Here is a 101,207-nt window from a genome sequence, read left to right on the forward strand (position 1 = left end):
AGTACCCGACGTCGGAGGAAGCGGCCCACGCGCTCGCGACGAGTTCTTCACTGGCCGCCCGAACATTTCAAGCTTTTTTTCTTTCACGAATGCAAAATCGGAAATCCTCCGCTCGCTCGGCACATTCGTGAGGTTTTACTCCCGGACGGCCGACGGATAAAGACGCCTGGCGTGCAAAAGCGCAATCGCAGAAGAAGAAGTCTGCCTTTCTAAAAATAGCCTCGTGAATAATTCACCGAGAGAAGGCGAAGCGACCCAGTTGCGGAGGAATCTCATCGTCCGCAAGTGCATCCGCGTGGATCCCCGACAGCTGGCGTGAACGCACGCGCTAATGTGCGCTAGCCTCGTGTCTCGACGTCCGCCGGGACCTCGTTAGCCGCGGGGCCAAGTACGCGGGCGAGCGCTCGATCCCGGGGATCGGCCATGAGCTACGCCCGAGACATCGAATCGCAAACGGAACAGACGCCGTGACGTCTCATAGCAGACGGCGCCGGGTACGATTTGTGGCGCCATTTGCGGCGCTCCGCTTTTGCCGGCCACGAGCGCCTCGGAGCTTCTCCCGGGCCAGGTTACGCTTGCGGTCACGCCGCGTGGCCCCGTGCGTGCGTTTGGTGACGTCAAGAAGCAAACGCTGACGCCTGGCGGTTAGCGTGCGCGCTTTGAGGCGCGCGCCGCGCTGCGGCGGGCCCATATGGAGCGCGGCGGCCATCTGTCCCCCTCGGGCCCGCCTTCCTTGCGCTCCGGTCTGGCCGCTCGGAACATTTGCGCCCGTTCAGAGACGGCAAAGCGCTACGCAAACGGGGAGGTGCGTCTCTGAACTACTCCTATGTAGCACGTTGCCGCGTTACGACATCGACATGCGGGTTGTCTTTTCCGAGTAGTGGTTGGTCATCTGCTATGGACCACAATGGCACAGCGGTAGCGTTGTAGGAGCGGTGAGCTCCCCCCTCACTTGCCGTAAAAGGCGCCCCCCACGCTCCCTTCAGACGCATCCACAAATGCGATGACACGCTCGCTCCTGCGCATTTGCACTCGGCGATGAGTGCGAAAAGACGACGAGAAAAAAATCAAAATGTGTCGCCGAGTGACGAGCACATCGGCCTCCCCCGGGAGAACAGGAGCGACTTCACGCGCGCTCGTGACAATGTGGAATAAAAAGCCACGGGAATGACCACGTGGGTGACGTCCTCCGCGTCAGCTTTGGGAACTGGCCCGGCGGCCTGTTTTTTATTTTGAGTTGCATTTGGTGGATCAAATGGTTCAGTGCACCACTTGGAGGCGACTGAATGAAAATGCAACAATTATTTCATCAAATGACTGTAAAAGTGATGAAGTGCATCAGGGAGCCATTATGAAATGAAATCAAATCAAATAATGAATTGCGCGGTGTTCTTTTGTGGAAATTGTGCCGATTTCCGGGAAAATGACTCGCTCTTTCTGGAAAAATCACTCTGCTAAGATTCCAACGGTCGAGCTCATCTGAACATTGAGGGTCAAGTCAAGTGTATTTCTGGTGCACTTTCAAACGTACAAAGTGCTGTACATGGAGCAATTTAACATGCGCAATAAACAATAAGACAAATGGCTAATAAAAACGCTAGAAAGCAGCAAACGGTAAAACCAAGAACAAATCTAAGTCATGCTGAGCCCAATGCCAAAGAATACAAGTGAGATGTATTCTCACTTACCATGAAGTCAAGGTATCACATCAATTTTTGACACATTGCGAGTAAAAAATGAGCCAACATGCAGAAAAGCAGCCCCCACCCGTCGCCCGTCACCAACGGCTAAAAATAGTTGCCTTGCAGATGAGGCGGGATCAAAGCGGCGCTCCATTTCGCAAGCGCCTCCAGGTAAAGCTGGCCTGTAAAATGGGGGGGCGGGGGGGGGCCATTCTGGGAGGGACGGCGGCATTTTGGGACGCGCTCCAAATAGCTGACATTTTATATCACACGGAAATAGTTTTGAAAGCATCTCAAAGAATCTGGGTGGACTTTTTGCATCCACCGTAGCACTCTGGTGGGTTCTTGCGAAAGACTCCCCGAACCCGTTTTGGTTTTTGTTTGAATCACTTCTGCAAAAGAGACGGACGGAATAGCCACCTTTCGGCGCCGCCGACATCCGCGTGTTTTCTTCTCTCGGCGTAAGAAAGCCACGAAGAGGGATGTCGGCCGCATGCGCATTCAGAAAGAAATCTGGGTCACAATCCCGCCCGCTTCACCAGGAGAGACTTGACAAAGATATGCTTTGTTTTTCTGCTTCCCTTTTTCTTGTTGCTGCCGGAGACGTGAAAATCTCCAAAGAGATAACGAGCTCGGAGCGTGCGCCGGTGCCCGCGTGGAAGCCGAATCGCGCAACTACGACTTCTCCGCAAATGAAAACACACTGTAAAAATTGTTTGTCCTCTTGAAAAATACTTTTTCTCTCCCGCTGAAGATTTTTGGATCCGTCGGATAACACTCCCTTTTTTTTTTTTTTTTTTGGTCCAGTTCATCGCAAAAATGCATCCGTCAATTCTTGTCTCCTTTCGGAGCCTCACGAAATTGCAACGCTTGCGCGCGCCATAAAAGCTTCACATTTTTTTGTCCCTCCCCCATCCCGGTACGCACGATTGTCTTAACCGCGTCCCCAAAGAGAATTGGTTTCTTTGTTCTGCTCGTCCAGTGCCGTTTTATTTTTAGCTTTTGGCGCGGCGCGCGTTGGCCGTTCACTTTGCTCGTAGCCGCTCGGGTGCCGACGAGATGCGACAACCCGAAAGCTTTTTGCGTTTCTTTGAACTCCGAAGAGCACGTTTGCAGCGGCTGCGCTCGTTGAAAAGTGGTCCCGTCGCCTTTGAAGATAAACACTTGCGATGCGGTCATTCCAAAAACACAACGCAAACATTTGAATCATAATAATGGTAATCACGAGCGCAAGCCGCTTCTGTTTTGGAGCCATGAGCAAGCCAGCTAGCGGACGAGTCAACGATGTTAGCTGAAAGCTAACGAGCGCTCGAAACTCGATGCCCCCCAAATCGTTTGCTAGCTCCGCCTCGGACTCGCGATCACGTCCGAGCTTTGCTGGCGACAAACGAGTACACTTGGCTCATGAAATAGACTTGATTTTGTCTTTCCAAAAACCTTCATTGAAGGCTCAAACGGTCTTAAATGTTGACAAAAACACGCCATCTGCTACGAGTTTGTTCTCCGATCCCGAGAGGATTCAACAGGACACCCGAGCTTGCTCCCCAAGTCCCAATTCGTCTCGTCACAAGAGATGAGAGAAAAAGCGGGTCGCCGCCAGACGTTTTTGTCCCCGGCGACCAAGCCCAAAACACCACCGAGGCATCCACGAAGAGTCTTCTCCCCGATGAGCGCATCTGAATGACCCCCCCCCCCCCCCAACGGATATCGTTGACGTTGTTAGCTTCACGGCTAAGCAAAGCTCCCAGAGGCCAACGACCTTTTAACCACATCGCTGAATTGACGCGACCAACCCGAGTCCGAGTTACTGTCGGTGGCACGCCTTCACGAGGCGAAAGACTTAGCTTGTCCAATACGGATGCTTAGCTTTGAGATTTTTTCTCCTCTGCTCTTTATTTTGTGAACCTGCACAAAACACCGCGGGCCTTGCGACAAGGTTTTTATTTGAGGGATGGGGGGGTTTCAATACACATCCTAGCTGGATTAAGAAAAAATCTAAAGTAGCACTGAGAACCTTTAGGCGCTACTGTGTCGTCTCCTAGCAACCAGCATCAAAAGGACAAAAAAAAGGGGGGGGGGGATGGGGCGGGTAGGCGGTGAAGAAGAAAAGGCGACAAGTCTGCAAAACGACAATTGAGCCATTCCAAAGTGTATTTTTAGCCTCCTACAAAGACAAGGTGTCAGGTTTTTCACGGTTGCGACAAAGCGGATGAAAGCCGAACCCAAGCGGGCAATCTTGCCAGCCGTTGCGGCGGCGGCGGCTCTGATTTGATTTGGATTTGGCTGCGGGGCGCTCCGGGCAAGCAAACTTTTCACAGCCTTTCCCTTTTTTGTTTTGTTGCGGTTGAGATGCCGGAGGCGACGCGGAAACAGTGAGAATGTATGGGGAGGACGCGCACGACTCCATTTTTGATGAGATTTGCCCCCCCCCCCCCGAGTGCGAGTCGGTGTCATGTCATCATCATCCTAACCTGTTTGTTTTGTCACCGTCCGGCAGGCGTGGAGGACGTTCCCCTTTGGAAGCGCACCCGTCGTCAAGCTGCCTCCGTAAAGCCAGGCAGGCCGACGACAGCCGGTCGGATTATTCCGGCCTCTTGTCTCCGAGTGCCTGATCATTCCAGATTTTGGGCTATTTGGATTTTTCATCCAAGAAGTGCGACACCTGTTGCGCAATGAACGGCGTCTGAGTTCAGCTACTACTATAACCCAGAAAACGCCGAGATGAACATAGGTTTAAGGTCTACCGGGTGAGCAGAGCGTGCGACGGGCTAATTGACCGGGAAAGGGAGAAAGCAAAAATAAAAGACTAGCAATGACCCACGAGTCATTTGAAAAGAGCGATTTAGTTGAACTCGCTGGTCATCCAAACTACCCAAAGGCAATAGCACACAACGGTGGACCGACCACACCGAGCAATATCGAAACTCGAGAGTGGTTCCAGCCCATAGACAAAACAACAACAATATCAGTGAACGATGAACACCCTAAAGCTAAATATTTATCCCCACTCGGTACCGACCTGTCGCCGGCGGCCGAGGCGAGGAAACGGCGCCCTCCATTCGCGACACGCCTTGAGTCGTGTACTCACCCCTTTGCCGTCTGCTGGTAGAGGCGGATTCCAACTGGCGCCGGAAGCCAAAAACCTCTCCAAAAAAAAAATGCCACGTTTGTTCCTCCGGCGACGTCCTCGGTGACAGGTTGTCACGATCGGGCGAGTCCAGCGCTGTCCTCAACGGATCGAACGGTCAGGACGTTGACAAAACCTATCGGGAGTGAGCCGACGTGGCGGTGTAACGAATGAGCAAAGCTGTGAAGCTCTCGTTTAAATCCGAAGAAATCGCGGTCTCGGAGGGAGAGCGCGGATTTAGTTAGCTTCATTCGAAAAAGCTTCGCTAACTCGGGCGCAGTCCCCGCCCCCTTTGCCGGTAGCAGCCAATTAGCGCGGGCGCGTGCGCTTCTTCCGGCCGATTTCCTACCAGCCCTTTTCGTTGTACTTCGAAGAAACGTTTTTGCTTCCGGTCGTCCGCGCTGCGGGGATCCACTCCGATCCGAATCGCAACGGCGATGCCATTCGTTCCCGAGGATGACGCCAGGCGATTCCCTGCAGGAGTCACTCGGAGTCTGATCGGATCGACTCCGATTGCGTTCCAGTCATGGCGCAACACGATTCACTCCACTGACAACACGGCATGCCGTTACTTTTCGCTTTCTATGATGGTACCGTACGGCCGTTCACTCCAATTCCTACCAGGAGGTCATTCGCTCGATTTTGATATCTCATCAACTTCCAAAATGGCGCTTGACGAGATTTGCATATTCATTTGAATCAATATGGCCGCTTCATTGTTCCCATGCATAAATCTTCCTTCAGTTTAGGCCTCTGCAAATTTCTCTCGTTGCACTGTGCGCACGCACACACACACACACACACACGCACACACACACACGCACACACACACACACGCACACACACACACGCACACACACACACACACACACACACACGCACACACACACACGTAACGCCAGCAGTGCCTGCTGTTCCATGCATATTTAATGGGCAACCTTTCACTCCAATTTTCACTGCACAGTCTGCGGGGGTCATCGTGGTCAAAAAGTCACCAAGACTCGGTGGACCAACGAAAACCGAAACAACAAATCCGCTCTTGCACAACCAGCGCGCATGGGTGGACAACGGGTCGAGAAGGGAGGTCATGATCAGATCGAAATCAAGCATTTTTCACGACCGGCGGCAGGTGTGACATATCGTCTAATGAGCCGCTTGTCTCGTGTTAGTCTTCGTTAGCTTAATCCGGTACAATCCCGTCCACTTCGGTTCTGATGCGTTCACTTTGTGAGACGTCTCGCTCTTCGTCGGAACACCATCCAGGGTGCCACGCGTCACTCTCACGACAGTGCGATATGTTCATGACAAGATCTCAGGCGACGAGCTTGCACAATGGCACATCTTTTTTTGGGGGGGGGGGGGTGGAATCTATTGAAAAGGCGCTGCGGTGTGCGGTCGATTTTAAAATTCCTATGCGAGCGGACCGCGGGCTAAAATGTAAAAATGCTTCACATTTGCAATCATTCACGGTGAACGGGGGGGGGGGGGGGGCGCGGCGGAATCAATGAGTCTGCCTTGAGGGCGTCAATGAGTTGCGATCGTAAATGTGCTTCATTTTACATTCTGGAAGCCATCCCGCGATGATTTTTACATTGGCCGTATTTGGGGTGAGGCGAAGAACGGTGCCGAATCGAATGTGCGCGTCTGAAGAAAAAAAAAATGCAAACGCAACTGGAAAACAAAGAGGCCCTCTGCTGCCCTCTGCGGGCCATCTATATACTGTACATTTTGCGCTTTACACGCTGCCCCGAGATTGCAGATTTTGATATGAAGCGTTATCGAGAGCTGCCGCCGTCACGCTTTGTGGCGCGGGGGCAAAAGGGAGCCCGAAACGCCTGCAAGTATTTCGTTTTTACTCCCTCAAAATCTCAAAAGGCAAACAAGGCGGGCGGAGTGATCAAAATACGAAATGAACAACGACCAAAAAAAAAACCATCCTGACATGAACCCAAAAAGCACAAGGTTTACATGACATCAGCAAGGAACTGACAAAGACCGCAAGAAACCAGAGAGCCGAATGCAAGCGGACGGACGGGACGACGACGCACACCTGGACAAAACACGAGTGGCCGGAGGGAGCCGATCGGTCGATGCAAGCAACGGGTGGAAATGAAAAGCAGTCGGCGCCGCGTTGAAAACAAAACACCAAACTCAACTCACTCGTTTGGCACTGTTGCTTTTAAGGCAAGACTGAAGCGCGGCTAACTTGCCTCAATGGAAGCTGCGCGGCACCGCCGCACACGTGATCCGGCGGATGCCTTTCGGATACGTCGAATGGGATGTTCCATTTCTCTTGGGTACATCTCACAGCAAAAATTGGAGATGCAGAGAAAAAAAGAGCAGCAACCAAAGCCGAGTGTTTGAAAACATTTTAATTTGGGCCAACTGACAGGGCGCTCGGGAGCGTCGTCGGCGTCTGAGAATAACAGCCGCCATCGAGCGAGCGTCTGACTTGAAAGTTCTTCGGCCCGCCACCCGTCGGCGCGCGGGGGCGCTCGGTACCGCCGAAGAATTTTTCCTCCGGCCTCCGGATGAAAGCGCGGCGCCGACCCAAGCCGGCCCGAGGTTTCGCCGTTTCGTAGGCGCTCGCGGGTCATATGGCGGCGGCCTTGTCGTCGCCATGCGTGACACCGCGGCGGACTCGATCCCGCCGCTAAACTTCGTAGAGATAGGTGGTGCCGTTGTTGTAGACCTTATCGGGCGGACCCTGGTCGGTAAAGGACAGGTAAGTATCATTGGCCTCGATGGTGACGTCGCCCGAAAACAAGTAGGACCAAAAGTGTCCGCTATGACGGTCCGCGCCGGCGTGGCAGATGACGGAGGAGAGGCGGTACGTCTGCTTGGTGTTCTCGTCCACGTCCATCTCCAGCCGTTCGGGCGAGTAGACGCGGTCGCGGCTGACCAGGCCGTCGCCGGCGATGCGGTTGACGAAGAAGGTCAGGATGTCCGGATGGGTCCAGAAGCGCTTGCGGAGCGTTTTGTGGCCGCAGGCCTTGCAGCGGCCCCGCCGCCCGCCCGTGGCGCGCTTGATCAGGGAGCCCAGCGTCTCGCCGTTGAGCGGCTTGGGCAAGGTGACCACGTTGCCCAAGTTGGAGACGGACGAGGTGGTGAGGTGGCACCGCGGGCAGCGGTTGACGTCGCGCACCCGGACGCCGGTGCGGATCCCGCAGCGGTCGAACCACGACAGGAGCGGCACCAGCAGGTCCACCGAGTCGTTGTTCTCGTACGGGATGAGCGCCGGGACGCAGTCGCAGAGCTCGGCCAGCGCCACGCAAAGCTCCGCCGCCGTGAAGCACACGCCGGGGTTCTCCAGGGCGCTCAGGTAGAGGCAGGCGAACGCCGGCATCTCCGAGAGTAAGGTCACAAACTGCTGGATGCGCTCGGGCAGCTTGCGGCGGACCACGCTCAGGTTCAGCGTGGCCTGCAGCGTGGAGTTCATCCAGCAGTTGTTGCAGTAGTTGGCGAAGCGGCAGATCTTCTTCAGCGGGCTCCTCTTGCCGGCCGCCGCCGCCGCCCCCGCCAGGGGCTCGTCGTCCCACGCGTCCGCGCTTCCCGCTCGAACTGTTGGGTTTGGCAAAACAGCGGCACGTTTTACAACAGCCTCGCCGGGCGCGACGCGTACGCTGGCGGAGGCGCTTTTGGTACCGGCGGGTGACGGGGGCCGGCCGCCCACGACGATCCTCAGCGTTTTGGTGGCCACGGCTCCCAGAGCGAAACCCAGGAAGAGAAACGGCATGATGCTCCCGAAAATCGCCCCGATACGATCGCGACAAACAAACGGCCGAGGCGGCGGGGGCGGGGGGGGTGATTCCCGCTTTGTGACATCACGGGACCGCGGTCGTTTTTCTGTCGTCCGACATCACGGCCTCTGTGACACGACCGCCTCGAAAGGCCTTGTGAGCAATTTGCGGAGCGAGCCCCTTGGGGCCGCGCCGCTCGATGCCGGTGGCGCGATTGCGGCTGCAGGTGGGCGGGCGCAGTTGAGGTCAAATGCCTCAGAGTGACGTGGCCCAAAAGGTTTGAACAATCACTCGGTGGTCCGGACCTCCACTCCGCAGGACAACAACATTCGCCAAGGAAAATAGGAACCTTTTATGAAATAGAATATGATTACAAAAAATTGTTTGCATGAAAATAGAATACGATTAGATGATGAAAATTCATTGATTTCATCGAATGAGGTCATTCAAACAAATGACCTCATTTTGCTTTGCGCTTCTAGGGCAGAAGCACGTCCCCTTTAAGAGGCGGGGCGAGAAGGGGGAAAGGGGCGGAGCGGGGGGAGGATGTAGAAGAAGGTACCGGCAATTGTTTTGTCTTCGTTTTTTTCCAAATCGTCTTGAAAATGTTTTCCTTCACTCCCCCCCCCTCCCCCTCCCCCCCACCCCGCGGTGTTTCGTTTTGATACCGGCGGGGGTGTTTGGCTCGTTTTGCGCGTGACTCGAACGTAAGGAAGGGGCGACGTGACGTCAGGTGACGTGCGAGGCAAGGTGCTGTGCTGGAGGGGCTCGTTCTCTGCCGCTGCGTGGCGAAGATGCCGCACGCTTCGCGAGACGCGCGGCGCCCCCGTTGCGCCGCCGCGTCGGGGCCGAGGACGTGATCGCCGGAGCGAGAAAGCGGCCGAGCGGCTTCTCGGGGCTGTGCGCTTTGTCCGCCGCCATGGCCAGAGCTCTGCGGAGGCTCTTTCATCTGGTGCTCTTCTGCCCTCTGTCCAAAGGCCTGCAGGTACGCCCGCCCGCCTCTGCGTGGATGTGTTCGGGTTCCATCAATCAATCGCGGCCCCCCCCGACTTGTAAACTTGAAATTATCCGCACGTTTGTTTTTGCGGGGCCCGGGATTGCCTAGCGACAGTCCGCGATGTTCTCGCCTCTGGGTTGAAGCGAACTGGGAGAGGCTCCTGTTGCCCCCCCCCCCCCCCTCCCTTATGCGGAAAAGCCGAGATGGATGAAGACGCTGCGCACTTTGAGTCCAAGTCAATCCGTGTGCCGTCCCTCCGTCAAGGTGAAGTACCTGCTCTTGGCGTGGTTGGGCGTCCTGGTGGCCAGTTGGGTGCTCTACGTGCAGTACGCTTCCTACTCGGAGCTGTGCCGCGGACACGTCTGTCAGGCCTTCATCGTAAGTCCACGACCGGGAAGCCGACCCCTCACCTTTCCAACTCTCGCAAAGGCTTTCAAAAAAAGGGACCGAGTCTTTCCCCTTTGCGAGTCAGACGTGGCCACGCTCTCCTTCACCCGCTGTCCGTTTCCTGTTTCCTGTGTCAGTGCGAGCACTACAGCAGAGGCGTCATCTCCGGGTCTTCCTGCAAGGCTCTGTGCGAGCAGAAAACGCTGACGCTGCGCCACTGCATGTCCACCTCCTCACAACACCAGGTAGAGACATCTCGTCATTTCTCCCGCCCCGCAGGGTGCTTGAGTAGAAGGATGGAAGAAAAAAAAAAAAAAGACTACTCGGGTCATTTTTTTCAAATAGAGGGAGGAAAGCCAAAGTCATCCAAAGTCAGTTACAACCCCCCCCCCCCCCCAAAACCCAAACCCTTCCACAGTACAGCGACCCGTCTGCTTTGTCACTTCCCGTCACTGCCCCCGCAGGTGTACGCCGGCCATTGGAAGGAGAGGCCGGTGGTGATCAAGTGCGGCATCGAGGACGGCGCGAAGGCCGACGGCGCTCCGGATTCGGCCGACCGTCGGAGGAGGAGGAGGCCGTTCGAAAAACCCACGCGCGGAACCTCGGTGGACGAGTTTAAGGAGATGTTGCACGGCTTCCTCAAGGTGGGGGTCGGGTCCCGCCCCCCGTCACGGCTCCGACGTGACATCCCCGAGGCGGGAGAACAGTCCCGTTTCGCTGTTCTTCCGGCTTCGGCGCCACGATCGCGGCCGTAGCGGGAGGAGAATGCGCGGCGACTCCTAAGCCAAGCTTCTCCTTAACCCTTTGACGATTTAACCTCACGCACAAGTCTTAAGGCGGAGCTAACTTGAAATGTCCCCCCCCGCTGCAGGAGAACCTCGGGGAGCAGCCGTCGCTGAGCACCCTGGCGGACAGAATCATTTCGCTGGCGGACGTCAACCAGGACGGCAAACTGTCTCTGGCCGAGGCCAAGTCCATCTGGGCCCTCCTGCGTGTCAACGAGTTCCTCTTGATGGTGGCTCTCCAGGAGAAGGAGCACACCCCCAAGCTGCTGGGCTTCTGCGGGGACCTGTACGTGACGGAGCCGCTGGGGCACACCTCCCTCCGCAGGCTGGAGGTGCCGCCCTCCCTGCGGGCCCTGGTGCCGGGCGCGCTGGTGTCGGGCCTGAACCGCTGGCTGGCGCCGGCCTGGCCCCGGCGGGCGCGCATCACCGTCGGCCTGCTGGAATTCGTGGAGGAGGTCTTCCACGGGCCCTACGGCAGCTTCCTGATCTGCGACGCCAGCCCGCGCCACGTGGGCTACAACGCCAAGTACGACTGCAAGATGGCCGACCTGCGCGCCGTGGCCTCCGAGGCGGCGGTGCGGGCCCACCTGAAGGGCCGGCGCTGCGAGACCAACGCCGACTGCACGTACGGCCGCGACTGCACCGCCACCTGCGACCGACTGGCCAAGCGCTGCAACGCCGACGTGGTGCGGCCCAACCTGGCCAAGGTGTGCGCCCTGCTCCAGGACTTCCTGCTCTACGGGGCGCCGGCCGAGCTGCGGGGCGACTTGGAGCGCCAGCTGCGCACCTGCGTCACGCTGAGCGGGCTGGCCAGCCAGATGGAGGTGCACCATTCGCTGGTCCTCAACAACCTCAAGACCCTTCTGTGGAAGAAAATCTCCAACACGCAGTACTCCTGAGGGACGCGCGGAACCCGCCTTCGACTCGGGGCCGGACTTACTCGAGCTTATTCCCCAACGTCGAACGGCTCCGCCGTCAACTGAAACGATTTGAGCAGTGAACGGCGTTGGAGACGATCAAGCTGTGATTAAAAACCCGACCGCATCGCGGTGTTTATTTGAAGTCCTCCGAGGCCGACGCGTGGTTCCCGTTGCGTTTTCATTTCAAGGAATCGATCCTGGTTCATCGAGACCAGATCGGACGTTGATCCATTTGAAACCTAATATCGCAATTAAGTTCAAGAATATCGAGAGTGCACACTGAAAGCTCCGTTAAATCAATGCACATCAACTGCACTAAATTCAAAATACGTTTTTTACAATTAAAGCGTCTTTCAAAAATGTTCACAAACTCGAATAGGAAATATAAAAAAAAATAGGCTACCATAAAAAAAAACGAATTTATGTAAGTTGAAAAAAATTGAAATGTAAAAAAACAAAAACTCAATGAAAATACGAAAACATCTTTTTTTTTTTTTTACATTTTTTGAATGAAAATGTCATTTGCTCAATATTTGCTTTACTGTATACGCAAATAAAAATGGAGCCACCTTAGTCATTAAATCTAAAATACTGAATAAGATCCCGTTGTGATATTTTTCCATTTTTGAAACCTAATTCATTTCCAACCCTCCATGATTTATGAGCGACGCAAAACAGACAGCGGTAAAACCAACTTATTTAGTATTTAATGGTAAGTATTACACAAAGGGAGAAAAGAAAATGAAAGACGAGCGTCTTATATCGAGCCCTAAATAAATGACGGGAGGTCACGGGCCGGGCGAGCCGGGTGCCGTCAGGCCGTAGAGCAGCTCCGCCTGCTTCCTCCTGTCCTTACCGCGCCGGACGGCCATCTTGAAGAGGCGGCAGAAGAGCTCCACGGCGACCGGCGTGTCGTCGTTGCCGGGCACCGGGTAGGTGACCAGGCTGGGGTTGCAGTTGGAGTCCACCACGCCCACCGTGGGGATGTTCATCTTGGCGGCGTCGCGCAGGCCCACGTGCGTGCGGAACACATTGGTGAGCGTGCTCAGGAAGATGAGCAGGTCGGGCAGGCGCACGCCGGCGCCGTACTGCACGTGGGCGTTGGTGAGCAGGCCGCCCTGCCAATAGCGCGTGTGGGCATACTCGCCACAGTCGCGGGCCGTGCCCTCCACCAGGTGGGCGAATTGGCGGCAGCGGCTGACGAAGAGGATCACGCCGCCGCGGTACGCCACGTGCGCCGTGAAGTTGAGGGCCAGGCGCAGGTGCTCTGCCGTCTGGTCCAAGTCCAGGATGTCCTGGTCCAAACGGCAGCCGTACAGGTAAGGGACCATAAGCCTGAAATGCACAACGTATGTCAATTGCATGCTAGTCACCAGATGTAGGTCTGCGGTTTTTATTTCGAGATCATAAAAATCGCATCGTTTCTGTCAAATGACTGAACACTCACCTGTGCCGACATCCTTTTTTGTGGCCGAGGTGAACGCGGGCATCAAACAAGTCTTTCACAGAGAAAAGCTCAGAGACACGGAAGAAGTCTGGTTTCTCCAAAGGAAGCTTCGTAATCTCTTCTGCAATCATGACAACAAGATCAATAACTTGAATGGAGTACGCGAATATAAAAGAAGAGTAAGAAAACAATCCACGACAAACGGTATACTTGGAAAAAAAACATTAAAGCTGCTAGTGATGCCACTCCTGCACCACTTCCGCTGTCCTCAAAGCAAACTTTCACAGGGCTAACGATTTAATATTTTATTTTACAAATCAACACAGTACATGCTATTATTACATTGGCTTACCGGAAACATGGTCGCTTTGCCGTTGTGGCGTTTTGATGGACGCTGCCGTGGAATAATTGCAATTACGATGATGTAGAAGCCTCCATAGCCCTGAAATAAGACATGTTAGCAAATGTGTGGGTTTTTATTTTGTATTAAAAGAAATTGTTAACACGATCGCGTTGACGAGTGACGTAGCGAGCCGATACATGGATTTATTGTCGCCTCACGTCAGAGCAAAAATTGGGCGTTAAAAATAGTGATACTGTGTATATACATATAAACTGTATATATTCAAGAAATACTTTACCTCTCGTTAGTGTACGAATAGTCATGCTTGCTTGAAGTGCGGAAGGTCAGCGCACTGCGCAAGCGTCCTTTTGCCGTCTTCTTCGATGACAAACTTGCTCCAGTTGGCTCACTGCTACCACCCGCAGTTTATTTCTTTTTATGTTTTTGAACGCTTTCACCTCGTTCTTTTTTTAAGCGTTCTATTCCCTCGTCGTTGCTAAATAGAGTAATCGCTTACTTTTATACGAAGTGTAATAAACTTCGTGTAAAACAGTAAATATGATTGTATGTCATCTTACAGCGTCCATGGGGAATCACATTTAGACAAATGCAGAATGCCAGGTGATTTGGATTTTTGGAATTAAAAACAAAAGGGTGTCCACGAACCCCGTACACAATTAGAAGTCATACTTCAATAATTTATTCCTATTCATTTGCATTCGTAATATACTTGTTAAATGGAATTAAGACTGTGACATGTGTGTAATTAGCCAATATATGACAATAGCATTTTGTTCCAAACTGTTCATGACCAATTTTTACAATCACAAATGATTTGGGTTCAATAAATGGCCGCTGTACAGATGCGAGTTGGCACACGGTCGGGGTAACGTGACACGTGGCGGTAAAGGTGAGCCCCCACTTCCTGGCTGTAACAACGGAGGTATGTTATATTCGAGGGGTGGCGTTTATTGATCTGAGGGCACCCGGGCAACTCTCAAAAACGATGAAGTGGGCTTTGCATCACAGCCGCAAAGGAAATATTTATTGATTATATTTGGTGATTTTTGTGTGCGAGTAATTTGGGGTGAAAAATTGGGTCAAGAAACAAACATTGGTTCTGTCCTATAAGAGCAACAGATGGATGATCAACAAGAGACAAGCCAAACCATCCAAAGGCAACACACAACAAGGCAGCAACGGGGATGGAAGGGTCACGTTCCAAACGGAGGATAGAGTAACACCAAGACAGAAAATTCTCATCCCCCACGGACCAACGGCTTCAAATGTGCAACCGCGACATTCATTTGGAAATGAAACCAACCTTTAACATCACATCAATGTGTTCAACGGATAAAGAGCACTCTGCTTTCGGTGAGCTTCCTGTAAAAAAGAGGAGACCATTTGGACCAATAGGCCATGGCAAGCAAACACACACACACACACACCCGACTGTACCTGTGTGTCGGAACAAACTGCAGCTTTCTTTTCACGTTTAGCAACTTGGTGGTCTGCAAATAGATGAGTTTTTGAAAGAAAGACTTCATTTGGTAAACCTGCACATGCTAATGGAAGTCTGTGTCCTTATAAAGACAATCAAATATTTTTTTTACTTCAGAAGCAAACAAATCTTGTGCTACGGCTTTGTACGGAATACAGCGGCATTAAAGTTGTTGCCGTTTGATTATAAAGTGGTCGTTGTGCACTTTCTGAAAATCTTTTATTTTTTGATATTTTATCATTTGAAGTGTATTTATCTTAGTATTTTTATTCATGTAATTTGCATTGACACTTATTGTGCCAATTTTTTGGATGTATTTCACCCCACCTGTGATCTTAATTTATTTTGATATCTAATTTTGAATGTATATTTTGATTTACTTTTTATTCTTTTTTTTTTTGGTCACCGCAGAAGCGGGAAAAGTGCGCCGAATGCTAAGCACGGAGCAGGAAGCGGAAGTCCAGCCGCAACATCGGAAAAGCTCTCGGCGCTCGGTATAAAAGAAGACGACGATGTCCAAGTCAGGCTACCTCTTTTCGATATCTCCTCCGGAACATGCTTCCGCGCTCTTCCGTGGAAAGCGCGATGCACGGCTGAACGACGATGCCGGGGTCGATGGCGCACGACAGGGACCTGCATGGGCGAGCCACAGCACATCAAACTCGCCCGCCCCCTCCCACCCTTACACCTCGAAAAACCATCCGAATATTGCGCAGGTATGGAAACGAAAACCAACATGTTGCTGGGGTTGCGCGCTCTTTATTACACAGAAAAGACACAGCAAAACAAAAAGGAGATTGAAAATAGGAGAAGAGTTCATACAAAATCTTTACAGGACTGGCAATGCGCAGCATGTTCAGTATTCTTTTTAAGAAACAAAAATAAATAGCCTTTTGTTTTTTTTTTCCCTTTCCCACCGGGGACCAAAGGCAGAAAGAGAAAATGGCATCGGAGCGGACCGCGACAAGTCGATGTACAGCGTGTTGAAAAAAGTGAAGTCAAAACCTGCCACGCACACACAAAGCGGCGAAAGAAAGCAAAACACAGATCCAGACTAGCGCGAGAATCTTTGCGGGCGGCCGCAAAGAAGCCGACGTTTGTAATAAACGCACTGGCGGTCGAGTGAGCGAAACGGACGGTAGGTTCGTCGCGTCTCGGAAGAACCCATTCTTACCAACGGGTTGAAAAAAAAAAAAGGTCGATCGTATGAAATCGACGCTCGATTCATCGTGTCTGAGTGGCATTCAAACGAGATGGCTTGGGACAAGAAAGGCGACATCAACGAATGCGCTTCGCTGATAAAAAGCGACATTTGGAATGAACCCGTCAGAAACGTGCAGAAATCGGCCGTCTGCGCCGATCTCGATTCATCGCGTCTTGGCGCGACAAACAAAATAGCCGAGGAGGAGGACTGGAGCGTGATTTGACACAAAAATGACACGATGTTCCGACGACAGTCGTACCGACTTCTGCACCGTACAAAAGCCTTGGGGCGCGCTCCGTTTTGTAAAACCTACCAGAAAGAAAAGTTCACAAAGCGTTTGGCGATACGCTTGAAATTGTTATCATCTCCACAATGGATAGAAAGATTGTATTTCCAAGTCATTTGAAAAAAGGTTTTGGGAAATAAATGAAATAGGACATTTTCAAGTGACCCAACGCTTTTGAACAGCGGCGTGTATTTTTCGCTATTTGTTGGTTGCGACATGACCTCATCACTTCTTCGGTTTAAAAAGTGATATCAATAAATGAATACATCATTTTTTTTAAAAATGGCGCAGACAAAGCAAAACCAGGCTGGCCTCGCCGTTTTGGTTTTATTTTAGCGTTTTTCATCCAAGCACTGACTTGTTTTGGAAAATTGCGTGAGCGTTGGGGAGAGGTTCACGATCGCCTCCGGCACGTTCCGACTTACAGAAAATTCCAGCGACGACGGCAAACCAAGAACCGGCCGCGGTTTGTACCAGATGGCTTGAACCATTCGGACCTAGGGATTGGAAATTCATTCCGACGACATTTTAATGGGAGCACGTCGCTTCAGAACAGAGCTTGTGGTGACCCAAGACTTTTGTACCATACAAAACAGCCCCCCCGCCCCCCACCTACCCGCCAAGTGAAAACGAGTCACTCGCGGAAGGAGTTGTGGCATTCGCTTCTTGTAAAGCTGTCCGGCGATGACGATAAGACGGTAAGATTTCAAATTGAACGCAACACTGCCACTGGGTTGGCGCGCTTTTCGTTTCAAGACTCCCCCGGCGCCTATTTTTTTGCACGCCAAAGAGCGGCCCTATTGCTTTTCGCAAATCTCACGGCGCAGAGCGACGCGCGGTTGACGTCGTCGGGCATCGCCAAGAGTCCCGGGGGCGATTTCTGAGAAATAAGGAACACGGATGACGCCGGTGGGTCGGCTAAAAGGGGATACTTACAAAGTGCTCGGCTTCTTCTCTGGACTCTCACCCTCTGACTCGTCTATAAACTCCTCCTCGGCTCCTTGGAGTCCGGCGTCTGCGGCGGCCGCGCCCCGGTCCGCCCTGGCCTTTCCCTCATCGCTCTGCCTGCTCTGCACCTGGACGTGGTTGGTCCGACCCGACTCCAGCTCGACAAACACGCTCTTGTCCCGCGGCACGTGCACCGTGCTGGCGGCGCCCCGATGCCTCCCGGCGGAAACCGCGACGGAGAAGGGCTTGAAAGCGGGGGTCGTCGCGGGGGTCCTCGCGCTTTTGGCGGCGGACCACGAGCGTCTCGCGGGAGACCAGAGGGAGGCCGGCGCGGGACGCTCGAGTTCGCCGGCCTCGCCTTGACACGAAGACGCCGCTGACGGAGAAGCGCTCGTTTTGGACGAGCTGATATGAAACTGCGTTCGGCCTAAACTTTTCGGGTCAACGACGGGAAGGCCGAAACTCTGGCGCCACTTGACGGACTGATCCACGGCCGGGACCTTTTCGCTTTGCCCGTCGTCGGCCCCGGCGGGCGTCGGAGGCTTTTGCTCGGTTGGGGCCGAGCTCCCGGGGCCGCGGCGGCGCTGCGGAGCGAGCGCCGAGCCGTCGGGCGTCGCGGCCGCGGGTCTCGGGATCTCAGCCGGCCGATCTTCCCGCTCGAGGTCACGTCGCACGGGGGCGGCGGTGCCGTTGCCGGGCGCCTCCGCGTCCCCCATCGTTCCCTCGGAGACCTTCTCGGCCTTCTCGGCCAGGAACTTGCGGATCTCCTGCTCGATGCTGTCGTCGCTATCTACCGAGCCGCTCTCTTCATCGATCTGCTGAGCAATTGGTGGCGGGAGGCCTCGGACGGCGCCGACCCCGCAGTTTGCCCGTCTCTCCTCGACGGGCGCGTTTGGCAAAGCCGTCTTCATGGCTGCGTCTTTGCAGTGGCTCTTCCTTTTGCGGGCCTTTTTCGAAACGGTCAGCTGGGCCGCAGCGCGAAGGCGTGCGGTTTTGGCGCACGGCCGCGACCGTTCCGCTCCCACCGCCGGGCGCTTTGTGGAATCGCGCTGCGACCTGCTCATCTTCTTGGACTTCTTCTTTGTCTTGAGGAGGGCTTTGATGGCAGCGTCGAGATCCTCGTCGCTGTCGAGCGAGCTGCTCTTGTCTCCGCTTTGCTCCGTCTTGTCCCGCGACCTCGGCGAGGCCACCGGCGGGCTTTTCGCCTTCGGAGGTTCGGAAGACGGATCGGGCGAGGACGCGCGGGAGCTCGTATCGTCTTTGCGTTTCCGCCTCTTTGTGAAGGACAACCTGGGGGTTTTGCCCCGACTCGCTTCTCGCGCCGACGGTTCTCCGGGTGAACGTTTGAGCATTTGCGCCTTCTGCTCGAGAAATTTCATGATCTCTTGCTCGATCCCATCTTCACTGTCGACCGAGCCGCCGCCATCGCTGTCCCGCTCCGGAGTTGCGGACGGTTGCGCGAGTCCGGCGGGGGCGCGGGCGCTCGGCCCGACGTCCAGATGGGACGCGAAGGCTCCGGGCATGACCGTTTTGGAGATGTCCAGTATTGCTTCGGCGCACATGAGCTCGGCGGTGGTATTGGCTTTGGGGACGGCCGGCGTGGGCTGCTCGGCAAAGCTTTCGACTCGGAAGGAGAGCAAACCGTCGCCTTGGCTTCTCCGGTCGATGTCGAGCGAGTCGGCCAAGCGAGTCGGAGACGGCGGTCGGACTAATTTTGCGGCCTTCTGCGGCCGTTTCTTTTTCTGTTGGGGTCGGTGTCTTTTAGCATCGTCAAGGCCGGAACTTCCCGACTTGTCTTGAGGTTTGGGGGCGCCTTTCTCTCGGAGTTGCTCCAGCTGATAGCTGCGAATGGCCTCCTCGATGCCGTCGTCGCTGGAGGAGTGCGATTCTTCCACAGAAGCCAGCGGTTTGAAAAGGTCCCCCCTCGTCTGCTGCTCAATCCTCTCCAGCTGGTACTTCTGGATGGCCTCCTCGATGCCGTCGTCACTGCTGCTGCCGCTGCCGGAGTCGTTGCGAACGTCCTCCCCTTTGATCTTGCGTACCAGGCCGCTTGGCTTGACGGTGTTTGTCGACCGATCTCGCAGCATGATGCGCCCCAACTCGGAGTTCCTGAGAGCGGCCTCGTGGAGCGAGGCCTTGTGTTTAATGTACTTTTTCACGGGTCCCGTTGCCGGTGTCGCTCGGATGACGCTTTTGGGAAAGCGGCTTCTCATGATGGAAAAGGCCTGGCTTTCGGACTTTATTTCGGGACCGGTTTGCCTGGACGACTGAACAAAAAGTTCCGCCTCGCGCTTGTGGCCGTCTTTCTCCTTCAGGTATTCGAGGATGGCCTCCTCGATTCCTTTGTCCACGGAATCATCGCTATCGCTGCTCTGGTCGCGGTCCTTCAAAAGAACGCCGGCCGGACGCTTTTTGGTTTTGGACTTGGCTGTCGCGAGGGGGCCCGCCGCTGTCTTACAAGCCTGGGGAGGCCCGTCCTGTCTCTGAAGCGCATTCGCCACCACCTCTTCGCTCATATCGAGTGAGGACTGACTGCTCCTCAGGCTCTCAATGATCATCTGGACCTTATTTGAGATAGAAGAACCCCGAGCGGACAACTCGCCGTCCGAGTCATTGAAGCAGACGGGAATGCTATAGCCCCCGGGCGGTCCGCATGCTCTCCACTCCGTGCGAGGCGCTGCGACAGTGGGCGCGTTCATCAAGTACATTCTACTCAAGGGAGGTGAGATTGTGGACCATCGGGAGTGCAGCTGCCTCCTTCTGGTGTCACATTGTTCAATCTGAGGGGAAAACAAAGTTGAAACAGCAATTGAGACAAAATGCTCGGTCTTCCGAAAAAGAAAATATTTCAGCTGTCATGTTTTGCATTTTGTTCCCTCGCGGTACCCAATGTCAACCGAAACCTTGATTTGAAACACCAAAGGTACAGACCAAACCGCTGCGCTCATCCAAAACCACTGGACGCTACTTGCCGGCATCTTTCCTGTTGATTCACTCTCAACTTCATTTGTAGTACACGCAAAATAAAGAAATAAATAAAGGACATCAGCAAATGGATGTCATAACATGGTTGGTGCACTTGACAACTTTGACATGAACAGCCATGTTTGTGTATTGTCAATGCAGCGTATCTCAACAACGAATGAAAACGTCTCCGGGGTTAACTACATCAAGAATGGAGACGGTTGTTGTAACTGAAATCGCACCTTTGAATTTCTTTCATTTGTTTGTATGGTCCTTTTACATTACATACCACCGTAAACTGCTGGCGATATCATGTTGGAGGTGACGCTGTGATATTCCCATTTCTCAATCGAATTTGAGCAGTGTCTGACAAAATAATATGTTGCCATCTTAATAAAAGTATTCATTACGAATGGAAGGTTGAACTATCGTTTTGGGAGCTGCGCAGTGTAGTGAGTAAGAATATTCTGGAATTTGACTAAGGAAATAGTGGGGCACCTGCCACCATAAGAATATTAATCTGGTCAACAACAAAAAAAATAAGTCGTATAGATCTGAACTTAACACAATAGTAAAACATAAGTTAAAGCAGAGCTCAATCCTCCTCCATTACACGACTCAAACAGTTGGCAGTGGATGCTAATATGGAAGTCGGCGAGTTTCATCCAGCCAGCACCCAGCCGGGGGCGGCCGGTGTTGAACCACCGTGACCGGGCTATCCAAAGCACATTCACGGCGTCAGAAAGACGCGACACCACGACATTGAAACTCTCACTTCATCCTCGGTGATCGTTAAATTGCAACCACGCCAAACAGTGGCGAAGCGGGCCCGAGTTTGAGGCATATTCATGACCGGCTTCACCCCCGCAGAGGCGGCCGGAAACCAACTGCACCAAGCGGCTGTGACTCGTCCAGAAGCCCCCGCGAGTTGACGTTCAACGGTGAAGCAAACCCATCCGAAAACTTGCCAACTTGGCTTCACATTTGAGGGAAAGTAAACGCGGGCGACGTTTATACGGCGGTTCGGGTACTTCATGTCCACCACCCCGGACGTTTTGCCACGGAGCAACGCTCGCTCTCCTCGTCATACTCTAGCGGTGTCGGGGGCTCGGCTGCTCGGCGTGCCGGAGCTACGAGACGCCGAAGCGATACCATCTTTCTCGGCGCGAACCGCGGTTGTCAGCCAGCGACGACACGCGTGGTCAAACATAGATAAAATACAAATGATTCGGCTTTTCGGTGGGTTCCGCGTGTCCGGCGGCGAAGGTGGTGGTGGGGGAAGGAAGACGGCGAGGAGAAAGGCGGGAGCGGGGCCTCCCGGCTGCCGCAGCCCCGGCATTTTCTCCGGCTAAGGAAGCCTTTGTACTGATACACCGTGCCTCAGTTACCACGCCGCGCATGGAGAACTTCGGAAAAAAAAACACGCCAAGGCCGAGTGAAAACTCACCGGTTGAGAATGTAGCAAATGCAAAGATTGGGCATCTGAACCCTCCGGTGCTGAACAGCCCGGGTGGTGATGTTTCAAGTAGCCGTCTAACGAACTCGAGAGCCGGGCGTGCGGCTCTCTTGACGTCGCGTCCTCCTCCTCCGACTGGCGGGCCGGCGGGCGGGCTGCTGCGTGGCTACGGCCGAAAGGACCCCTATCAAACATGGCTACAATTTTCTTCCACCACCAACACCCTTCGGGAGATGTTTGGCTGCTATTTAATAAGTGAAGAACTCGATTTAAAGCACTTCGTGAACAATGTACATCGTGTTTTTGTTTTGTCTTTTTAGATGGAATTCAACTTTGGACTTAAAATGGAAAAGTTTTATCTTCAGGCAGTTGAACTTGATTCCAAGATGGGAGCACCCTTTAGTAAATACATTATTTTAAATCCAGACAATTGACAAAGTACACCCACGGACCACGAAGCAAAAAAAAAAAAAAGTTAATGTCATCGTCACAACAAAAAATATCAAATAGAAACATGTTGCATTAATACCTCACTACATTGCACAGGTGTACCTAAAAGTACCTATTTAATTTCCCCGAATAACGATTCTACCCACCTAACTACCCTTAATGTCAAGAGATTGTCAAATAAATAAGTGTCCTCCCACAAATGACATAAATATGCAATAAGAGGAAACCTGCATTAACCGTAAAATACAGTACCTGCCAAAAGTGAGGATTTTACGTGTTTTCCTTGTATTATATTTATACGACACGTGTTTTTAATTAATCTTATGTTGCAACCCATCTAAATGAGGAAAATAATCTCTTTGAAGTTCTAGCAGATGGCATTATTTTCAAAAGTCCAACACAATAATAAATTGAGTTGAGGCTGTTGCAGTCTAGACTTACTATTTTAGCTCAGAGAATTGCATTACTGTTACCGTTCATGCTGATGTTACACGTTGTTGTGTCATTGTCCTCTTGCCCCTGAATCACAAATGCAAAAAAAGTCAAGCAAATAACACTCCAGGTTACAGGTGTCAAACTCGAGGCCTCGGGGCCAGATCCTGCCTGCCTCATCATTATGAGGCCCGATAAAACTAATAATTGCGCCAAATTCCATGATTCTTTCTAAAATCTGTCCTAAAATTTGAAATTGTTGTATTTTATACAATTACGTTGAGACATTGCAAGCATTTTTGGGTACTTGAAAAAAAGCAAAGTTGTTAACCTGGATTGAAGAATTCACTGACTTGACTTCTGTTGGCAGTTTATTCTATTTGTGTGTGTTTATAACAACTAAATACTAAATTATATTGAGAGGGAAGAAAGTTCATCTGTGCTGTATGTTACACATACAGTACATTTGACAATAAAGCTTATCCAATCCAATCCAAAATGCAGCTTCACCATGTTTACTTTGAAATCTGGGCTGCACCAATTTCTAGTAGTCCTCAGACAAGAAATTGTCAACCTACAGGATGGAGCTAATCTCAAATTAACATGTTTAAGATGTAAACGTCTGGTGAATTACGTCATCCTAAAATGTAAGTACAGTATTTATATATTAGTCTGCGATTGGCTGGCAACCAGTTCAGGGTGTCCCCTGCCTACTGCCCTGAAGACACCTGGGATAGGCTCCAGCACGCCCCTTGTGAGGATAAGCCGATCAGAAAAAGGGTGGATGGATCGGATTATGAGGACAGTACATGTGGAACAAAATGCTTTGGTTGGTTTTGAAATTCGCCGAAAGGGTGGATTCCGACTCAAAGATGTGGCATCCCATGTATTGCCTTCAAATACAGTAGGAAATACTTACTATTACTGTACTCCAGAGTATCATCTGGAATCTTGAATTTTTTTGAGCGCAACACAACTCCATCGAAAGGTTCCATAAACAATTCCGAAGATAGCAATAATAATAATAATTGAACCATAATTAGAGCTCTGTGACAGCATGACGCGAGGGAGAGAAAACGTCCGCAGCCAGACTACGGGAGTCGTGACGGTATTAACGAGGATCCCTGAATGCAACATTGCTCCTCGCTCACACACAGATGGAGCCTGGACTGGGAGAGGCGGCTCGGCGACCAGCTGCCCGGCGACTGCTCGTCAGTATGGCGGCGCGGTGTGGGCCGCGGCCGGGGAGTGTGGGCCTTCACCGACGGATTTAACCTCTCGGTACCCGGCCAGGTTTACGGCATCTGACCCCAGCTCGCCCGGCTAGCGAACAGCAGGGGTCGCTTATGGAACTTTATCCATTTAATTGTTAGCATTAGCAAGCGTCGCTACCTATCCCGGAGATGTCTCGGTGTTCGGCACTTAGCTGACCCCCCTCCCCAACCTCTCCAATCCCCTCACTTCCCTCCCGCCGGACCAAAAAAGAAATGATTTACAGCCGCTGCGCAGCAGCCAACAATGCGGGAGACGTTACAGTCCGCTGGTGTCGGATTACTGGACGTGTTGGTGGAACGACTGCACCCGGCCGGGCAGCGTCGAGCATCATGAGCGATTGCTATGGCGGCACGGTGCAGCTGCCCGATGTTGAGGGCGGGGAAGATGACGAGTGTTTGGTGCCCCTCTCCCCGGTGTTGCTCGACGCTTCCGGGGTTCCTGTCATCCCGGTTCTCGCCCTAGAATGCCGCATGGCGGGGGTCGAGGTCGGGGAGAATCTCAACAAACAAAGGGCAGAAGAGCACCGGCGGGTCCTCCCCCAAGGCACCGCTTTCGTGGTGGGAGGCAAGTGGGAGGCAAACGGGAACTACTCGACTGGCATCCACGCGCCGGAAGATGGAGGCAAACTCGGCAAGAAGAGGAGGCCGGTGACGGTGGACACGTCCAAAGCCAAAACCTCCCTCGAGGGACTCAAGATCAGCATCAGACAGCTCAAGTGGAAAGAGGTTTGTAAATTCGTACAATAAAACGTGGAACTGCAATGTCATTTGAGAAGAAAAAGTGGTACGTAGTTCTTTCAGAACTTAGTCGCTTTTTTTCCTGCCCCAAAGTTGAAATCTTCAGACAATACGTTCATTTTTTTTTTAAATAAAAAGAAAAATGAAGTCTTTTTGGAGCAAAACAAACAGACAAGCCAAGCGTATTTCTTAAAAATACCAAGTAACAATAGCATGAGATTAAAGTTAAACATTTATGTGGAAAACTGTGGTGGTTTTTTTGTAATTATGGGAATAAAGGTCATTTTCCCCTTACCTAAAAAGTTGTAGTCTTATTAGAAAAAAATGTGTGGTATGTGCATATAGGTATATTTTTAACCAAAATTTGTGCTCTTTTAAGAAAAAATATCATTTTGTGAGGTTAACGGTGAAATTTGACAAGGCAAAAAAATTAAAGCATCAACCCTCGTTTTTTTTATTCCCCTGAGCTAAAAAAAATCTCGTGTGTATTTTGTAATTCAAAATTTATTTAAAAAAATTAAATTTCAAGTTTAAATTTTACTTGGAAAATGTATATATTTTTTCCTAGTGGAAAAAAGTTATCACGTCAATGAATAGTATTTAACAATGCAGTTAACTGTCATTACAATTATTTTAAATTTTTTTAGAAAGAACAGTCAGATTCTGAGAGGAAAAACTTGCTTTTTTTTTTTTTTCAAGCAAAAACAGTCAAATGAGAATGAAGCGCTTCCACTCCCAGGTGAAAGGTTTTAGTCTCATGAGAATCAAGTTGTTATTTTTCAGAAAAATAAATCTGCGCATAAAAACCCCCCAAGACATTTCTTGTTCTTGATGATTAAATGCATGTTTTTAAAATTCTCTATTGTTTTACTTACAGCATGTCACTGTAAAAGTAAACTTGACAAACCGCAAGACCACATTGTCACTCATTTGGAGAAATGTTTGCTCTCTGTTGAACGGACATCGCGTGGCAGAATATGGCAAGTGTTTGGAAGGAATTTGCCCGCTCTACCCTTCCAACAATCCTCTGACTGTGAGATTTGTTGTCTTGTATTTGGAGACAAAAGCAGGGGCTCCAGCTGTGAGCCTTGTTGGACAACACCGGTTGAAAAGCAACCCTTTTCCAAACAATGGCATCAAACTGTTTCTGTCATGAAGGAGGTGTCGACAACATGCAGATGACTTGCAACCCGATTGCGACTGGTTGTTATTTATTTCACGAAGCGGCTATTTGAGTCTGTCAGTTTCCGTCCTCCGTTTGTGGCCATTGTGATGGTGGCCCCGCCGTGAAACGGTAGACGGCCCTCTTTGTCCGCACGGTAAACGATTCCGTGCCCGCTTGCACAATTGTCCGGTTGTCATCAGATTTTTTGTGTGGGGGGGGGGGGCATATGGCACTCTCTCACCCAGTGGAAATGATTAGCTGTAAACTGGTCTAATCCGATCGTCTGTAAATCCTCTTTCAGGCAAGAGAGAACGAGCCAAATTGTTGGCATGACGACAGCAGAGTGGCAACGTCGCTGATAATCATCCTGGGGGTAGTTTCGGAAAGCGTTGTAGGGCCACACCGAAAATGCAAAAATATTTGATCGCGAAACGTTCTAATCCTACGAATGAAATGGTTCCCTTCATTTGTTTGCGCAAAAATCATGAACAAAGTCTCGCATTTGACATCAGGAAAAAAAAGTACACTTTTATCAGTGCAATGATTACAAATAATCATCTTTTTTCAGAGTAAAATTGCAATTTTTTTTTCAGGAACAAAAACAAAAAGAATTTTTGCGCTGAGTGAAAAGGGCACTTGCGATTTTTCCATTGGCGTTTCCCTGTGGCGGCAGCCCTCCCTCCTCCACACGCTCGCATGGCGGCTCACTAATGGGATGCCATCTGGGATCATCCTCGTGCTGAAGTCCACACGGCGCACCTGCGTTTTGCGTCCCCTCTCGAGTGGTGTCCGGCAGCGATAAAAGAGAGATCTTTGAGCACAAGCTAGCGCACGAATCCCGCCGCGAGTACGCGATATAACAAATAACATTTGCACCCGCAGATTCCCGCAGGAAGACGAGCGGCGTGTGACATCTACTGGCACGGCGTCTCCTTCCACGACAATGAGAACATCACGTCAGGCCAGGTGAACAAGTTCCCAGGTACCGGACGGCCCCCGCTTGACTTTGATTCTTTGAACCGCGCCCCCCGCAACGATGCGTCGGTCCCGCTCGACAGGAATGCTGGAAATGTCGCGGAAGATCAACCTGAGCCGAGCGGTGCGCATCATGCAGGGGCTGTTCCCCGCGGAGTACGACTTCTACCCGCGGTCGTGGATCCTGCCCGATGAGTACCAGCAGTTCTCCGCGCAGGTGGGCGGAAAATTTGTACAACGTAGCTCGAAAGTGATGAGAAGTTGGGAGACTTAAAAAAAAAAAAGGCATGCTAGCAGCTTTTCTTTTTGCCGGTTCTCAGCTCCGATCGGTGAAGGAGCGCGACGCCACGCTCTCCCCCACGTTCATCGTCAAGCCCGACGGCGGCTCTCAGGGCGAAGGCATCTACCTCATCCGCGAGCCCGGCGAGCTGAGGCCGGCGGTGGCGGGCGCGCAGGCCCGACAGGCCGTGGTGCAGGAATACATCCGCAAGCCGCTCCTGGTGGACAAGCTCAAGTTCGACATCCGCCTCTACGTGCTGCTCAAGTCGCTGGAGCCGCTGGAGGTTTACGTCGCCAAGGAGGGCCTGACGCGCTTCTGCACCGAACCCTACCAGGTGCCGCGTCCTTCTTATCGTTTGCCGCTCGTAGTTAGTCTTAAAGGCGGCGACCGAGGCGATTGCGTTGACGACTTGAGCATCGAGAGCCTCCCTTCCGCTCGGAAGGGTTGATCTTTTTGCCGCCCCGCCCCGCCCCCTTTTCACGAGGCCCCGCCTCGCCGTTGTGCATCAGGAGCCGAGCCAGAAGAACCTGGGCCACGTCTTCATGCACCTGACCAACTACTCGCTCAACGTGCACAGCGGCAACTTCGTGCACTCGGAAAGCCAGAGCACGGGCAGCAAGCGCACGCTGTCCAGCGTGCTGCGGCGGCTGGCCGCCAAGGGCGCCGACGTCAAGAGGGTTTGGTCGGACATCATCGCCCTGGTCATCAAGACCGTGGTCGCCGTGGTGCCTCAACTCAAAGTTTACTACCAGGCCGACATCCCGCCCGGCAAGCCCGGCCCCTCCTGCTTCCAGGTGAGCCCTTCGCCTCCTTTCCCGCCCGCACAAATACAAACCGAAACTTGACTTCTCCTTTTTTGACAGTACAGTTTTACTTTTTGGGGAGGAAAATACAGACACGTTTTCTCATCAAAATGTCAAACGACAACTGGCAAAACACCATTTAAAGAAGGTTGTTGTTCTCAACGGACGTTTTCATTTGAGACTATTAAAGTCGTGTTTTATTCTCGTCAGAACTTTTCAAATCACAACACCCAGTTTTCTCCACCAAACTGAAATGGTTTACTTGTTGTAAATTCACATTAAAAATAAAACTTCAAAAACATTTTCCCCCCTCAATTTAGTTTGCCACGGCTCAAAAATCCCCCCCCCCAAAAAAAAGATGCAACTTAATTCTAACAAATATTTCACAATAAAAATCAATCTTTCCAATTGCAGCAAGATGTCAAAGCACAAGTAGGTGACAGTGTTGTTCCACACAAAAAAAAACCCAAAGCGTGTTTCCCCTTTCTTCATTTCCTTCTCAGGCGTTTCCAAAAGGCGAGCGCTTTGACTTGACTTTGGGTTGATGATTAAGTTGATGTTCCCCGAAACCTTGCCCCGTCAAGAACCCGTTTGGGATGCGCCTTTGTTGTCAGATCTTGGGTTTTGATGTCCTCCTGATGAAGAACCTGAAGCCCGTCCTCCTGGAGGTCAACGCCAACCCCAGCATGCGCATCGAGCACGAGCGGGAGGTACGGAAGGCGCGCCTCTCTTTTCCTCCCGAGCTCTTCCCGACATCCCGCCTCGGTGTCGCAGGTGGCGCCGGGAGTGTTCCAATGCGTTCCCAGTCCGGTGGACGAGGAGGTGAAAGTGGGCGTGATCAGGGACACGCTCCGCCTGGTGGACCCCGCCGCACTCGAGAGAGCCGGCTGGTATGTACCGGCCATCGACTTTCCTTCTTCTTCTTTAGTCTCTTGAAATAGACCCCGGGGGGAAAAAAAAGAACAATTTGAACAAGAAAATGTATTTCAGCCTCGATACACGGGCAGCTTTCGAAAAGGTCGTGCCCCGGTTTTGAATGAAAGAAATGGCCCAACCAGAAGGTCTAAAATGAAAATTCTTCCCCAAAAACAAGACTTTATTGCTCGAAAAATATACTTCTTGAAACCAACTTTTCCGAAGCCGCTATTTGAGGAAATCCGGCCAGTCGACGGGTTTTAGCGGATGATTGAACCGCGTGCCTCACGGCGATTTTAAAGAGCATCTCTGCGTTTTCGGGCGCGCTCTGCAAAGTTGCCAGCGGAGGTCGTCGGGCGGCGGCGAGGAGGAGGAGGAGGCGGCGGCGGCGGGCCGCGGCCAGGTCAGGAAGCATCCGGACGGCATGCCCTCGCCGTGCCTGAAGCAGGTGTACCCCAAGTACAGCCGGCAGTTCAACTACCTTCGACTGGTGGAGCGCATCGCCGCCCTCTTCGTCCGCTTCCTCGGCGTCAAAGGCAACATGCGCCTCGGACCCACCGCCTTCAGAACCTTCATCAGGTGCGCAAAGCTCCCATTTTTTGGTTTTCTCGTCATTTTTGTTTTTTCTTTGGGGAAAGAAATGACAGCTTTCACTGAATAAAAATAAAAGTTGATTGATAAAATCATACATAATATGTGTGTGTGTGTATAATATAATGACAAACAAAACAATTGCTGATTTTTCAAACACTGGCTGATTGTGCGCAGGAACTGCAAGCTGAGCAGCAGCAACTTGACCATGGCGTCCGTCGACATCCTCTACATTGACATCGTGCGGCGCTGGACCGGAGCCTTGCCCGACTCTCGGGAAGCAGGTAAGGAGAAGGACGCGGCGCGCCAAAAAACGAGTTTTTGCAGAATCGAAAAGACGCTCTGCGCGTTCAGAGAGCGTCTTTTCATTTCGGCCCGCCGATGCTCTCGTTTTGTGCGGTTCGTCGTCGCGCTTTCGCTCAGGTTCGTCTCCCTTGCAAAAAACGATGAGAGGATCACATCACTTTTGTCGTCGCCTTGACTTCTACTTGATGCGTTGAGTGCAAAGTCAGAGGATTGGGGTTTTTTTTTTTTTTTTTTTCTATGTCAAAGAGACGGGCAGCAGGAGAGAACATTTAGTGGAAAAAGTCATATCGAGAATGGAATCGAAACAATGTCATTTTCTTTCATGAAAATAAAAGTCAGTACTTTTCTGATAGTCACGACAGAAAAAATGAGAAAACCAAGGTTTATTTTTGTGTTTAAGAAAAAGCTAGTACCGGTATGCTTTGTTTAGTCTTAAAAAAGATGTCAAAACGTTTAGTGAGAAAAAGGTGCTTTCTTCTGAGAGTGCGGATAGTCGATCAACTCTTTGTGGAGAACACTCGAATGCATGACTTTTTTTCCACGCGCACGCTTTCAAGAATGAAGTTGTTCTTCTTCATGGACAAGTGAAATTCTTTCTTTGTGCAATTCCTCAATCATTTTTGTCATTGAATCGCCATTTTGATTCAAGTGGTACCACTCCTTAAAAAATTCACACTCATTTGTCACTTCTCGTTGAAATTCACCGTCCGAGTGAAACCAAGAGTTGCGCGCGCACGGCAGCGGCAACGGCACATCCAAAGAGAGCATGCGACAATGCTCACGGGCATCCCGTACTCTACGCGCCGTGTTTTCCAGGCATGGGCCTCCAGGCCTTTGTGGAGGCCTTCTTGTACCTGGCGGCGCGCAGGTTCAAATCACAGACAACCCGGGAGCAGGCGGCGTCCCTCCTGGATCTGTGCGAGGCCCAGCTGGAGTCGCCGACGCCGGGCCCCGAGGAGCGCCGCTCACTGAGTTGCGGGCGGGCGGCTTCCCGCGGTGGCGCGGGGGGGCCCAAGGCCCACGTACGGCACCTCGGGCCGGCCCCGCCTTCGCCCGCCGCCTCGCCTCGGCCGCGCCGGGCCTCCAGCCAAGACTGCCGCGGCGCCAAGCCTGGCTGGAGAGAGGCCCGCGCTGAGAACTGAGGTCGCTCACGTTCGCCTTTGCCCGACAAACACGCACGCGGGGCAGCGGGTGGGCAAACGATTACCCCGTGGGGGGGCACATGCGAGGGAATTTGGGAGGTGGGTCAGCTCACGTTGACATTGGACTGCTATCTCTCGAAAAAGGCAATATTGATTGATTTCTAAATGCAGCTTCTTCAATTATTGTTTTGTTTCATGTAAATCGTGAAAGACGTATTGCTCATAAAAGGAGGCGGCGGCCCTCACGCCGGTACTAGCGGTCACTTCACTTTGCTATGCCAACACAAATCTACCAACTATCGTATTTATTTGCATATGAACCTCGATGGTGGTTTGCTGAAATGATTTGACTTCCGGTTGGGGGCCACACGACGACTTCCGATTGTCAAATAAAGACAAATCCTATGCAGTTCATTCAACGGGTGTGCATTGACTGGACGACTTCATATATTAGGAAATAGTTCAACTTTAATCGGAATGAAGTTTCGCTAGGAGAAAAAACCCCCCATCAATCTTTATTATTATTATTTTTGAAGACAAATATATCGTATTTCACTTTGCGTCGGAAAAGAGGGGGCACGCGGCGACCTTAAAATAGCTAAATAAAACTTTAATCATAGTCGTCGTTGCAAATGTACATCCATTGCACGGCCACATTTGGACAACACAAGTTTCTCTGTACATTATTGTTTTGCCGCCAAAAGGGAAAACAAACAATCAGCAACCAAAAGAGCCTCATCAACAGCACGGAATTCAACAAATAGCGATACTTTCAACATAATTACAAAAAGTTCATAGAAAACATACACCATTTCCAGCCGATTCATCTCGGAGCGCCTCCTGACTGTAAACTCGGCGGTGGTAGCTTTGCGTTGCAAAGCAGGTGCTCAACAAGTTCCTGTCGGTTAAAATGTCCCTCACCTGGGGGGGCAGCATCGCACGCATCAACACAACTCAAGACTTTTTTTTTTGTTTTTCTTGCTCGAGAGACTTTGCAACTTCTTGGCCACCGAGCTAAAAAGTCAAAATGTGTACAAGTGATCGGGACGCACCAAAATCCCTGGAAGTACACGTTAAAAAAAAAAAAAAAGTACATTTAATAGAAATAAGTTAACACAAAATGGACAAAAGCACTAATTGTCAATTCCCATATCTTCACATGAGGCAAATGGAACAAAAGCAGTTGGTCGCCAAAATACAAGGGGCTACGTTTAGAAAGAAAAACAAATAAATAAAAACGATGGGTGTTGGGGAGAGCTAGTGGAATTTGGTGTTCTGGGTGCTTTAAAAATAAATTGCTTTAATTATTCTATTGGACAAATGAACAAAAAAGCTTATTGGCTACCATAATCGGGCAGCAAAAGTGTTTTAGTAGGTTTCAAAAATATTCACAATAAACAAAATCATGTAAAAAAAAAAAATTCTAGTACATGTGTATCAAAGTAAACAAGCCGGGTCGCAAACTCCAAGCCTCCCGACGCAGAAAAAAAAATGGAGTAATTTTTGAAGGGAGATGGAAAAAAAAAACGACATAAGAAGTATTAAATAAATACATTGACACATGGTCATTAAGGCCTTAACTTCTGGGATGTAACGAAACACAAATTTACAAATGTTTTTGGGACAATAAAAAAAAAAAATTGCTGTCTTTGGCAAATAATAGTAAAAGTCGGCAATCTTGGGCAATTATCTTAAACGTTTTGGTGTCATCTCACCATAACTCTGAGCTAATGTAAAATACGACGACTAATAATAATGAAGGTGGCTTAAAAAGCTGCATAGTCTCCGGGCTTCATATTGATGTGGCATATTTTGATGTTTTCTGCAGTCCTTGCGCTCCCTTTTCTTTAGTTAGCAGATCAACAACAACAACAACAAAACAAGCTTACACCAGCCACTTAACGTAAAAGTGCATAGACGTTTGAGCCATGAGAAAGCCACGATTGTGCTCGCCAATCTCGGTCTCAAAAATGTGTGACCCCCCCGCCCAAACCCGAAAGCCCCCTGCCTGCCTCCCACCAAAAACTCGGTCTTGTTTTGGCTAGCAATAGCAGCATACTGCTCGTGGCGCTCGTTTGTATTTACAACAGACGATACAGCAACATTTCAGCGCGGGGTAACACTGAACACCAACAAAAGTGCAAACAAGTTTCGCTCCAAATTTGTGTCGCCGTCTTTATTTTATCCACGTTTGAACATTTTCCCCTCGCCGTCAGTAACTGGTGATGCTTCGGCGACTAGCCAAGTTCACGTCGTTCGTCCCCAAATTGTTCTGGACTCCAATTCGGATGCATCGCCTCCACTCGTACGCGTCTTCAACCGGCCATCGGCGCTCCCGATGGCCGACGAGCAACCGCCGCTAAAGCGGCGGCGGGATTTGTGAGGGGCGACGGACGGAGGACGAGGCCACATTCGGGAGTTCCGCACTTGCGCTCGTTTCTCGCAGAATCTGCCGTCTTGATTTTAGAAGGTCTCAAAGTACAAATTGAAGAGCGGCGGGCCGTCGGGCCGTGTCAGGCGTTTGGCTTTCGGGATTTGGGCTCAGAGGCCAAATGGGCTCGAGAGAAGAAAGTTGTTGGGATTTGGCACGGGCTAAAAAGAGATGATCTCGGCATACCGGAATCGGTATTGAGGTCCGGATGCGGTTTTGGTTTTTGGGAGGAGATGCAAATACCGGCTGCGATTCGAGGGCGCACCGATCAACGAGGATCGGACACGATTCGGGATCGAGGGTGTGCCCCAAGGGGAGCCGAAATGAGGTTGGCTTGGATTTAGGTTTCGGGTGAAGGCGGTAGGGTCGCGGGTTTCCAGTCGGACCCGGAAGGCGACTGCGCTTGACCCAAGACGGCGATTGCATTTTGGGATTTTTTTTGTTTTCAAGCCCGGTCAAGGATCGGCCCGCGTCGGAGGCTTGGCGTTTCACAAGGGCTCCGGGTCGGTTAGGTTGGGAGTTGGCCGTGGCCTTTCGGCGGACCCCGGAACGAAAATTCGGCTTTGGAAGTCCAAGTTGGCTCAAGGGTGGGGGGATTTGTGTTGGGGTAGAAGCGTGGCCATTCGGAGGTGACCGCGGGAAGATCGGCGAGGTCACTTTGAGGTTCAGCTCGGCCGCCTTTGAAGATCCCGCGCGACGAGTTCACAGTTTGCATTTCCGCGTCGGCTGGCCGGGAGGAGGCGGAGTGCCAATCAAAGCGCGGCCGATGGTTCGGCGGCTCAGCGGTCCGAGTTCACGGCATGAGGTCGTCGGGCCGAATTTCCGGAAAGATCCGACAAAGGAGAAGTCTGTGCTTGAGGCGGTCACATCTTTTGGAGCCAAACGCATCAGCGGACGGGTCGGGAAGGGTCCGGTCCCGTTCCTCGCTGGGCAGGCCAGTCCAGTGTATAGCGACGTCCGGCCGCGCTCGCCTTCGCTCATCCTTTTTACGAGCGTCAAAATACAAGTCCGCTCGCGCGTGTGAGGACTCGAAGAAGAAACGCAAACATCCGTCTTCAATCGCATCACTATAGTTTCACGTAAATCTCATGGAGCGACATCTTACAGATACAAGCCCGAGCCTTTACATATCCACAGTACATATGTGGGTGTGTCGCCGTGTATTTGTGCCTTTTGTTTTTCTTTCGTAAACTTTTTTTTTTTGCAGGAACGGCGGGCGAGCTGCGGAAGGAAGTCGCCATCCTTAGCTTAAGGCATCGCACGTACCGGCCGGCGTTCGCAAAGCGCACCGCCGGGGAGGGTCCGGAGCGGGGCGCTAAGCGGAGGGGCGAGGGCCGTCGGCGTCCGCAAAGACGTAGCGCTCGGTCCCTGGTCGCCGCCGTCTCTTTCGCTACGTATGTACAAGCGGCCAACCCGCCCTCGCGGCCGAAGCCCCATCCGGCCTGACTCGTGCGGGGGAGGGCGGCGGGGGCCAGGTTGTCCCCCCCCCCTCCTCCCCTGCCGTCCCCCCAAAGTTTCCATCTAACAGTTGCTGCTGTTGCGGAACTCTCCGTTCTCGGTGATCTGCAGCTTGGTGGGATTGGTGGGCGAGATGCCGTTGCGCGACTGCGTGCTGTAGCGCTCCTTCAGCTGCGTCAGGGCGCTCATGAGGCGAGCGTTGGCGGCGTCCAAGGACGCGATGCGTTTCTCCTGCGCGGACACACACACACGCACGCACACAAAAGGTGTTTTCGCTTAAACAAGACTTGGTTTTAGTTCTTACTTTTAAGTGGTTTTTTTTTTTCTTTCAAAAAAATGAGAGTGCGTTTCATCAACAGGACATAAAGTAGTATTTTCATTTTTAGCGCGTGATCATTTTTTTTATGGGCTGCGTCGACCCCGGTCGCAGGTCGCAGTGAAGCGCGGCGGTGCCGACGGCCGCTCCGGTACCTGCGCCTCGATGACTTTCTGCTTGGAGTCCACCACCGCCTGCATGTCCGAGTGATCTTTCTTCAGCTCCTCCTCCACCGACATCAACCTGGACAAAGCGGCGGGCGGCGTCAAGACGGCGGGCGGTAGGGAAAAGGAAAAAGCGCCTGGCCGCTTCTCCCTTACCTGCTGATGATGCCCTTCATCTGGAGGTCCTTGTCGTCCTGCTGCCGGCGCAGGCGCTCTTCCGACTCCTCCAGCCGGGCCTGGTACTCCATCAGGACCTTGTGGGCCTGCTCGTCCTGGCCCTTGAGGCGGGCCTCGTACTCCTCCAGCTTCTGCACCGAGGCCCGCAGCTTCTCCTGCAGCAGCGCGATCTCCTGCTGGTACTGCGCCATTGGAAAGAGCGGCCGTGAAAAGAGCCCGTCCGGGTGCGGGATCATCTTGCCCGGGTTTGCTCTTTTCTCATCGTAACCGGCCTAACGCCAGGGACGTGCGGTCAGGGGAGGCGGAGCCTCACCTCTGAATGCGCATTGCATTGCGCAATCATCACAAACCGAGTCGATACGTGCAGCTGGCTCGCGCTGCTTGCTGTATAACTGCATGTCGCAAATAGAATGTTTAGCCAATTGAATAAGCGACCCTTTTTGCTTTAGATATTTGTAAATGTGACACTAAAGGAGTCGGTGCCTCACCAACCATGAACGTCACCGCACGCCACTGCCCAACGCTAAGGTCAAGAGAAGGAATTGTTTTGTTTTGTTTTTGATGATTTCAATGTCCCGGCACCCATGTGAAGGCACATTTGAAAAAAATGTCCCGGTGCAATTTGTGACGAGTGATTTTGTGGACCCCCAGGGAGACGACCGCTGTGTCACGGTCCTCCTCGGCACCGGCGCCACCCGCCAGCTGCAGCTCACATCTTCCTTCCACAATGGAGACAATTTACGGCGCAAGGAAGGTGCGTTTTTTTTTTTTTTTTGCTATTCCTGACAAACTGCAGTCGTACACTTAAGCCGCTCTGCAAATGTAGACAAAAACACACACACGCACACACTTGTCCAGTCGTGCCCCTAAAATTGTTGGACTGCATTTCCTCTAATAGTGGCTGTTCGGGTGCGTGTGTGTATCTATCTCTCTATCTATCTATATATGGATATATACTGTAGATATGTTTTTTTACTATAAAAAAAACAATTCAAGACGTTGACAAAAAAAAAAAAAAAGGCGGGGGCATTGAGGGTGGAAGGAAAGTGAAAAGGAGGTAAGGCAGGTTACCTTCTGCACCTGCGTCAGATCCTCTCTGTGCCTCAGTGAGTCGTGCTCCATGGCCTCATGGTCTAAATACTGCACATTCATATTCAAAAGCCACGCTGCCGTGCGGTCCAGCGCGCTGGGGTTCACGGGGGAGGGGGCCTAGTGGGAACCCACACACACACACACGCGCGCAAATACACCGACATGAGCGGAGTGCACGTAGAGGGTGGGAGGTGTGGAGTGGAGGGTGGGGGGAGGTCACGCAAACAAAAGCACAGGTGCGACATAAAGCGGCCGCTCATGCGCATCTGGGCCACAAAAAGCGGGTGGAATGGACGCACGTTGCTCAAGGCCGGCGGCCATTCCTGCGACCTGCGCGTTGTGTCCATCGAGGAAGCGGGAAGACGGCGAGCCCGTCCATCCGCCTTGCGCGCGTCAACCGCGTTCAATCACATGTCAACTTCTTGAAAAAGCAGCCGCCGATTCCGGTTCGCAATTTGGGGTCGACGCATCTTTTCTTTCATTTCATTTGTGTTACAATGGCTTCAGTAAAAAAAAAAGTGCTTTGCTGCCATTGTGCAGAATCTGGATGCCAAGAAACTGAGTAGAGGAATCTGATATCCGCCAAGTCACCCCCCGCCCCCCAACATTTTATGTTATCTGGATCGCAAAGAATTATTTTGGAACGGGTCGCTTCAGTCGGACGAAAATCGAGTTTGGCCCCCATCTCGGTGTTGAGTGACTATGTTGAAGTGGGTTGAGGAGCCCCAGTTTGATGGCGCTCACCTGCTTGTGCTGCGCTCTCTGCTTGGTTTCCGGACTGTCCCCCTTGGACGAGGACGACCGTTGGCGCAGGCGGGCGCCGCTCGCGGGCCAGTCGGGCGACGAGGTCGCCGCGCCGCCGCCCGAGCCGGGCCGGGCGTAGGCGGCGCTGTTGAGCAGACCGGGCGGCGCGCGGCCCCGGGCGACGCTCTGGGGCGGGGGCGGCTGGTCGATGCGCCGCTGGGGTCCGGCGCTGTTCTGCCGGGCCGCGGCGGGCTGGTGCTGCGACTCGACGGGGGACGGCCGCCGGCGGGCCGAGTCGCCCGGCGCCGCGTCCTCGGCGTTGCTGTGGGAGCTGACCGAGCTGTGGCACTCGGAGCCCGAGTCGGTCGGACCCCGGGGGGACGCCGGAAGGCAGGCGGCCATCTGGGACAAAGGAAAGGCCGAGACGCCGTTCGTCGCCATCGTCGGGACGGGAGGAGACAAAAGCGCCGGCGCTCGGGAGTTACCTGGTAGACGGGGTTCTGGAAGGACAGCGGGGCGAGGAGCTGGGCGGGCCGGCCCGGGGCGCCTTCCGCGCTCGAGTTCTGGCCGGGGCGCCGCAAGTTGCAACCGCCGGGGACGTTGCGCGGCGGCGGCGCCCTGGCGGACCGGCCCCCCGCCGAGAGCGCAACGTCCGGCGGGGCGGCGCGCGGGCCCTCTTCCGGCTCGCGGGGGTCTTGCAGGTCCACCATGGACAGACTCTTGCCGCCGTTGGCCATGCCCGAGTCGGGTTCGTTGCTCTCCGAGTAACTGGAGCTGCGCGCCGGGGAGGGCTGGATCCCCGAGCTCCTCGTCACGAAGAATAGGTCCTTGTTTTCCGGCGTGGGGGAGGGGAGCCGCGTGAAGTCCACCAATCTGAGAGGGGGAACGCGGCGCATTTCAGTCTCGCTTCGGAAACGGAGCCGCGCGGGGGAGCGCTTCTATTCTTACCCGGCGAGGTCGTTGTCGATGACCATCTTCTGCAGCCCCGAAGAGATGCCGCAGCCGGCCTCGGCGGGCGGGGGGACCGTCCGCTCCGGCGACCCCGCGGGCGCGGCGGCGGCGGCGACGCCGGACGGATTGCTCAGCGCCGCGCTCACCTCTCGCAGGATCCTTGGCAGAGGTCCCAGCTTGGAGGCGGCGCCCTTCGGAGGAAGGAAAGAGCGCGTGAGCGCCCCCGGCCTGATTCTGGGGGGGGCCCAAATCACATTTTGCTCGTGGCCCGCCCGGAGGAGCCGTTGGAAGACCGCGCTGAGCGCTGAAGTTCAAAGCCGCCACTCTGAGCGACTCGCGCCTCAATTATTGATTTTTCTTTTCTTTCTTTCCCAACAGATGGAAGTCATAATCTGATGATGACCGGCTTCACCATCTGCTCCCAAAGCCAATGCCCCCCCCCCCCCCGACCGAAAAAAATAAAAAAATCATGATTACGCCCTGTTCCCTGCTCCCGCACCGTTTATGTAACGCCGCCGTAAATTATTGATCGAGGCCCAGATAAATATCCTAATGTATTCCGAGCACGATTCGAGGGAGCCACTTTTTCTGCGCGCCGGCGGTAAATTCGCCAGCAGGAGCTGCGCGCTGCGGATTCTTGGAGCAACCCCGATCGAAAAAAGATGACGGGCGAGTGTGCCGAGGAACCCGAAACAATTCGTGACCGTGCTCAAAGTCCCCCATTTTAAATATCCAGTCCAAAACATCTTTGCGGACACGTTCGCTCTTGAAGCCGACGAAGACGTAAACGTTCGTGCTTTGGGTCCTTTTGGACGATTAAACGAACCGGCGGGTCCAATCGACCCGTGCGCCTTTCGGAGCGACGACGGCAACAAACGCGACACGAGGGCTGAGTCCCGTCGACCGAAGGTTCGTCGGGACGCGAAGGCGTGTCGACTTGGACCCCGCCCGCACGAGCACGCGATCGGCGAGGAGGCGGCGTGGCGCTACCTGCTCCGTCTGGGAGAGCACCTCGGAGAGGAGAGAGTGCAGCGTGGAGAGCTCGCGGCCCAGGTCGATGTAGCCCTCGAAGCCCGCCGTGTTGGAGATGGTCTCCGGGTTGGAGATCTCCAGCAGGAAGCGCTGCATGTTGCTCCACTCGTGCTCCAGGAACTGGTTCATGAAGGACATGTACTCCTCCTTGTTGCCGAACCTGACGAGCGCAACGACACGCTCGATTCCAGCGTCAGCGGCACGTTTTTTGATCGGGACAAAAGCACTCCATCCTATTTCCGAGATAAAACCGATCTAAACGAAGCCCTCACCAAAAGAGTCGTCGTGACTCCCTCTGGCGAGCACCAACTCGGCCACCAGGGGGCACTGTAATTCACTTACGGAAAGCAAAGTTGCGCGCTTGCTTTCAAAGACACGATTGATGGATTTGTTTTTCTAGGAGCGAAGCCGAGCTGACCGCCCCCGAGCGCGAAGCCTTCCGACCACTCACTTGGCGAAATTGGCCAGGTTCTGCGTGACCTTGGCGATGAGCGTGAGGGTGCGCGCCGTGCGGTCGTCGGGGTACTCCTGCATCAGGTTGAAGAGCGACGGCGACATGATGGCCGGGCACAGGAAGCGCAGGAAGAGCGAGGCGCTGATCAGCCGCTCGCTGATCTCCGGCCGGCCGCGGTTGCCGCACTCTTGCCGCCACGACGCGAAAACCTCCTTCAGCTCTCGCGGGAAAACGCTGGGTCGAAAGCACAAAAAGCCGAGTCGGTTTGCGCGGCCGCGGCGACGGATTCGGAGCCGCGGCCCGCCGCTCACCAGTACGAGTTGATGATCTTGCAGAAGGCCAGCTCGCAGCACATCTTCAGGTTGCTCTGGTGCTCCGGGAGGTCCCCCGAGGAGCACTTGGATGGGTCCACCTCGCAGTTTTCGTCAGACTCGTACAGAGCCTTGATGAACTCGCCTTGAAAACGACAAGGAGTGAAATTGTGCCTTCTTGGACTTTTTTTGAATTGCTTTTTTGCCTTTCCTCAATAACCACTGTAAAAAGTGTCTTTGGTGTTGTTTTCAGGGTTGGGCCAATCCCCGTTTCCCACTTGTGACACCAATACTGTCGTCGTGGTCAATTTTCTGGGAGCGGTCAATTCTTGGATCCTGATCGTGCCGCAAGAGTTTATATGACAGTCACGAAATGGCGAGAGTTGGATTTTTGATGATTAGTCTTGAGATCTTCTGCACCAACTATCTTCTGTTATAATCTCCTTGGTCATGAAAGTCATCAAAAAGTAGTTTGACATTCGACACCCCAAAACATATGACAAGATCGAGGAGGGCAAGACAAAAGTGGCTGAAACGAGGACGATGTTCTCGCTTGGGAAATCTTTGTTTTTGTTTCGATCCAAGCCGAATCTTGAGCCAAATCAGTCGTTGAGCTGACGTCAAACAAACCACGGAAACGTTGCCAGCGCACCGATGCATAATTTACAAGGCCGCTCCAAAATTCCCGGCCGGTCGTCCCGTTGGGACGAGGCGCTTTGAACAAACAAACCCGGGCTGAGTAGCAACTCCAATATTGAAGCGAAGATGCCGCGACGACGAGCGCGAGGGCCGGCCACTCACCGAGAGCGTCCTGGAGGTACTTTTGCCCCACCAGTTTGAGGTACTCCTCGATGGCTTTGGTCGCCAACGTGTTCTCGCGGAAGATCAGGTGCTCGTTCTCCCCGCAGCGGTCCACTTCCGACATCATCAGGTCCGTCAGGAAGTCCTGAAGGGCAAACGGACGCCCCCGTCATCCTACCGCGTGCGCCACCGGCTCTCGCGTCATTCGGCTCGTTTCATTCCCGGTCGTCTGGAAGATTCCAGTTTGAATTCCGTCTGCATTTTCATTCCTTCGGATCCCGCTCACCGTCGGCCTGGACCCTGCGCCCGCATCTCCCCGAAACCCCGAGGGGGCTTTCAATGACATTTCTATCGACACGCTGACGTTCTTTGTCGTTTGGTGAAACGGAGACTGTTGTTTTGGGAAGAATTTTCTTTCACCTTGACGTTTTTGCGACTGTTTCATGCAGGAATGTCCCGGGAGAAGTTTCTGCCCACTTTGAAGACATGTCCCTCCCTCCGTGTCGCATCGATTACTTACCAATTTGTCAATAGAATCGACATTTAGATGGTCATTTCGATTTTGGCCCCTCTCGATCTTAAAAAGTACGATCGAAGAAAAACGATTCCCAGATTGACAAATTTCCGACGTTGCGACGGTACGCTGAATGCAGCGCGGCGGACGCGTTCGCCCCGCCCCCGAGCCCGCTTCTCTTTGCGACACCCGAGTCGGAGTTTGCCGTCAGACTAAAACACCCAACAAAAACGACGACACGCCTTGTAAATCAACATGCCAGGCTCTCGCGCGTGCGGGTGTGCACGTCGGAGCAGAAAGCAGTTGTTGTCGGTTTCAAGAGGAAAGCGGCCGTTTGGGAGAAACACCCGGAGGAGCCCCGTGGCCCCAAGCTACGAAACGCACAGCACAGCACGGGACCGAGGACGTCGACGGGATTTGCTCCTTTCACATTCGGTAAGTTCGCGTGGCCATTATTTGTCTTCCTTAAGCTCCGTCTCCGTGTCGAATGAAATGTTGAGCAAGTGCTCAGGAATTGTGGCTTTTCTCCTCCGCTTATGTTCACGCGGGCCTATCTCGGCTGTTTTGGTGCGGGGGCGGGTGGGGTTGGGGTACACCATGGACCGCTTGCCAGCCGATCGCGGGGCACATCTAGACAAACGAGCATTCACGATCACACCTTCGGACAACTTTGAGCAATCAATCGACCTGCCGTGCGTGTTTTGGGGATGCGGGAGGAAACCCGGAGAAAAGCCACCCATGTTCAACTGACACGGCACGAAACACAATCCCGCGATCTCAGGTGAGCCCCGTACGCCCCACGACTTGTGAAAATAACGCAAGGTGAAATAATTATGCCCAAGAGGTCATGCTTCGCTCATTGGATAAATAGCAAGTTTTGAAATGAACCAATCGTCTTTTGGTGCTTTCGATCTCGATTGAAATAGTTGCGATTGTCATTTTTGCCAATCCCTCCGCGACGGAAATGGATTTGGGAGGGCCGAGGACAACAACAAACTGGGTGAGTTTTGTTTTGACTCGAGGCTTTGTGGTTCCAAAAGGTCTTTTTCTTTGGCTTCAAAAGAAAGCGCCGCGTCCTCCTTTTCCCTTTTGTCGTCCGCCCATCCGCTCGCTTCCACGCTAATCGGCGCAAGCGGAACGCGCTTTGTATCGCTGCCGCGTCTCGTCAGCCATCAAAACAACAACGGCAACAAAAAAAGAAGGGGATGAAGATGGAGCCGACGGCACGGAAGGAAGAGAGTCCCGAGATGCTCTCCGTGGCTCGGCTCGCTCGCCCAAAGAACTCTGGTGACATGCGGATGAATTCTGAAGAGATCTTAAACGGGCTGCCGCCCATTCCGGTCGCTTTGACTGTCCGCTGTAACCGTGTGCGCGACTTTGCAGGGGACGAGATGGCAAAAATAACTCTGGCCATTGGATGTTTGTTGTTGTTTTTTTTTTTTTTTTTTTTTGAACGTGGCAAATAAAGCGGCGCGCCTTAAAAGGAGAACGAGCGAGGGATTAAAAATAGTTTTCTAAATTCGCTCTCTTCCTTGCGACTTGCCGAGTGGAAAATAGCCGTTTTTCCCTAACCCAAAACGATACGGGACGTTTTCCGCGGCGCCACTTACTTTGGCTTTGCCGGTGCTCTGCAGAATGTGAACCAGCGCGCACGCCATCTCCTCCTTGTTCTTGACGCCGATGCCGGGCTCCAGCGCCGAGCAAAGCAGCATGTAGTTGTTGGTGGTGTACTCGGCAAACTCCTTGTACATTTCCATGGGGAGGATGCTCATGCTCTGGTAGCGGGCCTTGATGCGGATCATGGGTCCGGACGTCTTGCCCTTGGCGGGGTTGGGCGCGCCCAGCGGGTACCACTTCTCCACAAACTGCCGGCCGGTCACCGCCGCCGCGGGGATGCCGACCGAGCCCACGTAGTTGTTCTTGTCCTTCTTTTTCTTCTTGTCCGCGTCCTTGTAGAGGTGCGCCGCGATGGCGCGCACGGCCGGCAGGTTGTTGAACTCGAAGCGCTCGCCCCAGAAGACGTTGTCCGTCTTCAGCTTGCAGGTGGTGCGGGCGTACAGCGCGTCGTCCAGGCACAGCTCGCAAAAGTACTTCTTTTTGGCGGGGAGGTCCTTGGCCTCGATGAGCCAAAGTCGCAGCGTGTTCTCCACCCGCCGGCTGTTGTCCTGGCGACAGGAAAAAGAGGCGGGATCGTCCCCGCGCACGCTTTTACGTCTGGAAACGCGACACCGCTTGCGATGCCCTCGTCCGCCGATCCCGAGTTTCGCGCTCGCGTCGCAGGTTGACGACAAATGCGCGCGGTCCTCACCTTGTTGGGCTGCACGGCCCTCCTCAGGTTCTCCATCCATTTGTCTCTCTCGGCTGACGAGCGGCAGGAGAAGCACTTGCTCCCCGAGGAGGTCGTCACCTGCGGCGACAAATGGCGAGATGAGCCGAAAAGAACCGAAACGGGACTTGATCGAGTTTTGCCAGGCGGCATCGGGCCTCGTCCTGTGTCGTTGACTTGGTATTTTTTTGCTAACGAGCTAACTCGCGGCCTTCGGCTAATTATTTGCATCGATGACGTTGATGACGAGCTAAGCACCGCGGAGGAAACTAAAAACGAATTAACTGATCACACGAAACAACAATTGAACGATTACGCTAATTCGTTAGCTAACTACGGACGAGAAAGCCTATTTCGACTCTTGAGCTCGCCAGAGACGCCGCAGATCATCGAAAGCTATCGGTATCGATAACCATTGATAGCTACTTCGCTACCCGCCCAACTAAATAGCGAACCGACGTACTGAGCGACTCATGTCAATTCCTACCTCGCATTAATGGGCTTGCTAACTAGCAACATCATAAATAAGCCTGCGCCGGTGGGCTAACGAGCCAACGGACTGCGCTTCTTTCAAATGCTGTTGTCGTTTTACCGTATTTGTACCGTTTAAGCAGCGTGTTGCAAATCACCGTGGGGTGAAATGCCACCGCCGGCGACGCAACAGATTATGGGCCGCACTCGAGTTAATTTTCAACCGGCCATAAAATCATTTGCGTTTACCCCCCCGAGAGCTGGTTACGTCACTGTCTCTTTAATCCGAAATCCAAATCAAAAGCGATTTAAGGTGCTTAATGTGTTCTCCGCGTTCTAATCTTTCTGTAATCTTGAGAAAGCCTCAACCGCTCGCAATATTCTCACTCTGGCTTAAAAGGGCCTCCGGCAAATTTAGCGTTAGCGGCTACGAGGCCACCGTCGGCAACTTTCGGCTCAATGGAAAAACACGTCGTAGCTAACTTGCTCACCGGCTAACCGGCATCCATCGCCACATGAATAATCATCGTCGTTTGACCGAACGTCGCCCCGTGAGCTGACAATGACGAGATGTCGCGCCAGGACAGAGATCGGAGCAAAGGGGAAACGATCTTAAAGCATCCTCGCGTCTTTCGTCCCGGGGAACGCACGTCATAACCCGCTCGCAAGGTGACGAAGTCGAGCTAACGAACGGTGACTAAAAGGACAGCGTGTCGGCAGGTGCGATCGCGCGAACGACGGTAACGATAGCCAACGACGTAAGCGAGCGACGGGGCGGATTGTCGGCGCGATATCCAAGATCTTTAAAGGCCTCTCGCCTCGAAGCAGTAGTCCTGGCCGAGGATGCTGCTGTGCACGGGCTTGATGATGACCTCGTCCTCCATGCTTAAGTCCAGGGCTTCCACAGCGCTGCTGGGACTGAGCAGTGACTCATGGGAGCGAGACTCCTTCAGCCTGGGCATCAGATGAGATCTAAGGAGAAGCGCGACAGCAAAAGGACCGAGTCAGAGGAAGATTGCGGCACGGTCCGCGGCGAGGGCTAGCATATGCGCCGTGCCCGCCAGTTAGCCGGCGCGTGGGAGGAAAGCGTGAGGACGCCCGCAGCGAGGTCCTTCCGCGCCGTCATCTTCTCCCGTCGTCGGCATCCCCTAAATGGATGCCGGCTGTCTCGCGGCCATTCCGCGAGCAGGAAGCCGCCGCCTTGATTGCCGGACAAATGGAAACGCCATCAACAACAAATCATCCGAATCCTCCGCCGCGTTTCGGCGCGAGTCGAGTCATCCGAGTCGGCGGCGTTAGCGTGCCATCGAGCGGTGAAACCAATCGTTTGGGGTCCGCCGCCTCGCTTTCACGCGACTTGAACGGTCGGGATTCAAATCCCCCGTGAGATTCCGCCGACTCGAGTCAGCCAAGCGAATCGAAGGGGTCCGCCGCGGTTTCCGAGCGAGTCAATCGACGTGCGTGAAAGCGCGTTAGTCTGCGCTGTTGAAATGGGATTCCGCCACTCGAGTCGGTGAATCGGATCCGCCGAGTCCGCCGCTGTGTTTCCACGCGAGTCAACTCGCACGAGTCTACCCCGAGCGCGCTCGCGGCCCGAGGTCTTCCGGATTCGCTACAAGGATTCGACTCGTCGAGGCGTGATTCGGGAAGCGGGCGGCTCTCTTATTCAGCACTGCCTGCGGCGCTGAATATTTTCTGCCGTCATGCCCGCACACGCTCTTATTTGTTTTATCCCCCGCCCCCCCCGTTCGCCCTTCTGCACGCTCCTCTTTGCACGTTGACACGAAACGCCGTTAAAGACAAACGAGTAAACAAACGTCAGCGATTGCGAAGCCCTCCGCGGACATTTCCCGGTCGAGCCGCGCACCCGACGCAAAGGCGCACTCACACCCTGCTGCCGAGCAAATGAAACATGGTGCGGCCGAGCCCCTCCAGGACGGAAGCGGCGACTCCCGCGTCGCTCTCGCGGCTCGCATTCCTCGTCGCGGCGGAGGCGACGGGAGCGAGTTTGCGCCCCTCTACTTCCCGAAGGATGTGCTTGCGTTGCCGGCGACGCGACGCTCCTCTCAACATTTAAAAAGACAGCGCTGCGCTTTTTACGGGCGCTATGAAAAGGGGGCGGTGTGACGACCGACGACGAAGTCATCCATCCGAGCCCTCCCATGGAAAGTGTGAAAGGGGTTGGCCGGGAGCGCCTCCGGTCCGCCTGCGAGCTGCGCAAGCGCGGATGTTAGCGCGAGTCGCCAAACGGCGAGCCGGCCGCCGTGAATCGGAGCTCTTCGGGGCCTGCCGGCGCGGCGCGGCGCGGCGGCCCGTTTAATGGTTAACTGCAGAAGCCCGCCTCGGGGGGGAGGGCGGCGTCAGGGGGCTTTCCTCATTCCAGTGCCTGCTTGCGGTGGCGTCATCGCTCGCAAAGACTTTGTTTGGAGTGCGGCTGCCTGGAAAACTCGTTCAGACCGCGCGGTCCCGCTTTACGAGGCGCCTGCTCTGAAATCGACGGATAGCGGTTGACGGTCAAAAGCACAAAAAGAGTCCCGAGTAAAAACATGCCGAGTCAAAAGCCAAAGAATCGAAATGACGACGTTGGGACGCGCGTCGTTCGGTGGCACCAAAGTACTGCCGCAAGGTCCGTCCGTCTCCGCTAGGTTTCGCGCCACCTTCGACCGTAGTGCGCTTTGCGTACGGCCCCGGGGTCAGCCAAGCCATGTTTCCGACTCATTTGCCCACATCGCTCCGAAAGGCAGAGGGCATCGACCAAAGACGCTCGTTTTGGCAACAAGACGCGGCTCCGTCTCAAAAGCGAACGGTCGCCCGCTTTGATCGGCGTGACGGAAATGGGTCGCGGTGTCCGGCTTCGTTGGGTTCCGCTTGAAAAGCGCAGCGCAATTTGTGGCCATTCGTTGCCAAACATTTCAGCGACCAGCGAGAGGTTTTAGCGCGATTCGTCTCCGGAGATTGCGCCGCGTCGGTTCTCTGGCCCCCAAAAGCGGAACCTGCGCCCGGTTCCGCCGGCTGTGACGGACACGCGTCGCCGTCCTTCCGCCGGGTTTTGCGCCCGTGCGGAAGCCAGAGGCAATGGCGCTTCCGCTCCATTTCAGCAGCTCGCAACTGGCTAAGAAATGCCACGGCGTGAGAAAGTCTCTCAAGGTTGTTGTCCGCGATGGTAACGTAGCCGAGGACAAAACGTTGACGCGGCTTGCTCGGATGCGATGGGTTACGTGCCCTCGGGTCCCCTTTGGTGACGTGTGCCAAAGGCACAGGGAGATTCGGTGAACGTTCTTTGAGGCCGAGACGCAATTTGAACCGGAACGTGCGGTCGTCTCTCAAGATTGCGGTCCATTACGGTTTCTGAGGAGAGAACTTGACGCGGTTCGCCGGGATATGACGGACGTCGCCGTGTCCTCCTCCGTCAGGTTCCGCGTGAAAGAGACTCGGTGCAACTACCTTCCAAAGTCTCTCGAGACGGGACGGGCACACGTTTGCTTTGAAAACGGCCCACTTTGTCGGGTTCTGCGTGAAAGGCCCAGGCCATTTTGGGGAAATTCTCCACAGGTCAGAACCTTCGTCCACTTTGCTCGGCTACGACCCGACTCGCGCTCATCCGAGCGTTTGCCATGGAGGAGCGCCAGAAAAGTTGTCCCCCCCCCCCCATGAACAAACGTCTCAAAGCGCCGACGTCGGAGTGACTCATCATCAGCGCCCCAGACGGCAACGCCACGATGAGCTGAGAGGATCGGCCGTGGCGTCGTCCTCGCGGCCCGCTGGCGCCTGCGCCAGAACCCACCGCGACCCCCGATCGGCCGCGGACAAATCCCTTCGCCTCGAGCCTAATGAAAAACGACCCCTCCCTCGAAGGGAGCCCTCCCGAGAATTCCGGGCAATTGGATCACCGTGACGCACGCGCACACGTCCCTCCCTTCGACAAAACAACCAAAAGCAATCCGACGGCACGGAAGGCGGCCGGGGGGGGGGACTCACCAGGCATGGTCAGAATTCCACAGAGCGAGCTAGCGAGCGAGCGACTGCGAGGCTGGACAAGAGGAAGAGGGGGAGGCAAGGGAGAGCGAGAGAGAGAGATAAGGGGGAGGGGGGGGTGAAGAGAAAGAGAACCCCCGCGAGGCAGGGATGGATGCTTTTATGTTTATCCGTCTCTGCCCCCCCCCCCCCTTCCTCTTGTTGCTCGACTTCCTCCTCCCTTGCTTTTCCTTATCCGGTGGGAGAGCGACGCCGACTCCCTCCAGTCCCGCGTCTGTCTACATGCCCCACTTCCCCGGCTCGGGTTCGGGCAGGGGGGGCGGACGGCGGCGATTTTTGTCTCCCTTTTTGTCCCGGCGTCCGAATCAAGCTCTCCCTTTCTCTGTTAGTGATTGACTGCGCCTCCCCATCGCCGTCTCCTCGTGCGGGGGAGGAGCCTGGCTGTGGTGAACAAGCGGGCGGGGGCCGAGGGTGGGGGGGGGGAGCAGCAAGGGTGTGTTTTCTCACATGGACATGTGTGGTGCAGGCCAGCTCATAGACGCGAATATGCCTCCACGCCTCGCTGCGCGCCGAATGGCCCGTCTGCGCCATATTGGATGTGGCAACGTGAGAAATGCACCGACTGTTCATCCGCGTCACGTAGAAGACCGGCGGCGTCCAAACGACGGTCTGGGGACCTTTTCCGCCGCCGTCCTTTTTTAGCGGGCAGACGGCAAAAGCAACTTTGGCTCTTTGAAAAAGGGGCGTGGGCATCGTTCAGAGCAGCCCATCACGTGGCCGGATTGGAAAAAAAGAAAAAGCTCACGCTTCCCTGCTATTGTTCAGGGGCAGCGGCCGGCGGTTAAAAGTGTGATCAGGACCAACACGACAACTGTTCATCAAGCTTTTCGAGACGCGCAATGACATTTGCAGCCAAAATAGGAAGAGCGCAGGACGCGAAACCCAAATGGTTTTGGAACCGGGGTCGGATTCGAGAGCATCCTCCAGTGTGGTCAGCGTACTTCAGACCGATCTCGAGAGGGGATTAAGGTCTTGCTCTGCGGAGGGGCACCGGGTGGTGGGCGACGATCGCGTCCGTTGAGAGCCGTCTTGCTCCGGCAACCGTTCACAACTTGATCCGCCACATGCAACATGGCTAACCCACCGAGGGAGGCGTCTGTCTATGTGTGTATGTCTGTGGGCCAGCATAGCCCCCCCCCCCCCACCTTTCCTCTTGTGGCCTGCCTGGTGCTCTTTGTCCTGTCAGCTGTGGTGCGAGTTGCATTGCTAGTCAGTCAGCTGTTGTTGTTTATATACGCAAGGATTCAATGATTATGTGGGTCAATTATTCAGCATTCAACCCCCCCCACCCCCCCCAAAAAACAAAAACAAAACAAGGCTAGGGGATGGAGATGAGAGAGTTTGCTTCTCGAACGGCCACCAATGGACAAAGGGTAGCTGTGGCGAGAACTGCGGCCCCGCTCTTCCTTCCCGACACGTCTGCCCTGAATGATGACATCATTCACCCTATTCTGTGCCGGACAAACGGCGTCGACACCGATGCAATGCAAAAGGGGTGCGCAGAGGAAAAAAAAACCCCAGTGCGGTATCGTGAGTCCTAATTTATGCCCCCACTCTGTCGCACTTTCTTAACTGGTCTTCACAAAGTACAGTGAAGGTGGCCTTTCTCGCCAACTGCCGACATGCTTTTTCAACTCTACTTTTTGTTGTTGTTGATGATGATGAAGGGTGGCTGCGATCCGATTTCGGTACGACTCGCTAACGACTTTACGTAGCCCGAGTTCACCATTTTGTTGTGTCGCTCCGATGTTGAGTGAGGACATGATGAATGTCACGCGGTATCGTTGGAATCTGCGCCCGTTGAAGAAGAACGCCACCAGATGGCGGCAAACGACTACTTTTTGATCTGAAGTTCCTCAACTCCCTTCAACGCGGCACCGACGCGTCACGAGTTGGCCGCCACGTACTACTTTTGTCCGAACGAAGCTCCTTCATAACCTCCCGAGCGCCTCCTTCAAACCGTAGGCGAGCGCTTCGGCATCGAGGGGCGCCGACGCAAGAACCGCGAAGACGGTCCCCGGCGCAGGTGAGACGGACTCACCTGTCGTTGTCGGCGTTCCTGAAGCCCGGCAAAATGTGCCTGAAGCTGGAGTTGCGGTCCAGCTTGGGCTGACTCTTGGTGCGCTTGATGGAGCCCTTCAGCCGCCGACTCAGGAAGCCCTGGGTGCCCCCGCCCCAAAACAAAAACACATCTCAGTTGATCATCTTGGGGTCAAATTTCCCTTCCGACGGCTTGTTGACTTGATCAGTTGGACTTTCTTCTTTTTGAGGTGCAGCGATTAAGAAGGTCGCCGCCTCAGAGTAAAATGTGAGCAAAGGCAGCTTCTTCAAAGCCAACAAAGGCATCGTCCCGTTTCCTCTCCTCTCCAGAGATGGCGCCGCTGCTTTGGCCGCCTCTCCTCGGAGCCCCGCCGGTCACGTTTCAGCAGGCCGAGTCAGGACGAGGTGAAACGCGGCGCCGCGCGTTCGTCGGCGATGTCCCGTTGCGGCTCCCCGCTAATGACGTCGCGGCCTCGCTGTGACCGTTTACTCTTCAAACGCAGTCATTAGGCGCTAATTCGCCTGCGTCAAATTTTGTTTTGGTGCGCGCCCCGCCGCCAATCCCTCTCGTTTGTCTCGCCGTGTTTATTTTCGCCCGGGCCAACATCTGTAATCGCGCTCCCCAAGCGCCCCGCCGTCGCCATGGCAACTGTCGGCCGGCCTTTGGAGCGAGAAGAATCTCGAGAAAAAAAAACAAAAGGAGAAAGTTGTCAGGAAGCCGCCGGCGTCGGCCCAGACGCGAGGCTGCGCTTTATTTGCCGAGAGAAGCGACGCCTCTGAAGAAAGCGAGGCGATTGCCGAGTGCTAATTCAACGTAGCGCCTTGACGTAACCGTGCGCAACTATTTTGGTCCTGGAGACGTGCTCAAATTTTTTCCCCTCTTTTATACAAAACGGGTTAAAAAACATCCTAACAAATCAGGATGCGCAAGATGTCGCCGCGATGAGCGCTAATTACCGACGGCAGGCTAAACGCTAAAACACAGCTTGTGTTTTAGCGTTCAGCGTGTTTCTGTTTCTGTAACCGCCGACGATGAACGAGAGCCGACGATGAGCGAGGTGGGATAGCGCTCTCGCCGAAAGTCACGGGAAAGCAAATAAAATGTTGTGAAATTCACCGAGTGATGTCCCAACCCAGGTGGAAGCTATCTTGAGCTCTTCGCGCAATCCGCTTTGATTTGCAATTTTTTCTCTGTGATGTGCCACAAGATGGCGCTAAAGCCCTCGCTGAGCAATCGGTGTCCATGTTATATTCGGTTCTAATATATTATTTTCAACATCCCGACAGAGTTGGCGAAGTCCCGGTCCCTTGCCGAACTCGGGGCCCCTCAGCACGGTTGAACCGACGAGACGACTTTTGGATATTTTAAAGCTCCGAGGTAGGCTGGCGGGTTCATCGCGGGTTTTTGTTTCGGGGCAATCTCGCCCATCCGCCGCCGTCGTCGTCGCGGTACTCGAATGTCGTCCAGGCCGATGAGACCGCCCGGCCTTCGAGAGATCCGCGCGGGTCAGAGTTTGAAAAGAAGCTCGCGGCGGCTGAGATTAGCGCTTCGCCTCGCCGGCTCACTCGGCGCCGCTCTTCAAAATTCATACCTGCGATTCTCCCGGGGGGGTGGGGGGGGGGGGGCTGTCAGCGAACGACAGGGGCGGCGCCGTGGTGAACTCCACCTCCCTCTTTGCCGTCAAAATGTCCAAATAAGGCGCCGATTAACGACTCCGCGCGGGCTAGCTCACGCGTCAACGTTGCGTTCACTTTATGACACGAAACGTGACGCTTTTTACTTTGTGACACTTGCGCGTAAAAAAAAAAAAAATGGTACTTTGACAATTGCGGTTGACTTGATGACTTGGATTGGAGCCGCTTCCTTTTCCGAGCGCCGCCTCCACCAAACGAGGTGACGCAAAAACATTTTGACAGATTTAGCTCAGGAGCATCGCCCCCCCGCCCCCCTCCCGTTAGTTAAAAGTCGGAATGCACGGCAAAGGCATCCGCCGATGCGACCATCTCCGGTATCGAGCTCTCCCGCGTCACATTTCAAAGCTTCTCCCAAGTAAGTACGTGCACGGGCAGACGTTTGACCAACCTTGTCGAGAAGGCGGCGATGGCGTTTTCTTGGACATTTTGGATTCCTATTTTGTGGGTCGATGTCGCACGCTGACGCGCTGCGCTCCCGTCTGCGCCGTCAACAACTCCGGTGTCGACACTTCACCTCTGTGGCTCGTTTCTTCTTCATGCAAATAGCCGCCGCTAATTGCTAATTAGCTTCAAATTGGTGACTCACGGCCGAATTTTCTGCTCAATTAAGCGCCTGTTTGTCTTCGGAATTAAACTTGGCGCTGCGCATATTGCGCTGGAATACGAATGCAAAACACCATCGCCTGCGTGTGTCTGTCATACGTTGACCGGTATGCGCTTGCTCGAACCGGCTTTGATGTCACGCGGGGAGAAATGAAAGCGAAATCCGCGCAGGGACTTGCACAGACATGCTCCAACATCAAAAACACTGCGCTTCCACTTCATCAAAGCCAGCGGGGGGGGGGGGGGCTCGTACAGCGTCCATCCGGAGAGCAGACCGAGACTCCGTTCGACGTCGGCAGAGGTGGCACACGTACTCGCGCTCTCGACTTCATTCGTTCACTGCCATTGACGGCCGTAGAAGTCCAAAAGGTCCACCGTTTGACCTTGGGGCCGCCAGCGCCGGACTTAAGTAGAAGTACGGCGACCTGTCGTTCTTCAACTCCTCAGTAAATGCGCTAAGAGGTCGAGGCCGATACATCGCGTCACCCGCAGTAATTCCTTGGCGGCAAGATGGCGCCAAAGCATTCTTTTATCTGAAACACATTTTCCCGTAGCTTTGCCCCTCCCCCTGGCGAAAGTAGTTCTCCGTAGCGGCTAAAGAAATCCACCAAATCTAAACGTCAGAAACGGACACCCGCGGGCCCCGGGGGGTGGGGGGGGGCGTGTCCGGCTCATCCGAGGGACTTGTCACCCAAGCCAATTTCCATATCGCCGTTTCTTTCGTCGCATTCGCTTGACGGATCGTCGAGCGACTTTCTTCCCATCGCCGGACAACAAAAGCAAAGCCATAAAGAATCAAAAGACAAGACTCACAGTACTCACGGTGACTCTGAAGGGCGCGGCGGCGGCGGCGGCGGAGGCGGACGCGGCCTCCATGGCGGGCGGGGTTCTGTCCGCCGGGCTGCCCGGCACGCTGCGTCGGCGCCCGGACCTCTCCGGAGGCGACTCTGCAAAGGACGCAAATGCAGAGTGCCGTTGAATGTCCGCCCAAACGTCGGGTGCTACCGCGCGTACTTCAAACGACCGCGGATCAGTGTGCACGTTTCATGTTTTTGGCGCTTTTTGAGATTTGCACACCGGCCAGCGCCGCCCCGTTGGCGAGCACTGCGCCAAATAAGCCGTCTGCCGCCGACGGAATCGAGCGGCGGGACGTAAATCGGGCCCGGCCCGCGGAGGAATCGCGACCGGCTTCCGTTGCGGAAACGCCCACCTCGGCGCGTGGCGTCAACGCAAACGCGGGACGCGACAGATTGACTCTCCCGCCACAGCGGGCCCATTGAATTGATGATTATTTCATTTTTTTGGATGAGGACCATCTGGACCGGGTTGCAACTGACCCGTACCCGTACTCCTCCCCCAAGTACGGAATGTGAGTCCTCGCGCCCCGGAGCGGCAAGAGCCGCCAACGGCGGTTGACTATCGACGGCGCGGATTACCCCTGCTGGCGGACGGCCGGCTTCGACTGCGAGAGCGACTGCGCTGACGCTGCAAGCGGGACTTGGCCAGGAATCTGTAGTAGTACGAGCGTCTCCCGGATCCCTTCCTGCTAATCCCGGCCATCTTTTTTGTTACAAGCTCAAGTCCTCTTCAGCGACAACGCACAAAAAAGGACTCCTTCCCCGAGACGCCTCCATTGTGCCAAACATTCCACAAGGGGGGGGGGGGTGAGGAGGGGAGTGCGGCCGCTCGTGTCCTGCCTGTCCCTGCGGCTCCACCTTTAAAACACCCCCCTGCTCCCCCCCCCTCCCGCCCCCAAAAAAGTTTCCCACAACAAGGTCCGGAATAGGACGTGTGTGAGCCTGTTTCCTGCTTCCCGGTGAGCTAGACGAGGAATTTAATCGCGGCAACAACGAGAAGAAGAAAAAAAAAAAAACAACGCTGAAAAGTCCCGTCGCAAAGTACGAGCAAAAGCACTCTCTCTTTCTCCGTATGGAAGAGGAAAGGAGGGTATGACGCCAAGAACAAAGGCAAACCTGCGCCGACTTGGTAGCGAGAAGAGCAGATGTTTGACAACGACACCGCCGCGCTTTTACGGAGGTGAAGCCAAAGTGGCGACAAGATAAAAGGGCGACGCTCGGGGGGGTGGGGGGCGCTTTCCGCTCTTTCGGGTGGCGCCGCTCAAGACAACCGCGTCTGCTTGCCTTTGAAAAGAAAGCAAAGCGCCTCTCCGCCCGTGAGAGCCGCGCAGGACGGCCGTGGTTCACCTTGAGGATGGGGGGCGGGGCATCGGGGGGGGACCGCTGGCCCAGCTCAAGTCAGACTTCCGCTTTGGGAAGTCGCATCAGAGACCCGACTCCGAACCGGCCGCCAAACTTTTAGCGTCCCGCGCGGAAGCTACAACGCGGGGCGGGACGAACGCGGCTCAAGTCCAGCCGGTGAATTTTGAGCCTTCCGAGCTCGCCGGAATCGGAAGCTCGGAGAGAGAAGACGAATATCAGCAGCCGCCATCCTGGACTCGCTGGCCGCACCCCTTTGCGTTCCGAGTGATGGAACAAAACCCCCCCAAAAAAAAAGCTCAATTAGCTCGAAGCACATGCACAGGAAGCCGCATCGATCGCCGACACTCGCCTCTATTGTTCCCGTATCGATAAGAACGCGCCGGCTGTTGTTTATTTAGCCATCGACCAGCCGGTCACTGACAAGCCCTTTTTTTGTTGCAACCTTACTCGCAATTTCCAGCAAACGCTGAATGGTTGGAGTTCGCCAAAGCGCATTCCCCCTCCGACGGTGTTTGCCGAGCCGTTATCGAGCCGCGCCACCTGTTGGACTCGACAAGTGAGAAAAGTATTTGCTACAGAGGGTTGTTGTTGTTTTTTAAATTATACTTAAATACTTAAAAAAAACTTTTTTAGTTACTTTGACATCTTTTTGTTGGTTGTTGCACGTTCTGAACCAAAATGTGATTCATTTATTTCGCAGTATATGGATACTATAGCATTTTATTGTGGTCACTTTTCGTCGACCTTGATAATATTTAGTTCCCCGCTGGATTACTTGATTACAAATCATAACGGAGTGAAGCAACGAGCCCCTCGTAGGTGTTATGTAGGATGAAAAAAGGAATCTTCGGAGAGGCCCCAAGCAAGAAAAGGCCACTGGACTTTGGAGTGCGGCGCAATAGCTCCCTCTTGTGGAAAAGGCGCCAATGCACAAATGCAAACAAAAAGCAGCCCGAGTTTCTCCCCGGTCAACTTGTCTAAAGGTGAAAGCGTGGATGGCTAGTGTACTTTTGTCTTGTTTTGGGCCTGACAAGTGGGGGCGGGGTGGGGGTGTCCGGCGGTTTTTGCAATCTGCTGACATTGAAATAGCTGCGACCGAGCGTCGCATGTCAAAACAACGGGACGACAATGTCGGGATTACGGTAAGAACGCTTATGTGGCAGAAATCCGTTTCCATCAAAGGTCCACGTGACGCGCGCCCCAAATGCCCCAAAGTGCGTCCTGAGCCCGAGCAGATAGACGAAGACCTCGTTGATCCCCACGGAGAGCTCACACATGTGAGCGCAACAACGCTTTAAAAATAAAGACTCCGCCTCCTCCCCCTCTTCGTCATAATCCTCTTCGTTTTTAATCTAGCGGCCAAGTGCCTTTTAACCCCCCCCCCCCGCACCCCCCTTGGCAGTCAACAGGCTAGCGTGTGTGTGGAGGATATTAGCAACGTTTTGCGACGCAAGCTCGCCATCGAGGCCAAAAGACTGAGGCGCATGACATGGGATTTAGTCGTCCACTCGGTGAATTGAGTCCCACTCTGCGTTGCGACGACGGAATTTGAGGCATTCTCGGCTTCCCGCGCGGCCACAGAGGCTTCATTGTCGACACGAACAACGGGCGTCATTTGCGAAACGGCCACGCGCTCCGTAAAACGGAGAGCCGCGCGCGTCGCAATCTCATCTGATGTCACGTCATCCCATGCGCCATTTGGCTCGAAAGGAACCAAGCCAGCGTTTCCGTCACGTCTCGCCGAGTCGCCCCACTTTGAATCCTTTTGCCCGCATCTCTCCCGTCCTCGCCCGCACGGGCACTTGAGACGTTCCCGCACCGATGGAGCCGGTCAAAATGTCTTTTGCTTTTCATTCACGGCAGGACGATCGACATTCAGGAGGCGGAGGGAAAGTCCGGTCCGCAAGCGGCCGCTTCCACAAAGGCGCATTTTCCTTCAAAATAGCCCCCCCCCCCCCGTTGTGGATCACGTGACAGGAAGTGAGGTAGGTCCGAAGCGGCGTTTGTGTTCCCGTCTTTCCTGTTTGTCTGTTTGGCCGCCTCCCCCAAGCGCTTTTGCTTTCCTGCCCGATCCTGGCAACGGCAATTCAACTGGCCAAATTCTCTCATTTGCCCCAAAATGGCGGCCGACAACAAAAGCGCTGCTCAGACCAACCGGATGCACGTCAACATGCCCCGAGCGTGTGTCCCCCACCGCAGCAAGCTTTGATGCTATCAATAGGCGACAGAATTTGCTCCAAATGAAAGTGAGAGGAAAACCTCCTGGATATGCCCCCCCCCCCCCCCCCCCACCACCACCACCACGAGGCCACGCCAAACACAGGTGTCAGACGCCGCTCTTCAAAAACCTCAAATGAAAGCGGAGGAAACGAGAGCCGAAGCTGCTCAGTGACAAACACAGCCAGGTGTTTGTGAGCTAACAGGCTTTTGGGGGGGGGGGGGGGCAGAGACGCTTTGTCACCTTTCTGCTTTTGCACTTTCTTCCACTTCCACAACCCTCAGAAGCTCTTGGCGACTAAGTTTGGCTCGAGGCCGTAGGGGGTTGTAAGGAGATGGGTCGAGGGGGGGGGGGGGGGGGGGGAATAATCCCGGTGTTCAAAACATCCCCGAGAGGGCAACGATTGCTCTCGACGTGAAGGAGTTCATCCCGAGTGTCTTCCACACAGGACACGTCGGCCGGAAAATGCATTTGAGACGCAGCTCCAAAGGCGTAAACGACGCGGCGTCCTTGGCTTTCCATGCCAACGAGGGGGGGGGGGTGTTACCCTGCCGGGAAAAGCCCATCCCGCAACACAGCGCCCCGTTCGGCCCGATTCTACGAGCGCCAAATACCAAACCGAGTCAAAGTTCATGGTCGGTGTCATCCGGGTGGTAAATCTCCCATGTTAAAGGTCAAAGGTCATCTGTGAGACGACATCAGAAGGGGGCCACTCGGAGCCCCCCGCAAAGCTGGTCGGCAGCTTGCGGGTCTCGTTCCGAAGCAGAAGATCCGCCCCTTCCGACGGCCACCGTCGCCACAAAGCGCTCCAGAATTGCCGCCGACGGTCATCCCCCTCTCGTCCGCCCGCCTCACTTCCTTCCCCGCAGCCGCCGGCGCTCTAATAATAGGACAACCGTGCCCCCGGACGCACATTTCGCAGACGCTTACTCCCGCCCCCGCCACCAGCGCTACGACACTACCGCCGCACGGAAAAGTTCCCCGAATGGAAGATGACTGCAAACTTCCAGCGTGAGGTCTCATGTGGGAAAGGTGACGGCGCGAAATCCAGGGGATGGGGGGGGGGGCGCTTTTCCTTACCTCAGCGTCGCATCCCAAGCAAGAAATCCCGAGCGAAGCAACAAGTGGTAACTCCGGGTTCCCCTTGTTGTTGTTTTTTTTCTTTTTCTTTTTTTTTTGGACGGCTTTCCTCCTGCGGGCCCTCATGCGGGCCGTGAGCCGAGCGAGCGAGCGAGCGACTCCCCCGGCGACGTGAGAGCGTGTGAACGAGAGTGAGAGAGCGCATGTGTGTCCTGAGCGAGGACTCCTGCGGGGCTCACCCTCCCTGCCCCCCCCACCCCCTCAACCATCCCATTCCGCCACCTCCCCCTCTCTGACAAAGCAGGAGCGTCCCCCTTCTTTTCTTCTCATCCTCACTGATTTCAGTTAGGAAGTCAACTGTTTCGCCCCCCCTGCCCCCCTCATTGTTGAAAGAAGGTAGAGGGAACAACGTGTTGTTCCTCAGGGCGAAGAGAGCAGGGGGGGGGGGGGAGGAGGAGGAGTCGGGAGCCAAATTCCAACGTCGCTGTCCAGCCAATGGGAGGCTTTGTTGCGGCTCAAGCGAAAAACCGCGGGGTTGGGCTCGGGCTCGGGCCTCTCCAGAAACAATCCGGCTCTTCGGCACTGAACCCCCCCCCCCCTCCTGGGGTTTTCCACACTGCCATTGCAAAAAAATGAAAAGCGCACCAAAAAGGAAGATCTTACATTGAGGCAAACGAGGCTTCTGGTTCTTGGGCAAAATACAAGATTTCTTCCGACCGGGCAGTTCTTTTTTAAAAAAATACCCAGAGACTGAAATAAAATCATTAGCACGAGTAGCTTAAGACACACACGCACGCACGCGGGGGCGGGGACATTGTGAGCCGAGACGTGGGCAGGTACGCGGCCTCTCGAATGACAAACCGATGGAGCGGACACATTTCACGTGCCTCGCATGACGTCCAAATCAAGTCGAGACCTTCTCGGAGGCTTTTTGTGAGCGCTGTGAAAAAATCTGAAAGTGTGCATTAGAAACGTGGCAAGCGCTCAGGCTGAGCTAACAATAGCGCCAACCACCGGAAAAAGTGGATGTTTTCTTGTCGGCAAAAGATCGCCATCTCGCAGGGTTCACGACTCCCCGGCTTCTCGGGGCTAAATTTAACCCTGCGGCCTGCCACAAAATAGTCTTCCCTCTCTTAAAACCAGATTACACTGAAAAAAACCACACACACGAAACTGCAGGCCGCCTTCTAAAAATCTACTCGCGTGGTTGCGCTAAAGTCGAGCTGGTTAGCACATAACAAAACAAGCAAGGCTACGCTCGTTGAAAGGCGACGACGCGCAATCTTCCCCGGCAGAAACACGCACAAACAAACAAACAAACAAAAATGACGAGGGCACCTTAAAACCACAAGACCACTGTTTACATCTGGATCAAATCTGGTCAGTTCTGGAACGACGGGGGTCCCTCTTTCCGAGCTTTAGCGCTAGCTTGGCTTTGGCAGGTATTAGCGCTAGCTTGGCTTTGGCCGCTATTGGCGCTAGCTTGGCTTTGGCCGCTATTAGCGCTAGCTTGGCTTTGGCCGCTATTGGCGCTAGCTTGGCTTTGGCCGCTACTTTCAGAGGACGACTCCTTTCATTCCCGAAGCAAAGCGCCGAGTGGACGGCGGCGGCGTCCGATATGCAGACGGGAGTCCGTGAAACGGCGCGAGCTCAAAGGCCGCTCTCATGTTTGAGTTATGCGGCGTCGCCGTGGATCCAAAACATACGCTAAGTGCGCGAGAATGTCCAGAATCAGCATAACTCCCGCCGGCAGTCGCCCAAAAAAATCCTAAACTGCAGCCTTGCCCGAGGACACGTCCCCCCCCCCCCCTCCCCGAAACATTCCGGGCGGCGGCGAGGGGGGAGAGAAAACACGACACTGTCACCTTGATCCTCGCCGGATTTATTTGTGTACATAACTCTTTTCTCTGCCTCCGACGACCCCCCTCCCCTCTCTCTCTCTCTCTGGCTGTCACCCGCACACAAACGGCCGCCGGCGAGCGACACGCCGCACACGAATCGGGATGGGGAGAAGTGCGGCACGATCGCACCCGCGGCGGCCCGCGTTCTTCAATGAAGTGCCACCACACGTGGCCTCGGGGACGTTTCAACTCCAAAGTTTTCCACTTCAAGATGACCAAGACCAAACGGCACAATACGGCGATGTTGAGTCAATATGCCGGAAGTGATTAGTTGTGATATACTGACACCCCCCCATCCTCAAAAAAAAAAAAAATGTCAGTACAACTACGACATCGAAATGTCCCATTTGTCGAAAAGCATTGAAAATGCCGGTAGGAGCTCGTAAGAATTTCCTTCAGTGTTGTCCCGCAACAAATGCGGGGGGGGGGGGGGGGCGTACTCACGTTTGCCCGGCTACGACCGAGCGCAACTTGTTTCCTCATTCCAAGCATGCGGCAACCTTTCAGTCCTTGGGCACCCCCGCTCTCGCCAAAGAACCCATGACACTAATTTGGACGGTCTGACAGGGGCGGGGGGGGGGGGCGTACTCGCTTCGGTTGCCAACGGTTGACATAATAATGGCGGCCTGCGGTGAGTTATTTGGACAGTCAATGAAACCAAAGCCGATTTTTCTTCTTTGGACGGCGGCCGCTTAGTTTTTGGTTTGGATGCCGCGGTCCGCCTCCCGCGTGTTTGTTTTGGGGCTCGCGTGGAAGAGAACGGACGGACGGATGACATCCAAGACGCGCAAAAGAAGATTCGCGTTGCCTACGTGAGACAGGAGAAACCAGAAGTGCGCCCGAAGGATGGCCTTGAAAAAAAAATTTTTGGACCTTTTGAAATGGTCGGAAAAGTGAGGGCGGGACTGAAAAGGGCAACCCCAAGCAATCCAAACGCCTTTAACGTGCCGCCACCAATCGAAAGGCGTCGCGTTCACGGAATAAGAATGAAAGCGAGCAATCCGTCATCTGATTTGGTCAAATTTCGGGCCCTGCCGTCGTGTCCTACGGCGCCCTCTTCTGTCCACTGAAATTTGCGTGAAACCGCCGCCGGGCCGGCGTGGCGTGGTCAATGTCAAGTGAGCAAACTCAAGAGGACAGGTGAGTTGCGACCTCGGCAATTTGGGACGATTGGCGGAAAAAAAAAAAAAGAATCATGCGAAGAGCGTCCGGAGACGAGAGCTGGCATATCAAGTCGACATTTTTACAAGGAAACTTTCTTTTTCTTTTTTTAAACTTGAAAAATGGCTTCTTCATCCGGACGCTACTTTTTAGCCTTGAAAAAGTTTAGGGTGTTGCTCACTCACCATGCCGAGCCTCCGCTTCGCCCTCCATGGCGACTCACACATCCATGGTCAGAAAAGGTCCAAAGGCGGCGCCGAGGCAACTTGCCTTGGCCGCGTTTTCCTCTCTTTTTGTTTTGGCTTTTGCTGGCGAACCGAGCTGCTGCTCCCATTCAACTCACGCGAGTGGTGTGAAAGAAAGACTGCGCTGGATTGGAGGGAGGAGGCAAAAATGCGGGGGGGGGGGGCAGACAGTGAGAGAGCGAGAGAGAGAGAGAGAGAGAGGGAGAGTTGTGGTTGTAGAGGAGCTTTTTGGCATAGTGGTTTCAACTCTGATGCCGATCAGCACATTCCCCCCCCCCCTCCGTGGGGAAATTTTGCTGCTGGAAAAGCGTGTCATTTTGGGGTTGTTTGCTGCTGCCGTTTTTGGAATACAGAGGACACGCATGCGCACAGGCTGGCATGTCCAGGGAAATTCAACAAGAGCAGAGAGCTATACCCTGTATAGCGGTGGTCCCCAATGGATTTATTTCTTTCTTTTTGGGAGGTGGGGGGTGGGGGGGGGCGGTGTCACGAACCAGTCGAGACGAGTGCAAGTTGTTCTCCTGTCCGAATCATGGCGGCCCATCAGCTGCGCGTTGAGCTCGCTGTGCCTTTGGGCAATTTGTTTCTCTTACTTTCTTCTTCTTTTGTTTATTGTTGATTTCAACGCGCCAAGCGATGTTGGAACGCGGGGTCTCCGATTGACTCGGGTGGCGCACCTTTCCGCCATTTGCTGACAGCTGGCAGGTCAGGTCCCAAACGGGCCCGCGTGGCGTATCGGGCCTTTGAATGTGCGGCCGGGTCCACTCCAATTTGCAATTTAATGGTACAAGGGGAGACATGCGCTGCTATTCATTGTCCGTGTGTGTGTGTGTGTGTGTGTGTGGTACCGTCACGCGTGAGCGCGCTCCATGCTACGCTGTGTGCGAAAGATAAGCCGTGTTCCAAACAGATCGCAGATTGCCGGCCTCACCGTGCATCTGCATGCATTCGGCCACCGCTGCCTCCCGGTGGTCGATTTTTAGTTGTTATTGTTTCATGCCCCCTCAAATTTCTATTTTGTTCGAATTTTTTTTTGCAGGTCCTCGCGAGAGTTGTGATGACGGATTTGTGTGTTTGACTTTTGGCCCTGTTCAATAAATGACTGAAAGTGCATCGGCGACTGCTGTGGTTTGGCGGAGGGGAGTGAGAGGAAGGAACCCCCCCCCCCCCCCCCAAAAAAAACAAACAAACAAAAGTCTTTGTAACCTGGGTATCAAAGACAGTTTAATTTAATTAGTTGTGGGTCATACGTTTGCAAACGGCGTGGGCCATTTTTTCTAACTTTGTCAGCATGCTCCAAAAAGATAAGACGAGGTTTAAAAAACAACAACAACAACAAAACAAAATCCGTACAATGGCGTCATCTTGCCACACGGTTGCGCCTCACTAAGTGACCGGCAGAGGGCGCCACAGCCTCAATGTTTGCACACCAACCGAGATGCAAGATGGCCGTTCTCAGCGACTGGGCGTCACAACGGAGCCTTTCGACAAACCGAAGGGTGTCAATTAGGTCTTCGAAGTTCGGGTGCGCAAGAGTAGCTTGCAAACATCAATGACTAATTGCTCTTGAAAGTCATAGTTTACCGACTTGAAAGACAGCTGCGGATTTTCAACAAACGGCACTTCAGCGAGCCTGCTTCTTCAATGAGCACAACTTAGGCGGTGAGTCGTTCACAAACCCCACGCACACGTTTGGAAGCAACGAAGAACATTTTGTGTTTTCAAGAATCGAACGTAAACTTTCAGGATGATTGTCCAGTCTGCCAAGAATTTAACATTCATGATTTGAAAAATATCCAAGACCAATCAATGCAACATGTTTATACTGCTGAAAGGCACTTAAATTGGTATGGAGAAGTCGGGAAAACAACAGCAACAACAAACTGTCTTCAGACGAGGATGTTTGTAACATCAATGGCAATTTAGTGTTTGTAATGTGCCCGTCATACAATTCTTTGTATCAATTAAGATAGCAAACACCTTCAACCAAGGTAACATTTTGTAAATATCAAAGACAGATGAACTCAAGACAAACATCGAAGACCATTGAGCGCCTCAACTAACCCAAACAAAATATTTGTGTGTGTGCGGGGGGGGGGGGGGGGGGCAGTTTTTGACCTCAGTTGATTCCAAACAACAAAGACAGTTTAGAGTCTGAAGTCCGGCATCAAAGACAGCTCTAGCCGTCTACAGAAAGAAAAAAGGAAGCTTAAATGATGATTTTATGAACCTGAACGATCACGTCATCTCACAAGAACCTTCCTGAAGTTCTTTTTTTTGTAAACGTCAAAAATACATTTTGTTCACTGACTGTTCACACTAGTGTTTTGTGAACATTGAGGAAAACGATCCTAACGTTGAGCATCATGGAACATAACGCGTTAAACGCCATCGGCACTTTTTAGAGTCTTCATTCATTCATAAAGATGAGAGAGAAAATTGAGCAAGACTGTGTTGCTGTAGCTACCAGGACATCCATGCGGGGGCGCTGTTGCTCCATGCATTTCCCCCCTCCTTTTTCTTTCTTTTTTTTTTCAACGAAAAATCAGTGGACTGTTCATTTAGTAGATGTCAAAAGAAAAAAAAAGGTAAATGCGACAAGGCGAGATGCATGACTCATCTCGCTCTCGCCTTCACACAGCCCGAACGGGGAATGGCACAGGCAACAGGGGGCGCCACATTCATCCCATCATTTTCAGTCTTTGAGACTTGAGGCGAGTTGGAACGTTTTTTGTGCTTTCCACGGTCTTTTTTTTTTTTGGATTGTGCGCTGTTGTCAGAATTCTTTTTTGCTCCGTGTACTGTACAGCGCTTTGTAGACGGCGCGGGTTGTTTTCAAGCGCTCTCGAAAGGCAGCCGAGTTGAGTTGAGAATGATCTTTCCTGTGAACCTCACGTCAGCGTCAAAGATCGTCAACAAACTCGATGTGCATGTTTGCGTAAACATCAATTCCGCTCAAGTGTATTTCTCGAGCACATTGAAACAGCCGTCGCCGCATACAAAGCGCTGCATACGGAGCAAAGATCATATATACAACAACAAAGCCCATTTCGTCTCGAACAATTGTTTTGGGATACTCGGTCTTCAACCCGACTGCCTGGTTTCTCTCACCGTCCAAAACACGCGTGCTCAACATGCAGTCGGCGCTTTTTGTAGTCTTGGAGAGCGCTCGGGTGCATTCGGCCGACTTTTCGCGGCCGACTCTCTGGCCTCTGATATGGCGTTGTCACGTCTGGAAATGGCAAAGCTCCCGTCTGACAAGCAGAAACGAGAGCGAGGAAGAAGGTGGGGCGGGGGCGGGGGGGGGGGGGGGGGGGCAAAAAGTCCCCCGGAGTAATGAAAGCTCTCCCCTCTCGGAGGTCAGACAAACAGCCTATCTTGTCATCTTCCCCATGGCGGTCTTCTATCGCCACCTCCTTTCTTCCCCCTCTGCTCTCAAAGTCACAACAAGAGCGGCGCACGCCGAGGCCATTTGTCAGAAAGGGAACGCCACGCCGTGTGTTTCTCTCCCCGCCGACTCCCCCGGAGAAAAGAAAAGATTAGCTAAGTCAAGTATTTACGTTGGCTTAGCAACCGAGGCAAAGTGTTCATATCCGAGAGCGCGCGTAAAGCATCGGAAAGCCCTTCTCTCGCCGGGAGGAGGGATTGAGGGCAACCCCAAAAAAAAAAAAGGGGAAAAGTACAGGAAGGAGCATTGCCTTCCCCGATAAAAGCATGAAAGAGCAGGAAAGCGAGAAATGCTCCAGCAATCCTTGCGGACAAAAATCAATCAATTAAAAAGTTTTCATCCTCTTTTCCCAGACTTCTTGCAAGCTGCCACGAAATGCAGACCAAAACTCACAAGCACACAAATGGACGCAAATGAAGCGCTTGATAAGGAAACGGCCAGCGCGCCTTCTCGGACCCGATCGGGAGCTTGATCAAGAAGCGGCTCAATATCCGAGGGAAAAATGGGAAGGCTGCGTCTGTTTGGTCCCCGCCCGCCTCCGTTGAAAAATTGAAGGAAGGAGCCGGACGGCGTCGCGCTCGGATGAGGGCATGATCAGCGAGCAAGGGCGAAAGGCCCCCCCCCCCCCCCCCCCCCCCCCCGTTTTTGCAGACCTCAAGGCTCTCCCGAATTGAAGTGGCGAGCTGAGCAGGCAGATAATTAGCAATGAATTCAGCCGCTCAACCTCTTCAGTGGGCATGGCTGGAGATTTATGTCGGGATAACAACAATAGTCGCTCCAGTTGCTGAGATCAAACGATTTTATTTTGGTTGGAACCAGAAGAAGAAGTGGCAGTGAAGCGGGGACTCTTCTGGGAACGCTGTTCCAGATTCTGATATCCACTTTGCTTTGTCTCTCTCCCTTGGCCCTTTGAAAGATTTAGTCGCAATTCTTGGCTAACATGCCGACAATTGCCGCCTTCCCCCGTTTTCCCCCCCGAGAGGCGTCCGTCCGTCACGCGGCCAACATCTGGATGCCGACACGCCGGCCTGTGGACTCGCGTCCCGAACGGCTGCTTCCCGCCTGCCGTCCCTGGCCCCGCGGAGACTGCCCTGTCCCTCGCGCCACAAATCCGCCCGTCCGTCCGTCTGGCGGGGCGGGGCTGGGGCCGGTCTGCGTTTCTGGGCGGGTTCCTACAAACACGGGCCAAGGTTAAGCCCACGGACATCATGCCGCGCTCGCCCTCCGCCGCCTTCTCCGCGCGGCCTTTGAGTCCATCTCACCCGCAGCGCGCCCTCGCCTTGTTAGGGCGCCGGCGCCATACGGCGGCCTTTGTGTTAGCTATGCTAATGCGTGTCCTCTTATCCATACCGATGAGAGCGGGAGAACGAGCCGACAGATGGCCGGGGGGGGGGGGCGCAAAACGGGGCCCTCCCTTTGGCGATTGGAGATTCACAAGATTGTGCTTCACGCTTGTCGGAGCTGACGGCGAGCCTTCGTTTCCGGCATGGCCCATCTTTAAAAGTCAAAGTGTAATAACGTCGGCTAGCGAAAGCGGGGAAGCTTCGCCAAACGTGAAGTAGCCGAGCGTAGCATGATGATTCATGCCTTTGGCCTACTGCAAAAGCCCCAACGGGACGCCCCCGCGGAAGATCATTAGTCTGCTTGTCATCGCAAGCGCTAGGACGCCATATTGCCGCAATATTGCTCCTGTGGAGATAACGCGGCGATGGAAGGGGCGCGATGAGGCCCATTGATTTGCACTCAAACCCGAAAATCGTCACAGCGTCTGGACAAATTGCAGACGGAGTGAGACGGGCCGGGCCGGGCCGACCGACGCTCTCTCTCGCTCTATTTGGTGTCCGTCGCTTGTCAAAGGTGTTTGCGTTTCGCGTCTTTCTGCTGATAACCGCGGCTAACGTTGCGGCTTGTCGAAATCGCCGTTGATATCGATATCGAGCGCTCGAATCAGATCGTAGCGCGTCCGTGGGTGACGGCCCCATTTTCGTATCATGGTTTGCAAATGTCGAAGACGGTAAACGCTTTCCGGGCCGGCTTTCGAAACGTCTCCCGAGAGACCTTAGCGCGATGTTCACGAATGCGCTTTGACTCCGCCCCATCAAACGACAAATGGAAAATCCGCACGTTGTTCAGCCGAGACAACGAACCACGCATCCTAATCTCAATCTCAAGCCCCTTTTGATGCTAGCGAAGCCGTCCAAGACGCTGAAAATGACTTCACGGTCCGATCGGCGCTGTCTTCGTCACACAGTTTGTTAGCGGTCACCCCTCCCCCCAAAGAAAGTCGACACCCAAGGACTTGGAAGCCAGGCCTGATAAATAAAGGATGGACGCTGCCCTGTCAGCGCGGCAGGCGCTTGCATCAGTCTTCGCTCTACCTGCAATACTGAGAAGAGGATTAAAGGTGAAGAAGAACAGCCAGCGGGGCGGAGAGGAGGAGGAGAGGCAGCGGGGGGGGGGACCAAGCGCAGCCATCCTTTGGGAATCCACCGGCTGGATCTTCACAGAGGATTAGGAGACGATAAATCTTATTCACTTGGGGCGATAATGACGGTGATCTTGGGGGTTCACGGCGGGTCGCTCAGCGCGTCGCGTGCAATGCGGCTCGCGACAAATGTACGTTTGCATTCCGCTTATGAAGAAGAAAGAAAAAACAAAATGTGACGGCTCACGTCGTCACGCGGGGCCGAAAATCGATGGTGCCAAAAAGATAAAAATGCTCCATTCGAGCTCCTCACAGAGCAGAGGAGACAAAACTCCAAACCCGCGTGGATTGACGGACTTTTTTTTTTTGCACCCTTCTGCCGGTCGGTGGATTAAGAAACGAGTTCGCCTCTTAGGACGGCGCAAGCCGGCGATGGCTAAATATGAAAGGGCCTTGCGGGCGTCTGACATTTTGCCGTTTCCTCACCTGACATTTAGCGCTAACGGTCCGACAAACAAGCGGCAATCCGTCGGGGGGGGGTGGGGCGGACCTACTGCAAAATCTCAAACCCTTGAAATGATTGCATCAGGGTGAGTGTGAGAGCGGTGAAATAAGACATTGATTTTTTTGAATGAAATGATGGAGTTACCGCGGCAGTCGGCCGGGGGGGGGGGGGGGGCTTTATTTTTATAGTCCTTTGTCAAAGCATCGGTCCTCAAGATTCGAGAGGCCGCGTGACAAAGTGTTGTCCATCTGTTTCCTTTGAATGCTCGCCCGGCGGCGTCGGCATTTTTCACATCATCGGCAAAGGTTTTCAAATTCCGTTTTCGACGCATTAGCGAGGCACAGGGACCGTCTCGTGTCGCGGAAAAGTGGCGGGCGTGGGCGCCGACAGATGTCAAGGTGGGGCCGGCTTCGGCGGCCCGCTTGGCGTCCGCGCTCAGACCTTGGGGCCGCTTACAAAGTAATAGGTGAATATTGCTTCACAGGCCTTGCCGGCTTGCTCCAGAGCGGCGCGCCGGAAATTTACTGCGGCCGTAATGCTATTTTCCGCCGGAAAGGTGACCTCCACTCCCGACCGTGATGTAATCCGTGACAGCTTTCCGCGCTCCGTTGCTATGCGAAGGGTAAACTCTGAAAGTGAGTTCCTAAAAGCTAGCAATAGCAAACGAATAGAGAAACTCAAAGTGAGGCCGCCTCCACCTTCTTGAGAGCCTTCCTTCCGTCGTCCGGTTATCGCCTCGCGGCCTTTTCCCGTCTTCGCTCTCGCGTTCCGCTTCAGGTGGCGTTCGGTTGACGGTCCGCGCCCGTTGACGCATCGTCAATGAAAACGAAGCAAATGCCGTCCGGAGCGGCCGACGAGGGATGCGCCGACTCTGTTCCGGAGCGCCGAAGGAAAGCGTCGTAAAGAGTCATCGCGCGGAGGCCCGCGACATCCAAAGGCAGCGCGAGTCGTAAAGCCGTCGCCGCCGCCGTCGTCCCGCATAAAAGTGATTTGTGGCAGCCGCGATGCGCCGCAGGCCCTCGGCCCCCCTAATGACGGCGGGATCCATCGCGCTCGTCGAATCGACGTTGAAAGGAAAGCAAAGACGACGGATGAGGCCAGCGTGCGCCTCGATGGCCGCTTCATCGAGTCACTCTGCCGCACGCCAGAGACATTTTGCTCTTATCGGCAGCCGCTGGAAATGATTCTTTCTTCAACGGACGGCGTAACGTCAAAGCCATTCTGACCAAGTCCTCCGCTAGCTTCGCTCAAGCATCTATCAAAGGTATTAGACGAGGCACAAGATGTGGAACTGCCCCTTGCGCGCTAGCTACATTGCAGGCCAGAAACCGACACGGTGCGGCCCGCTTTCTTGCTAGCAAGACGTTTAAGGAAACAAAGATGCCACAGTGATAAGGCATTATTGGCGTGTTTGTGCGTCACCATCTCCGCTCCCTGCGACACGCGCAAACATCCCGAGCCTGCGCCTTCCCTGCGGCTGGAGACTTCATGCTACATTAGCGCCTTGATGGAAGCGCTTTGGAGAAGACCCCGATGGGACCCGGCGGCGGCGGCGGAGGCTCTCACAGTGCCGCCGACAGACGCAGGCGCAGCGCTCGATTATTACCGCTGACACTTGGCAAACACGGCGTGCCGGCAAATGGGCCGGGCGCACCCCGACGATGACGAAATGGAGGTGTAGGCAAACGAGGCGTGATTGAAATGACACCGAAGAGGGAAAACGCAGGATGGAAGTTGGAGCCCTGGGAAAGCAAACGCCAAAGTACATATTGACGCAGGTCCCACGCACTTATGCGCCAGAGCTTTTTCATGGCAGCCGCTCGAAGACCCCCCCCCCCCGTACCCGGGAGGGTTTGGGAATGGATTTCTTGACTCAAATCTCGCCACTGCCGCGGGGTTATTTGGGGCTGCCGGCCGGCCCAGGAGACTTGCCGTGGACACCTTGCCCCCAAGTCTTGCCTTAATAGGCCAGGGAGGGGGTTGGAAAAGTCCCCCCCCCCCCAAAAAAAAATATCGACAAGTGAAACGTTGAAAAGGAGTGTAAGGGTTTAGTGCCTGCCGTGAACCTGGCACGGCGCCTGGGGCTGTCTCTGCGTAGAGGCCGTTTGACCCTATGTTAGTCGTTTAAGCAGCAGATCTGCCAGAGGGAGGGCTGCGCCGCCGTATGAAGGGTTAGCGGCAGTTTTAAGCATGGCCAATCGAAAAGGCCCAAAAATGGGACGTCTGTCACCGAAGCTCAAATGCGAGTCGAGGCCGGTGAGCAAATTCTTGACCAACACGCCGGGACAAAAACTCCCAATTTGTTCAACCGTAATTCCACGTCGCCATCTGGAAGCTGCTAGCATGTGGGAAGCAGACGTGTTTTTGCTCGTGCATTTTACTGTATCGCTTGAATATGTCCAAATAGCTTCTCCGGCATGAGTGGATAGATTGAAATGGATGCATCACCGTACATGACGCACTCAAGCGTCATGCGTGTTTTTATGTTGCGCTGCGGGGACGTCGAGTCAAACGTCGGCCGTCACACGTCGCCTCCAACAAATAGCTGACTCTGTATTCCAGCTGGCCAAACGAGGTTACTTCCGCATCGGTGCTACCCGATAAACATTGCAATCAGGTTACAGCGCAATGCCGGGCAGAGCTTATCATTGCGTGTGTGTGTGTGTGTGTGTGTGTGTGTGTGGGATGAGACACAGACAAATTCCATTTGTGAGCCTTGTGGGACGAAAAGTTCCACCATATTAGATTTCCTGCTTTATTGCCTCAACCAAACTCCACCACCGCAGGACTTCCTCCCATTAGTTCGACCCCCCCCTAATACCTTCCTCCCCTCAAAACAAAACTGAACACCCAATGCTTGTTATATGTTGACTTTTTTCCCGCAAACAAAATTCTTTGTTTTCTCGTTAGCTGTGCTTCATTCACTGTCATCTGCCCACCCCGCCCAAAGTCACCTTTGATTTGACTCACTTGATTAATTACTTTGCCGTCTCGATGATTTTTACGCCGCCGATGCTTTTTGCACACGGCCGTGCGCGTGCCAAGCGTGCGACCCCAAATGCTCTCGCACGGGCCTCTGAAATATTGCGCCTGGAAACCAATTGCAAGACGGCAAAGTCAATTGAAAAATGATTGAGATATTTGCCCACTCTGAGCACTTTACAAACGGAGAGAAAGACAAAGTACACCCCCCCCCCTCCACTGAATCCGTTGAGATCTCATCGGTCTCGCCTGCAGATTATGGCTCTCCTCCCCCGTCATTTGCATGGCCTTCAACACATAAGTAGAATAAATAAAGGGCGAAGGAAGCGCGCCGAGCTCCTCAACACATCCCCTCCCTCATCATTTATTCACTCTGCGTTTACTGTTGCTGACGATGCACACGATTGGCCGACCCCTTATTTGTTGAAAACGTGCGCGTGTGTGTGTGTGTGTGTCACCACCCACCACCTACGCTTCACGTCAGGTGTCCAACATGGGGACGCTTTCCTTGCACTTTTCGAGACGCCTTTTCCCGGCTTCCGTCGCCCGAATGGCCAAAGGGCAGTGCCGAAGGGTGCCAATTTCTGGGATGCCATCGGGAGCCAAGTGCAAACTGGACTCCAACAATCCAGCAATTGGAATGACGATGCGATCGGTCTCCCCATTTGGACCTTTTGGGGAACGCGTGGCAAAATGTTTTAAGGAGATTTAAGGACCTTCTCGACTCCGAGGACTAGTATTTGATCAGGGCGCTTGCTTGTGACCGCACGACTCCGCGTGGCTCGTCTTACCAGAGACAAATTCCTTGTGTGTGTGTGTGTTACGAGATGATTCTGATTCCGATTTGTCGTTTTGTTTTTAATCATCTCTTTGAAGAAAAACCCCCAAAACAAAAACACAGCAGGTGGGTGGGCAGGGAGGAGGGCGGCTGGATTTCGGGTGACGCTCGGCTCCAACATTTATTGAACAAAGCAGCAACGTATACAATGAGCACAAGGTGGCGGTGAGGGCGACGAGGGGGTTTGGGCGGAGGGTGGGGGTGGGGGTGTCTTTCCGGCTTTTGGGTGCCGGCGCACTGCAACACCGGCGTCCGCTCCGGGGGGGCTACATGATCACCATAAGTAAAAGCTCCGTCGAAAACAATGCGCAAAGCCTTCCGTCGCTCGACACAAAGAGCAGCAAAGGGAGGGGGGTGGGGGGGGGTTGTACACAAGCGTCACATTACTTGGACACGCCGAGAGTTGAGGACCACACGCACATGCGGGTATTTTTCATTCCTTCTTTTCCAATTTCTTTTGAAACGTGCGAGGAGTTTTGCTCAGCCAAAACTACGGAAGAGCTTACGCCGGGAGAAAAATATTTGGAACAACTACAAAATAATCATGATAATAAGAGTGTTGCCCATTTCCATCCAAATTCAGTCCATTTTTCATTCATTTTGGGGGGAACTGAAAAACTAATTTCTTTGTATTTTGGATTAAAAAAAAACAAAACAACCTCCCATGGAAATTATGTTTTAAAAATAAAGAAGTGAATAAATAGTCTGTTCATCTTTGAAATATTTGTCCGCCTTTCCCGGAAGCGACTTTCTTGCTTCTGCTGGGTTGAAACGACAACTTGACAATTTTCCACCCTTGCCTTTGGGAAAATGTAAAAATACCCTTTCGTTTGTGTGCCACTCGCCTCTCTCTTTGCGTCGTCATTTTGTTTGGCGCACGGGCGCCAAAGCGCATATGCGCACGCTGCCTCTCGAGCGGCTTTTTCTGTCGCCATCGCACGCGGCCGACGTTCAAAGACATCAGCGAGAAAAGGGACGCGCGCATTCGGAACGTGTGCTTCGGGGGGGGGGGGGGGCGGGGCCGTATCGCGGTCCAGGTTCGGCCGGGCGTCACCTTCTTTGCAATACTGCAACCGGCCGCTAGGAGGAGTCCCTCCAACAGGCTGATGTTTGGAATGTCCCGCCTGTGCATTTTCTTCTTCTTTTTTTTTTGCATGTGCTTTAGTTCAGTTTCTTCTTTTTCTTAAAGCGTGGTAACAAAACCCGGACATGCTCTAAAAGTCATACACGCTGTACAGTCAAATTTACATTTTTTTTTTTTTCCTGTAAAGCTTTCGGTGAATCCAAAGGAGGGAAAGGGCCACACCGGACACAAAATGTAGCACTAAATGACGAAAATAAAGCTACAATCGAAAAGATTTCCTTTCTTTTTTTTTTGCTTTAAAAATGTGAACGTTTCATTCATGGCATATTTTTTTTAATGAGGGTAAAGAGTCCAATTCTGAAAATCAAGTTGATTTGTTTTTCTCCAAATAATTGTTTTTGTTGAAAAAACTTTTCTTTTTTTTTTAAAATAGTAAAATACAATTTTCCTCACTTACGCTGACAAATTTGTTCCCGTGGCGGTTCCCCTCACAGGTGGTCCCTAACATCCTCTTTCGTACAAATTCACCAAGCAAAACAACATCAATGCCAATCGCACTCTTTGTTTGTTCATATGTAATACGGATTCTTAATTGATATCTATTGAAATGGTGCTTTTTGTCTCATTTGCATGAAAGGAACGAACAAAATAGACATAAAAGAAAAAAGAAACAGAGGTGATGGGTCAGACACTCGGGTAGAACTGAAGGAGAGTCCAGACACCGGACGACCGACTTGACAAACTTTGTCTTTCGGGTGGGGAGGGCGCTCCGCTGTGCACGCTCACGCGCACACAAATACAAAGTCACCAAGCGCGGTCTGGAATGACGTCCTCCGTCGTATCCTCCTCGACTTTCTATTTAGTTACATCCTCGCTGGTTGCACAAGAAGGGAAAAAATATTTATATTGCCCCCCCCCCCCCCGCAAGTGGGAAGGGCGTCAAAAAGAAAAGGGGGATCGGCACGAGGCCAGGGAGCGGCCTCATTTGCCGTCCGGGTCGCGGGTGGGCCGCATCTTCATCTCGGAGAACTTGAGCGAGTACTGCCAGCCGGTCCAGGCCGACCACTCGATGCCGTCGGCGTAGGAGGTGTGCTGGCCGCGCAGGTACTGGCCGTTGAGGTTGGACGTGTGGCAGTTGCGGTACCACCAGGCGCCGTGGTAGAAGGAGGCGCAGTTGTTCTCCGAGTGGTCGTTGTCGCGGTCCTTGGTGGTGAACTTCATGCCGTTGTGCTTCAGGAGGGAGTCGCCTGGGTGGGGGGGGGGAGGGGGGGGCGATAGACAGAAATCGGCGTCACCGGGGCCCCGAGTCCGCGGGAACTTTGGAATTCGCTGCCGGCGAGCGAGCGACAAGCGCGTCCTTTTCCTTGCTTTTCTTTCGACTTTGCTTGAAAAGATTCTTTTTTGTTTGTATTATTTTTTTTCTCCCTTGAAGAGCGACCTCAACGTCCGCTTTTTTTCGACGGACTCTATCCCGTGCCACTAAAAGCTAAACGACGACTCGCCCGCGCGTCTTAACTCCCGAAAGCGCGGCGCTCGTCCTCCCAAGTTACCTGCGTTGCCCGAGTAGTCTCCCACCGTCAGCGGGTAGCCGTCGTCGTCCGGGTCCACCGAGAAGAGGCCCACGCCGAAGGTCCCGTACCGGGCGTAGGCCGTGCCGTTCTCAAAGTCCTCCAGGTCGATGCGCAGCTCGTAGTCGCCCTGGACGGACAGAGCGTGGATCCGCCGCAGCCCTGCAGCGGGGAAACGTCACGCGTCGGCTTCGGGTGAACATTTTCCGGTCGGGTCTTGAGATGGCCGCGTCGCGAGGAGTCGGCTAATGCTTCAACTTTTTCTTGACCCCCACAAAAAAACAAACAATCCCCTGCATTGGAAGACTATAAATAATATCGGGGACATGAAATGAGCGCACATTTTCTTTTCTCCCCAAGTACCTTTTAGCCCCAAGTTATGCGACTTAAATAATAATAAAATAAAATAAACCACCACACAGGCAAAATGTTTTTTTCAAATAAAAATCCAACTTTGCTCGCATAAGATTTCGATTTGGTGGGCCCAAACGATTTTTTTTTCCCCAAGATAAAAAACTGGAACCATACTTTTTTCTTGAGGGGAAAAACAAATCTGTCTTCTGCAAAACGACAAGCTTTTTCGAGCGAGGAAAGATTCTTCCAAAGCATATCAAGAAAATGAATCCCAATTTGGTTCATGGAAAAAAATCCAACCAAACACGGCCTTTTTTTTTTTTTTTTTTCCGGTCAAGATGAGAGCTGGCGGTTGAGCTGTGAGCTGCTTTCGCTTTGCCCGCTCGAGTGTGAACGTCGTCATCGGGCGCCGACCAAAATGGCCGAGGACCACGTGCGAGAATCCGTTTTATTTTTTTTTCTTCATCGAAAGATTTGACGCGTCTTTTGCGTGGAGCACCGATCGGCACGAAGGCCGTGTCCTCGGGCCGCGTATCTTGAGGGGGAGCGGAGTTCTTCCCGCTAATCGGGCCATCCCGGAGTGTTGTTCGGCCCCCCCGGCGGAGCAATCGGCATCCGGCGCCTTCGTTCAGCCGGCAAAATAGCTGCAAATTCGACAAATGCGCCCGTTCGGAACAATAGCGTTTCATTAAGAGCCAGGTACACCTGAGCGTTTAGATTCCCGCGCCGGGACGCGGCCGCCGCCGCTTGGCTTGCGTCGCTCTTTAATTATTCCAAATTAGAGCCGAGCCGCCGTTCTCCGGGGCTTTAATTAGACAGCGAATTAAAGTTATGTAAATACACTCTCGCCGCCTTATAAATAGTCGCGCGTGCGTCAAGATGATTATTTTCCGAAAGGGAAAACGGCCCCAAAGTCTTTTGAAGTTTGTCAAGTGACTCGGCGGGGCGGCGCTCCCCGAGGTGACGCAGCGCCGAGGCGGCGCCGCCGCGCTCTCTTTCAAAGGGGGAACAACAGCCCGACTATTTCTGTCCAACTGGCTTTTCATTCGCTTGTTTATCTTGTCGAAATGCGTCCTCGAAACTTCAACTCGCCGCGCTCCATTTTGGCGTTCTTGTTGAGCGCGGGGGATTCCCGCCCCCTCCCCCTCAAAAGAGTAATTATCGAGGGGATTCCAGCTTTGTTCTTGAAAATAAATGACTGTACATAGAAGGCGCTCGTGCTGAAGGCAGATGATCCCTAAATCCACCAGGGCTACGCTTCCACTCCTTTTCTCCGCCGCTCGTGACATTTCCGGCAGTTAATTATTCATCGGGTTTTTTTTCTCCCCGCGCGGCCCCGGGGGCAGCTCCTGAGACGACTCGATCGGAGAGAAGCCGCTCCCGTCTTTGCGTCGGCCTAACTCGAGCCGTCCTCCCGTGTTTCTTTCCGCCTTCGCCCCCCTCGATGCCTTTCGCGCCCAAATCCTTTTACTTCCATCTTCCCGTCGAGCTCTGCTGAGATTGTGGCTCGCGAAGGACGCGGGGAGGAGAAACGATGTCTTCAAATTGCGTCGGGGTGAAGGGCGAGTGGCGCCGGGTCGGCCGACGGTCGTTAGGACGGGCCGGGGCGATGCCGAGCGGCCCCCCCAAATTTCAAACGGTTACGGCAACGGCGCTAATATCGGACTGGATGTCGTGTCCGTGCGCATTGCAGCGGTGCGGGTGCAAAGAAATTCCGTCGGGCATATGAGGAGATGGCGGAATAGAAGAGAACAGAGACGGGCGTGCGCTCAACCGCGACACCCCCAAGACCTCCCACCGCGGCCGCCTCCGGTTCCCGAAGGCGGCGGTGACATTTGCCGGGACAAAGAAAGAAAGAAAATAATGCTCCGATTCTGTCACGTCTTGCTCTTTCTTCTAAACGGCAGATTTTTGAGCAGCACTTATTGGCGGGTTTCAGCGGCCGCCGAACAAGACTGGCGAAAACTGAACTTGACACAAATTCCAGCGGGCCGCGAGACCGCGCCGACCTCCGATGACTCCGCCGGCTTTCTTCAAAATGTCCAAACTCACCGCGGCCCTTTGCTGTCAAACATAGACCGGGTCCATCCGCCAGATCCCGGACCGAGGTTGAGATCGTTTGCTGGCGAGCGCCAGGAATCCCGAAGCAAAGCTTTGTGAAGCAACCCCCGCACTGACGGAATTCAAACTCGACTCTCCCGAGATTCGACATGACAACTGCTAAGGGAAAAAAAAAAGCCAGACCGGCGTTGGGACCAGCTCAGTTCACGCTGAACTCCACTCGACTCCCTCCCCGACTCCCCGCCAGCTGTCACTCGCCCCGGCGTTCCCTCCCGGCGCTCATTCCGAATGAATGAACGCCGGCGCGGTCGCTGGCTTGTTGACGCCGACGGTGTGAGCTCGGGGCCCAGTCCGAGCCGGGGAAACGAGCGCACCGAGTGGGAGGAAGTCGCGGTACTTCGGTAGGACTTTCCAATGACTGGAGTATTCACGAGGGGGCAACCCCCCCCCCCCCCCAAAAAAGCACACGCATCCAGATGCAAGTATCTTCTTTCAGATGAACCTAAATGAGTACGGAGCAAAAAATACGCTTCGCGCTCTTGACCGTCGCTCTGCCGAGGCTACGGAATGCCGATCAACAGCCTTCAAGCAACGACTGTACTTGAAGCCCCAACGGCGCTTTTGCTTTTACCCCCCCCCCCCCTTTGAAAAGGCCTTTCCGATTTGTTCCTTTATGCCTCCCCAAAAAGGTGCAATTCTTTAGCCTCTGACAACTGAGCCCGCCCATCCTGGATTAGAACGAACGCAATATGAACGAGGATGTCCCCCCCCCCTGCCTCTGCGCCTTTTCGTCCCGCCGCCTCTGCCCGTTCACCGGCGGGGGTCTATTTGCTTCGGCGAGGCGAGGCCGCCGTGCTAAGTGGCAGTTTCCGCTAAAGATGGAGCAGCCCCGCCGGTGGATTTCGACTTTTTGTCCTTTTCCTCCCGTGTCGCCGCGTTCGCGCACGACGTCGGGCGCGAAGCATCGCGGCGAAAATAATTCAGGCGTGGGTGATTTAACACCGAGGAGGTGGTAAAAAAACGTCTGCCGCCACGACGCCATTCACCAGCTTGATGGACGGGGGGGGCAGGGGGGGCTTTTCGACCGCGCCGGCAAGGTTATGTGGCCGTCGCCAGCCGGGGCGCCTTGTTATCGTCGTTCACTCGGGAGGCTCCACTACAGGATGCCGGTTTGTTGGCTCGCTCTCCCTCGACTATCGCCCCCCCCCCCCATTCACCGAGACGGCTGCTATTTCATGTGAGCGTGCGGCTAGCCTCCTTAGCTAAGCAGGCCGCGCCTCTTGCGTCTCGGTTGGCTCGGCCCGCATTCGCCATCATTCCAAAACAAAAAAGCACGGCACAAACTGAAAAGAGAAGCACCGAGCCATATCCTCAATCGGGAGCGATTGACGAGCCTTGTCAGCTTAAGAGGCAAAGCAAGCCCTGTTCGATTGGCAAACGATGTCACGGCATCGGAGCCATTTACAGTTCCCACCGGTGCCTCATCCCCCGCTTCACCCGAACGCGGAAGGTGGTGATGCACGGTCGCCATTTCCCACGGGAGCATGTAGCTAGCGGTGATAGCTTACACGGCTACGTTCCGGATTAGCCTCGACAGGTTCAGGGCTGTGTTATGGATCTGCTTGTAAGCGATTGTTGGGCACTCGCGCCGCCGAGGGTTTGACTTTGCTTTTCGAGAGGCGCGTATGAAATGAGAGCGAGCCCGACGGAATTGTTTGGACGAGCGTAATGAGAATCGCGATCGAGCGAATGTCCGAAGGCGGCGCGCGGCTTTCGGAGCCTCAAGCGGTGTTTTGCCTGACATGACATCGCTACGCGGTCACCGCTAATTAATCACGACGCATCATTAAAACGCTCCCCTTTGCAAAGCCTCCGTCAAAGTTCGAGTCGTTCCATTTTTGCGACAAATAATGAACCCAAACGCCGCCGGCGACGAGGTTTTTCGCCGGTGGCGAGTAAAATAAATGAAACGCGACAATTGGATTGGTTCCATGAAAATGTGAAATTGCGTAAATCGTTTTTGATTTACGGTGACCGAATCAACATCGATTATTTACAGACTTATTTCATCAGATTGAAATCTTTTTAAGACTTATTCGGATGGACCTATTTGCCTTCCGCAACCCGCGGCGGCCTTGGCATTTGGCCAATCGGACCATCGGTCACTTCCTTGACAGGCACGTTTTTTTTTCCCCATGTCAGATGCACAGCTGCGGCGCAAACGAGCTCTCACCGGCGCACGTAAAAAATGCAAGCAACTCCTGTTCAAGTATGACCTGATGAGCACGCAGTCATGTTTAAGACGCCGACATGCCTCTTGACAGCTTCTCAAACACCGTACGCTCCCACTGGCGGGTAAATATTTCATCAGCGTGGGGTGGAGGGGGGGGGGTGGCGGGGAGATTCCTGCGCTGAATCTCCTTTGCAGGGAAGGAACAATAGGGCGGCGGGCGCACGCTGATCTCGTCTCCCGAGAGAGAAGTTAGAATTTACCCTCCGCGGTGATCATCGTCTCTTCGAGAAACGGAGAACAAAAGAGCTCCGATGTTGAGCCTTCAAAAATATCTCGACGGAGCGGGCTGTGATTGCGCCGAGCGAGCCTCTCCCGAAGGAAACGCGGGACGCCGGCGACCCGGCCGAGGCGTCGCCTCGTCGGCGCGGCGGGGCAACCGGCCCCGCCCCGCCCGACCTCGTCACCCAGCAGCAATGATGCCCTTCAATAATTGATGGCATCGGAATGGCGGATTGCAGGAGCCTTAACTGAAAACACTTAGCTGCTCTCTGAATAATAGATGACCAAGGGGGGATTGGAGTCGTCTCTTGGCGGTCACGCGGGGGGGGGCCTTACCATGCTATCATTTCACTGCCGCGCACACGCGCGGCTACTCCGTCACCTCCATTCAACTGTTGTGTTATTAAGTGCGGCGGCACCTCAATTGAGCAGCCTCGTCGGGGGGGGGGGGCGGATGACCTTGAACGCTCTCGCAAAGCGTAGCGCCGGCAGCGGCCCCTTGTCCGTTACGTCCTGGCACTTTTTTTTGTCGCCGACTAAAATCCCCAAGTGGGCACAGGTGTCAAACGCCCGCCACGTCATTTTATGTGGTCCGCAAAAGCAAATGGCCTGTCACGATCCTTGCTAACATCGGGAGCCAAATGTCCGATTCTCATTTGTGAGGGACTGATTTTTGTTGTGTCGTAATGCCTTGAGATGATGAAACACTCTTGTGGTCATAACGGCCCTGCGAGGGAAGATGTAAGGCCACCAAAATAAGTTTGAGGCCCCCGGGGGGGTGGAGGGCATTTTCAGCGAGAGAGAAGCACGACGCGACCCCACAATGTGTACCAAGCTGCACCGGCGCCGCTGTTTTGGTGAGCACCGGAGATGATGCGGTGCTCCTCACTTATGTCTGAGGCCGCAAGCCCAAAAATAAGCGAGCAAAAAAACAAATGCAGGAATGCTGCTTGCTTTTTGTGCAAATCATCGCATGGCAAGAGCGTAAGTAAAAGGGGGCTGCGTTGATGTGCATCAGCCCGTGGACAAGGACACATGATTAACCGGACCAAGAAAAAAAGAAAAGGTCCTTGTATAACTCCGTATGCCCTTCGCGATGCTTCTGTTACGCAGCCGACGGAGCGCTCGCAAAGATGCGCGCGGCCCCTTTCGCTCCGTTTGATAAGGCGAGCGCGCGCAACGGCGCGCCGCCGTGACTCAGACTCGCTCGCGATTGAAACGCAACAATTGCGAGACGGAAACAAAAGCGCATTGACGAGCGGCGTTAAGCTTTGCCAGAGCGTTGGAGGTCATCCGCCCCGGGTTGGCGAATCCCAATCGACGGCGGCGGGTCGTTTGGCGCTTTCTCCGACCCGCTTCGATCATGTCGGCGTGCGAAAAACGCGCCTTGCGCGCGCTCGCCGTGGCTACTCGCGGATGCCGACCGGCGGTTGCTTCCTTCGCGATTTCGGCTGTCGCGGCGACACGTTTATTTTGTATTCCGGACCCGACCGTAGACAATCCGAGTCATTTCTGGACACGGGGGCGAGCAACGTCCATTTGAGCCGGAAAGCCCAAAGGTGGGCGTCGCCAAGTGGCCGGGGGGGGGGGGTGGGGGGGCCGATCCATAACATCCGCTCGCGTGTCTCACATCCTCGGGCGAAAGCTGTCGCGCATCAAATGAATTTGATGAGGTCTCGCTCGGCGCTCGCTCCAGCTGGCTCATTAAACGCTCGACGAGGCACATTCCCATTTTGGGGCTTTTTAAAATTTTTTGGGGAGAATGACAATCCGTACGAAGTTACGCGGCTTCTGTTTGCCCGCCGCCAATCGAGCGCGTTACGGCCGCGAATACGGCGACCGATGACGTCGTAGACGGCAGCCGTGCCGCAGCGACCACCTTATCCAAGAGGAGATTAAGGGGGCCTTTGTCCAATTGCCATCTCAAATTTCCGGTCCCGCGCCGTCGGTTTTTCCCTCCCGAATCCTCTCAACGAACTTTTGTCCGAATCGCTAATGCGAGCATCTGGCTCGCTCGTTATTTTACTTTGCGGCCATTTGCCGCAAATCTCTCCGGGCCGGCGCGCTCCATTCCAAACGGGACGTCGGCTCTGCGGCGGCGAGGGCCGTCTCCCCGCGAGCGCGTTGCGCTCCGAAATTGTCGGGGGGGGGGGAGCGCTCTTTATGTGGAGCGCGGATGAGAGAGACGACGTCTTTTCCGTCCGGGAATCTTGAGCGAGCGCGCGTGCGTGTTTGTCTCCACCAAACCTCATCTTTCTCTTCTTCAGGCTCCGCTTCCAAACCGATGTGGGGCTGAGATGAGAGCTTTCAAAGAGGCAAACAACACGGTTACAACTGTGAAAGCTCATTAAAATGCTGAGGCTGCAGCCAGATTTCCTCAGGAAACAACATCTTGGTGAAAGATTAGCTTTTTTTTTGTGCGGGGGGGGGGGGGCGTGCAGACAAATGTGGTGGTTGTTGTTGGTCTTTGGAGTGGCTTGGCACCAAAGTCTTTCTCACTGTGTACTTTAGAAGTAAGTGGTTTGTCCCCCCCCCTCCCTGCAGCGACCTTGTCTGAAAGGCACCCGGCCAACTCGGAGGAAAGTCGCAGCTTGACTGAGACCGACCGCATCCTCGCACGGCGCCGTGAGAGGGAGGCCGAGGCGACTCGATTTGGAGACGTAAGAAAGGAACACTCACCGACAGATATCGCCGGAAAACGTTTCTCGGCAAAATGATCCAAGTAGGAGACAAAAGTCAGCTCGAAAGCGGCCGAGGGGAGACCGCGGTGGAAGCGTCCACCGCCGCAGCGTGTCTCAAATGTCAGATGTCATCCGAGACGAGGGGCCGCCGCAGCCGAGCGGCGGCTCGGATGCCGCTAACAAACAATCTACTCCTCGGTCTGAAAGGAGCCACTCCCGTCTTTAGATACAAGACGATACATGCCGATTGATAGAGCGCTTTCGCCACAGCCGCAGCTGTGACAAAGCGCTCGACAAAACACTTCACATCGAGTCAAATAATACACGGACGGTCGATGTCAGGAAAAGCCGTGGTTTATCCAGTAGGAGACCGAGGGCAAGAACTCTTGCCGCCAAATGGAAACGAGCGTCGTTCCGCTATCAAACGACAAAGCGGAATGACAGTCTCCCTTATCGCTTCCTCAGAATGACACCAATTTTGTGCGAGAGGAGACTTGGGAACGCTGAAAAAAATTTGAGATGGTGGAGCGAAATTCTCCAGCATCAAAGTAATCGCACGTCTCAGTCAGAATTGGGCACGGGAACGAGTAACGGAGGAGCGCCAGGCTCATGTTTTTATTCCTCGGCGTAAGAGCATATGTTATCCGATAGGAGACTAAGGGCCAAGAATCTGAGGGTCAATAACACGCTAAGCTAAGCTAAGCTAACTTTGACATGTTTGTCCACTTACCGAGCCAGTGTTCGCCGGTGATTTTACCGAAGCCCTCGCGGTAGCTGTCCCAGGCCCGGAAGAAGTTGACCGAGCCGTCCTCCCGGCGCTGGATCACCTGCACGGGACGGGACCGAGCGGCACAAGGGGGGGTAAGCGAACCGGGTGGCGGGCGTTTCATCTCGCCTCCCCGATGGCTCATTCAAAGCGTTGTTCATTTCATTGACGTTTGAAGGTCTGATTCGAGATGCGGCTTGTCCCTTGCCGGGCCTGGCCCCCTGGCCCCCTGGCCCCCTCCTCCTTGAGATCGGGGTTCTCACCGTACGGCCTGCATTATGGCCCGTTTTACTGCCCTTTTCCCCGACCGGGAGAATTTTTCCCTTGCTCGAATGGTGGGTGGAGATCAAGGAATGTTGATTTATTTTTGCCGCGACGCCCTTTGAGAGTTTTGGGCTTTTTAAATCAACTCAACTTTATCGGCGCATTCGTTTTGAGAAATGATGTCCGCGCGGTCGTTGACGTTTCCGTTCTCCTTTCCTCATCGAGGCGGACGGACAGACGGACGGGCCGCGCGGGGATGTAATTTGCTCTGGGCGCAAACGTGGGCCCTTATCTTGAGCCGCGCGGATGCCGAGGTCTCGCGTCGACACCTTTTCAAACCGTAAACGGCGAGCTCCCGCGTTTGCGCTCCGCATCAAAACGAGCCGCCTGCCACATCCTCGCCGTGTAGCCGCAGGGCGACGGCCGATCAAAGTTGCGTCAAAGTCGAGGCGCCGAGCGTCCTGTCGAGACGGTCGTTGCCGCCGCCGCCGTCGATCCGCCGGCTCGGTGCGAAAGCTGCGCGTTCGGAGGCCGTCTCCGCACGTCGGCGGGCTGTTCACGTAACGCTGCGGGCCTGAAAATTGCCTTTTGTATTGCAATACTTTTGTTTGAATGAAAAGGATCAATTGTCTTCACCTCCTGTGGAGTTAAACCAAAAACATAAAAAAGAAAAAAAATCAAGGATGAATCTGGGACAGTGGCAACCTCTCTCTTTTTTTTTTTAGATAGCGCTGCGCTCTCTTCACATCAACCATTCCGCAGTTCAATTTCGTTCTCTCCGCGTGGCTCTTAGGTATTAAATTCTTTATTTGTGCTGTTCTACATGCTCCACAGAGTCGAAAACAGCCCATTTTCCACCCCCCCCCCCCCACGGAACTACCTTCAGTCTCGTCTGCTTTGCGACCTATTCAGACATCAGAAAGAAACCTGCCAACGGAGACACTTTGAGGTCACTAAACAATCTGCGAGGAAAGTTGGGGAATCGGTGTCAGGAAAAAAAAAGAAAAAAAAAAGAGAGGCTCCGAGCGATGGGAAAGTGCTGCCTTGGTATCGAAATCGAAGCGGGACCAAATTGTTGACTTTGGCTAACGATATGCAACCGTGCGCGACTTTGGACTTTTAAGCCTTTTCTATTTCTCCAGAAGGCTTTTTGTTTTGTATCAAAGTCAAATCTCGCCGCAGTTTCATAAACGGAAGGCCAAGTCACCGCAGGATCCACCCGACGGCGAACAAGCAGCGAAACCGATTCGCCGCGTTGCCAATCTGCCGGATCGGCCGTTCCGGACGGCAAAAACGTCAATTCCGCCGCGACGCGGCGCAGCCGTCGCGTGAACCTCCCCCGTCGTCGCGCCAGTAGATGAAGGCGACTTAACGAGCCGCCTTAAGCGCTCGGACGGGATTTCTGTCAGCGGTGCCGCGCGCAGATGGGACGCCGCGACAGCCCGAACGCGACATTCAACATAAGCTCCTATTTAAAAAAGAAAAAAAGAAAAAAGGGCCGTTTGACAATCTGCCGCGTGAGGGGCCGGAACGTATGCGCGCGTGCCGGCGGCGAGATGTCGCGGCGTTAGCGTCTCATAAGAGCCGATCGCGTTGTCGGCGCCGGCTCGCGCTTTGATGCGCAATGTGAGCGTGGAACAAATCCGAAAGGACGCTTTTCCAAAGCGGCGCGTGCCGGTGAATGTTTTCTAATCCTATTACGAGAGACGGACAGATGTGCTACGAGCGCGGCGGCAACAGGCGCGAGCAGATGGAGAAGCGCGATCATCCCGCGGCATTTTCTTGATTTTTTTTTTAGCCGATAAGATTATTCCTGGCCGTCTGCGGCAAAGCCCGGCGGTGTCGCGTTGAAAGTCGAGAAACCTGCTTTGCTGTATGGCTTAAAAAAAAACGGAGCGATCGTGTCAGTGTCCCGAAACGCGAACGCCACGTTGAGGCAAAATCGGCGATCGGAGCAAACGCGGCCGCATGCAAAAATGGAAGAGGGAATGAAGAGGAAGGAAAAGCTCATTTTTGGACAAAATAGTGAACAGGCGCGCGCATCCGCAAGCAAGTGGGCCCCGCTTTTTTTTTTGTTTATTTTTATTTTTTGTTTCCATTTCCTTTCATGAAATATTGAGGCCGATCGTTGGTTGAGGAACGGCGGGGAAAGCGGCGAGGCGCGGTCACTCTCGCTCGGGGCCGGCAGAGCGCACAAACACGCGGGGCCGTTTCCGGAATGAAACTTTGACGTTTCTGCGAATGGCTTATTTGTCGGCGACTTCTGATAAAAGCCCCCGCGGCGTTTGATGACGCGCGCCCCTTCAATAATGCACGCCGCGCTTATTTTTACAGCGTACGCCTTTTAACGCGAGTCGCAATCGGGGACGTTAGCCCGCGCGGAAAAAGCTTTGCCCCGCCGTCGCCGATGCATCTTTTAGTATTTGGCCATTTCCCCAAAGTCGCCCTTCCGCGCTCGTCGTCCCATCTTGCGCTTTCAAAGGACGCGCTGGCTTCCGTTTCCTCTCCCGCGCTCGTCGCCGCCTTTCGGGGGACACGTTTCACTTCCGCTTTGCCACTTCCTGTTCTACGGTTGCCGTCGCATCCGCGTTCTAATGCGGCCGCGGCCCGAGTCTCCCGCCTTATTTTAAGTTCATCCCCAAAGAGAGCGAGCGGCAGACCGCTAAGCCGGCGACCGGACCCGTCCTCGCCTCGGCGCCGCGTTGATCTGCTAATGAGGCGCAAGCGCCGCGGCAATCGGCTCGGCGCGCCGGGCGGGATCAGCCGCCACTATCGCAACTCCAAATCCTGTTAACGAGACCCGCAAAAGGTGTCGCGGAGCCTCTGTGCTTCACTTTCTTTTTTTTTTTTCTTTCCCCCGGGGAAGAAGCGCAAAATGACTGACGGGCCGGCGACGCCGCTCCGTCCCGTCGCGCCGCGCCGAGCGATGCGTCACTCTGACAGTTTTCGCTTTATGCGATGATTGGGAGGTCGCGACCTTGCCCGTCTGGCAAATTTGCTGTCACGCCGACGCTTTCCGAGTGACGGCCGCTCAGCGGTTGTCCCGTCGCCGCAGGCGGGGGATGGGGTGAACAAACAAACAAATGACAGACGGCAAACTGGGGAGTTTGTTCTACAGTCGCAATCGTCAGAAACGGAAGGCCGTTGGTATGTCGAGTGGCTCTTATTCTTGACAGTTTCCATCGCACGGAGGCTGTATCTTTTGTCCGAAGCAAAAGATATCGAAGGAGAATCGCATCAATAAGCATCCTTGATCATAGAATTGGAATAGCTCAATCCTTATCAGTTCCCAACTCCCAATAGCGCTTTTTCAGCTACCGGACGTCTGTAAAGGAGGCCGATACCGGCCGCTGATACTCGAGGCAAAACGCTATCGCTCTGAAAAAAAAGTGCAACATCTTTTGGGAACTTTTCGTAAGGAAAAAGGACAAGAACCTCGCCGCTTTGCCGCTAACGCACCCGCGGTGCAAATTGGCACGTTTCCTTCCTGTTCTTCGGCCCTAACCCGCCGAAAAGGTCTCATCGACGATGTCTCTCGTCAGCCCTAACCTTTAAGACCTCTTGTAGGAGCGGCAGGCTAAGCGGGGCGCATCAAGACAAAAGAAAAACTTTTCAAACCGCAGCCAAGCGTAGAGGCGGAGCCGATAAACTCACCTCAGCTTAGTTCCTCGGCGACAAAATGCCACATGATGACGCCAAAGCGGTGCAGTGGAGCCCCGCGATTGGCGGAAAGCCACAAAGGCACCATGTTGGCTAACCCCACAGAAAGTTCGAAAAAAGGTGAATCCGCAGGTGCCGAACCACCTGGACGTTCATTTTTGTTGGAAGCCAACCATTTTCTTTCATGAAAACTGCCGACTGGACGTCCCTGTTTTCTCCCAAAATTGGGCTTGGAAAAAACAAAAAAAACAAAACCCGAACAACAACCAAGTTAACAGTTGGTCGAAAACGGATCACTCGGTCATTTTCCATTGCAAGCGGGCGTTTGGCCCCCCAAATGATCCCCCCCCCCCCCCCCCCCCCCGGGCCCAAAAAGGCTTCCATCCTCCGAGGTCTTCCCGTATCCTTCAAACGGCGGGATGACAAAAGCGGGCGCGAGCTTTATTAAAATGGAAATGCCGCCCTGCCGTAAAATCCTTTCTTCCCTCCAAGCGCACCAGTTGGCGGACATGAAAGGAAGCAATTATTATTGCCAAGTTCACAAGCAGCAAGGAAACATTTCAACACCCTTCGCAATTTGGGCTTTTGGACAGAGTCCAAAAACGGCAAAGAAAGGAGGACTCCTCCACTTGAGCGCAAATAACATGCTTGGAAAACACGTTTTCAAAATGGCACGTCGGCAAAGGCCTCGCTCGCGTCCGGCGCGACTCACCGTCCAGCCGCCTCCGTCGGTGGTCATGTCGCAGTAGACCTGAAAGCCGCCGGGATGGTGGATGGGGAACACGGAGTAGATGCCGTCCTCCCGCCGGCCGCCGGCGTACAGGTCGGCGCAATCGCGCGGACGCGAGCCTGCCCGCGGGTCACAAAAATTGACAGTCGACAAAAGCCGAGATCAAAGCGGGGAGGAAAAAAAAGGCGGCGGCGGCGGCGGCCTCACCGTTGGCGCAGCCTTTGAAGCGGCCGGCCCTCGCCGGCGCCCTCTGCAGGTCGGCCTTGGCGCGCGCCTTCAGGCCGGCGTTCTCCTTCTGCATGGCGCTGAGCGCGTCGCTCACCGAGTTGACCACCTTCACCATGTTCACCTGGCTGTCCGACAGCAGCTGCGCAAAACCGCAAAAAACAACGGCTCGTTTTCGGGCGAGCGGGACGCCGAGGCTCTTTGAGTTCGCTTTTCCAACCGCCGCGAAATGCCAAAAGGGGTCGCCCCCCTTTGACGTTTGCCAAAGCGATCTTCCGGAACGTAACGCTTCCACTTGACGCTTGAACGACCGACCCCGAGTTTCGAATGCTACCTTGAAAACGAAGCGAGTGGGGGTGTGAAATGTCCACAGATTCTGTGGTGAAAAATAGGATTTTCACAATCAAAGTCATGGGGGGGCGGCGACCGTGCAAGGCTATTCATTTTTCAGGATAGCGTTCGAAACTCAGGGTCGGTCTTTATGGCAGTTGGTTAGTGACAAATGTGGGTTGCCGTATTGGACAAAGGATGCCCCCCCCCCCCCCTCCTTTCCTTCCGATGAACGGTCACGTCCGCGGCAAGGCAAAGCGTCGTCGGGCCCCGGTCATGAAGTGCGGCGCGGCGGCGGCTCATCAATTAGGACGCTGATGTAATTAGCTCTCGTTAGCGGCCGGCGGGCAAAGTCAGCAGATTCGCTCATCATCAAACGCTCGTTATCGTTATCAAATGCCAGCGTAACGTTCGGGCTGCCGGTCAAAAGAAGGTAGCGGCGTGGCTTTTCGGCTCGGAATAACCCCACTCGTGGCTTGTTTTGGGAGGGGGGGGGGGGGTTCTGCCGCTGCAGATTCCAGTTTGCTCAAAGAAAATTCTGATCGGCGATTTAGCGGCCCATTAACTCAAAGACTCCGTCGTTGGTTTTTAGTTCCTGAACACGGCAGAATTGAAGGAGAATTCAATGGCAGGTTGGAGGAATCGCGTGCGATCAACTTTGAAAAGTCGCGGAGTGATTTTCTTTGTTCTTACACTTGATTGTCGTTCACTCGGAACATCGGGTGCAGATTTTGCGACTTCTCACGCTTGTCGCGGCGTTCCGCGCCGCGGCTTCGGGGGGACGGACGGACGGCCGCGTACTCGTACGTACGCGGAAGTATCGCGCTTGACGTTCCGGAGTCGTGAGCGCGTATTCTTTTTTTGTCCTAAATCTCGCCAGCTGCCCGTTTGCTTAATCGAGCGGGGATTTCGTCGCCGACGTGACTTTGACGCTTATCCGCCAATGATCCAATTATCATCATCCGCCGTTATTTGCCGGAGCTTTCAAAGTTAATTGCGCCGGCGGCGACGAGCTTTTCTTTCTCATTACGTTGGCCTCAGAGGACCCGGCGTCGGGCCCGCTCAACGTCTCCGGCGCGACTCCGCGCTTCCTCCTCCCTACCTGGATGAGGCGCGCCTGCTCCGACCGCAGCGCGTCGAGGTCTTGGCCCAGGCTTCCCTGTCCCCGGCGCAGGGACTCGTAGTCCGTCTTCATCTGGCCGGCGTGGGCGGAGAGCTTGGCCACCTCCTCGGCCAGGCCGACCAGCAGCGCCCGGTCCTGCCCTTTCAGCGACTTGAGGTCCGAGTCGTGGCCGGCGAGCGAGCGCAGCAGCGAGGTCTGCGCGCCCTCCAAACGCAAAAAGTCGCCGCCGTAGTCGGGGCAGTTGGGGTCGATGAAGATGTTGACGCGGGAGCCGTCGCCGCGCTCCACCGTCACCAGGGCGTTGGCCTCGTCCTGGTTGGTGGAGACGTGCGGCGCGCCGTCCGACGCGGGCGGCGCCTGCTTGTGGTTCATGAAGAGGATGGCGCCCGTCACCGTGACGGCCAGCAGGACGGCGGCGAAGAGCAGGACGGTGCACAGCAGGTAGCTGCAGCTCATCCGCTGTCGGGGGGGGGGGGAGACGCAGACGCCGGGTTAACGGGCCCGAGGAAAACGGAGCGATCCCAACTCCAAAGGACCCGTTGAAAAGCCAGCCCTTGTTATTTGACATTATCCCGCGATACCGAACGCATCTCGCCTCCTTCGCCGCAGAGGACTTACACCTCATGGAAAAAAAAATAAAATGCTCGCATCGGGGGCATCCTCTCTTCTCCGCCATGAAAAAAAAAAAGAAAAAGAGTAATGCCGAGGCTCCGGCGCGGCCGCGACCGAACGCGTACGTGCGTCCTTTTCGAATGAGCGAGCGGTGTTTTGCGCGCAAATCCTCGAGGGCCCAAACGAGTGCAAAAACGCCGGCATTTCTTTTTCCGCGTCGTCCTCGGACTTGAAGCGAGTGCGCGCGCGCGCCCGCCATCGGGTCGACGTTCTCAAGGTGCGTTTAATCCCGCCGTTCGCTAAGCCGACGGAGTGCGGGCCGGCCGGGGAGGCTTTGCATAAGTTAACCGGCGGGCCGACTCATCGCATAACGCGGCGGCGCTTGCGTGCATTCAAATGTCACTTGTGAACTCACATTTACTCTTTGCATCACCGTTTTTTTTTTTTTGGGAATGGCTTCACATTTAGGCCGCGTGGAGCCGGCTGCTGCTACAAAGCGTACGCTCATCGGGTTGAAGTGAAACGAAGGTTGGAGAATTTGTTTTCCTCCATATTTGGGGGGGGGGGGGGCTGCCGTTTGAGACATTAAATACGACGTCGGGCCACACAAATGCATTTGACTTGTCCTGACCGGAAAGCCTTACAGATTGCCGCGAAAAAGGCACGAGGGCGCTTGCGCCGCCGTGGGCGCGTTATTTGTCTTTTTTTTTCTTGTGTGGGGATTCGTACGCCAGAGTTAGTGTGAAGACTCGTTGACGTTGTGACCTTGGCCGGCAAGGAGATCCAATTTTGATGCGGGTGGCACGCAACAAATATGCTGTCCGCTCTTTTACTCCCACTCCCGTGTTTGTGTGCGCGTGGCATGACCGCCAGAGCACTATCGGGTGCTAAGTGGCCCGTGTTTGTCCCGGCCTGAGGGGAAGTCTCGCTTCGTCGGATCGTGGGTCGTCTCAGGGCCCCAAAAGTCGGAAGCCAACTTTTTTTTTTTTTTTTTTTGCCGCAACACGGCCTGACCGTTGGGTTTCAACTCCCAAGTGATTTTGCTGACTCGACGACTTGATGGGTTCCTTACTTTAATCCGCGCGACCGTATCAATTTGCCTTTGTGCTTGCGCAATGCTCCCGCTAGCCTCATCGCAAAACATTTATGCATGCAAAGAAAAAAAAAAAGATCACATCGATGAATTTATTGCTCGTGCTCGTTTGAAAAATACATGCGAGGAAGACCTTGCATGACCTCGCAATATTGAAGGAAAACAATCATGCAATTCGAATATGGGCATATCGCGAACATGGGCGGGCCAAGCAAGCAAATAGAATGGGACACCGGTCATTTAAGATCAAACCGCTAAATGCCAATCGAAGCCGCCGGCACGCCGGTCTGGTTTAACATCGACAAACTGGCGATCGTTTAAAGGTCGGTACGGGACATTTTGGACGCTTGCGTCCATCAAGAGAAAACGATAAAGTAACTGGCTTTTGAGAAAGGCAGTCAAATTTGCCATCGATGGCCAGTCGAAAGCTGGCTGGATTTGATTTTTTTTTAAAGCAAGACATACCGGGAACCACTTAGTGCCTTTTTCTGATGCGCGGCTCTTCTGGAGTTACGAGATAAAGCCACTTAAATCGGGGCAGCTCGGAGATAGCGGGAGCCCTGCTTGAAAGTGGGCTTTGTTTAGTGTGTGAAAAGGCCGAGCCCAGCTTTCAAAGCGGCAATTAAGACTCGCCGAGAATGTCAGGAGATTTTTTTTTTCCCCGCAGTGCCAGCGGAGGGGGGGGGGGGGCCATCTCCCCGCTCGGCACATTTCCCGGGCGCCCCAGAAGAGGAGGAACCTTTGTCGATATGGCCCCAGGTCAAATTTGAGCCCACCCCACACCAAAGGCTTGCACAACTTCTCGTTGCTTTTTTCCAAGTTGGCGCTAATGTCGTTCAACGATGCTCAAGACGGAGCTTGAACGAGTCCCGGGAAGTGTCGCCACGTTTGTCTTTTCAAGACGCCATCCGACCCGATCCCGACGGAGGACCGGAGGCTCCGATGGTCCGCTTTGAAGCCGTTGGAGCGGGGAGCCCATTTCTCATCCCGATAAGAGCCGAGTAGCACTTGGAAGGACCCCAGAGGGCCTCCGAGTGGAACATTTGGTGGGATAAACCACTTTGCACCTTGTCATCGCATCTCCCGGGGGTGAACCGGACTCCATGATAAATTCATGGGCGTATGTGCAAATGCGCGTGTCTCTCGCCGTCGCTCCGTCTTTGAATTTCCATTTGGCCATCGCGGGATCGCGCGGCACGGCGCTCAATCGTTTGACGATGGCGTGCGAACGCGTGACCCCGACCGCAAAACTCCGAGCCGCGACCCGGCTGACGGCCGTCTTCTAATTGCGACGAGGCCCATATGCCGGGATCACCGTTCCGAGTCATCTGTTGCCGCGGCGACACGCGTTGACGTAAATCTGGCCGCTCCGGAGACGGTTTTGTCCTTCCTCTTCGAGTGCTGCGGGGATTATCCCGGCACATTATTGCTTTAATCTCCTCTTTAACCCCTTCAATCAGACTCGCGACCCCCCCCCCCCTCCCCGATCCTCCCGCCTCCTGCTGTGAGAGACCCCGTAGCCTTCCGCTAAGCCACATATGGCCACCGACACGCAGCGCTAATGTACCCGAGGCGTTCTATAAACGTGGCCGTTTTATCGGACCAAAGTCAGTGCGGCGAAGTCAAAGTGGCTGCGGGGGCTTCAAATTGTCGTCAAATAACTGCGGCGTAGTTTGGCCTTTGCCGGACGACCCCGAAGTGAAACGGCAGACTTGCCGTCTCTTTTCGGGGGCCGCGCGTTTCCTTATCATCTCCGGGTGTGTCTGTCACTCGGGCACGGCGACGCCGCGAGAGTCGCTCTTCATCTCCGGCGCGCCGGCGATCAATCAATAGCGGGCGACGGGCCGCGGGAGGTGTGCGGGCCCGATTGATTTCTTATGTTAACACATCACCGAAGGCTTGGCCCGCCGCCGCCGGCTGCGCACGTCCCCGGCGAGAGGAAGTTTGTTTTGTTTTTTCCCGGGCTAATACCGTCTAACAGAGAGGGATGATTCCAACAGCAACGGAGCATTCGTCAAGTCCAAGGATCAATTTGTCAGCCGTTACACCGCGCCGATGACTCGCTCTTGACATTCTCGTGCGCGCATCGTCGTGGCCGACGACGGTGGCCGGCTGATTTTCGTCTCCCCACCCCCGGCGTCTTCACGCATTAGGCACGGCACGCAGACAAATGGCCCAAGAGAGAGCGCGTGGATGTGTTTTGAGGGGGCGGCGTATGATTTTCGACGCAAACGTCCGGGCTGCTCGCTTGGAAACGAGAGTAAAGGCCTTCGTTTAAACGCTGACTTGACCGCACGTGGAATATTTATGCCGCCTCTATCAAGCGGCGATGTGCCCAAAAAAAACCCCTCCAAGCCCCACGTGGTTGCCACCCTCCCAAACACTTCATCAATGTCACTTTTGAAATGCAACATGAAGACGAAATTGGATCACCAGACATTGGAACGTTTCAAAAGGAGCGACGCGAGTGAAGCGGCGCTCTCTCGGGCGTGTTTCCAAGCGCAGCCGCAGTGAGGGAATTCGGAGCTCTCGTGTTGAGGCTCTCTGTCAATACGCTGCCCCCTGGAGGATTGGAGTGGAGTAGTGGGAAACGTCCGATGACCCCTCAACGGAGGCGCGCGCCAGGTTTCGCTTTTGTCGGCGTGCCTCGGAGATGCCGCTTTTCTCCGAGGACCCGCTCGCGCCGCCCGAGTTGCGCGGCATCAGCGGAAAATGGCGACCTGCGCCCGGCTCGCATTTCCATATCCAATTTCAATGCCGCGGCGGAGGAGTGCGACGTCTCGGCAGAGGGAACGAGGGAAACAGTAAATATGTTGCTCGTCTTCAGCCGTAGCCGGGGGGGGGGGGGGGCGGGAGCTTTCGCTCGTCGGGAATGAGATGCTCGGAAAAAAAAGAAACGATTGCCAGCGCCGCTCATGAAAAACAAGCCCGGCGGTGCAAAACAGAAGCGCTCGTGCTCCCGCCGCAAATGATGGAGAATTTTTTTTCTTCCGGCAAAAGTATCACGTGCTGCAAATTTGGACCGACGGAGCCGTCGTTTTTATAGGAAATGAAAAAACAACAGTGGTTGGCCACGTAGCGGGAACCTCACCATTCAGACAACAATGTGCTACGGCGCTACAACAACGAGTCGCTAATCGCTTGGAAGCAGGTCCAGGAATATTTCGGCAAACGATTTGCTTTCATTGTACTTCCCGGACTGAAAAATCAAAGCGACTCCCGAAGACGGCATCAAAATGAAGATTGATCGCTTGTCACTCTCGTCGAGTAACTGCCAAAACCAAAATGATCTTTTTGCCTTAAGATGACAACCAACCAACATCTAAATCGCTCGACAATGCGGTCGCGAGCTAGCGGGTCGCAAACGTCCACTGAAATCAATAGATTTGATCCGAGTCTATTTCCTGACCAATTTCTACTAGAAAAGGGACAGGAAGGCTTATCAGAACCCACGAAAGGACTCCAAAACAGCACTACGATGATCAATGATAAATTGCAGGTTTTTCTAGCCGTTAGCTCGTAGCACCGGCGTCTTCAAATCAACAAATGTGCTTTTATTTGACGTCCTGGTCATGTGTTGCTAGGCGGAAAGATCAAAGAGGCCCTCTAAAACGTTTATGGGGATTCTTGGCGGGTATCATCGTCACTTTACTTGTCGCTAGGCAGGAACGCGGAAGGCGGCGCCTCGTGAAAAGACGTCAATCCCATAGCGCCTTTGAAATAATGGCGCGACACAACATCCTCGATTGATTTTTGGATGATGAAGAAACATCGGATGGAGAGACACAAGCCCGTTTGTCTTTGCGATTTAATAAGACGGCGGCAATAAATACCTCGCCTTTGTCGTCTTTTCACACACCGTTTCGTTTGTTACCTCTCTCTCTCTCTCTCCCCGAAGCGACTCCGCGCTTCACTCACCCGTTTCAGCCGCAGCTGACGTGAACGTGAGTGAAGGCGCAAATAGAATTTTTGCTCGTCGTCAGAGTCCGCGCCAAAATGTCCGTCTTCAAACAAAAAATTGCACTGCCCTAAAATGGTTGCTGGTTGCTTGTGTGTGTGTGTGTGTGTCCCGAAGGCGCTGCCGAATGAAGTGGAGGGCGCTGACGTTTGGAACGCAGCTTACGTTTTCTCTTTGCTTTGGACGCCGATCACGCGCGCGGCTCCTCAAAGACTCATGATGAGCGAGTTCATCGAGATTGGCTATCTGTTAAGCCGCGATGGCGTTTGACTGTGGGAAATTGCTCCATTTGGAGCGGCGGCCGCAAAGAAAGCGGAAGAGCTAAAGGCGGCTCATTCGGAGTCGCTCTGCCAGTCGGGCACCCGAGGGGGGGGGTGGGGGTCAGCGGGGCAGACGGCGAACTCCCAAACATCAACAGATGCTCGGGCGTACCGGCCAAGTCGTCTTCTCCGTAATGCCGCCTGATTTGGCCGCAATCGACCTGCAAAAACGCAAAGCCGTCTTCACGTTCCGCTCCCGATGCCGACGCGGCCGCATGACCGACGCTCCATTACACTGATCTTTCATGTTTCACTGGATCTGAAAGTCCAATTAATTCCCTTATTAGTTATCGTTGGGTTTGCAGAAACCCAAATGAACATGAACAATTCCAATTATGCAATGCATGCGTGTGTGTGTGTTTCCTAAATCCAGAACTGAACTACATAAAGCAAAGAAGAAACCTGAAGCTAACGTTGCCATCCCACAATGCGTCGCATCTGTAAACTAAAGTGAGCAGCTGTTAGCTCACGAGCCACAATGCTAATGGTCTGCTAGCAAGGCGCGGCTTTCTCACGATTGCACGAGTACACATCGGGCGGCCGCGCAGGTGCGTCCCTTGAAAACGTGGAGCCGATTTCATTGGCAAGTGGAATACCGAGCCTCAAAAATCAGGCGACGGGGGAAATTGAAGCTGGAGACCACAAAAGGCAGAAGACGAGGGTCTGCTTGAGCGGGGGGAGGAAAGAGGGGGGAAGGTGGGGGGAATGCAGTCAAAAGATCAAAGAATCATCTCCTCTCCTCAATTTGGAAGTTAGCTTCACTTTCAAGCGATGTGAGAGACGAGGGTTGTGCTCAAGGCCTCCCCGCTAAGACCCCTCATAACCATGTGCCCCTGGTCCAATCCTTTTATCGGATGCTGCCGCAGGACCTTTACTGGGACCTTCACTCTATGATGCGTTTCCTCTGCTCATCTTATTGCGTTTCCCATTCCATTTTTTTTTTTTTGTGGCATCGCGCTGAGCTCGGGGTCGCTTGAGGCCCACTATTTGAAAACGGACGATTTCACCATTGTGCTTCTGATTTGTTCAAGCATGATGCTTCTTTTTATTTTCTCGGTAACACAAACACAAAAGTATTTGTACTTGGTCCTTCTTGGCATTTCCCAGAGTTAATTGAAGCCATCTTTTTTTTTTTTCACCATTAAAAAGCCTGCCGTCCTCCTCCTTGTCCACGTCTCTTCATTTGCGGGACGACAAGTGAAAGAGGACATTCAAGTCTTTGCAATGCCAACACCGGAAATAATGGATTGTGTCTTAAAAAAAAAAAAGTACCCGATAATATTTTAGGAGTCATTGAAACTTTTGTTTTCCTTTTTTTTTTTTTTTTGCCTCAATGAATGGAGATTTTGCTGTGCCTTCTAGTGTGTGCCTCGGCCACCGGGGGGCAGTATAAGACAGATACACTGATTGTTGGATTTACATGGGGCTCGAAGAAGGGGCGGGGCTGCCATTGACAGGTGACCGTTCACTTGACGTCAATGGCAAAAAATGAATGGCAGGTTGGCTCTGGAGGAAATCACTCCCTTCGTCGCCAGCGGAACGCCGAAGATAAGTTACGCTTTTTCTTTGTCTTGACCTTTTGGATTCGACCATGCTCGCTCGCCTTGTTTGTCCGCTTTGCTTCGTGTCCGTTGGCGCTTTGGGTTTGGCCGTTCGCAAATGGCAGTTTAAACAACGCGGGCAAAGGTGTCACGGCGAAGGCGGCGGCGTCGATGCTCAGTTCTGTTTTGTTGGAGTGTTTGTTGTCATTTCGCGGTTGTCCGGCTGCACCGGAAAGTTTGACGGATGATTGAGTTTGCAGTTACGGCTCGAGTTAATCGTAGCGGCGCTTTGCTCGCGCGTTTGACCGCCGGGACTTGGGAGTCCTTTTGTGAGCTTCCGCTCGGATGGCTTCTCGTTCTGTTTCGACCGGCGGTGTCAAACTCATTTTTGTCGCGGGGCCACATTAGAATCGCCGCGATGACTGAAACCGTCTAAAACGTTCGATTCAATTATTGTTGAAGTAACTGGAGTGAGGCGTTTGGTAACGAGAACGATGCTGACAAGGTGTCACCGATTTATTGCATAGGAAAAATGGTGAAATGTTGGTACAGATTTAGCAGGCATCGTGGAAGCGCTCATCTTTGATTTGCCACTTCAAATGATGTGGGGGGCCACATCTGGGCCCCTGGGCCTTGAGTTACATCTTGCTAAAAGCAATCGGTTGTGATCAAATCATCCTTGATCAAATTATTGTTAAGATGAAGGTATGATCGGTTCATGAATTCATGTCTATTTACATTGCGATGCATGAAGGTAGCTACATTGTTTTTGTTGTATTCGTGTTTACTTTTAGGTTGTTACCTGCTGTGTGCGTCAATAAATGATCACACACGCGACATAGCGAGTAATCCTTCCACGCCGAGTGACCGTCCCTGTTCCGTGCGGAATGCTCCGTTGCCAAATATCGGTTGCTTAAAGGATTACGACACAATGCAGATGCTATTTGTTAGCCTGTCACTGACGCACACAATTTTAGGGCCTTGCGTGTCACTCCATTCACGTGTCGGTTATGTTCTTGTATTTTTGTTGTCGTATGTATTTGCAGATGGATTGCGTTGTTGGAAGCGGCAGTTTCAAACCCAACAGGAGCTCATTCGCTGGCATCAAAACATTCGGAAAGGGAGATTTCGGGTGTCAGTCTGAACTCTGTTCTTTTTGTAAAATACATTTCCCCTAAAAATAGGTTGGCTTCCTGTCTAAAGAGGGCAAGTTGAGTTCCTGTAACTCAATCCTCGGATTCATGATGGTTTTCGCCCGAGAAATTGTGGCATCTTTTTGGACCGGCGAGTTGATGAAACTTCTACTAACGGATCAATTGTGTTCTTTGGAGGCCTCGAGGTCCGCACTCTTGAGGAGCCCTGCGGTAGAATGAGGGGTTTTTTTGGTTTGTTTTTGTTGTGTCTATTGCGCCAAAATGTTCCGATCGACTCGGACGTAACCCTGAAACGCTTCCGTGTGGGCGTGCTATCGATTTCAAGGCGGGTTAGGACTTTTAGTGCTTTGGAGAGGAAGTTTGGATTTGTTTCAGAGCGCCATCGATCGCTTCCCAACGGACGGGCCATTCCTCCGAGGCACCGTGTCACACGGTCTTCCCAATCCTCCGGCTGCTTTCCCTTTCCTGCAATTAGATTTTAGAAGTCTTTTTTTTTTTTTTTTAAGTTGAGACAAAATCGTCGAGCTGAGCGCATGCAGGCCACCCCGGCAATAGAGCGGAGAAATGATTGAGCGCGGCGGCGGCGTCGCTGTTGCGGAACGGCCGCATCGACGTCCGTATAGCTTCGTGCTAACAAGCGATGTCAAAGGCCTGAGCCCAACGCATCAGCAAGTGCGGCGCGTGAATCGGTCCGGCAGACGCGCAAAGTGCACAAGTAAAAATGACTCATATGAGGTGGTCTGACAGTCTTCTCGATTTGTCTCTTCTTAACGGCATTCTACCGCTCCCCGGTGGCCGACTCGCGCAACGGAAGGAGTTGCGAGGAACCGATCAAATTGTTTCATGCGATCCATGATCATGATGTTATTGTGACACATTTGAGCGTTTCAATATCATAGGGTCGTCCTTATTAAAAAAAAAAAACAAAAGCTCTCCTGCATTGTTACGGTGCAACGGTCTACATCGTTACCTTTTATTCTTTAAAAAGTTATTTCAAAAAGGTCATTTTTCCATTCATCCGACAGTTAATCAATGATCCGATTTTTTTTTTCCTGCCCAAGATTGCAATCGGAACTCCAAAAAGCCATATCGTTGACCCTTCGTTTAAAAAAGCTCAATGAAACAAAGATGATCGTGGGCGAACACCGTATTTCATTGGCGAGGTTGTGCGCGATGCTCGTTACTCCTCGCGTGTCGCGAGGCGGCAGTGGCGACGGTCACGTTTGGGTTCTTTGAGTCTCGATGAGCCACCTCTCTGACCACCTCGCGCCAGCTGCCTCCTTCCGCAGTCGGGAGATTTAAGACTCGGGGCGGACTTTCCTCTTAATTGGTCTCCATCTGCGGGAAAAAGGGCACCGGGGGTGACGGCGCACCTCCGGCAGCAAATCAAATATGCCGCGAGCCGGGAGGCGTTGAATCAAGAGAGAACGGCGCCGTTCTGTGCAGCCCCCCCCTCCAAAATCAAATAAAGTCACGACACCATATATGCCAGAAGTGTGTGTGTGTGTGAGACGGGGAACGAGGAGAAAAGTGCAAGCGGCTCGTCTGGCGGCATTCCCTAACGCCGTGTGATCGGAGGCGAGCGTTGGGGGGCGCCGGGACGCGTTTTTGCCTTTAATCCTCGCAGTCGTGCCACTCGCCGTATTAGTCGCGTTTAGTTATTCGCGCTCGCTCTTCATCTCGATGGCTAGCCACTTTGTTCCCTTTTTCTGTCCCAGAAGAAATAAATGGAGCGGAAAATGTGTTGCAGACATGACCAAAAAAAAAGTCATCCTTCAATATGGAGCTATCAAGCTAACTATCTGGCTCGCTTTTTTGTCAATGGTGCAAAAAAGACAGACTGCCGTGACCCTCTGGAGAAGTATCACGGTTAGCCCCGACGACATACGTGACAAATGACCTCTTAATCGGGGGGGTCCGTATGAATCGACGGCAGATCAGGAAGCCACCCATTCACTCGCAGCGACTCTGCTTTTGACCGGGAGGTGGGCGGATCTCATCTCAAAAGCCGTCGTCAGCCCTTGCCAAAATGCTGCACGTGATCATTTGCTCTCCAACCGCGAGTGGGAAATGGTTGGGGCGGGAAAAAACGTGAATTCTGACGGATGAGTCAAAAAAGGCCCTCCGTGAGGAATCGCATGAAATCGCAGCGGTTCTAAAAGTACGGCGAAAATGCGCCCTCTAGAGGCGAAGATCGGCACCGGCGCGACATCAGAGCCGCGTGATCGGACAAGCCGGGTCGGCGCCCCGATCGGCGCGCGATTCGTCCGGATTCGCAACGACCGCTGCCGGCGCGCGTTTTGCCGAGGGGATCGGCGGCTCGTGCGATATCGATTCGGGGAGCAATGAATAATTCTGTTGATTCTCGGCGCTTGCGTGTCTGGAATTCTCAATTCGCGGCAACCCGCCGCCGTGCGCGGATGACGATCGGCCGCGATGCCTTCAGAATGGGCTCAAGTGCACGGCCGTGGTGAAATTCCAGCCCGGCGCCCCCTCGTGACGCCACTGTGACCTTGTTGCAAACTTGCTCGGCCGAAAAATAACCAAATGCGGCCGGGCTTTAATGTAAAGTTGCGCGATTAAAATAAGAAATCAATCAATCATAAACTCATCGATGATTTAGTCCCCCCCCCCCCCCCCCAATATTTAAAAAGCCCCCTCATGCATAAGTGTTTCGAGGAGCTTTGTGCCCCCCTCCCCTCCCCCGAGCAGGTCGCTTTGTGCAGCGGGGCTTGCGGCGAGATGCGGCCGGGCCACCTCGACAGTAAAGCGGGGGGCGCGGGTGCCATCGCCCGGGGAAAGAAAACGGATGAATGAATGAAGGGCGGCACTTCCGAGCGCGCGCGGCAATTTCTCAGGATACAAGTTGACGCACCTGGTTCTTGTGGCGAGTCCCGTCTTCGAGTTCTGAAGAGGTGTCCATGTTTCTTCTGCCCCCCCCCCCCCCACCCCTGCCGCTCAGCGTCCCGCGGAGAATCTGCGCATTACATCCAACCGACGCGAACCGCGCAAGTCCCGCAGCCTTTTACTCCATTCGCGTGGAACTTGCTGCTCGGCTCCTGCCCAAAACGCGACGTCGCCGCCGCCTCGGATTATTCCGGGGGGGCTGGGGGGGGTGGTCTGTGAAAACGAAAGAGGGGGAGGAAAAAAAATCGCATGCGATCCCCACACAGAAAAAGTCCTTTACTCCGTGTTGGGGGGAAAAAAAAACAAAAGCGGGGGTGGGGGGGGGGAAGCAATGTTATGTTCCAGTGGCGAAGCTCCTTCCTCTGTGCAACATCCACGCAGGGTCTGGTTCCGAGCAAAAGGGAGGGAGGCAGCCGAGCCGAGCCGCGCCGAGCGCTCCTCCGCTGCGCAACTGCGCTCCCTCCCGCCTGTCAATCAACGCCCACCCCGCCCCCCTCCCCCCGAGCAGATTATGTGCACTCACAGCACAGCGAGACTAAGTAGGTGTGAATGAGTAAACGGCTCTCTCACCATGCCTGAGCATCGGGATGACGAGGGGCCGTCGTCATGCGTTCGACACGTCGTACGTTCGCTGAGATGCCTCCGAGCGGGGAAGGGGGGGGGGGGGGTCGTTGCTGTCTGGGACGTCGCAAGCGTCTCCGGGGGTAGAAGGCGCACGGTCGTTTGGCCGTGGAAGAAGGAAGGCCATTTTGAAATGTGGCAATTTTCC

At 53.8% G+C, this 101,207-nt stretch overlaps 7 protein-coding genes and 1 long non-coding RNA gene across 17 annotated transcripts; 3 read left to right on the plus strand and 5 right to left on the minus strand.

Moving 5' to 3' along the window:
• Positions 1-7,163: 7,163 nt before the first annotated feature.
• Positions 7,164-8,886, minus strand: LOC147191305 (uncharacterized). Its single transcript, XM_086134807.1, has 2 exons — positions 8,455-8,886; positions 7,164-8,370 (listed from the first exon to the last, which is right to left on the minus strand). The coding sequence occupies exons 1-2, from the start codon at positions 8,543-8,545 to the stop codon at positions 7,463-7,465; spliced, it is 999 nt and encodes a 332-aa protein (XP_085990933.1). The 5' UTR covers positions 8,546-8,886; the 3' UTR covers positions 7,164-7,462.
• Positions 8,887-9,164: 278 nt separating this feature from the next.
• On the plus strand, positions 9,165-11,762 carry dipk1b (divergent protein kinase domain 1B). Its single transcript, XM_086134806.1, has 5 exons — positions 9,165-9,534; positions 9,811-9,924; positions 10,071-10,178; positions 10,398-10,577; positions 10,805-11,762. The coding sequence occupies exons 1-5, from the start codon at positions 9,469-9,471 to the stop codon at positions 11,615-11,617; spliced, it is 1,281 nt and encodes a 426-aa protein (XP_085990932.1). The 5' UTR covers positions 9,165-9,468; the 3' UTR covers positions 11,618-11,762.
• Positions 11,763-12,328: 566 nt separating this feature from the next.
• Positions 12,329-13,834, minus strand: mrps2 (mitochondrial ribosomal protein S2). The gene is made up of 4 exons (XM_086134808.1): positions 13,727-13,834; positions 13,438-13,527; positions 13,086-13,206; positions 12,329-12,973 (listed from the first exon to the last, which is right to left on the minus strand). The coding sequence occupies exons 1-4, from the start codon at positions 13,749-13,751 to the stop codon at positions 12,427-12,429; spliced, it is 783 nt and encodes a 260-aa protein (XP_085990934.1). The 5' UTR covers positions 13,752-13,834; the 3' UTR covers positions 12,329-12,426.
• An 833-nt stretch (positions 13,835-14,667) lies between these two features.
• ppp1r26 (protein phosphatase 1, regulatory subunit 26) lies at positions 14,668-22,771 on the minus strand. Its single transcript, XM_086134805.1, has 5 exons — positions 21,779-22,771; positions 17,356-20,147; positions 15,460-15,562; positions 14,887-14,939; positions 14,668-14,811 (listed from the first exon to the last, which is right to left on the minus strand). The coding sequence occupies exons 1-5, from the start codon at positions 21,980-21,982 to the stop codon at positions 14,775-14,777; spliced, it is 3,189 nt and encodes a 1,062-aa protein (XP_085990931.1). The 5' UTR covers positions 21,983-22,771; the 3' UTR covers positions 14,668-14,774.
• Positions 22,772-23,830: 1,059 nt separating this feature from the next.
• Positions 23,831-31,272, plus strand: ttll11 (tubulin tyrosine ligase-like family, member 11). 2 transcript variants are annotated; one of them, XM_086135343.1, is made up of 10 exons: positions 23,831-24,669; positions 26,729-26,828; positions 26,905-27,038; positions 27,142-27,435; positions 27,611-27,895; positions 28,519-28,614; positions 28,679-28,794; positions 29,156-29,398; positions 29,588-29,694; positions 30,533-31,272. In XM_086135343.1, the coding sequence occupies exons 1-10, from the start codon at positions 24,157-24,159 to the stop codon at positions 30,856-30,858; spliced, it is 2,214 nt and encodes a 737-aa protein (XP_085991469.1). In that variant the 5' UTR covers positions 23,831-24,156; the 3' UTR covers positions 30,859-31,272. The 2 variants fall into 2 exon arrangements, with proteins under 2 accessions (XP_085991469.1, XP_085991468.1); XM_086135342.1 differs by having other exon boundaries at positions 28,679-28,793; positions 29,140-29,398.
• A 175-nt stretch (positions 31,273-31,447) lies between these two features.
• dab2ipb (DAB2 interacting protein b) lies at positions 31,448-61,392 on the minus strand. 9 transcript variants are annotated; one of them, XM_086135334.1, is made up of 17 exons: positions 61,238-61,392; positions 53,287-53,420; positions 50,177-50,295; positions 44,919-45,072; positions 43,612-43,710; positions 42,914-43,468; positions 40,790-40,934; positions 39,989-40,133; positions 39,675-39,911; positions 39,182-39,383; positions 38,189-38,382; positions 37,726-38,113; positions 37,241-37,642; positions 36,476-36,613; positions 35,384-35,586; positions 35,219-35,306; positions 31,448-34,978 (listed from the first exon to the last, which is right to left on the minus strand). In XM_086135334.1, exons 1-17 carry the CDS (start codon positions 61,263-61,265, stop codon positions 34,811-34,813), a joined length of 3,399 nt encoding a protein of 1,132 aa, XP_085991460.1. In that variant the 5' UTR covers positions 61,266-61,392; the 3' UTR covers positions 31,448-34,810. The 9 variants fall into 9 exon arrangements, with proteins under 9 accessions (XP_085991460.1, XP_085991465.1, XP_085991464.1 ...); XM_086135339.1 differs by lacking the exon at positions 61,238-61,392 and adding an exon at positions 57,991-58,218 and having other exon boundaries at positions 53,296-53,420; XM_086135338.1 differs by lacking the exon at positions 61,238-61,392 and adding an exon at positions 57,991-58,218.
• LOC147191311 (uncharacterized) lies at positions 56,098-62,410 on the plus strand. The gene is made up of 2 exons (XR_015103542.1): positions 56,098-56,203; positions 56,556-62,410. It is a non-coding gene; the product is annotated as an uncharacterized LOC147191311 (long non-coding RNA).
• A 9,152-nt stretch (positions 62,411-71,562) lies between these two features.
• Positions 71,563-100,962, minus strand: fibcd1b (fibrinogen C domain containing 1b). Its single transcript, XM_086134810.1, has 7 exons — positions 100,407-100,962; positions 88,833-89,312; positions 87,383-87,542; positions 87,158-87,294; positions 82,486-82,582; positions 74,130-74,309; positions 71,563-73,826 (listed from the first exon to the last, which is right to left on the minus strand). The coding sequence occupies exons 1-7, from the start codon at positions 100,452-100,454 to the stop codon at positions 73,561-73,563; spliced, it is 1,368 nt and encodes a 455-aa protein (XP_085990936.1). The 5' UTR covers positions 100,455-100,962; the 3' UTR covers positions 71,563-73,560.
• Between the last annotated feature and the right edge of the window lie 245 nt (positions 100,963-101,207).

The sequence above is a fragment of the Hippocampus guttulatus genome, chromosome 17 (assembly GCF_054856545.1).
Source record: "Hippocampus guttulatus isolate MCC_2025c chromosome 17, RoL_Hgut_1.0, whole genome shotgun sequence".
In the NCBI taxonomy this organism is placed as follows: domain Eukaryota; kingdom Metazoa; phylum Chordata; class Actinopteri; order Syngnathiformes; family Syngnathidae; genus Hippocampus; species Hippocampus guttulatus.

Coding starts and splice junctions, on each gene's coding strand:
- LOC147191305 (XM_086134807.1), bottom strand. CDS start 8,545: ATGCCGTTTCTCTTCCTGGGTTTCGCTCTGGGAGCCGTGGCCACCAAA. Junction 8,371..8,454: donor CCGGCCCCCGTCACCCGCCG/GTACCAAAAGCG, acceptor CAAACCCAACAG/TTCGAGCGGGAAGCGCGGAC.
- dipk1b (XM_086134806.1), top strand. CDS start 9,469: ATGGCCAGAGCTCTGCGGAGGCTCTTTCATCTGGTGCTCTTCTGCCCT. Junction 9,535..9,810: donor CTCTGTCCAAAGGCCTGCAG/GTACGCCCGCCC, acceptor CCCTCCGTCAAG/GTGAAGTACCTGCTCTTGGC. Junction 10,578..10,804: donor TGTTGCACGGCTTCCTCAAG/GTGGGGGTCGGG, acceptor CCCCCGCTGCAG/GAGAACCTCGGGGAGCAGCC.
- mrps2 (XM_086134808.1), bottom strand. CDS start 13,751: ATGACTATTCGTACACTAACGAGAG. Junction 13,528..13,726: donor TATTCGTACACTAACGAGAG/GTAAAGTATTTC, acceptor GTCTTATTTCAG/GGCTATGGAGGCTTCTACAT. Junction 12,974..13,085: donor AAAAAAGGATGTCGGCACAG/GTGAGTGTTCAG, acceptor TGTGCATTTCAG/GCTTATGGTCCCTTACCTGT.
- ppp1r26 (XM_086134805.1), bottom strand. CDS start 21,982: ATGTTTGATAGGGGTCCTTTCGGCCGTAGCCACGCAGCAGCCCGCCCG. Junction 20,148..21,778: donor ATTTGCTACATTCTCAACCG/GTGAGTTTTCAC, acceptor TTTTCCCCTCAG/ATTGAACAATGTGACACCAG. Junction 14,812..14,886: donor CAGTTTGTTCCGACACACAG/GTACAGTCGGGT, acceptor TCTTTTTTACAG/GAAGCTCACCGAAAGCAGAG.
- ttll11 (XM_086135342.1), top strand. CDS start 24,157: ATGATTTACAGCCGCTGCGCAGCAGCCAACAATGCGGGAGACGTTACA. Junction 24,670..26,728: donor GACAGCTCAAGTGGAAAGAG/GTTTGTAAATTC, acceptor TTGCACCCGCAG/ATTCCCGCAGGAAGACGAGC. Junction 28,794..29,139: donor CGCACTCGAGAGAGCCGGCT/GGTATGTACCGG, acceptor TCTGCGTTTTCG/GGCGCGCTCTGCAAAGTTGC.
- dab2ipb (XM_086135332.1), bottom strand. CDS start 54,033: ATGGCCGGGATTAGCAGGAAGGGATCCGGGAGACGCTCGTACTACTAC. Junction 35,587..36,475: donor ATCTGACGCAGGTGCAGAAG/GTAACCTGCCTT, acceptor CCAATGGCGCAG/TACCAGCAGGAGATCGCGCT. Junction 35,307..35,383: donor ATGAAGGGCATCATCAGCAG/GTAAGGGAGAAG, acceptor CGCTTTGTCCAG/GTTGATGTCGGTGGAGGAGG.
- fibcd1b (XM_086134810.1), bottom strand. CDS start 100,454: ATGGACACCTCTTCAGAACTCGAAGACGGGACTCGCCACAAGAACCAG. Junction 87,295..87,382: donor CTTCAAAGGCTGCGCCAACG/GTGAGGCCGCCG, acceptor ACCCGCGGGCAG/GCTCGCGTCCGCGCGATTGC. Junction 82,583..87,157: donor CCGACGGAGGCGGCTGGACG/GTGAGTCGCGCC, acceptor CGTCCCGTGCAG/GTGATCCAGCGCCGGGAGGA.